Here is a 115,656-nt window from a genome sequence, read left to right as displayed (position 1 = left end):
TCTGTTCTTTATATCTGTGTCTCTTTTGCTGCCTTGCATATAGGATCATCATTAACATCTTTCTAAATCCCATATATATACATTAATATATTGTATTGGTGTTTCTTTTTCTGACTTACTTCACTCTGTATAATAGACTCCAGTTTCATTCACCTCATTAGAATTGACTCAAATGTGTCCCTTTTCTTAGCTGAGTAATATTCCGTTGTGTGTATGTACCTCAACTTCCTTATCCATTAGTCTGCCAATGGACATCTAGGTTGCTTCCATGTCCCAGCTATTGTAAACAGTGCTGCAATGAACACTGAGGTACATGAGTCTCTTTCAATTCTGGTTTCTTTTGTTGAAAGCACTCATTTTCTTAGCTTCTTCCCCTGTTCTACTCTGCCTCCCTCACTTCCCTGCAGGTTTCTTTTGAGAGCACTTGCTCTCAAAAAGAGAATCCTAGGGTCAAACTCTGCTCCCGAGAGACCTATTTTCTTCCTTAGAGTGTGATTTAACTTTTACTTTGATTTCTTGAATACCTACAAATGGAAATGCCCTCTAGAAGCCTAATTAGAGCCAGGTTTGACTCCTTATAGCAAGATAACCTCATCAGAAGTCTGGTCAGCATATTGGAACCTGGAGGCATAGGGAATCAATGAGTTCAGTCTGATCCCTCCATTGTGAAGTTACCCATCAATCTCTCAACCAAATGCTTCATCCATCGATTATTCCCTTACTCAGTTACTGCAGTAGGGGTGGCAAGGAGGTTACTTTTCTAATTCTTTTTCTGACATCCTTTCTTCCACATTTATTACCTGCAACATTTCTATAGGGAAGAACTTTCCTTTATCAATGAAAGCTATTTGGTTGCCCTGGAATGCAATTTATTCAGGAAAGGTTAATTTCTTTCCTGATGATTACCAATGCTCAGTAAAGAGGTGATGCCTTTTGTTTCCCAGTTCTATTACCATTATTACTCAAGTCATTGTGTATTCCAGTATCATAAAAATGTGTAGGTTTTTAAAGATTGAGATAAAATTCATATAACATAAAAGTAACCATTTTAAACTTTTAAAAGTATGTAATTCAAAGCTTTTTAGTATATTCACAAAATTGTGCAACCATCATCACTATCTAACTCTACAACATTTTATTACCTAAAAGCAACCCCACCCATTAAACTGTCAGTCCTCATGACTCCTCAGCCTCAGCCCCTGGAAACCATTAATCTACTTCCTGTTTCTATGGATTTGCTATTCTGGACATTTCAGATAAACGGAATCATACAATATGTGGCCTTTTGTGTCTGGCTTCTTTCCCTTGGCTTAATGTTTTCAAATTTCATCCATGTGTTAGCATGTGTCAGTTCTTCATTATTATTCATTCACTACTGACTAATAGCACATGGTACAGATATTTCACATTTTGTTTATCCATTAATCAGGTGATGGATATTTGGGTTGTTTCCTTTTTTTTTTTTTTTTGGCTATTAGGAATAATGCTGCTATGAACATTGAGATACAAGATTTTGTGTGAACATGTCTTTTAAATTGTCTAGAAGTAGAATTTTTGGCCATATGGTAACTCTATGTTACCTTTTTAAGGAGATGTTTTCCACAGCCTCTGTTCTGTTTACATTTTCACCAGCAATGTGTGAGGGTTCCAGTTTCTCCACACCTTCATCAACATTTGTTGCTTTACCATTTAAAAAATTATAGCCACTCTGATGAGCGTGAAGTGGTATCTCATGTGGTTATGATTTGCATGTCCCTAATGCATCTGGTCCCATCACTTCACGGGAAATAGATGGGGAAACAGTGGAAACAGTGTCAGACTTTATTTTTTGGGGCTCCAAAATCACTGCAGATGGTGACTGCAACCATGAAATTAAAAGACGTTTACTCCTTGGAAGGAAAGTTATGACCAACCTGGATAGCATATTCAAAAGCAGAGACATTGCCAACAAAGGTCCATCTAGTCAAGGCTATGGTTTTTCCAGTGGTCATGTAGGATGTGAGAGTTGGACTGTGAAGAAAGCTGAGCGCCAAAGAATTGATGCTTTTGAACTGTGGTGTTGGCGAAGACTCTTGAGAGTCCCTTGGACTGCAAGGAGATCCAGCTAGTCCATTCTAGGAGATCAGCCCTGGGTATTCTTTGGAAGGACTGATGCTAAAGCTGAAATGCCAATACTTTGGCCACCTCATGCAAAGAGTTGACTCATTGGAAAAGACTCTGATGCTGGGAGGGATTGGGGGCAGGAGGAGAAGGGGACGACAGAGGATGAGAAGGCTGGATGGCATCACCGACTCGATGGACATGAGTTTGAGTGAACTCCGGGAGTTGGTGATAGACAGGGAGGCCTGGCGTGCTGCGATTCATGGGGTCGCAAAGAGTCAGACACGACTGAGCGACTAAACTGAACTGAACTGAACTGAATGCTAATAATATTGGACATCGTTTCATATGCTTATTGGCTACTGTATAATCTTTGGAGAAATTTCTACTGAAATCTTTTGCCCATTTTAATTTTTATTGGATTGTTTGTTCTTTGTTGTGGAGTTGTAAGAATTCTTTATAAGTTCTATCCAGACTAGACGTCAGGCTGTCTTGATGGTATCCTTTGATGTATAAAAGGTGAAACCACTGCCAACCCCACTTATTGAGAGATATGTTGACAGATAACATTGTGTAATATTGTATAAGTTTAAAATGCAAGTGTGATGATTTTATATATATATATGTTATGAAATGGTAACCATATTACAGTTAATTAACACATTCATCACCTCATATACCTATCATTTTTGTGTGTGTGCTTGTTTGTGTATAGTAAGAACATTTAAGGGTCTATTCTCTTAGCAAATTTCAAGTATACAATATAGTATTGTAAATTATTGTCACCATGCTATACATTAGATCCCCAGAACTTATTCTTCTTCTAATTGCAAATTTGTATCATTTGACCAACATGTCAAATCTCCTCATTCCACAATCTCTGGTTAATCCCTGTTTCAATAAGTTCAGTGTTTTTCGATTCCACATTTTAGTAAGGTCATATAGTATTTGTCTTTCTCTTTATGACTTAATTCACTTAGCATAATACCTCAAGTTCATCCATGTTGTTGCAAATGACAGAATTCCTTTATTTTTTATGACTAAACAGTATTTGTGTGTCAATCCATCTAGTGTTAGTTGCTCAGGCATGTCCGACTCTTTGCAACCCCATGGACAGGCTCCTGTGTCCATGGAATTCTCCAGGCAAGAATACTGGAGTGGGTTGCCATTTCCTCCTGCAGGGGATCTTTCCAACCCAGGGATTGAACCCTGGTCTCCAACATTGCAGGCAGACTCTTTACTGACTGAGCCACCAGTGTCAGTCCATATCACCTTCTTTATCCATTCATCTGGAGACTGACACTTAAGATTGTTTCCATGTGTTTGATATTGTGAATAATGCTGTAGTGTACATGGAGGGTGTGTGTGTGGATATCTTTACAAGATGGTAATTCTATTCCCTTTAAATATATATCCAAAGGTGGAATTGCTGGATCATATGGTAGTTCTATTTTTAACTTTTTGAGGAACCTCGATACTGTTTCAAATAGTGACTGTACCAGTTTACATTCCCACCAACAGCGCATAAGGATCCCTTTTCTCCACATCCTCGGCAACACTTTTTATCTTTTATCTTTTTAATTGTAGTCATTCTAACGGGTGTGAGGTAATATCTCATGGTTTTGATTTTCATTTCCATGATAATTAGTGATGTTGAGCACCTTTTCATGTATCTGTTGGCTTCAAAAAATGTCTTTTCAGGTCCTCTGCCTATTTTTAAATCCAATTTTTATTGAGTTGTTTGAATTTATTATATTTTTATATTAATTCCTTATCAGATGCATGACTTACAAATAATTTCTCCCATTCCATGAATTGCTTTTTCATTTTGTTGATTGGTTCTCTTGCTGTGCAGGAGATTTTTAGTTTTATGTACTCCTACTTACTCATTTTGTTTCTATTGTATGTGCTTTTGATGTGATATTTTAAAAAAAAATGTTAAGACCAATGTCAAGAAGTTTTTCCTTCTAGGAGTGTTAAGTTTCAGGTCTTATGTTTAAATCTTTAATCCATTTCAAGTTACTTTTTCTGAATGGTATAAAGCAGTGTTGCAATTTCATTCTTCTGCTGGTGACTGTCCAGTTTTTCTATCATTATTTATTGAAAAGACAGCTTTTTTCCCATTGAGTATTCCTGGCTCTCCTGTCAAATATTAGATGAATATATATGTGACGGTGTGTTTCTGAGTTACATTCCACTGGTCGATGAGAGTACCATACTGTTTTGATTACTATAGCTTTGTAGCTATAGTTTCAAACCAGGATGTGTGATACGTCTAGCTTTGTCCTTCTTTCTAAGAATTGCTTTGATTATTCAGTCTTTTGTAGTTCCATACAAATTTTAGGATTTTTTCCCCCATTTCTGTGATGTCTTTGGAATTTTGATAGATGTTGTATTGAATCTATAAATGCCTTTGGGTAGTATGAAAATTTTAACAAAATTAATTTTTCTGATCCATGAACTTGGGGAAGTTTTCCATTTATTTGTGTCTTCTTCAATTTCTTTCATCAGTCTTATAGTTTTTGGTGTACAGATATTTTACCTTCTTGGATAAATTTACTCCTAAATATTTTATTTTATTGTGAATGGGATTGTTTTCTTTATTTCTTTTTAGATATTTCACTGTTAGTGTATAGAAAGACAACTGATTTCTGTATGTTAACTTTGTATCCTGAAATTGTACTAAATCATCAATTAGTTCTAACAGTTTGTGTGCATGTGTGAGAAATCTTTAGCATTTATATATACATATATATACACACACACATACATATATATACATAAACACACACACACATATATATATATGTGTGTGTGTGTGTGTGTGTATGTATATATATGATTGTATCAGGGCTCCCCTCATGGCTCAGATGGTAAAGAATTTGCCTGCAATGCAGGAGACCTGGTTTCGATCCCTGGGTCAGGAAGATCTCCTGGAGAAGGGCATGGCAACCCACTCCAGTATTCTTGCCTAGAGAATCCCATGGACAGAGGAGCCTGACAGGCTACAGTCCGTGGGGTTCAAAGAGTTGGACTTGACTGAGCAATGAGCACGCATGCATGCATGATGATGTCATTTGCAAACAAAGATGATTTTACTCCTTCCTTTTCAGCGTGGATGCCTTTTCTTTTTCTTGCCTAATTGCTCTGGCTAAGACTTCCGGTACTATGTTGAACAAGAGTAGTGAGAGTGTGTGTGCTGAGTTGCTTCAGTCATGTCCTACTCTTTGTGACCCTATGGACTGTAGCCTGCCAGGCTCCTCTGCTCATGGGATTCCCCAAGCAAGAATACTGGAGTAGGTTGTCATTTCCTTTTCCAGGTAAGTGGGGCACCCTTGTCTTATTCCTGATCATAGAGGAAAAGCTTTCAGCCTGTGACCACTGAGTGTGATGTTGGCCCTGGGCTCCTCCTATAGAGACTTTATTATGTTGAGATATGTTTCTTCTATACCTAATTTATTGAGTTTTTTTTAAATTGAGAGTTTTTAATCATGAAAGAATGTTATATTTTGTAAAATTTTTCTGCATCTATTGAGGTAATCATATGATTTTTACCTTTCATCCTTAATGTGGTGTATCATATTTATTGATTTGCATATGATGAACCATCCTTGCATCCCCCACTTGAACTTGATGCATGATCCTTTTAATGAGCTGTTGAATTCAATTTTCAAGTTTTTTTGGGGGGGAATTTTTCATCTATATTCATGAAAGATATTGGTTTGTAGTTTTCTTGTAGTGTCCTTATCTGACTTTGGTATGAGGGTAATGCTGGCCTCATAAAATAAATTTGGAAGTGTTCTCTCCTCTTCCTTTTCAATTTATTAGAAGAATATGGAAGGACTGATATCAACTCTTCCCTAAATGTTTGGTAGAATTTGCCAGGGAAACATCTCGTCCTGAGCTTTACTTTGTTAGGAGAATTTTGATTCTGATTCACTCTCCTTATTTGTGGTATCATTCTGTTCAGATTTTCTACTTTCATAAGATTCTATCTTGGTAGGCTATATGTTTCTAGGTGTTTAACCATTTCTTCTAGATTGTCCAGTTTTTAACATATAATTGTTCATAGTAGCCTCCATCCTCTGTATTTCTGTGGTATCAGCTGTAATGTCTCTTCTTTCATTATATTACTGATTTCATTTATTTTTATCTTCTCTTCTTAGTTCAGCTAAAGCTTTGTTAATTTTGTTCATCTTTTAAAAACAAACAGCTTGATCTTTTTATTGTTCTGGTCTCTATTTCATCTCTGATCTCTGTTATTTTCTAACTTCTGCTAACTTTGGGCTTAGTTTTTTCTTTTTCTAGATCCTTGAGGTGTAAAGCTAGGTGGTTTATTTGAGATTTTTCTTTTTTTTACATATAGGTGTTTGTCACTATAGACCTCCCTCCTAGAAATGTTTTTGTTGATTCTGTAAGTTTCAGTATACTGTTTTTCCATTTTAGTTTATTTCAAGATTTTTTTTACAATTTCCCTTTTGTTTTCTTCTTTAATTCATTGGTTGTTCAGGAGTGTGTTGTTTCATTTTTACATATCTGTTAATTTTCCAGCTTTCCTCCTATTATTGATTTGTAGTTTCATTTCATTGTAAGCTCCAAGGAAAAAGATACTTGGTATTATTTCTTTTTTTTTTTTTTTATATCACTAAGACTTGTTCTGTGGCCTATCCTGATCTATCTTGGAGAAGGTTGCATGTGCACTTGAGAAGAACATGTATTCTCTTCTGTTGGGTAGAATGTTCTGTATATGTCTCTTAGGTTCATATGGTCTAGAGTGTAGTTCAAGTCCAATATTTCCTTGTTGATTTTCTGTCTAGATGATCTATCCATCATTGAAAGTAGGATATTGAAGTCCCCTACTTTTATTGTATTGTTGTCTATCTCTCCCTTCAGATCTATCAGTGGTTGCTTAATATATTTGGGTGCTTCAGTGATGGATGCATATACACTTATTGTTGTTATATGTTCTTGATGAATTGACACCTTTACCATTATGTAATGACATTCTTCATCTTTTGTTACAGTTTTTGTTTTAAAGTATATTTTGTATTATATATCTACTTCTCTCTTTTCATTTCCACTTGCAAGGAGTATCTTTTTCCATTGCTTGCCTTTGAACCTATGTATGTCCTTAAAGCTGATATGAATCTCATATAGGCAGCATGTATTTGAGTCTTGTTCTTTTTATCCATTAGCTGCTCTATGCCTTTTGATTGGAGAATTTAACCCTAATGTCATCTTATTGTTTTCTAAATGTTTTGTTGTTCCCTTATTCCTCTCTTGCTGGCTTTCTTTGTGAATTAAATTTTGTACTGATATGCTTTGATTTCCTTACACTTACCTTTCATATATCTACTATAGATTTTGCTTTGTGGTTACCGTTAGCATTACATAAAACATCTTATAGATGTTACAGTCTATTTTATGCTGCTGCTGCTGCTGCTGCTAAGTCGCTTCAGTCGTGTCTGACTCTGTGAGACCCCACAGATGGCAGCCGACCAGGCTCCTCTGTCCCTGGGATTCTCCAGGCAAGAACACTGGAGTGGGTTGCCATTTCCTTCTCCAATGCATGAAAGTGAAAAGTGAAAGTGAAGTCTCTCAGTCGTTTATGCTGATAATAACTTAAATCATATATAAAAATTCTACTCTATTTATTTTTCTCCCCTCCTTTTATGTTTTTGATGTCATAATTTAAATGTTTTAATACTGCATATTCCTTAATAAGTTATTATAGCTACAGTTATTTTAATTTTTTGTCCTTTAACCTGTAAAGTGGTGACTATATCACCATATTATACTATTAGAGTATTCTGAGTTTGACTATGTACTTAAAAAAAAAAAATTTGGCTGTACTGTGCACCATGTGGGAGTTTAGTTCCCTGACCAGAGATCAGAACCACACCCCCTGCACTGGAAGTGCAGTCTTAACCTCTGACCACCAGGGAGATCCCATGACTATATACTTGTCTTTATCAGTATGTTGTACATTTTCATGTTGCTAATTAGTCTCCTTTCATTTTACTTGAAGAACTCATCTCGGCATTTCTTGCAAGACAGGTCTAGTGGTGATAAACTCCCTCAGCTTTGTCTGGGAAAGTCTTTCCCTCTTCTTCATCTCTGAAGGACAACTTTGCCATATTGAGTATTCTCATTTGGCAGTTTCATCCTTCCAGCCCTTTGAGAATATCACCTCTCTCTCTCCTGACCTGCTTGGTTTCTACTGAGAAATCCTCTGATAGTCTTATGAGGATTCCTTTATAAGTTACAAGCTTTTTTTTTTGCACCTTTTAATATTTTTTGTCTAAAAAAAAAAGTTGACTCTTGACAATTTTACTGTAATATGTCCTAGAGAAGATCTCATTAAATTGTTTGGCAACCTATGAGCTTCATGAACCTGGATAGCCAAATCTCTCTCCAGATTTAGGGAGTTCTTAGCCATTATTTTTTTTAGGTAAGTTTTCTGCTCCGCCCCCACCTTCTCATACTGAGATTTCAATAATTTGCAGGTTGTTTCTTTCTATATTATCCCATGGATGACACATGTTTTCTTCACTCTTTTATGTTATTTTTTCTTTGTTTCCTTTGACTGGATAATTTCAAAGGTCTTGTCTTCTAATTCCAGATCCTGTCTTCCAGATCCATTCTGATGTTGATATTCTCTACTGCACTTTTCATTTCACTCATTTGTATTCTTTGTATTGAATTTAGGTTTGGTTCTTTTGTATGATTTCTCTTTGTTAAAGTTCTCATTTTGTTTGTGCATCATTTTCCTGATTTGTTCAGTTATCTTTCTATGTTTTCTTGCAGCTCATTGAGCTTCCTTAAAACAATTATTTTGAATTCTTTATCAGGTAAATTGTAGGTCTTCATGCCTTTGGTATCAGTTACCAGATTATTGGAATCCTTTGGTGGTATGCTTTGTCCTTGAATTTTCATATTCCTTGAAGTTTAATGATGCTGTCTTCACCTTTGAAGTAGCAGTCACTTCCTCCAGTCTTTATGCATTGACTTGGGGAGAGAAATACCTTCTGTCAGCCCTGTTGGGAATTCTGAGGTTTCCTCAGACCTACTATGGATATGCCTAGTCCATAGGGAACATTCCTTGTTCCCTCTTGTGCAGAAATCTTAAGCTTCTCTCCATCCTGCAGGGCACCAGACCAGAGGCTGACAGACTCCCTTTTGCTTTTTGAAGGGTAGAGCTAAAGCTCAAGTTTGTGATCTTTCCCTGACCAGCAGATTTAGGCCAGCTTTCTACACATGCCCACCGTTTTCTGCCTGAGCCTATTCTCATCACCATCAGGAGTGCATGCAGGGAGGTAAGACAGGGTGGAGGTGTGTAGATGAGGCACATGGAGCATTGGCAGTACCTGTAAGCCCCTTGAGTGTGTCCTCAGCAGCTTGTGGGCAGACTTCTAAATGGAGTTCATGACATTCAGTAGGATCCATGTCCCTTTAATGTCCTCTGAGAATCCTATCTGCTCTTTCCCAGCCTCTTTCCACCCCTAGTCATGGAGCTCACAACTCAATACTCTGGATGGAACAAGAGAGAAATGGCTTCTTTGGCACAATCCCACAGTGCTGGGGAAGTTAGGTGCTCATTCACACACTCTTACTTTACCCTGCAGGAGAAATCACTGGCCAAGAAAATAATTCCTTAGCAACGAGGTGTGTCAGTTTGGAGGACAAGTGATGCAGGTACAGTCAAACTGTTCCTCTTAGCTTCTCCAGTGTGTTCAAATGTATGTTTTTCTGCTCCAACTATGTGCTGGAATTTCTCTTCTGGAAACCTACTTCCACAAAACCTCATATCTATGAGTGATTGTCTAAGACAGTGTTCTTCAGGGAGAGAGGCCCACTCCTTCCTCATAATCTTTATCACGCCTCCTGGATATGTATAACTGTCATTTTCTCACATTTATGTCAAGTGTTACAAAACAGCTCCAAGTTCCTTCATCCAACCAGAATGCCTATCCAATATATCCCAAAATTTATATTACAGAAACTGTGATACTGTTACTGTTGTCAAATAATTTGGAAAAAAAAATAACCAAAAAAAGATAAACAATATATTTTCAGGTCACCCATCGGCAGCCTCTGATAACAGCCTACTTCTAGTTGTCTAACTTGCAGTAAGTATATTCCCTCTTCATGGATCACTGCCCTGTTGTGGCAAAGGGGCTTGCATAACTCAATGAATCTATGAGCCATGCCGTGCAGGGCCACTCAAGACAGACAGGTCATAGTGGAGTGTTCTGACAAAATGTGATCCACTGGAGAAGGGAATGGCAAACCACTCCTGTCTATTTGTCGTGAAAACCCCATGAACTTCAGAAAAAGGCAAAAAGATATGACACTGAAAGATGAGCCCCCAAGGTTGGAAGGTGTCCCATATGTAATGGGGAAGAGCAGAAGACAACCACTAATAGTTCCAAAAAGAACGAAGCAGCTGGGCCAAAAAGGAAATGACGCTCAGTTGTGGGTGTCTGGTGATGAAGGAAAAACCCAATGCTGAAAAGAACAGTATTGCATAGGAACCTGGAATGTTAGGTCCACAAATCAAGGTAAATTGGATGTGGTCAAGCAGGAAATGGCAAGAGTAAACATTGACATCTTAGGAATCAGTGAATTAAAATGGATGGGAATGGGTGAATTTAATTCAGATGACCATTATATCTACTACTGTGGACAAGAATCATGTAGAAGAAATGGAGTAGCCCTCATAATCAACAGAAGAGTCAGAAATGCAGTTCTTGGGTACAACATCAAAAATGACAGAGTGATTTCTGTTTGTTTCCAAGGCAAACCATTCAACATCACAGTAATCCAAGTCTATGCCCCAACCACCAAAGCTGAAGAAGCTGAAGTTGATCAATTCTATGAAGACCTACAAGACCTCCTAGAACTAACCAAAAAAAAAGATATCCTATTCATCAATGGAATTGGAATGCAAAAATAGGAAGTCAAGAGATACCTGGTGTAATAGGCAAATTAGGCCTTGGAATACAAAATGAAGCAGGGCAAAAGTTAGCAGAATTCTGCCAAGAGAATGCACTGGTCATAGCATAACACCCTTTTTCAACAACATAAGAGATGACTTTACACATAGACATCACCAAATGGACAATTCTAAAATCAGATTCTTTGTAGCTGAAGATGGAAAAGTTGTATACAGTCAGCGAAAGCAAGATCTGAAATTGACTGTGGCTCAGACCATGAGTTCCTTATAGCAGAATTCAGGCTTAAACTAACAAAAGTGGGGAAAACCACTAGGCCAGTCAGGTATGACTTAAATTAAATCCCCTATGAATATATAGTGGAGGTGACAAATAGATTCAAGGGATTAGCTCTAGTAAACAGAGTGCCTGAAGGACAATGACAGAGGTTCATAATATTTATTGTACAGGAGGCAGTGAACAAAATCATCCCAAAGGAAAAGAAATGCAAAAGTGGTTGTCTGAGGAGGCTTTAGAAATAGCTGAGGAAAGAGGAGAAGTGAAAAGCAAGGGAGAAAGAGAAAGGTACACTCAACTAAATGCAGAGTTCCAGAGAATATCAAGGAAAGATGAGAAGGCCTTCTTCAATGAACAATGCAAAAAAATACAGGAAAACAACAGAAGGGGAAAGACTAGCAATCTCTTCAAAAAAACTGGAAATGTCAAAGGAATATTTCATCCAAAGATGGGCACAATAAAGGACAGAAATGGTAAAGACATAATTGAAGCAGAAGAGATAAAGCAGAGAGGGCAAGAATACTCAGAAGAACTATATGAAAAAGATCTTAATGACCCAGATAATCCTGATGTGGGCACTCACCCAGAGCCAGACATCCTGGAATGAGAAGTCAAGTGGGCCTTACGAAGCACTGCTGCCAAAAAAGCTAGTGGAGGAGATGGAATTCCACAGAGCTCTTTCAAATCCTAAAAGATGAAGCTATCAAAGTACTGCATTCAATATGTCAGCAAATTTGGAAAATCCAGCAGTGGCCACAGGGCTGGAAAGGGTCAATCTTCATCCCAATTCCCAAGAAAGGCAGTATTAAAGAATGTTCAAACTACTGTAAAATTGTACTCATCTCCCATGCTAGTAAGGTTATGCTCAAAATCTTTCAAGCTAGGCTTCAGCAGTACGTGAACTGAGAGCTTCCAGATGTTCAAGCTGGGTTTAGAAAAGGCAGAGGAACCTCAGAGATCAAATTGCCAACATCTGCTGGATCAGAGAAAGCAAGGGAGTTCCAGAAAAATATCTACTTCTGTTTCATTAACTAGCTAAAGCCTTTGACTTTGTGGATCATAACAAATTGTGGAAAACTCTTAAAGAATTGGGAATACCAGACCACTTTTACCTGCATCCTGAGAAACCTGTTGTCAGGTCAAGAAGCAACAATTAGAACCTTACATGGAACAACTGACTGGTTCAAAATTGAGAAAGGAGTACAACAAGGCTGTATATTGTCACCCTGTTTATTTAACTTATATGCAGAGTACATCACGTGAAATGCTAGGCTAGATGAGTTACAAGCTGGAATCAAGATTGCCAGGAGAAATATCAGCAACCTCAGATATGCAGATGATACCACCTTATAGCAGAAAGCAAAGAAGAACTAAAGAACCTCTTGATGAAGGTGAAAGAGGAAAGTGAAAAAGCAGGCTTAAAACTCAGTGTTAAAAAAACTAAGCTCATAGCATCCGGTCCCATCACTTCAAGGCAAATAGAAGGGGGAAAGGTGGAAGCATTGACAGATTTCCTCTTCTTGGGCTCTAAAATCACTGTGGATGGTGACTGCAATTAAGAAATTAGAAGGCAGTTGCTTCTGGGCAGGAAAGCTACAACAAACCTAGACAGTATATTAAAAAGCAAAGACATCATTTTGCCAACAAAGGTCCATATAGTCAAGGCTATGGTCTTTCCAGTAGTCACGTATGGATGCGAAAGCTGGACCATAAAGAAGGCTGAGCACCGAAGAATTGATGTTTTCGAATTGTGGTGCTGGGGAAGACTCTTGAGAGTCCTTTGGATAGCAAGGACATCAAACCAGTCAATCTTAAAGGAAATCAACCCTGAATACTCATTGGAAGGACTGATGCTGAAGCTCCAATATTTTTGCCACCTGATGCAAACAGCCGACTCATTGGAAAAGACCCTGACACTGGGAAAGATTGAGGACAGGAGGATAAGGGGGTGACAGAGGATGAGATGGTTGGATGGCATCACCGACTCAATGGACATGAATTTGAGCAAGCTCCAGGAGATGGTGAGGGCTAGGGTAGCCTGGTGTGCTGCAGTCCACTGTGTCGCAAAGAGTTGGACAAGACTTGGTGACGGAACAGAAAAGTATGTTCACTTTCATCTGTTGTTTGATCTAACTTTCTTCCTGTTTTCACCATGCTACACTTATCTTCCCGATTCCTTTCTTTTTCAAAGTCTCTGTCTTACAGTGTTATATATTCATGGGTAGTGGATTATATGTTAAATTATATTGAAATCCTTTATACATTTGCATCTTTATAGGCTCTATTGCCCCAAACTGAAATTTCTTCCCTACTCTTCCCATATTCAAACCATTTATCTTTCAATGTTTTCCTTATGTACTGTTTCCTTTATAAAGATCTTGGCATCCCTCTTCCTATTCATCCATCCATCTACCCAGGTCTCACCCCATACTGAATTCTGAGAGCTCTGAGTACCCCATTTGTTAGATCACCTAGAATCTTATCATATGTGCATGTCTTGCTCTCTGTTGTGGGTTGAATGGTGACGCCACAGAAAGTGTGCCTATGTCCTAATCCCTGGACCCTGTGAATATGAGCTTATATGGAAAAAAATTCTTTGCTGATATAATTAATTCAAGGACCTTGAAATGAGATCATCCTGGGTTACCTTGGTAGGTCATAAATCAAATGACAAATGTCCTTACAAGACACAGAACAGGAGACACAAGAGGAGGAGATGAAGGCACACACAAGCTAAGGAATGCCTAGAGCTACCTGTAGCTGGAAAAGGATGAAGGAATCCCTTCAAGAGCCTTTGGAAGGAGTGTAGCCCTGCTGACACCTTGATTCTGTACTTCTGGCCTCTAGAACTGTGAGATAATAGACTTTTGTTGGTGGTGGTAATTTGCTAAGGCAGCCACAAGAAACTAGAAATTCAAATGACCAGCTCTTACCTCTTTGTATGGGATCTTTCCTCTACCTGGAGAAAAGTAGCCAGAACAGAGAAGCCGAAACAGAAAAAAAGGACACCAAGAACTGAGTTGAATTCGCCTCATTTCAGAATGACCCATCCCTTCCTAGCTGGCTCTCTTCTCTAAATCAGGGACATGTGCCATTTCCTCCAGAGAGTGACTGTGGCGTTTCCATGTGGAAATGGGTGGGGAGGCTGACACGAAGAAACCCCCTTCTACTGTGTGTGCAGCTCTTCCATGTGCTCACTCTCTGTTGCTGTTTTGTGATTTGTTTCTCTATCGAAGTGACAGAATAAGGTCTCACCTATGTGGGGAGAGGACAGAGTCCCTCTGAAAAGTGTGTGGTCATTCTAGGGTTAATCATGAGGAAGAGGCAAGTCCTAGACATGAAATCATAATTTGGAAAGCAAGCTGCAGGCAGCTTCTCTGGAGTTGGGATTTTGATATAGCGGCCTCCTTTCAGTTTCCCCAAATAGCCATGTTCTTTTTTGTTTTAGGCTTCTGTATTTGCTATTCTCTCTAGCCAGAACATTCTTTCCCCAGTTAACGTCTATCCTGAGTCTGAGTTCTGAAAAGCACCCTTCTATGACTAACTAGATTAGACCAGGATCCTTGAAATATTGCCCTTAGCCCAATGCCCTCTTCCTCAGAAGCATACGTCACCGTTACATCTTGTTGAGTGTCCTGACTCATTTGGTGTTATACTGCAGGCTCCATGGGCAAGAATGTCCCCATCTAGGTCACTTTCCTTACCCTGCAGCAGAGAGTAGAGCCCCCTCCCCATCCCCACCCCCACCAACTTCAGATGAGGGAAGTGAGCCTAAGGTCACATTCTATGGTTAGAGGTTATTCTCCAGTGGTCCCTGCCCCCAGCCTTCAGTTAAGCCTCATTCATATTTTCTGAGGCCAACTGTGGCCAGACGCACAAGTGAGCAACACCCCTGAGGCTTGTAGTCACCCTCAGGATTATCCCAGGGGTGGGTGAGTCTCTGTCAGGGGCCAGGGCTATCACAGCCGCCCCTCTCCATGGGGAGTCTCTCTTATTAAGACTCCTGGCCTTGACAATTTGGACGTGAATTTATTGAAATGCCAACCAGCGAATTTCCTTATAACAGAAAATGTCAAATTCACATGAGAGACGACTACAATCCAATAGGGCCACCAGCATAGGACTTGGTAAAATGTGGACTAGATCAGGCAGAAGCAATGGGGGGCATCTATACCTATGTGCCAGGGCTTCCCAGGTGGTGCCAGTGGTAAACAACCTGCCTGCCAGTGCAGATAGACGTAAGAGACGTGGGTTCTGTCCGTGGGTCAGAAATGTCCCCTGGAGGAGGACATGACAACACACTCCAGTATTCTTGCCTGGAGAATCCCCATGGACAGAAGAGCCTGGCAGGCTGCAGTCCATAGGGTTGCAAAGAGTTGGACATGACTGAAGCGACTTAGCACGAACGCATGCATACCTGTGTGCACTTGTGAAGGTTGAGTTACGGGAGATGCTGAATGTAATGGAAACAGTGACTTGGAACTTCAGGCATCTCCTGAAAAGATAAGCCAATGGAATCACAGAGAGATAGAGGTCAACTGAAAAAAAGCAGGACCACAGAGGGGCATATCAGATTCCTCGAAGAACTCAGCAGTCCAAGTAATTGGAATAAGGTAGCACGTGAGCCTGACTAGAGCAGAGAAGGTGCAATGGGCACACAATTACCACCAGCATTCAGGTTACCCAAAAGAGGGGCCCAAGTTGGACTTTTCTAGAAAAGGTTCCACATGTTGCTAATGCTTCTGGGATAAAAGCATTTTTCACCTCATCTACTTTGGGATCAATCTCCCACCAAAGCCTCACATGTTAAACATCTGATTGGCCACATAGAAAGAATTGTAGCATAGGAGGCAATAAATGTTTAGCTCAGAAAATTGGACAGTTATAATTTATATTCACTCCTATTTTCTCCATCTTGGGATAGTTCACTCATCCTAATTAACATGGGAGTGGGGATAACACTCACCACCCTCCTGCTCAGCCAGCAGGTCCTCCCACCCTCGTGTCTCCAGCTGGAAACTCATTCTCTCCCAAATCCCAGCTGAGAAAACCAGTTGAAAGAGGTCCTCTCTCCCGCTGCGAGTTAACAAGGAAAGCCCTCAGGGTTGGAAAGGATGGGAGAAGTCAGGAGACAGACCAGGCCAGACCACTTCCCATCATTTAGCAGCAGGGGATTGACTGGAGGCCAGGCCTCTGGTCTCTGAGGCTGATTTACACCAACTTCTTGGCTTTAAAGAAGCTCTTGAGGTGCTGCATCTGCCAGATGCCGGTGGCCACAAGGATAAGGGTCTGCAGGATGGACCACCACAGCACCCTCTGATTGGTGCTCTCACTGGTCTGTCGGAAGTGCTCCTCTCGACGCTGTGAGAAGGGGAGAAGGAGTAAGGCATGTTGCTAGCACAGAACTGACCTCCAGGGGAAAAGCTGAAAGAGCCACTCCCTGGGAGGTTACACGTCTGCTGTCCCAACTGGGCCCAGCCCAGCCCCTCACCCTCTGGTATTCCTGCTCCTTCTGGATCTTCTCCACCTGCTCCACCAGCTGCTGTATGCGCAGATGCAGCAGGGTCAGCTTGTCATTGGCTGCAAGTTCCGTATGATCATTGGTGTGTTCACCCAACTGCATGTCCAAGTGAATGGCCTGAGGAGCAGAGAAGCCAAGGTTTGGAGGTCAGGGAGCACCTGCAGGAAACCCAGCTTCCACACACTAGGCTGGGCCTGACTGAACTGAGCAGTTCATTTCCTCACACTCAGTGATGTGGGAACAGCCCTGCTCCAGGTGCCAAAATCCCAGATCAAGGCCCTGCTTGCATGGAGTTCCAAGTCCAAAAGACAGAAGGGACAGAACAAAATGTGCAGAGAAACCAAGGTGTGACTCAGTGTTTGAGACAGCCAGCTTCTAGGAGATCTGTGTCAGTGGGAGGTAGTAATGAAGAGCCTGGGAGCATTCAGCTGGCAGACAGCTCTGAATCTCACATTAGAAGCTTGGGCTTCATTCTAGAGATGGCAGGGGACCTAGGGATGATTTTAAGTCCAAGTGATTCCCTCCTGGGTTCCCTCTCATTCGTCAGGACCTGTTCTCTGTAGGCTTACTTCATGGAAAGCCCAGCCCTCATCAAGAGGCACCACCTACAGAACCCTCGTCACCCCAGGGACTGAGACATTGAGGACTGGTGACGTTCCCCTCCATACTCACCAGTTTGCCATCATAGAAGAGGGCGAACCGGATGGACTTGAGGTGAAGGCAGACCTCATGCTCTCCTGGAGACTGGGAGGTGAAGGTGAAGCTGCCCCGAGGGCCATACTGACGGGCCAGCAGATTCTAGCAGAAACAGCTTCTGGTGAGCACAGAGAAACGGACCAGAAACCTGCTTCTAGGAGAGGAACTCTGGGGGTATCCCAGGTTCTGACCCTCACTGGCCAGACCAGGAAGGAGGATGTGAGAGAAAAGGCATCGGTCCGGGTTCAAAAATCTCAGATCCCAGCACTGTCAATACACAGTAACTCTACAGTTTGCAAAGAGTGTGGCCTTCCTTGAGCCCTCCTGCCTGTGAGGAGATGGTCCCTCGTCTAAGAAACGGAGGGCTAGGGAGGACGAGGCATTGACGCTGGAGACCGCGGAGGGCGGGGGAGGTGGGGGGGGAGGGGAGGGCGGGTGAAGGGGGCGGGGCTGCAGGGAGTTAAGGCCTGCCTCACCTTGTTCTCAGGGTCCTTCACAAACACGAACAAATTGATCCACTGCGGGGAGGGCTGGTACTTTTCCATAGCAGGGTCGTACAGTTCGGTCTTATAGTTACCTAATGGAGAGGCAGCCTGGATGCATCTTCATCCACAGTCGTGACCAAGAGCCCACCACGGACTTTTGGTCACAGGGGTGGTGGTGGGCGGAGGAACAGGAAGATCTGGTCTGATTGTGGGGCCTGGCCACAGCCCTCTGCCTCTCTCTTCCCTTCTCCAACCCTGCTTTTCTGCTGTTACCCGGATCTGGATCAGTCTTGCCTCCTCTGTGTCCCCAACCCCTGCACAGGCAATGGAGAGGGTGCTTTGACCACACAGCTGTCCGCCTGTTTCCCATCCGTGCCCATCCGTGCCCTCCCTGGGCCCTGAGCTGATCCCGCGGGCCCCATCTTCCATTCCCTCTGAGGGCTCTGGGTATGGGTAGGGCAAGGCCGGGACTGGCGGCGCGCGCGCACCTATGACCACGGTGCCATCGGGGATCTCCTGAATGAAGCACTTCTCCTCCAGCTCACGGACCTCGAGGTAGAACGCGGCCCCGCCGCCCGCCAGCGCCAGCAGCTGCCACAGCAGCAGCGGCAGGGCCAATCCGGCTGCCCTCGCTCGCCCCATCCCAGCCCGGGACCGGCGCGGGGCCCAGGGCCTCGTGTCCCGCAGGCCCCCGCCACTTTCCCAGGCGAGCCCGAGGGTCTCTGCGTCCCGCCTGCGGAGACTGCAAACTAGCGTACAGACTACAAATCCCAGGAGCGCTTGCGCGGCCCCGCCCCAGGCGCGTTCCCGCGAACCTGCGTTGCGAAATGGCCACACGAGCTCCCAGCCTGCCACTGAGGCGCTCTAGAACGCTTTCCTTGCCTTACCTCGCTTAATGCTCTCAGAGATCCAAGGAAGCAGGTACTCTTAGCGCCATCTTGTTGATGTGGTAACTGAGCCGCAGAGAGAGGAAGGAAGGGGATTGCCCTCTGAAACTTGCAGAGCTGTTGCCAGAGATGGGTGACTGGACCTAAACTTCAAGGAGGTTAGAAGTGATGGTAGACGGAATGTTGAGACAGATGAGAACTGCATACAAGCCCCATGGAATTCAGAGGCTGAGATAGTAGTTCAGGAAAGGGAGGGAGAAATGTCCCTTTTATGGAAGGGTAAGTTTGACTCAGGGCTTCGCAGGTGGAGCAGTGGTAAAGAATCTGCCTGCCAATGCAGAAGAGGGAAGAGACACAGATTCAATCTCTGGGTCGGGAAGATCCCCTGGAGGAGGGCGTGGCAACCCATTCCAGTATTCTAGCCTGGAGAATCCCACGGAGAGGAGCCTGGTGGGCTACAGTCCATAGGGTCGCAAAGAATCTGACACGACTGAAGCGACTTAGCAAACACGCAAGTTTGACTCAAGCTCTGAAAAATGGTTAAATCTCCCTGAGCAGCGAGGGAGCAAGAACCACTTAGGTGGAAAGACCTAGAATTACCTAGGAGCAGTAGACAGTTAAGGTACTAGAAAGTTTATGGGAGGGAGGAGGTAAATTGGGCCAAATCACTGAGGGGGCAGGAGCTGCCAGGCCCACTTGCACAGGTGGGACCCTTCATCCAGTGGGACCAAAAGAAGAGATTGTGGGTGAGCCTGGAGAGTGAAAGAAGGCATCAGGAATGCAACTGGAAAAGGCAAGGGAATATACAACTGAAAGGTGTGGGAGAATGGGGCCAACATGACAGGATAGGGATCCAGGAATAGCAAATCTCAAGAATTCCAAAGCTCACAGTGCCCTGAGTAGGCAGTGTAGACCCAAGTGTCAATATAAAGCAGTAATCTATCCAGGTGGTGGGATGAAGTCCTCCACCATCTCGTACTTGGTAATGATACATACTCATTGGTTTATTCAGCAATATAAAATAATGATGATGAAAATAATAATATTCTTTTATTCTTCTGTGCCAGCCACTGTTTTAAGCACTTTTAAGTGTATTAACTAAATTAATATTTTTAAAACTTTATAAGGTAGACTCTAATGGGATTCCAATTTAACAGATGGAGAAGCAGTGGCAAAGAAAAGTTGAGTAATACTTGCCCAAGTTCATCCAGCTGATAAGCAGCAGACATTTGCTCACACAAGCTCTGGGCAAGACCTTACGATGCATATTGGATGAAAAGATGAATAAAACCTGTCTCCTTCCCTCTAATAGCCCACTGAAAAGCAAAGGATCAATGTCAATACAGTATTTTAAGATTAATGATATGTTTCAGTTCAGTTCAGTCGCTCAGTCGTGTCCGACTCTTTGCGACCCCATGAATCGCAGCACGCCAGGCCTCCCTGTCCATCACCAACTCCTGGAGTTCACCCAGACTCATGTCCATTGAGTCAGTGATGCCATCCAGCCATCTCATCCTCTGTCGTCCCCTTCTCCTCCTGCCCCCAATCCCTCCCAGCATCACAGTCTTTTCCAATGAGTCAACTCGTCTCATGAGGTGGCCAAAGTACTGGAGTTTCAGCTTTAGCATCAGTCCTTCCAAAGAAATCCCAGGGCTGATCTCCTTCAGAATGGACTGGTTGGATATCCTTGCAGTCCAAGGGACTCTCAAGAGCCTTCTCCAACATCACAGTTCAAAAGCATCAATTCTTCGGCACTAGCCTTCACAGTCCAACTCTCACATCCATACATGACCACAGGAAAAACCATAGCCTTGACTAGACGGACCTTTGTTGGCAAAGTAATGTCTCTGCTTTTCAATATGCTATCTAGGTTGGTCATAACTTTCCTTCCAAGGAGTAAGCGTCTTAATTTCATGGCTGCAGTCACCATCCACAGTGATTTTGGAGCCCAGAAAAATAAAGTCTGACACTGTTTCCACTGTTTCCCCATCCATTTCCCATGAAGTGGTGGGACCGGATGCCATGATCTTCGTTTTCTAAATGTTGAGCTTTAAGCCAACTTTTTCACTCTCCACTTTCACTTTCATCAGGAGGCTTTTTAGTTCCTCTTCACTTTCTGCCATAAGGGTGGTATCATCTACATATCTGAGGTTCTTGATATTTCTCCTGGAAATCTTGATTCCAGCTGTGCTTCTTCCAGCTCAGGGTTTCTCATGATGTACTCTGCATATAAGTTAAATAAGCAGGGTGACAATATACAGCCTTGACGTACTCCTTTTCCTATTTGGAAGCAGTCTGTTGTTCCCTGTCCAGTTCTAACTGTTGCTTCCTGACCTGCATACAAATTTCTCAAGAGGCAGGTCAGGTGGTCTGGTATTCCCATCTCTTTCAGAATTTTCCACAATTTATTGTGAGTTACCACAAATTGTCCCCTCGCTTTCGCAATGTGGCCTGTTGATAATTCCAGGGGAAAGTTTTTGTTCCTTCATTGGGAATGGTCTTTAACAAAAATGGCAGATGCAAGTGTTAACAAAGGCAAACACTTTAGAAAGGTCAATTAAAACAACAACTGAAAAGCATTAGTTGGATTTGGAAACTAGTTGTTCACAAAGGGCATTCACCAGGAGCTGGGAGCGGGGATGATTATGACTTAGGGTTTGGGAGACTGAGTGAGCTGCTGTCCATGGTCCTGAATCGTGATTGCCCATACCACTGTCTGCATTAAAGGACTGGTTTGGTTTTGGTTTTTGTTGTTAATATAAAATTTCCAATCCCTCATGAACCAATGCTTTTGTAAAACAAAATTTTAAAAAATGAAACATTATGTGCTTGGATATCACATCAATGTTAAATTTTTACAAAAGTTTCTAAACACTCAATTTCTGTACTTTATCTCTTTGAAGATCTATAACTAATGCTAATGGACCAACACTAGTCCACAGTGAGTAGTATTGTTTCATAGCCAGTGGTCAGACTGCCCACAGAAATCTTCTAAAGGGACAAAAGTGTAAAATTATTAGGGGCTGCACGACTGAGCGACTTCACTTTCACTTTTCACTTTCATGCATTGGAGAAGGAAATGACAACCCACTCCAGTGTTCTTGCCTGGAGAATCCCAGGGACAGGGGAGCCTGGTGGGCTGCTGTCTATGGGGTCTCACATAGTCGGACACGACTGAAGTGACTTAGCCGCAGCAGCAGCAGAGACATGCATGTAAGGAGACAGCACACCAGCAAAGATTTCGAAGTCAAGAATTCAGATGTTGGAAATGGTGAGGTGATTTCCAAGTGGCAAAAGTATTGTTTTGATGATAAAATCTGTTTTTAAACGATGACAGGATTGAGAATATGAGAGCAGTGAGGGATTCTCCCACTTGACAATGGGAGAGTCTCCCACAATGACTTGATCTCATTCCACACTGCCAAGACCACTGAACCTGGGTGTCATTTGTGAGATTCAAAGGAGATATTGGGGGAACTACATCTACTTGCCCTATTTGGGGTTCCCCCAAGATCTAGTCTCTGCAGGCCTCTACTACATGCTGTGCCCTTTTTAAGGGATGTCCCAAACCCCCATTGCTGCCTTCTTTTCCACTTGCCTAATTCCTGTTCACCCTTTCAAGTCTCAAGTGCAGCGACACTTTCTTAGGTGTTTCTAATCCTGGGTTCCTTGGGGCCTTGTATTAACCATTGAATTACAGTTGTCCATTCACACTCAAGCCCCTTGGGGCTGATGGCTATAAGGGATAAAGACAGGTTTCTGCCACAAATTTATCTCTGTGCTTACCAAAGCCTAGTGAAAATCCAGGAACAGCATGATTGTGTGATGGATGTTTGGTTAGAGAAAGGGAAGAGAGATGAAGGAAAGAAAGAATAAAAGTATGGAGAGAAAGGAAGGGGAATAGAAAGAGGAAAAAGAGAAATTGGAGAGATAAAGAGAGAAGGGAAAGGATGAAGGGGGAAGAAGAAAGAAAGGATGGAGGAGGTGGGAGAGAAAGAAGGAAGAAGAGCAATGGTGAGTCATAAGCACTGGAAAAGCCAAAATCTCCATATCTGATGCCTGGCCTTTCTTGTGATGTCCCCTCCTCATTATTCCCGTTAAGCATCTCAAGCTGAGGATGGTGTGGGTGGAGGCTTATCAGGGTCACAATGTCCTGCATCTAAAATTGGAGCTTCCATGAGCAATTCTGCTCTGGTGCTGGGTGGATTCTGTTGGTTTGCTGGTGACCTCCACTTCATCCCCAGGATACCACAGTGCCACTGTCCCTTCTTATGGTCCATTGGCCTCTACATTCTTCTTCCTCCCTGGCCTGTAGGAAAACAGTCTTTGTGACCGTCTCCACAAAGGAATTTCCTATGCATTTTCTTTCCCTGTGCTTTCTGTCCCAGAACACCTAGGCACTGAAGGGTGTGTATGTGCTGAATCCAGGGACATCAAGAACAGTATCACTCTGGATCTGGAATCAACTACACTTCTTGATTCAGATACCCCCTGCTCCCAGGCTGACATTGATCCCTCTGACAGAATTCTTCTACTCCTGGTGAGTTTTCTCACTGTCTTCCTTTCTAGTCCATCTTTCCTTCAAGGCAGTCCATCTCACAGGGATGTGTCTGGCTTGGTCCTCCTTCCTGCACTGCAGGGGTTCCCATAATGAGGGCAAATCAAAGGGAGTGGCTGGTCTGTGTCTCAGTCCCTGAGAATCAGGAAGCCATTGATTCCAGGACTCAGAGGACAACTAGGGATAGTGTGGCCAAAAACTATACTTAAGTAACACACATAAGTTCCTGCTCTACTCCAGCCAAAATGTCATTATGCTTTCCCAAAGTTAAATGTTTGCAGCATCCTCAAAGTTCTCCACCATCTTCCAAACATCTTTTCTGCATGATTAAAAAAATGCACAGACTTGGCTGAGGTACCAGGACTTCTCTCTGGGCTCTGTTTTAAGCAAGGGCAAATCCTCTCCCCTCATGCCTGAGGCTGTATAAATGAACCTGGACATGGGATGCAGCTTTCTCAGACATCGTCTACTGCTTATAACCCTTTCTGTCAAGTTCTCTAACTGGTAACCACTCCTGCCCTTGACTGAAGACTTCCTCTCCAGTCTTTCATACAAATGGGAACCCCTATTCTTTAGGTTCAAAGGTCATTCATTGTCTATAATGAGATAGAGCCCAGGGGAAAGGTGGAGGGAGGAGAGAGGAGGAGGATGGCAAAAGCAGACAGTGACACTTCCTTCTTCCAATTTCTCCCCCTTTCCTCTCCTCTATTTTCTCCTCTCTCTCCCATAGCACTTCCCACCTCTCTCTTCTGTTTTTAAAATGTAGGTTTTACTATGATTTAGGCATGGTGAGGCCTAAAGGTAGGAGATGACTGCTATTGAAAAGATAGTTTGGGGACTTCCCTGGAAGTCCAGTGGTTAAGACTCCGTGCTTCCTCTGTAGGGGATGAGGGTTCAATTCCTGATTGGGGAACTAAGATCCCTCATAAAGCTTGGTGTGGCCAAAAAAAAAAAAAAACACGAAAAGAAAAGAGAAGAAGGATGACAGAAAGAAAGAAAAGATGGTTTATTACTCACAATTCTCAAGAGGACTGGTTACACCACATCATGCAGGGCCACCAGGGTTGGGCAGGAGGCAGGAGTGAGGGGAAATCATGGGTAAAAGCTTTTATTGTGGTTTCCATGGGAAGGAGTGGGTGATTGGTTAGTTTGAATAATTTCAGCAGTGTCTGTGGTGTTTTGGCTTTCATTGGTTGTCTGGCATCTGATCATGGGGTGATTAGGGCAGGAGAAATACTAATTTGGCACATGAGAGTTCAATAAAGATGGTGGTTGAGGGTGGGTGGTGGTGGTGGTGATATGGGCTTTGGATTGGTTCTTTTGCATCTGAAAGATACCCTCTGAGTGGAGTTCTTTGCTATTTCTAAGAACTGGCTCACTCTGGGAAGGGCAATGAGGGGCTAGATGCCAGAGCACCAGGACCACAGAAAATAAGAAAATAAAGTTAATACACTCTCAACAAGAGTCTTCACCATTGGGTCTCCAAAAGGTCATGGCAGCATTCTCATTCCAGCTACACTGAAGGCTTTACAAACCAGGAGATGGAGGACAGAGTGGAAAGGCAAGAGTAGAAAGGTGGGTCACAGTCCTGTCTTCTCTTGGACTGGAGTGGAGCAGATTGGGGCTGAGGTTAAGAGGAAAGTAAGACAATTGGGTTTCTGCTGCTGCCACTGCCAGAATACTGTTATACCAAACCTGGTAAGTCCCAGTTATACCCAATCTGGTAAGCCCCAATCATGTTTCTAGCTGTGAATAACAAGTTCAAATGACCTAACGTGGGTTCTGGTTTCCATCCTTCTCCATCCCCATCCTTAAAACTAGGATTCAGGATTCTGGACTAGCTCTCATTAGTTGATTATATGAGCTTGTACCTTGCTTCCTTCTCTGGTGCTCAGATTTTCCTGCCCTTGGGCTGATCCAGATGAGGGCTCAGCCACTGTGCTGCTTGCTGGTCCATGTTGCAGAACTCTCTGCCTCTCAGGGGCTTGTGTCAATCACTCCATCCTACAGTCCCAAGTGTGTAGATACTTGTTGGTTGAATAGGCACTGCCACCACTGGAGAGGAGAAAGGGAACCCCAGGACTGCTCCCTGAGTGTGGGAAAGGTGGCACTGGTATTTCCTGAGAAGCAAACACCTCCTCCTGGGGGAGTTTCTGTCTTAAGAATAGTTGGATGGAATTAAAGTGAAGTAAGTTCTTCAGTTACCATTAACACTGATTGATGTTATTTGATCTCTAGTTTCCCTGTTCCCTTGAATGTATGTCAAGAATAAACTCCATACTTGTGTCCCAGATCTCTCTTTCTCTCTCTCACACACACACATTGGATATACCTTTTTTTTTTTTTTTTTAAAATGTATGTGGTGGAACTGGGTCTTAGTTGCAGCATGCAGGATTTTTATCTTTGTTGCAGCATACGGGATCTTTAGTCTTAGCTTGTGAACACTTAGTTGTGGCAAGTGGGATCTATTTCCCTGCCCAGGGATTGAACTCTGCATTGGTAAGATCCCCTGGAGGAGGGCATGACAACCCACTCTAGTATTTTTGCCTGGAGAATCCCTTGGACAGAGGAGCGTGGCAGGCTACAGTCCATAGAGGTGCACAGAGTCAAATACAACTGAACTGACTTATCGTGCATGCATGCATGGGAGCATGGAGTCTTAACCACTGGACTAGCAGGGAAGTCCTTGGATATACATAATTGAACATTCATATTCTCCTACTGCTGCCTTTACTTTCCCTGTATTATTTAATCCCTCATGAACGTTTTCCTTGTTACTGTTCAGATTCCCATCTCTGAGTGTTCTCCAAGCTGTAGCCCTGGATTTAGGAAACCTGTTTGGGACATGAAGCCTATCTTCTGCTTTGACTATGTCAATGCTCAGTGGGGAAGATTTCCAGCAAGACTGATAAATGTCTGGATAGAAACTGTTTTCTTTTTCTACACCGCTACAGAAACAGAATGTGCCAAGAGTTGTCTACTTCTTGATAGTCCAATTCTTAATGTGAAGACTCTGACTTAAAGAACTCAGAGGAAACCAATGGAACATACCATAGAGTGTGTCAGACTAAAAACACAGAGCCGGGTGACAGAATAGCTTGGGAAATATAACACGTGTGTGAGATGTAGAGATATCTCTTTCCTCAACTCTCAAGAAACTTCCTGTAACAGTGCATTAGCAAAACTGAAATTTTAAATTTAACCATGGTAAAAGATTGAAAGATTTCCTTCTAGAATCAGAAACAAGGCAAAATATCTATTCTCACCACCTTATTCAGCAGCACATCAGAAGCGGTAACAGCTGCGATAAGGCTGAAAGAAGAAATGAAAAGCATGCAGATTGGAAAGGAAGAAATAAAACTATCCCTATTTGTAGATGACTTGATTGTACAGATGGAAAATCTCAAGGAATCTACAAAAAAGTCCTAGAACTAACAAATGAGTTTAGCAATTTGCAAAATATAAGAGCAACACAAAGAAATCAAGCACATTGCTATGTATTAATAAACATAAAGAAGCCAAAATTTAAAATGTAATACCATTTACAATCATGCCAAAGGAAATTGCTCAGATAAGATCTAAACAAACCATGTACAGGATCTGTTTGCCAAAAGTTACAAAATCCTGATGATAGAAATCAAAGAAGACCCAAATAAATGTAGAAACATACTATATTTTTGTACCGGAACACTCGGCATAGTAAAGATGGCAATTCTTTCCAAATTAATATTCAGGTTTAACATGTTAATATTAATTAACGTGTTCTTTCCAAATTAATATTCAGGTTAACACGTTTACCTATTAATATCTCCTGAAGAAGGAAATGGCAACCCACTCCAGTATTCTTGCCTGGGAAATACCATGGACAGAGGAGCCCAGCAGGCTGCAGTCCATGGGGTTGTAAAGAGTAGGACGCGACTTATCAGCTAAAGAAAAACAACAATCAAGATGATAGTAATAAAGGCTATGTGGTATTGGTAGAAAGATAGACAAATAGCTCAATGGGACAGAACAGAGAACCCGGAAATAGACCAACAGAAGCCATTCTGATTTTTTACACAGATACAAAGCAGTTCGATAGAAGAAAGGTATCATTTTTTTAAGGACTTTATTTTTTAATGCAGTTTTAGGTTCACAGCAAAATTGAACCAAAAGCACAGAAAGTTCCTTGCCCAGAGCATGCACAGCCTCCCCACTGTTAACATCCTGCACAAAAGTAGTGTGTTTGTTATAATCAACTAAAGTACATCGACACACCATTACCACTCACAGTCTATAGTTTACATTAGGTGTTACTATTGGGATTATGCATTCTATGATTTTTGAACAAATGTATGATGACATGTATCCATCATTATAGTATCACACAGAATAGACTCAATGCCCTAAGAATTCTCTGTCTTCTGCCTATTTATCCCTCCTCCACCCCTCACCTCACTCCTAGCAACCATTGATCTTTTTTCTTTCTTTTTTTAAAAAATATTTATTTATTTGGCTGTGATGGTTCTTAGTTGCAGCATGTGGGATCTAGCTTCCTGACCAGGGATTGAACCCAGATCCCCTGAGTTAGGGGCACAGAGTCTTAGCCACTGGACCACCAGGGAAGTCCACAACCACTGATCTTTTTATTGTCTCCAGTTTTCCCTTTTCCAGTGATAGTTTATGGTGAACGATGTCAGATTCGTGATCTCCGAAGATTTAACTTCAGGACCAGGGACCAGGCTTGATCACTCAAGAGCTTTTGTGTAACAGAGTTTTATTAAAGTATGAAAAGGGACAGAGAAAGCTTCTGACATAGACATCAGAAGGGGGATGAGAGTGCCACCTTGCTAGTCTTAGCAAGGCCCTAGATGCTTTTATCAGACCCACTCCCACAACATACATCTTAAGACAACAGGATTACTCTGAAGGTTCTTCTTAAGGAGAAACATATCCTCGAGCAAGATACATTGTTGTTACATAATCCTTAATAAGACTAAGGAATGTAGGAAAAAAGTTTGTCCTTTCCTCCTTCTTGAGAACTCCAGACCCCTATCTCCCCCTTGAGAGCCCCAGACCTCTCTCTCCTCAGGGACACCAGACTTATGATTAACCTTCCTAGGAATTGACTCTCTCACCAGAATGGCAAATGGTTAGAATCATTTCCCTAGTGGCTCAGACAGTAAAGCGTCTGCCTACAATGCGGGAGACCTGGGTTCTATCCCTGGGTTGGGAAGATCCCTGGGAGAAGGAAATGGCACCCCACTCCAGTACTCTTGCTTGGAAAATCCCATGGGCAGAGGAGCCTGGTAGGCTACAGTCCACAGGGTTGCAAAGATGGGAATACCAGACCACCTGACCTGCCTCTTGAGAAATTTGTATGCAGGTCAGGAAGCAACAGTTAGAACTGGACATGGAACAACAGACTGGTTCCAAATAGGAAAAGGAGTACGTCAAGGCTGTATATTGTCACCTTGCTTATTTAACTTCTATGCAGAGTACATCATGAGAAATGCTGGGCTGGAAGAAGCACAAGCTGGAATCAAGATTGCGGGGAGAAATATCAATAACCTCAGATAAGCAGATGACACCACCCTTATGGCAGAAAGTGAAGAGGAACTAAAAAGCCTCTTGATGAAGTTGAAAGAGGAGATTGAAAAAGTTGGCTTAAAACTCAACAGTTAGAAAACGAAGATCATGACATCTGGTCCCATCACTTCATGGGAAACAGATGGGGAAACAGTGGAAACAGTGTCAGACTTTATTTTTCTGGGCTCCAAAATCACTGCAGATGGTGACTGCCATGAAATTTAAAGACGCTTACTCCTTGGAAGAAAAGTTATGACCAACCTAGATAGCATATTCAAAAGCAGAGATATTACTTTGCCAACAAAGGTCCATCTAGTCAAGGCTATGGTTTTTCCTGTGGTCGTGTATGGATGTGAGAGTTGGACTGTGAAGAAAGCTGAGCGCCAAAGAATTGATGCTTTTGAACTATGGTGTTGGAGAAGACTCTTGAGAGTCCCTTGGACTGCAAGGAGATCCAACCAGTCCATTCTGAAGGATATCAGGCCTGGGATTTCTTTGGAAGGAATGATGCTAAAGCTGAAACTCCAGTACTTTGGCCACCTCATGAGAAGAGTTGACTTATTGGAAAAGACTCTGATGCTGGGAGGGATTGGGGGCAGGAGGAGAAGGGGACGACAGAGGATGAGATGGCTGGATGGCATCAGTGACTCAATGGACGTGAGTCTGAGTGAACTCTGGGAGTTGGTGATGGACAGGGAGGACTGGTGTGCTGCAATTCATGGGGTCGCAAAGAGTCGGACACGACTGAGCAACTGAACTGAACTGAACTGAACTGAGTGACTTCACTTCACTTCTAGCATCATACAGTATGTGGCCTTTTCAGTTTGCCTTCTTTCACTTAGTAATATACACTTTTGGTCCTTCATGTCTTTTCATGGCTTGATAGCTCATGTTCTCTTAGTGCTAAGTAATACTCTATTGGCTGCATGTACCACATTTCATCCATTTTCTACTAAAGGACATCTTGGTTGCTTCCGGGTTTGGGCAATTATGAATAAAACCACTATAAATGTCAGTGTGCATGTTTTGTGTGGACTTAAGTTTCAACTCCTTTGAGTAAATACCAAGGTACATCACTGCTGGATCATATGGTAAGAGTATTTTAGTTTTGTAAGACACTGCCAAACTGAGTTCCAAAGTGGCTGTATCACTTTGCATTCCCATCAGCAATGACTGAGAGTTCACGCTGTACAACATCCTCATCTGTGTGTGATGCTGTCGTCTTCTAGATTTTGGCTGCTCTGAGAGGTGTATGTAAGATCTCCCTTTAGCTCAGTTGGTAAAGAATCCACTTGCAATGAAGGAGACCTGGGTTTGATCCCTGGGTTGGGAGGATTCCCCTCGAGAAGGAAAAGTCTACCCACTCCACTATTCTGGCCTGGAGAATTCCATAGAGTATATAGTCCATGGGGTCACAAAGAGTCAGACGCAACTGAGTGACTTTCACTTTCAGAGGTGTATGGTGCTATCTGATTTATTTCACTGGTGTTTTAATTTGAAATTACTTAATGACTTATAACAATGATTGTTTTCATGTGCTTATTTGCCGATGTCTTCTTTGTCAAAATGTCTGTCCAGGTCTTTTGCCCATTTTTAATTTGGATGGCTCATTTTCTTATTGTTGAATTTCAAGAGTTCTGTGTATATTTTGGGTAGCAGCCCTTTCTCAGATGTCTTTTGTAAACATTTTCTCCCAATATATGGCTTGACTTTTATTCTCTTCAAGATAGCCTTTTCACCAAGTGATGCTACAGAAATTTGCCATCCTTAGACAAAAACTAAAAATATAAAAAAGAAAGAAAAGAGAAAAATGTTAACAGAATTCAACTAATTAATTAACAGAATTTAATTAATTAAATTTAATTTCATTTTATTATTGTTAACAGAATGAAAAGATAAGCTACAAAGTGACAGAAAATATTTGCAAGCCATGTATTTGACAAAAGTCTATTATATAGGATATATGTAAAGAACTTCCATCACTCAAAAGTAAAAATTCAAATAGAAAGTTGGCAAAGACATGAAGAGACATCTAATTAAAGAAGATTTAGAGATACAAATAATTGCATGGAAAGATGTTCAACATCAGCCATTAGGAAAATGCAAATTAAAACCACAGTGGAGTTGAAACAGCATTTCTCAGATGGGACTCAATGTAAGCTCCTTGCAATTCTTTTGCGTATATACCTAGAAGTGGAGTTGCTGGATCATATGGTAATTTTATTTTAAATATTTGTTTTTGTATTCCCATCAACAGTGCCCAAGGGTTCCAATTTCTCTACATTCTTGCCAACACTTATTTTTTATTTTGGGGGATGGAGTTACTATCTCATTGTAGTTTTGATTTGCATTTCCCTAGTAGCTAATTATGTTGAGAATCTTTTCATATGCTCATTGACTATTTGTATATCTTTTTGGAGAAATGTCTATTCAAGTCCTTTACCTATTTTTGAATTGAGTTTGTTTTTTTGTTTGTTGTTGAGTTTTAGGAGTTCTCTGTATATTCTAGATATTAATCCTTTATCTAATGTATGATTTTGCAAATGTTTTCTCCCATTCTGTGGGTTGCCTTTTTACTTTGTTGATACTGTCTTTTGATCCACGTTAAAATTTTTTTCATAAAGTCCAGGTCGTCTATTTTGTCTTTTGTTTCTTGTGCCTTTGGTATCATATTCAAAAAACAACTGCCAAATCCAATGTCATGAAGCTTTGGCCGTATGTTTTCTTCTAAGGGTTTTTATAGTTTTAGGCCTTATATATAAGTCTTGAGTCCATTTTGAGTTTGTTTTGTATATGGTGGTAATAATGAAACTTCATTCTTTTGCATGTAAATACTGAATTTCCCCACCATGTTTTGAAAAGACTGTCTTTTCCCTATTGAATGGTCTTGGCACCCTTGTTGAAAATAACTTGACCACTTATGTGAGGGCTTATTTCTGCACTCTCTAGTCTGTTCCATTAACCTATCTGTCTGTAATTTGTGCCAGTACCACACTGTTTTGATTAATGTAGTAAGTTTTGAAATCAAGAACTTGATTCTTCTTTTTCAAGATTGTTTTGCCTATTTTGTGTTCCTTGATATTCTATGTGAATTTTTAGGATGGGTGCAAAAAAAAGTCACTGGGATTTTGATAGAGATTGTGTTAATCTGTAGTTTGCTTTGGGTAGTACTGACATCATAAATTATTAATTTTTCCAATCCAAAGACACATAGGGTGTCTTTCTATTTATTTATGTCTTCTACAATTTCTTCTAGAAATTTTTTGTAGTTTTCATTGTATAAGTTTTTCAACTCTTTGAATAAGTTAATTCCTAAATTTTTTTGTACTGTTGTAAATGGTATTTAAAAATTTCAGCTTGCCTATGGGAAAAGAAATGCAACTGGTATTTTGTGTTGACTTTGTATCCTGCTGTTTTGCCGAATTTGTTCATTATGTCTAATGGGTTTGTGTGTGTGTGTGTGTGTTTGAAATCTTTAGGATTTCTACACAGACCATATTATCTGTGAACAAAGATAATTTTACTTTTTCATTCTCAATTTAGATTACTTTTATTTTTTCTTGTGTAATTGTTTTGTCTAAGTCTTCTAGCACTATGTGAATAAGAAGTAGCAAAAGTGGACATCTTTGTATTGTTCCTAACCTTAGAAGAAAAATTTTCAGTTTGTCACCATGAGTATGATGTTCATTGTGGATTTTCACATGTGGCTTTTCTTATATTGAGGTAGTTTCTTTCTATGCCTAGTTTCTTGTTTGCTTTTATCATGAATGGGTATTAAATTTTGTCAAATGCTTTTTCTTCATCAATTGAGGTGATAATGTGCTTTTCTTTTTTCTCTTAATATGGTGCATTACACTGATGAATTTTTGTATGTTTAACCATCTTTGCATTCCAGGGATAAATCTCACTTGATTATGGTGTAAAATCCTTTTAATATGCTGCTGAATTTGGTCTGCTAGTATTTTGTTGAAGATTTTTGCATCAATTTTCATAAGGAATATTGGTCTGTTGTTTCTTTTCTTGTAGTGTTTTTGCCTGGCTTTAGTATCAGAGTAATGCTGATTTACCCTGAATGAAAGAATTAGAAATGAATTAGAAAATGTTCCCACTTTAATTTTTTTGAACAGTTTAGTGTTGGTTCTTCTTTAAACGTTCGGTAGAATTCACCAGTGAAGCTATCAGCTGATGGCTTTTTTTTCCTGTTGGGAGACTTTTAGATTACTGATTCACTCTCCTTTCTTATGTTTCTTTGTAGTTTAGTCTTGGTAGGTTTTGAGTTTCTAGGAATTTGTCTGTTTCAACTAGATTATCCAATTTGTTGGCATGCAGTTACTTAGAGTGCGTGTGTGCTAAGTCGCTTCTGTCATGTCTGACTCTTTGCGACCCTATGGACTATAGCCCTCCAGGTTCCTCTGTCCATGGGGATTCTCCAGGCAAGAAGACTGGGGTAGATTGCCATGCTCTCCTCCAAGGGATCTTCCCAACCCAGGGATTGAACCTGCACCTCTTATGGATCCTGCATTGGCAAGTGGGTTCGTTATCACTAATGTCACCTGGGAAGCTCTTACTTATAGTTCAGTTCAGTCGCTCAGTCGTGTCCGACTCTTTGCAACCCCATGAATTGCAGCATGCCAGGCCTCCCTGTCCATCACCAACTCCTGGAGTTCACCCAAACTCATGTCCATCGAGTCGGTGATGCCATCGTAATAATTTTTATGTCTCTAGAATTGTCCTCACTTTCATTTCTGATATTAGTCTTGTGAGTATTTTTTTAACCCATCTAGTTAAAGATTTGTCAATTTTCTGTTCCTTATTTTATTTATCTCTGCTCCAATCTATACTTTTCTTCATTCTGCTAGTTTGGGGTTTAGTTTGTTCTTCTTTTACTAGTTCTTTAAGTTGTAAAATGAGGTTGTTGATTTGAGGTCTTATTTATTAACATAAGCATTTATAGCTATAAATGTGCCCCTTAGCACTGCTTTCTCTGTGTCCAATAAGTTTTGGTACGTTGTGTTTTTGTTGTCAGTCATCTCTAAGTGTATTCTTAGAAATACCTTGTGATTTCTTCTTGATTTGTTGTTTAAAAAAAGAAAAAAGTTTATAATTAAAATCATACCATCCCCTTTACTAGACAGTAAGTACCATATGGCCAGAGAACATGTCTATTTTTGAGTCACCAACATATATCTAATACCAAACATAGGACTTGGCACAAAATAGGTGCTCACATCATTAAATAAATGAATAGCTCTAATCACACACAAACCTATTGTTTAATTTCCACAAACTTGTGATTTTTTCCAGTTTTCCTTCTGATAATGATTTTTAACTTCATCCCACTCTTGTCAAAGAACATACTTTGTATGCTGTCTAGTTTTTAAAATCTATTATGACACTTTAATCTCAATATATGCCTAATGTTTTCTCTATTCTGAGAAATGTTCCATGTGCACTTGAGAAGAATGTGTATTCTGTTATTGTTAGCTAGAGTGTTTTGTATGTCTATTTTTTTTTTTGGTATGTCTATTAAATCTGGTTTGCTCATTGGGTTGTTCAAGTCCTCTGTTTCCTTACTTGTCTTCTGGTTTTTTTTTTCTATCCATTATTGAGAATTGGCAGCTCCCCTGGTAGCTCAGTTGGTAAAGAATATGCCTGCAATGCAGGAGACCCAGGTTCAACCCCTGGGTAGGGAAAATCCCCTGGAGAAGGAAATGGCAAACCACTCCAGTATTCTTGCCTGGAAAATCCCATGGACAGAGGAACCTGGTGGGCTGTCGTCCATGGGGTCACAAGGGTCAAACATGACTTAGTAACTAAACCACCAACCATTGAGAGTTAGGTATTAAATACTCCAGCTATAATTGTAGAACAGTCTAGTTTTCCTTTCAATTCTGTCCATTTTTTAAAAAAATTTTTTATTTTTTGGCCAAGCAGAATGTGGAATCTGGTTTCCCAACCAGGGATTGAAACTTCGCCCCCTGCATTGGAAGTCTTAACCACTAGACTGACAAAGTCACCAATTCTGTCGATTTTTGCTTCAGAATTTTGATGATCAATTATTAGGTATGTAAATATTTATAATCATTTTATCTTCTTGCTATATTGAAACTTTTATTAATATATAATTGAACCTTTTATTAATATATAATATATAACCTTTTATTAATATATCGTACATTATATAGTAATATAATGTTTGTTTCTTGTACTTTTTTAAACTTAAAATCTATTTTGTTTGATACTAGTTTAGCCACTCTTGCTCTGTCCTGGTAACTATTTGCATGGACTATCCTTTTCAGTTCTTTCACTTTCACATCTGTTTCTGTCATTGTAGCTAAAACGAGTCTCTTGGGAATTCTCTGGCAGTCCAGTGGTTAATCAGCTGGTAAAGAATCCTCCTGCAGTGCAGGAGACCCCAGTTCGATTCCTGGGTCAGGAAGGTCCCCTGGAGAAGGGATAGGCTACCCACTCCAGTATTCTTGGGCTTTCCTGGTGGCTCAGATGGTAAAGAATCTGCCTGCAATGTGGGAGACCTAGGTTTGATACCTGGGTTGGGAAAAGTCCCTGGAGAAAGGAAAGGCTATTCACTCCAGTATTCAGGCCTGGAGAATCCCCACGGACAGAGGTGCCTGACGGGCTACAGTCCATGGGGTTTCAAAGAGTCGGACACAACTGAACGACTAAGTACAGCACACCCGTGGTTAGGACTTGGCGCTTTCATTGCCATGGGTCAGGGTTCAATCCTGGTAGGGAAACTAAGCTCCCACAAACCCTGTGGTGTGGCCAAAAACAATAATAATAAAATAAAATATTCTCTTGAGTTAGGCAGTAGCAGGGGAGACACAGGTGGGCCCCACCAGGCCGGTTGAAGGAATGGAGGGCAAGCAAAATCCTGTACCACTGCCCCAGCCCAGCCTCCCTCAGTTTGGACCTGCTGGTGGTGGGGACCCTGGTTCCTCAGCACACCCAGCTCCGGCAGCCCCAGAGCCTGTCCTCAGTCCTTCCAAAGCCCCAGTGCCAACCCAGACTCTTGGTGAAGACAGTTGGTAGAACTCAACAAAAATCCAGTGGAAGGCTTTTCAGCAGGTTTGATAGATGACCATGATCTCGGGAAATCCTTACTATTGTTCTTCCTAAAATAAAATTCATTATAGAAATCTGGAGCCCAAATGTTGATAAAAATGATGAAACATGCATTGCTATTCTTCACAAGCCTGAAAAAGATAAATATGGCTATGAAAAACCTGAGGAACGCTGGCTGCCTATTCCCACTGTGGAAACCATCATGATTCGTGTCATTTCTGTGCTGGTAGACCCTAATGGAGACCCATCTGCTAATACTGATGCTGTGAAAGAACGAAGACAGAAATGGTGAATTAAAATGGAATGTTGGGGGACTTTCCTGGTGGTCCAGTGGGCTAACACTCCATGCTTTCACTTCAGGAGGCCCGGGTTTGATCCCTGGTCAGGGAACTAGATCCCGCATGCCACAACTAAGACCTGAAACAGTAAAATGAATTAATTAAAAGAAAAGGAAAGGTGCCTGCTGTGTAAGGAAAAGCCAAGAGACTGCTTTTGAGTGACATTTATTCAACAGCTGTAACTTCACTTATTTCAGGGACTCCAGTTGAGAAACATGGCACTATTTTCCTTGCACTCTACCCACCTATTGCTGGACTTCTGTTGTAACAAGTTGGCAAATAACAGCTAGAACTGGGCTGCAATAAAACATGCCAGTATCAATGTTGACAAGAGCTTAAAAAGTGCCAACTTACAGATAATTATGCATTTTGAATTCTATGAACTGCTTTAACCTTCAAGAAGAATTGTAAAGAATTGTACATAGTATAATATGATCCAGATAGTATACGTGTGTTTATGTACATCCACAAATATACCTTGTACCAGATAATGTTTTCTTGTAGTAGAATAAGAATCACGTAAATTCTGAAAGATTTTAGCAGGTTTTCTTTCCCTATTGTTTTTTTATCAGTTTTAAAAGATTCCTTAAAGCAAGTCAGATGAAAAGCAATTAGAACTAAAAATTTCCATTTAATTTCCTTTTTTAAAATGTATGGGAGTATTTATTTACATATTTCTTGAGGCAAATCATCTACAGTAGTAACTTGAAAACAGTTCTAGAAGAATTGTGGAATGTCTATTTATAAATGCATTGGACAAAGCAGTAGTTACAAAAATCTCAGCCTTGGCAGGATGATGGATCAGGCAGATAAATAATTATTTCCATATCTATAATTAAAGCACATATTTTTGAACGTTTCCATCTTCAGTTCAGTTCAGTCACTCAGTCGTGTGCGACTCTTTGCGACCCCATGGACTACAGCAGGCTCACTGTCTATCAGCAACTCCCAGAGTTTACTCAAACTCATGTCCATCAAGTTGGTGATGCCATCCAACCATCTCATCCTCTGTCGTTCCCTTCTCCCGCCTTCAATCTTTCCCAGCTTCAGGGGCTTTTCCAGTGAGTCAGTTCTTCGCATCAGGTAGCCAAAGTATTGAAGTTTCAGCTTCAGCATCAGTCCTTCCAATGAATATTCAGGACTGATTTCCTTTAGAATGGACTGGTTGGATCTCCTTGCAGTTCAAGGGACTCACAAGAGTCTTTTCCAACATCACAGTTCGAAAGCATCAATTCTTCAGCGCTCAGGTTTCTGTATAGTCCAACTCTCACATCCATACATGACCACTGGAAAAACCACAGCCTTGACTAGACGGACCTTTGTTGGCAAAGTAATGTCTCTGCTTTTTAACATGCTGTCTATGTTGGTCATTACTTTTCTTGCAAGGAGCAAGCGTCTTTTAATTTCATGGCTGCAGTCACCATCTGCATTGATTTTTGAGCCCCAAATCACTTAAACATCTTAACATAATATGTTTCCGTCTTTTTTTTTTTTTTCTCATTAAGCTTTTTTTAATGGGTTTCAAATTCTGTGACAGATTTTTGGTCAAGTTGTTTTCATTAAAAAGTACTGATTTTAAAAACTAATAACTTAAACTGCCACACACAAAACATATGGTCCACAAAAACATTCTCCTTTCCTTCTGAAGGTTTTACGATGCATTGTTATCATTAACCAGTCTTTTACTATTAAACTTAAATGGCCAATTGAGACAAACAATTCTGAGACCGTTCTTCCACCACTGATTAAGACTGGGGTGGCAGGTATTGGGGATAATATTCATTTAGCCTTCTGAGCTTTCTGGGCAGACTTGGTGACCTTGCCAGCTCCAGCTTCCTTCTTGTCCACTGCTTTGATGACACCCACAGCGACTGTCTGTCTCATGTCACATACAGCAAAATGGCCCAGGGGAGGATAATCAGAGATGCTCTCGACACACATGGGCTTGCCAGGAACCATATCAACGATGGCAGTGTCACCAGATTTCAAGAATTTAGGGCCATCTTCCAGCTTTTTCCCAGAACGATGATCAATCTTCTTTAGCTCAGCAAACTTGCAAGCAATGTGAGCTGTGTGACAATCCAGCACAGGTGCATGTCCAGCACTGATTTGGCCTGGATGGTTCAAAACAATCACCTGAGCTGTGAAGCCAGCAGCTTCCATGGGTGGGTCATTTTTGCTGTCACCAGCCACATTGCCATGACGGACATCTTTGACAGACACGTTCTTGACATTGAAGCCCACATTGTCCCCAGGAAGGGCTTCACTCAATGCTTCATGGTGCATTTCTACAGACTTCACTTCAGTTGTTACATTGACTGGAGCAAAGGTGACCACCATGCCAGGTTTGAGAACACCAGTCTCCACTCGACCCACAGGGACAGTACCAATACCACCAATTTTATAGACATCCTGGAGAGACAAACGCAAGGGTTTGTCAGTTGGGCGAGTTGGTGGCAGGATGCAATCCAGAGCTTCAAGCAGGGTGGTTCCACTGGCATTGCCATCCTTACGGGTGACTTTCCGTCCCTTGAACCACGGCATGTTAGCACTTGGCTCCAGCATGTCGTCACCATTCCAGCCAGAAATTGGCACAAATGCTACTGTGTCGGGGTTGTAGCCGATTTTCTTAATGTAGGTGCTGACTTCCTTAACAATTTCCTCGTATCTCTTCTGGCTATAGGGTGGCTCAGTGGAATCCATTTTGTTAACGCCAAGAATTAGTTGTTGCACACCCAGGGTGTAAGCCAGATGGGCATGCTCATGGGTCTGCTCGTTCTTGCAGATACTGGCTTCAAATTCACCAACACCAGCAGCAACAATCAGGAGAGCACAGTCAGCCTGGGATGTGCCTGTAATCATGTTTTTGATGAAGTCTCTGTGTCCTGGGGCATCAATGATGGTAACATAGTACTTGCTGGTCTCAAATTTCCACAGGGAGATATCAATGGTGATACCACGCTCACGTTCAGCTTTAAGTTTGTCCAAGACCCAGGCATATTTGAAGGAGCCCTTTCCCATCTTGGCAGCCTCCTTCTCGAACTTTTCAATTGTTCTCTTGTCGATCCCGCCACATTTGTAGATCAGATGGCCAGTCGGGGTAGACTTCCCTGAATCTACGTGCCCAATGACGATGTTCATGTGGGTCTTCTCCTTTCCCATTTTGGCTTAGGTTTAACGGTGGTTTTCACAACACCTGTGTCCTGGCGGCAAACCCGTTGCGAAAAGGGTGTTTCCATCTTAAACATAATAAAAATCCAAACATGTGGACCAATCACTGCTATGAAGCATCATCGTCACGGTTTTACCCACAATTCTCTCAGTCAGGCACTGACTCAAAGGAGCTGGAGTTACTTTCTCCCAATTGCATATTGATTTATGTAGATTTCTCAGGACTTCTTTCTGAACATTAATCAATGCTGTTTCTTACATTTGGTGTATAGACTAGAGATAGTCATTTGTAAAGTGTTACAATACTACCTACTCCAAGTTACCTACTAGTAGGTGGGATGAAAAAAACTATTTCACAAATTAATGCAGAAAGCCCTAACAATTCTATTTTGGTTTATAGTATCTCAATTTTAGGAGTAATATTATCAACTTCTCGATTACCTGTACAAATGGATGGGGAAAAACCATAGGTCTATAAATTACAGTGAGTAATCAAAAAACTTTTCAAGTGCATTCATCTGATTGTTTTCCAGAATATCTATGTTTTGTTATATAATAAATATTTTCAAACAAAATCAACATGTATTAATGTCCTTAAACCATCCAGGCTTCATTAAACTCTTTTCACTTACTAAACTTTTGTATCTTCTTTGTTTTGACACACTTTCCTTGCTCTTCTCTTCTGTATGTCAGGAAGTTTTCAAATCATTTAGTTCAAATACTGAACTACTCAATAGGCAGCTACTTGATTTTTTTTCTTTTTCTGTATGCACCACCTGGCATGTAGGATTTTCGTTTCCCGACCAGGATCAAACCCGTCCCCTGCAGTGGGAGCCCAGAGTCCCAACTGCTGAGCCACCAGGGAAGTCACAACTACTGATCTTTAAGGATGACTTCGGAGGAGTGGTCCTCACCAGGTGCTTTATCCCTGTTGTTTATTTGTGCCCATCTCTTGGATTGGACATAGTAATAACAGTTTTCGTTGTTGAGAGCTCTTTTCAGTCATTATCCCCAAGAACAAAGAAGAGTTGGTTCTAAATTCAATTCAGATTTAAAATTATTAAAATTTACCCCAAACAATACAAAATTTGGTTTTATTTTTGCCCTTCAGTTACCCAATGTGAAGTCTGGATAAATAAAGAATGCACAACTATAGCTTTCTATTTAACTTCTATTTTTGCTATTTAAAATGCTGTTTACCCTCAAACCCTTCTCCTTCTTCATATTCCTTTGCCTCTATTCTATACTTGAGATTTTTTTCTCACCTATTGTAAAAGAAATTGTGATGTCTATTTTCATACAATTTGATTTTGGAATTTTGTCACCTGATGTAGTGAGTTCTTCCAAAATAAAGTTTTTTTCCAATAAAATTTTAAAAAGTAAAATGAAATGAAATGATCCTCTTGCAAATAGCATATAGTTGGTTGTGTTTTTTACCCATCCTGCAAATCTTTGTCTTGACTGGAGAGTTTAATCTATTTACATTTAATAAATTATATTTAAAATAATTACTTATCAGGAGGGATTTACTTCTGTCATTTTGCAATTTTTTTCTATTTCCCTTATAGTTCTTTGTTCCTCATTTCTTGTGTTTACTTCTTTTGCATAACTTTGTGTAGTGAAACATTAAAATTCCTTTCTCATTTCTTTTTGGGTACATTCTTTTTTTTTTTTTTGCCATACCTTGCCATACACGGGATCTTAATTCCCCAATGAGGGACTGAGGCTGTGTCTTATGCAGTGGAAGCGTGGCGTCTTAACCACTGGACTGCCAGCAAAGTCTCTTGTGTATATTCTTTAGCTCTTTTCTTTGTGGTTACCATGGAGATTATATTTAACATCCTAAAGTTATCACACTCTAATTTGAATTTATACCAGCTTACCTTCAATAACATATAAAAACTCTGCTCCTTTAACAGCTCTGTTCTCACCCCTTTCAGTTGTTTATTACAAAATTTTATCTTTATACATTGTAATGGTTATTTTTTTTACTATAAAAAGAAACTAACAGTTGGTGCATGCAGTAAGCTGAATAAATCTCCAAAATTATGCTGAGTGAAAAAAGCCAGTCTCAGAAAGTTACATACTGTATGATTCCATTTATATAACATTCTTGAAATGACAAAGTTATAGAAATGGAAAACAGATTAGTGGTTGTCTGAAGTAAGAGGGAGTTAGGGGTTGGGTAAGAGGGTAGGGAAGTGGGTGTGGCTATAACAGGACAACATGAAATATCCTTGTGGTGAGAGAACTACTGTTTCTGGACTGTATCAATGTCAATATCCTAGTTGTAATATTGTGTTATACTTTGCCAAGAGGTGATGGGACCAGATGCCATGATCTTAGTTTTCTGAATGTTGGCATTTTAAGCCAACTTTTTCACTTTCCTCTTTCACTTTCATCAAGAGGCTCTTTAGTTCTTCTTCACTTTCTGCCACAAGGGTGGTGTCATCTGCATATCTGAGGTTATTGATATTTCTCCCAGCAGTCTTGATTCCAGCTTGTGCTTCATCTGGCCTGGAATTTCACATGATGTACTCTGCATATAAGTTAAATAAGCAGGGTGACAATATATAGCCTTGATGTACTCCTTTCCCAATTTGGAATCAGTCTGTTGTTCCATGTCCAGTTGTAACTGTTGTTTCTTGACCTGCGTACAGATTTCTCAGGAGGCAGGTCAGGTGGTCTGGTATTCCTATCCCTTTAAGAACTGTCCACGGTTTGTTGTGATCCACACAGTCAAAGACTTTGACATAGTCAATAAAGCAGAATAAATGTTTTTCTGGAACTCTCTTGCTTTTTCGATGATCTAATGGATGTTGGCAATTTGATTTCTGGTTCTTCTGCCTTTTCTAAATCCAGCTTGAACATCTGGAAGTTCATGGTTCATGTACTGCTGAAGCCTGGCTTGGAGAATTTTGAGCATTACTTTGCTAGCATGTGAGATGGGTGCAATTGTGTGGTAGTTTGAACATTCTTTGGCATTGCCTTTCTTTGGGATTGGAATAAAAACTGACCTTTTCCAGTCCTGTGGCCATTGCTGAGTTTTCCAAATTTGCTGGCATATTGAATACAGCACTTTCACAGCATCATCTTTTAGGATTTGAAATAGCTCAACTGGAATTCCATCACCTACACTAACTTTGTTTGTAGTTATGCTTCCTAACGTCCACTTGACTTCACATTCCAGGATGTCTAGCTTTAGGTGAGTGATCACACCATCATGGTTATCTGGGTCGTGAAGATCTTTCTTGTATATTTCTTCCGTGTACTCTTGCCACCTCTTCTTCTGCTTCTGTTCTGTTAGGTCCATCTTCTGCTTCTGTTAGGTCTGTACCATTTCTGGAGTTTATTGTGCCCATCTTTGCATGAAATGTTCCCTTGGTATCTCTGATTTCCTTGAGGAAATCTCTAGTCTTTCCCATCCTATTGTTTTCCTCTATTTCTTTGCATTGATCACTGAGGAAGGCTTTCTTATCTCTCCTTGCTATTCTTTGGAACTCTGCATTCAAATGGGTATATATTTCCTTTTCTCCTTTGCCTTTAGCTTCTCTTCTTTTCTCAGCTATTTGTAAGGCCTCCTCAGACAACCATTTTGCATTTCTTTTTCTTGGGGATGGTCTTAATCACTGCCTCTTGTACAATGTCACAAACCTCCATCCATAGTTCTTCAGGGACTCTGTCTATCAGATCTAACCCCTTGAATCTATTTGTCACTTCCACTGTATAATCGTAAGGGATTTGATTTAGGTCATACCTGAATGGTCTAGTGGTTTTCCTTACTTTCTTCAATTTAAGTCTGAATTTGGCAATAAGGAGTTCATGATCTGAGCCACAGTAAGCTCCCGGTCTTGCTTTTGCTGCCTGTACAGAGCTTCCCATCTTTGGCTGCCAAGAGTATAATCAATCTGATTTCGGTATTGACCATCTGGTGATGTCCATGTGTAGAGTCATCTCTTGTGTTGTTGGAAGAGGGTGTTTGCTATGACCAATGTGTTCTCTTGTCAAAACTCTGTTAGCCTTTAACCTGCTTTGTTTTGTACTCCAAGGTCAAATTTGCCTACTACTCCAGGTATTTCTTGACTTCCTACTTTTGCATTCCAGTCCCCTATAATGAAAAGGACATCTTTTGGGGGTGCTAGTTCTAGAAGGTCTTGTAGGTTTTCATAGAGCCATTCAACTTCTTCAGCATTACTTGTCAGGGCATAGACTTGGATTACTGTGATACTGAATGGTTTGCCTTGGAAACGAGCCGAAATCATTCTGTTGTTTTTGAGATTGCATCCAAATACTGCATTTCAGACTCTTTTGTTGACTATGATGGCTACTCCATTTCTTCTAAGGGATTCTTGCCCACGGTTCAGTTCAGTCGCTCAGTCATGTCCCACTCTTTGCAATCCCATGGACTACAGCATGCCAGGCCTCCCTGTCCATCACCAACTCCCAGAGTTTACCCAAACTCATAACCATTGAGTTGGTGACCATCTCATCCTCTGTCCCCTTCTCTTCCCACCCTGAATCTGTCCCAGCATCAGGGTTTTTTCCAATGAGTCAGTTCTTTGCATCAGGTGGCCAAAGTATTCTTGCCCACAGTAGTAGATATAATTGTCATCCGAGTTAAATTCACCCATTCCAATCCATTTTAGTTCACTGATTCCTAAAATGTCGATGTTCTCTCTTGCCATCTCCTGTTTGACCACTTCCAATTTGCTTTGATTCATGGACCTAACATTCCAGGTTCCTATGCAGTATTGCTCTTTACAGCATCTACCTTGCTTCTATCACCAGTCACATCCACAACTGGGTGTTTTTGCTTTGGCTCCTTCCCTTCATTCTTTCTGGAGTTATTTCTCCACTGATCTCCAGTAGTATATTGGGCACCTACTGACCTGGGGAGTTCATCTTTCAGTGTTCTATCTTTTTGCCTATTCATACTGTTCATGGGGTTCCCATGGCAAGAATACTGAAGTGGTTTGCCATTCCCTTCTCCAGTGGACCACATTTTGTCAGAACTCTCCACCATGACCTGTCCACCCTGGGTGGCCTTAGATGGCATGGCTCATAGTTTCATTGAGTTAGACAAGGCTGTGGTCCATGTAATCAGTTTGGTTAATTTTCTGTGATTGTGGTTTTCAGCCTGTCTGCCCTCTGAGGGACAAGGATAAGAGGTTTATGGAAGCTTCCTGATGGGAACTTATAGCAAATGTTGATACCCCAGTGAAAGCGAGTCACTCAGTCGTGTTAGACTTCTTGTGACCCCCCCATAGAATATACGCGTCCATGGAATATATGTATCAATGGACCGTAGAGTCCATGGAATTCTCCAGGCCAGAACACTGGAGTGGGTAGCCTATCCCTTTTCCAACAGATCTTCCTGACCCAGGAATCAAACTAGGGTCTCTTGCACTGCAGGCGGATTCTTTACCAACTGAGCTACCAGGGAAGATTGGGATGTCTCTAAAAAGCTTAACTTTAAAAATACCTGAAAGTATTACCATAAAATGTTATCATTTGTTAATTCTGTAATTATCTGTTAATTCTGAGTGGTGGTTACAACAGCAGTAATATAGCATGTAGTTAAAATAGCACAAAGGAAAACACAAGCAGAAGCAAGCCCAGAGTGGCAGATCCTACTTCCCAGGGAAGTCAAGCATCCTAGGTGAGGCTCCTGTCCCTTATCATAATTCGCTTGCCGACTCAAAGTACGTTAGTTTCATCATCTGCAGAACAAAACAAACTGATAATCAACACCAGTGACTGGGCGGCGATGAGAGTTAAAGGGGGAAAAAAAATCCAATTCTGCAGCTCTAATCTGGCCCTAGATAGGAGCGGCGCCCCAATCAGGTACTGCCGCGCCGCGGCCTCGGAGCATCTGGGACTTGTAGTCCACCCGGCGGAACTCGCTGTCCCGGCAGCTCCCGCGGCGGCGGCTGGGCTACGTGGCGAGGCAGGCTGCGCCTGCGCGGGCAGGTGGGGGCAAGATGGCTGCTGAGCGGAGCTTGTGGGTCGTCGGGCTCTGCCCTGGGTCCCGGTTGGGTAGGGTCGTTCGGGTCCTCCTCCTATTGCTGTGGTTTGCGGCCCGCGGAGGCGCGCTGTACTTCCACATTGGGGAGACGGAAAAAAAGTGCTTTATTGAGGAGATTCCGGACGAGACCATGGTTATAGGTACGGGGGAAGGGAGAGAGTTTTCAACAAGACCGCGGTCTTGGGGTGGGGGTGGGGGGAGTGCGGGAGAGTCATGTCTTCAGAGCCGGGGGCAGGCTGCCTCGCAGTGCCCTGGCCACCGTGGACCCGGCGCCACCTTGCGCTCCTCAGACTGGTCTCGCCCCGCTTCCCTCCAGGAAACTACCGGACGCAGCTGTATGACAAGCAGCGAGAGGAGTACCAGCCGGCCACCCCTGGGCTTGGCATGTTCGTGGAGGTTAAAGACCCAGAAGATAAAGTGAGTCGGCCCCGCTGAGCCCCGCACCCCCAACCCCGCTTTGCACTTGGGCGCCAGATCAAGCAGACATGGGTACTTCCCCTCATAGTTTCCGCATCTGCTAAACTGGTTAAAAAAAAAAAAAAAGAAAAAGAAAAAAAAACCGTTGGTACTGTGGGAAGAACCTGCGTTTTCACTCCAGTCTAACCTTGGGCTGTTTCAGTGCTAGCTGCTTCTGTCAACTTGTTACTGATCTCAGTGTGACTTCGCCAAGTCAGTTGCTTTCCCTGAGCCATTTTTCTAGGTCTGTGAAATAGAAATTCATCCATCTTACAGATGTGATGGGTGGATTAATTGTGGTGCTGGAAACCAAAGAGTTTTGTTGACTAAAGCTGTGGCATATAGACTTTAGGATATCAGGGAACAGGGTATTTTCCAAAAAGAAAGAGCAGCTTTTAATTTGACGAATAAGGATATTAAACCATATCCCAAACCAACTAAACAAAACCGTTTAGCTGTCAACCTTTCACTTAGAAGAATCAGTGAAAGAGTTGAAAGGGCATGAGTTATGAATAAAGTAAAGAGCTTTCCAAGAGTGGCCACATGCCAAGTTCATGTCAATCCCTTTCTCCAGATAGCTCAAAGGCAAGTTTTTGGCAACTGCTGCTAACAACATTGGAACTTTTAGTGTTGTGGGGTGTCTCTGCTTGTCAACTTTTACGGTACTTAGAGCCAGTGTTCTTGCCTGGAAAATCCCAGGGACGGGGGAGCCTGGTGGGCTTCCGTCAATGGGGTCGCACAGAATCGGACACGACTGAAGCGTCTTACCACCAGCAGCAGCAGTAGAGCCTTAAGCACCATTCAGCCTGCTCAGACGGTAAAGCGTCTGTCTACAATGCGGGAGACCCCGGTTCGATCCCTGGGTTGGGAAGATCCCCTGGAGAAGGAAATGGCAATCCACTCCAGGACTATTGCCTGGAAAATCCCATGGACAGAGGAGTGTGGTAGGCTACAGTTCATGGGGTCGCAAAGGGTCGGACACGACTGAGCAACTTCACTCAATGCTCATTGAAGTCTCTGCTCTCCAGGTTATCCTGGCCCGGCAGTATGGCTCTGAAGGCAGATTCACCTTCACCTCGCATACCCCTGGTGAGCATCAGATCTGTCTTCACTCCAATTCCACCAAGTTCTCTCTCTTTGCTGGAGGCATGCTGGTAAGTGGACCCATGTTGGATTCTTTCAACCTATAGCTCATCAAGACTGGGAACTGGTGGTACTGTAGGTGACTGTCAGATTTTGTGTCTCTTAATACAACTGGGTTTCCAGTGAACATTAAGGGGGTGGTTGCAGAGCTTTCTGTATATGCTTTGGTGAGAGCATCAGCCAAGGCTTATTCTTGCCTTTGGGCCTAGAGCCCCATAGGACCAGACACTGAGTAGGCCTCAGTCAGTGTTGGCTAAATGAACAAATGAAGAAAGGTGGGAGGACCAGCTATTAGGCACTGGCAGGAAGACAGAGCAGGGCTACCTGATTCTCCCAACCTTCCTTATCTTGTCTGTCTCCAGAGAGTTCACCTGGACATCCAGGTAGGTGAACATGCCAACGACTATGCAGAAATTGCTGCCAAAGACAAGTTGAGTGAGCTGCAGCTACGAGTGCGACAGCTGGTCGAGCAAGTGGAGCAGATCCAGAAAGAGCAGAACTACCAGCGGGTGAGTGGCTGGGCAGGAGCAGTGGGCCTCTTCCCAGAGGCTGCCCACTGGCTTAGCCAGGAGTTGCACATCAGATTCATTATAAATCCAAGGGACTTCTGTGTCTGTGCTGCACTGCCTGCCTAAAACGTGGGATGGGTGTTACTAACTCTACTTTGTAATTGAGAAGACAGTCTCTTAAGAGGCTGTCATTGTCTTATTAGGAGCCACACAGAGTGACAGAGCAGGAATTGATACCAACACCTTGGGTGTTCTTTCCATGGTTCTCGGTGCCCCCAGGATTAGGGGTTTCAAACTCACTTGTGTCCCAGAGCCAGGCCTGTACCACGAATGGATCTGTGACCGTAAGGACTGGTAGAATAGCAACCTATCTAAACGGGAACAGCTGCTGTTGTCAGCTGAGGACAGCATTGCAGAATTGCTCACCCAGGGTTTTAAGAGATACTTAGGGGTCCAGGTTTTTGTTTTTTTTTACGTAAAAAATTCTGAGTTTTAAATGTTGTCTAAACATTGTGTGAGCCTATAAAATACATGTGTGGGCTCAATTCAGCCCCTGGACCACCAGTTTGCAACCTGTGCACACAGTATGCAAGTAGCAGTTTGGGAGACCCAGGCAGAGGGCTCAGAGCAAATCCATTTCTGAGTGTCCCAGGACAGCTCTGTCTGATAGAGTAATGCCACAGTCACTTTACCACTCCTCCAGGCATCACGGTAGGACCAGGTGAGGGCTTTACCTGACAGATGAGCCAATGGACCTGGGAGAAATGAGTCGGTTTACCCAGGGGCATATGGCTGGTGAGGATGAAGACAATTCATTCCCAGACGGGGTGGTTTTTTTCAGACACTTGGAACCTGGGCAAAGTTAGTTGGTCCTGGGGCATCCTCTGGAGAGGGAACCCAGTGGTTCTAGTGGCCCCAGATGAGGCTCAGCCAACTCAGGCTTCTCTTCTGTTTTCCCTTCCCACAGTGGCGAGAGGAACGCTTCCGGCAGACCAGCGAGAGCACCAACCAAAGGGTGCTGTGGTGGTCCATCCTGCAGACCCTCATCCTTGTAGCCATCGGTGTCTGGCAGATGAGACACCTCAAGAGTTTCTTTGAAGCCAAGAAGCTGGTGTAGCCATCCCAGGCTTCCCAGCCCAGCCTTCCTCCCTGGCTGGGGAAGAAAGGACCTCCTGGACTGACTTCTCTCTGGCAGGAGGACTGGTTTCCAGCCATGGGTATTTGGAGGGGAGAGGGGCCACAGCCCAAGCCGAGGGCAGCAGCTTGGCTGGCTAATGTGAGCAGGTGGTTGGGTAAATGCCTGCCCCCTCCCCTGGGCCCTTTGCAGTAATCTGGTGAAGCCACCGGGAGCCCTACTGACACCTCAGAATCACAGTGTTACTGATCAGGGATGTGAGCCTGTTATCTGGGGTGACTGGGGGGAGGGGAGCGGGTGGGCAAGCCAGTCTTCCTTGTGTCTTCCTTTGCTAACTTGGAACTTTGACCAGGTTGGGGCATAGCTGTGATTCCCTGCCACCCAGGAAACCTCACTATTCCCTCCTTGGGCCTACACCCAGCCTGCTGATCCAGGGTTTGTGTCAATTGAGGGTGGGGTATAGGGAGTTGCAATGTGGGAAAGTAGCCCTGAGGTTGACCCCAGGTTCTTCACGTGGTGGTTCTTTTGGGGACTGAAGAAACTGGGGTCAGGCCAAGCAGAGGCCTTGGTGCTGGTTGGGGATGGGGCCTGCAGAGTCTTAGTTACTGATTTCATTTTCAATAAGTCTAGGTTTGTTACATTGGTTTCCCAATAAAAAAAAAAAAATTGACTTCTTGTCCAGTGTAAAGTTACTCTTCTGCCAGTGGGCATAGCACTGTAGGGTGCTTGAGGGAATGTCAAGCTTTTCCAGTGGGCAAAGCACTTCACATTTTAAGACGAGTACCCACCTGTGGACTTCATTCCTTTCATCCTCTCCAATCTTCTAGTGGCAGTGGGTGGTGGTCTTGCCCAAAATCATGCGACAAGTAAGTTGTGCAGTTGGTGCTAAAATCCATACCATTTCTTCTGTGCATTTGCCATCTCACCAACCTTTCCAAAGCAGGTGGACAGAATTGTTCTGGTGCTTCAAAAAAGTGCCTAGTTAGTGAAGGTAGTATGCACTGATCAGAGGACTGCAACACGTGTGGAAGAACAGGAAGCCCTGGGCTGGGGGCAAGAGGAAGGTACTGATGGGCTTAACCAACAGCACGGAATCTCAACAAGGACTTTGAAGGAGAGGAAGGATTCTGATAAAAGAAGGGGGACAGGGGTGATTGAAGGGAACAGAGGCAAACAGCTGGTGTGGAGATAGACGGGCATTGTTTCAGCTAGAGTTGGGGCAATGAGAAAGCTGGAAAGGAAAGTTGGTTAGTATTAGAAAGTTGAATCCCAGGTAAGAGATTTGGACATTGCCAAGTGTTCAACAGAGTTTTGAGTATTAGAACCCTATGAAAATAAATACAAGGGAGGTTAATTTCCTCGTGGCTCAGTCATAAAGAATCCTGCCAATAAGGGAGACCTGAGTTCACTCCCTTGGCCAGGCAAATCCCCTGGAGAAGGAAACGGCACCCACTTCTTGCCTGGGAAATCCCTGGCAGGATACAGTCTATGGGTTTGCAGAATCAGACATGATTTAGCGACTAAACGACAACAATCTAACAGTATGTAATGAGATGGAGTGGGAAGGCAAGTTTGGGGACTACTTGAACTGCTAGGAGACTAGTCTGAACACACACTGCCACATAGACCTCCACATTTAGGGAGAAAAAAATTAAGAACAACTTTAAATGACAGAAAAACTGACGATAGTTAACCTCATTACTAACATTATTCAGTAGTATGGTGTATTTGTTAAAATGAATTAACCAGTAGGGCTGTGCTCAGTCATTTCAGTCATATAGGAAGGACCCTGAGCCCCCCTGCTGGGGATTTCCCAGGCAAGAATACTGGAGTGGGTTGCCATTTCCTTCTCCAGGGTGAACCAATAGGGATAGTCCCTGCTTTATACGATTTCCTTAGCTGTTACCTTGTGTCTTTTTTGTTCCGAGAGCTCATGTAGGAGATATCATTATTACATTTAGTTGTCTTTCTCCTTGGGCCCTTCTTGGCTGTGACAGTTTTTCAGATTTTCCTTGTTTATTGACTTTACAGTTTTCAGGAGTCCTGGTCAGGAATTTTGTAGAATTTCTCTGAATTGCAATTGCTCTGATGTTTTTCTCATGATTAGACTGGGGTCCTGGGTTTTTGAAAGAGCACAGAAAGTGTCATTCTCATCCCATCATATTAAGGGTACTAATTATCAACATGATTGGATATCACAGTTTAGTTAAGGGGCTTCCCTGTGGCTCATTGGTGAACAATTTGCCTGTCAATACAAGCAACTTGGGTTCAATCCCTGATCTGGGAAGATTCCACTTGCCAAGGAGCAACTAAGCCCACGTGCCACAACTATTGAGCCTGTACTCTAGGGCCTGGGAGCCCCAACTACTGAAGCCCGAGTGCCCTAGAGCCTGTGCTCAGAACAACAGAGGCCACTGCAATGAGAAACCTGCACAACACAGCGAGAGAGTAGCTCCTGCTTATTACAGCAACCAGATAAAAGGTCAAGCAACAGTGAAGGCCCAACATGATAAAAAAATAAAATTATTTGAAACATTATTAATTTGGAATTTTACATGAAATCTGATTTCTTGAGGTAGATCTGATACTAGAGGGGCTTCATTCTGAGATGACAACAATTGGCTGGATTGAAGAGTCTCCTTAAGGTGAGCTTGTGCTTTCCAGGCCAGTCCCATCTCCCAGTTTCCATCATTGGCCTTACCTGACTGGTCTCTGCAGGGGTCACCCTTGCCTTTGTCATCAGCTAAATCAAGGCTGGATTTGTCAAGGTTTTAGTATAAGGTACGGTGACCTGGGAGAGCTCAGCAGGAAGGGACCAGTGGGTTTGTATGCTGGGTTAAAGGGAGAAAGGGGGTTGCTGGGAGTGATTAATTTCCTACACATAGTGAAGTCCTCTCGAACCAGTAGTTGAGATCATAGACTGTGCAACCAAACTACCTGGGCTTATATTTTGAACTACCTCTTCGTGCCTTAGTTCACTCGTTAAAGATGGCATACGTACAATACACATAAAGACAGAGATAGCAGTAGTAAAGAATTTGGAAAAATGACTGGCACATGGTAAGAACTCAGTGGATGTTATTAGCTATTTATTAGAAACCTTAAAGTTTGCCTGGAAGAACAGAGGAGATCAAGTCTAGTAACTTTCCCATTCTCATTTCCTAGGTGGAAAGCTGGTCCAGGCAGGGGCTAAATTCCCACTGTTGAAAGGCCAATATGGGAAGTCAATTTTACTCCCTTCTTCAGTTCTCAACTCAGCTCCAGAAATACTCCTCCCCTGGATGACAGCTGTTATTTATATAGCACTGATGATTGTGTCCATCACTGTACCAAGTGTGTGCATTTCTCCTTTAATCCTCACAGCAACCATATATATTAGGAACCATTTATATACTCAGGTGAGGAAACATAAGCAGATTGTCTTGCCCTAAAACACAACCAAACTAGGAGAGTCAGGTTTCAAATCCAGCCAATCTGTCTTTAATACCAGTCTCCAAACTACTACTTGGGGTAGTAGGCTGAACTTAAGACAGCCTTGAGCTTGGCCCTGCCCACGTCCAAGCTTGTTGCGGACAAAGAATGCACTTGGGGTGACGGCAGGACTACTCAGACGCGCTCCCCGTCTTCCCCTGGGAAGAGGAGGAAGATGCAGATTATCCCAGAGCGCTGGCTTGGAAATCTGGAGTTTAAATTCAGTCCCAGCCAGTTGACTTGAGTGTTCTCCGGGGCCTCAACCTCTCGAGACCTACAGCGGTCCCCGGAAGGAAGTTACCAGTTCAGGCGGTTGCGCGTTCACGTCTTCCTTCGGACGCGGAACCTTTGACACCACAGCTTCGGGGAGCAGACGGCGTAGACGGAGCAACGGAACCAACGGACCAAGGGGCGGGGCGGACGGGCTTAGGCGGGGCGGGAGGCGGAGGCGCCGCGTAGGCCAGGGAGGCCGGGCTGGCCCGGCTTGGGAGCTCTGTACCCATGTGCCGCCGCCTCCCCCAACGATGTTCCCCTCCCGGAGGAAAGCGGCGCAACTGCCCTGGGAGGACGGCAGGTGAGCTCGGCGGCCGGCCCGGTCCCCGTCCTCCCCGGGTGCAAGTTCTTTCCGGGCCACCGCGAGGAATCTAGGAGCCCGAGGCCGTTGTGACTCCGTCTCTACGGGGCTCTCTGAGGGTCTGTGTTTCTCCTTGGGGGTCTCTCTCTTTGGGTTTCTGTTTCTATTTGCGTCTTTGGCTCTACCAGTCTCCGTCACTCAGCAGGTCTGTATTTCTCCTTTGATTTCCCTTTGTGAGTTTCTGTCCCTCTGTGCGAGTCTCTCTCGTTATGAGTCTTTGTGTTTTTCCACTGACTTCAATTTTTATGCGGGTCTTAGAGTCCGTTGACCTTTCTCAGTGGATCTCTTGTCTGTCCCTGGTTTCAGAAGGTCTGTATTTCGTTTCTCTGGTCTCTACCTCCCCCATCACATGCCTGCAGTCTCAGACCCTACACTTACGCTTCCCCATTCTTTGCTGAGCCCCCAGAAGAATACACCAGACAGAAGCTCTGTGCTCTGCCTTGCTGGCCACTGCCTGGCTGGGACTGAGTTCTCCTCAGACTTAACATTAGTTCATTTCCGGTGCAGCTGTACTTGAATGTGGCCTGCCCCATGTGTTAGGTGTGGGCTTGACCCAGACCTTAGTGGTTGTCACTAAAGCAGAACGGGGATGAACTGTTTGGCCATTAAGGTTGGAAGGGACGCCCAGACTTCAGTCTTGAGGTGTACCCTCAGGCCTTCTCAGAACACATGGTAGTGGATCTAGCCTGGTGAATGACACCTCTTCCCCTGTATGTCTGTTAAGTTTGCCCAAAGGTGCCTAAAGACTTTGGAATATAGTAGGCACAACTCTTTATCTTTGGGAATTTTTCAGACTTGCTGTTGAAGTAAGAAGACAGGAATATAGTAGAAAGCCTAGACAGGATTTAGTCCTGGACCGGAATCCTCTTTAATAGCCATGTGACCAGAGCCAACTTAATCTTCCTTCTCAGCTCTTCCATCTCTGAAACAGGGATCATAATATCTCTTCTGCAGGTCTATATGAAGATATAAAGGAGATCACACATATATAAAAGTCTTGACACTATGCTTGGCACAGAGAAGGTACCAATTATCTTCCAGTTACTTTTGCAGTTTGGAGGTGCTGTAATCAGAGCAGCTGAGTATTCAAACCTGTGTCACTAAGGTTTGTGTGAGGGAAGAAAGGAAAAGTTATGGAGAATTTCCATTTCCTAATTTCTTCCTAAGAATTTTAGAAAGACAGCCATATTCCACAAAACTTTACTGGTATTACTTCATGCTTTTGACACAGGGGTACAAAGATCCATGCAACACATGCATACTGAGGTAGCAATTAAGAGTGTTGGCTCTGGAAACAGCCTGTCTGGGTTTGAATCACCCTCTTATTAGCTTTGGACACATACTAATGAAGGAGACAAAACCTCATCTGGTCTGCCTCCTCACCGCCAGAAACAGGGTGGCCTGGGCCTGGTAGCTGCTGAGACTGCAGATCTGGAGTTTGCCACCAGGTGGCACCAGGAGCAATTGTCAGTGTTCACTGTCCTGAGGAATTGGGATTCAGCTCTGAATTCAGTTGTTCAGTGATTTGGGCCCTAGCAGCACAGGAAGAGAGTGTCAGTGGGAATGTGATCCTAGTAGGAAGGGAACGCTGGACCAAGGGGACAGAAGGTGAAAGTGCATGGAGTGCCCAATCCATGCCACACCCCTGGATAATGGTCACTGCTTCTTCTCCCGAAGGTGGGATATTTCCTCATGTCCATCTCCCCGGTCTCTACCCCACCCCCAGCAAGAGCCCAGAGGGAGAATCTATAGAGGTTCCAGCCTTTCCAGGCCAATAGCAGGATTGGCCTCTGCTCCTCCCCAGCGGAAACCCCCACCACATGACAATGGGGGGTAAGTCAGAAGTCCTGCAAGGTTGTCTTGCCACGCTCTCTCTCTGCTGTGTGTGGGACCTGGGCCTGGCCTCAGGGTTGCTTCCAGTTGGCAGTTGTGCCTCTGGAGAGAGAAAGGAGTTGGTCTGGCTTTAGTGTGTGACAAGCATGCCCTGAATGCTTGATCCCTTCCTGTAACTCAATTAGCAAGCCCTCTGCTGTATGACTTGTGCTAAGTACACAGCTCTGAATCTGATTACCTGTGAAGAAGACAGGCAGGGACACAGGTGATTTCAGAACTCTTAAATGCTTCAAGGAGGGCAATACCAGATACTCCAGGAACACAAAGGAGGGAGTACGTATTTCAGTCTGTTGTGTATGTGGACGTAGGGGTGACAGTGCTGGCCATGACATTGGAGTTTGGCCTTGGAGGATCAAGGGGTGCTTCCAGGCAGATGAAATAAGGAAAGCCATTTTAGGCAGCAGCAGCAGACTCTGTGAGGGCTAGAGCAGGAAGGAATATGGCGAGTGGAGAAACTGAACTGCTCAGTGTGTAGCCCTGGGTGAGTGGCAGGAGCAACTGGAGATGGGGCCAGGTTACAGAGGGGTCTGACTGTCAGATCACGGAGTTTGCCCATTATCTTGTAAACAGGAAGATCATCCATGAGATTTGAAGGGGTCTGAACAGGGCAAGGACCAGGTGAGACTTGAACTAAAAGATAGGCAGTGTGTGAGGGAAGAACAAAGGGTACTTAGGAGGTAGAATCTATATGCTGTGGTAGCTAATTGATAATTCTCAGAGGTTATAAAGTAAATTGCTTTGCTGATTATTTCAGAAGACAGGAAGCTGCGATTTTCTTGGATTCCTTAGTTCCTTCACTGCCCTCAGGAACTTCCAGAGAGAGGGGCAAAGAAACCAGATGAATTCCATCCATTTATTTTTTTTTCCCAGCACTACCCCAGAGTGTAAGATACTCTGCTGTTCTTCCAGCTTCTGAAAGGTGCCTGGGTGCTGTTCCCAGCCCTCAGCTTTCTTTCCCTCTTCTGTTTCTCATCTTTTGTCACATGAGCTGCCCTGGACTGAAGCTTTGAGATGCATTCTGTGAACTGCCTTTGTTGGTTTGGGCTTCACATTGGTTTGGGGACAGACCTGATCTACCCAGAGTGAACAGTGGTCTTTTCACTGGAGCTGAAACAGTGAAACAGCTTTCCTCTTTGGGGGAGCTTTCTGGTCTGAGAAGTAGGATGAAGCCAAGCTTTCTGATGAGGGTGAATTTGCAGGGGAACAGGTAGAAGGCAGTGCGTGGGGTCTCTAAGGTGGGCTTCTGCCTTTGGCTCTGGACATGAGATGTTGTCTTGGGGAGGGGCAAGTTCAAGGGACAAGGAGTCTCTTCCCTGCCCTCGAGCAGCTCCCGGTCTGATCTGGACTCAGGCACAGAAAATAAGAGAGCATCGAGCAAGTGGGGCAGCTCCAAGACCTGCGAGTGTTTGGAGGGCCTCCTGGAGGTGGGGTGGCTCAGGCTGAACCTAGAGCTGGAAGCACGATTCTGATGCATGGTAGCAGCACAAACAAAAGCACTAAAGTTGCTTCTGCACTAATTCCCAAGTGCTTGGGGCCGACCAGTCACATGTGCCTTACTTATGGGAAGCCAGAGAAGGGTGTGTTACAGGACCTTGGCTCACCTTGCCCTTCTGACCCGCTCCTTGTTCTTGTCCCAGGTCCAGGTTGATTCCCAGTGGCCTCCCCCGGAAATGTTCTGTCTTCCACCTCTTTGTTGCCTGTCTCTTACTGGGCTTCCTCTCCCTGCTATGGCTGCAGCTCAGCTGCTCTGGGGACGTAGCCCGGACAGCCAGGGGACAAGGACAGGAGACCCCAGGCCCATTGCGGGCCTGCCCGCCAGAACCACCTCGTGAGCACTGGGAAGAAGATGAGTCATGGGGCCCCCACCGCCTGGCAGTGTTGGTGCCCTTTCGAGAACGCTTTGAGGAGCTCCTGGTCTTTGTGCCCCACATGCACCGCTTCCTGAGCAAGAAGAAGATCCAGCACCACATCTATGTGCTCAACCAGGTGGATCATTTCAGGTAGGGACCACCTCCAAGCCGCAGCCGCTCACCTGGGCCTCACCTTGCCCTGGTCTCTCCCTTGCCTGCTCCCTTTCCCGGCAGCAGTCCAGTACCAGGCAGCCCAGGCCCGTGAAAGGCCACCTGGGGCAGCAGCAGAAGGGTGGGAGGTGCTCGACCCCTCTCACTGGGTGTGGTGGGAACTTTCGGGGAGGGTTTGGGACTGGGGAGGCCCCGGATCTGGTTTCCATTTTACAAAGGTCCCTGTGGCTGCTATTTGTGCACTAGGCCATACCAGGACAAGAAGGGGAGTGAGAGAGCTGTTGGGCAGGCGTTGCTCTCGTTGCCATCGTGGCAGACACGGTGGAGAGAAGCAATGTGGAGGAAGGGCAGGCAGGGCTTGCTGGTGGATTAGTTGCAGTGATTAGGGAAAGAGAAGGGTCAAGGGCAAGGCTTTAAGGTTGTTCAAAATCTGGCATTAACTTAAAATCCTTGCCCACACCAAAAACTGCTCCCCTCCATGATCACAATCCATGCATTGCACAGCCCACTCCCACCTCCTTTTCCTCCAGCTCACTCCCACTGGGGAACATACTCCAGCAGTTCTTGGAATCCGACAGGTCCTTTAGTCCACAATCCTCCCAGTGTTCTCTGCCTTCCTCCTGACCTGACCTCTACTTTCTCCTGACCTGACTTGACTACAGCTGAATCCCTGATTTCCCACCTGCCCTCTTCCTCATTTTAGGAGATGGAAACTCCACACTCCCAGCTGCTCAGGCCAGAAGGTGCTGGGGTCGTCCTACACTCCTGCTCTCTCACACAACATGTCTAGTCCACCAGCAAAGTGTGTCTAGCATCTGCCCTCCTATCATCCCCACTGCTACCTGAGTTAAGGCATCATCAGTTCATGCCTGAATTATTGTAGCAGCCTCTTAACCTGTCTTCCTGCTTCCACCCATCACCTTCCAGGCTCTTCTTATCATACCAGCTAGAGTGATCCTGGTAAACACTGAGCCACTGCACATGATGCCTTCACTCTTAGCCCTTCAGTGGCTCGCCATCTCATGCAGGGTCAAAGCCCATGTCCTTCAGGGACCTGTCACCCTCTGACCTCATTCCCTAAAACCTCACTCACTCTGCTTGACCACACTGCTGACTGCTCCAGCCTGCAGCCTTGGGGGTCATTTCCGCTTCTGCTCGGAGCCCCATTCCCGTGATTTCCACGGGGCTCGTTCCCTCAGGCCTTCAGGTTTCTGCTCACATATCACTCTGTTATGCTGGCTCTCCCTGACCACCTCATCTAAAGGGGCAGCCTTACCCGCCAGTGTGTTCTATTCTTCTCACATTGCTTTACTATTCTTCTCAACAGTTACCACTCACTGGCTTGTTGCATGTTTACTCAAGTTGTTTTTGGTTTTTTGTCTTATTAGAATGTCAGCTCCTTGAGGGCAGGGCTTTGATTTCTCACTGCTGTATCTCCCGTGCTCTGAACAGTTTCTGGGACATAGTAGGTGCTTGGTAAACATTCATTAGATGAGTGGAGGAGCAGCTGGGCAGCCCTGTAGTGAAGTTGGCATCGAGCTGGAGGGCAGCATGGGTACTGGGGTCTGTTGCCGTGGAGGATAGGCTCTCACGTAGAGGCTGGGGGAGAGCAAGCTTGCTGCCCCCTGCCCAGCTTTGGCACCCTGCACAGGTTCAACCGGGCAGCGCTCATCAACGCGGGCTTCCTGGAAAGCGGCAACAGCACAGACTACATTGCCATGCACGACGTGGACCTGCTCCCGCTCAATGAGGAGCTGGACTATGGCTTCCCAGAGGCTGGGCCCTTCCACGTGGCCTCCCCAGAGCTCCACCCGCTCTACCACTACAAGACCTACGTTGGTGGCATCCTGCTGCTTTCCAAGCAGCACTACCAGCTGGTGAGGCCTGGCATGCCTGCTCTGCTCAGAGCCAGGCAACACCTACCTGGATGGGGGCTGTGGCCAGAGGAGTGGCAGTTCTGGGGCCCAGTAGATGGAGGATCCTTCCTAGGGCCAGCGGGGGAGCCCAGGGCTAGCTAGAGGCATGAGAGAGGAGCAGGACCAAGCAATCCAGTTAGGGAGGGTTTCTGCCTCAGTAGCAGAACCCCTCATGTGAACTAGCTTCAGAAGCCCTGTTCTTTGCTTCTCAAAATGGAAAAGTCTGCTCAGCCTATCAGACAGTTATCACCAGGACATCATTTCAGTTTCCGTCTCTCAGCTCTGCCTTCTCTAGACTGGATTTACTTTCAGACATTCGGGATGCAACATAGTGGTTGTAGCTGCAACCTGCATCTGTCTAGGCCCAAGTCCAGTGGAAAATGGAGCTCCCTTTTCCAGCAGCCCAGACAGCAGTCCCACAGCTGCACCATGCTGGCTCTTGATTGGCCTGCCTTGCGTCATGGCTAATCCGTGAATCAGTCACTGTGGTAGGGGTGGGAGTGGGATGGTGGGGTGGGAAGAACTGCGTGGCTTAGACCCCCATCTCTTGCTCCTCTGTTTAATCTGTGGCTGAAGCCAGCTTAATGTAAATGAAGCCTGAAATCATGGCAAAAATAAATGTCTGCCATCTGACTTCAGACACTGTCTCTTTCTTCCATACAGAGGAAGAGACAAGGGCAGAGAGACCCTCAGGAGAAATGGGAGTAGGGGACCAGGCAGGAATAGAGCAGGAACTGGCACTGTGCCCATCATCAGCTCTTAGAGGTCCCCTCCCAGCAGTCAGACATTTTTGAGAAACTGTTCGTCTCACACAAATCCAAGGCCCCATTAGAACAGGCAAAGGAACCTGGGGTATGCTGACTGTTCCCCACTAGTACCACAGAGGTTGTAAGAACCAAAAGCATCTGAGTGTTCATTCATAGCTTTGGGGGAGGAGGAGGAAAGGCCCTACTTGGGACCCCAAGTAGGAGACCAAAGAGCATCCCTGGGAGGATGGGGCAAGTGACACTGCCTGTCTTTGCGTCAGTGCAACGGGATGTCCAACCGCTTCTGGGGCTGGGGCCGAGAAGATGACGAGTTCTACCGGCGCATCAAAGGAGCTGGGCTCCAGGTAATGCTCCCCCCACCCCCCAACCCGCCACTTCTTCGGCCATCATGGCAGTCCTGAGGTTCCTGTCTGCCCTCAGATGAAGTTCCTGGGGCTGGGAGATGGCACCCCTGGTTCCAATCCCAGCCCTGCCACCGACTAGTACACCTCTCTTAAAGAATGGGAATACAGGCTCCTGCCTGTGGGCTGTTACCTAGTGGTGAGGACCTCCAGGAGAGGCAGCCTGATCCAGCTTCCTTTGGCCTCCTTAGCTTTTCCGCCCTTCGGGTATCACAACTGGGTACAAGACATTCCGCCACCTGCACGACCCAGCCTGGAGGAAGAGAGACCAGAAGCGCATCGCGGCTCAAAAACAGGTGATGGCTGATCTCTTGATCAGGGTGGACAGGTGCTGGCTGGTCCCTTGATCCGGGGTAGACAGGTGCTCGCCAGTCCCTTGATCAGGGTAGGTGTGTGGTATATAGGGAACCAGCGGGCCCAAGCTTTTCACCAAGTTCTCATTGTGCCCAAATGGTCCCATCCTCCCCTGCTTGGCCCAGGTCATTGTGGGCATTCTGCTTGGGCACAGGGTCTTCTTCTGGTGGCTGCCATGGCCCCTGGGCCTTGTGGGTCAGCCAAGACATCAGAGGCCATTTAGGCTATGTGTGTCAGGTGGGGTGGGGACAAGACTCAACCGAAGGTGCCAGAATCCCAGGCAGCCCTGGGACACGGGAGTCCACATCTCTCAAATAGCCTCTTCTCTCGGCGCCAGATTAGTTGAACTAGAAAACACTTGCTCTCCTGCTGATGGGGATGTGCAGCTATGGGCAGGAGACTTCCTGTCTCTGAGCTTCCCTTTCCCCTCTGTGGGGATCATAGTACCTCTGATGACAAGATCATGGGGGATCAGTGGACAGCTGGCACCTACAAAACCCTGAGTTTTCTCCCCACTTCCTTCTCCCCACTTCCTTCTCAGGAGCAGTTCAAGGTGGACCGGGAGGGAGGCCTGAGCACTGTGAAGTACCGTGTGGATTCCCGTACAGCCCTGTCTGTGGGCGGGGCCCCCTGCACTGTGCTCAACATCCTGCTGGACTGTGACAAGGCCGCCACCCCATGGTGCACATTCAGCTGAAGGGGCTGGACAGTGAGGGAGCTTGTGCCTATCGGCCACACTGCTACTCAAGCCCAGGCCCAGCTCCAGTAGGACATGGAGTGGCCTGAAGCAGTGGCCAGCCAGCCACATGTTTGCAGCAACCTGGCTCCCAAAGGCAGGTTTGAGCCAGGACAGGACACACACAGGTGCCTGGGATGCTACCAGCAATAAACAGTGATGGAGAGAGGCTGGGACATGGCTCCCAACTGGACTCTCCACCCTGCCTTACTGCTTGCCCTGCCCTGCCCTGCCCTCCTTTGTATGCTGAGATCTGCAAGTTCCTCCCTTTGGACTGCCTCATGCAGAGATACAGTTTAGAAGCCAGGCCACTGGTGTGGGTGGCCAGGGCCATCAGGAGGGTTAAAACTGCAGAGAGCAGGGTGCAAGCCCTACAAAGGGAGCAGCTGAGACCAGCTCTGGCTGGTTGTCACCATGTAGGAATGTGGGCCTAGTGTTGCCAGATCTGATTTTTCAAAAGAAACTAGAATTCTGGATTCTTGAGTGAAATTGGTTAATTTTTTTTAATTGGTTAATTTTTAAATGATAGCAACTAATTCAAACTTAAAAAAGTATGGCAGGCCAAACCTGCGGCTGAGGGGGAAGGGAATGGGGCCAAAAAAGACATTTTTCTTAGTTAAAAGCTGGCAAGGAGTTGGGGCAGGGCTGGGGACGATGAGGCCAGGGGAAGCTCAGGTGGGAGAGAAGCCCAAGGCAAAAGGCCCCTGTTCCCTCCCTCAGCCCAAGGGGTGCTTCATCCTGTCTCACTAAAATGGACAGAAGTAGATCACATGACTGGAGTGAGGGTAGTCAGGCTACATTGCAGAGACTCACTCGGTCATCGCTTGGGAAGGGAAGACCATGTTCCTGAGCCTGGAGGAAGATGAGAAGTAGAATCCCTGGAGTGTTCCCACAGTGTGAGGAGAGATTACTGATGGTCATCAAAAGCAACAGAGAAGGAGGGAGGGGAGCCAAGGGAGATGGTGGAATCATCTGGAGGGAAGCCCAGGGCCAATGAGAGAGGGACATGAGGGACCCTGAAAGGTAAATTACTCCTTCAAGGCATTTGACTACAGAAGATTTGGGGTAGAAGTTGGAAGAGACTGGGATCAGTTAAGATTAGTTCAACAATAAATAGGACACCTGAAGTGCCAGAGGAAAGATTGAGGTCCCCAAATACAGGAGGGTAGATTCAGAATCTCCGCTCCAAAAGTGCTCCTCCTCCAACGGTGGTCTTCGGGTTATTTTGTGTAGTTGTGTGGGTTGTGCATTGTACAACCTGAGCATAAACCAAGAGATTTAAGCAAAGAGGAGTGGAGGGAGTGAAGAACTTCAGGTTCCATGTAACTGGTGAGGCCTATAAGAGAGGGTCCTTGGGATTCTAAATTGACCTCATCCAGCAATTCAGCTTCACTTACTACAGTGAAGGGCAAACAGATCTTGATGACAGTGCGAGGGTAGTCAAGGGACTTTCTCGACTTGCGGCCCAGGGGAGGGGAATGGTGCACTTTCTGTATGCTGGTCTCCTGGACAACCCTGACTGTGTCATCTTGGACTTAAGTAACACGAAGCCTTTTGGAGTTGGTGGGAGTAGGTATGACTGCCCCCAGCTCTATACTCACCTGGCAGGTAAGAAGACAAAAAAAGATGGACTCCTTCCTTTCCACCTGCCCTGAGAGGTGGGATGAGCAGGAGAAAAGCAGGATCAGCCAGCTCAGCCTGGGCTGGCTGCATCTCTTAACCCTGCACTCCCACACTCAGGACCACCACTGCCACCTCCACGATCCAGACAGCAGAAGGCATCCCAGGCCAGGCCTGATGCGGCTCTAATCTTCAGCCCACCCTTACTCCCCATCTCGGGCCTCCCCTAGACCTTTCTGGGAGAGCGGGAGAAGGCTAAGAGGTGGTCGGTAATGAGAAGAAGCAGAGAGCTCTTCCACCGCCTCAGCACCTTGGCAGCTCCTCTCAAGTGGAACAGGTGCCCCAGCCTTGCTGGTCAGTATGTGACTGATGTGAACCCAGGATGTAGGAGCACCTAGCACGTGCTTCACCAGTGGTTCTGTGATGACAGCTGGCACTTGTTGAGCATTCTCACGTACAAAATTTAGTACACTGGGTTATTTCACGTAGGTCTTCACCTAAGAGCTAGGCCCTGTTTTATTAACCTGTTTTATAGACGAGGATGGTGGAGCACAGGGAGGTAAGAAACTTGCCCAGGGTCGCAAGGCTGGTAAGTAGTGGAGCTTGGGATTTGGATCCCTGGAACCTGTCCTCTGGGCAGGAAAAAAACTGGAGAAAATCTAGGTGATTTTGCTTTGGCAGTGAATTTTTAGATAGAATACCAAAAATATGATCTGTGAAAGAAATAGTTGATGTTAGACTTTTATTAAAACTTAAAACTGCTCTGTGAAAGCAACTGTTAAGAGAATGAAAAGACAAGCCATAAACTAGAAAAAAATTTTGTAAAACATACCTGATAAAGGACTTGTACCCAAAATATACAATGAGTTTTAAAAGTCAACAGTAAGATAAAAACCCAAGTGAAAAACAGGCAAAAGATCTGAAGAGGCACTTCATCAACAAAGATATACAAATGGCAAATAAGCATATGAAAAGATGCTCAACATAATTTGTCACTAGAGAATTGCAAGTTTAAAACAACAATGAGACACTAATACATACCTGTTAGAATGCCTAAAACCCAAAAACTATCAAATGCTGGTGAGAATGTGGAGCAATGGGAAACATTCTCACTGTTGCAGGTGAGAAAGCAAAATGATACTCACTTTGGAAGACGGTATGGTAGTTTCACACAAAGCTGAGCATAATCTTACCGTATCAGTGAGCTCACTGCTAGGTACTTTCCCAACTGACTGAAAATTTGTGCCCTCACAAAAACCTACATGTGAACGTTCTATGGCAGATTTGTTTGTAATCACTACAAGAAGTGACCAAGATTTCCTTCAATATGTGGATGGATTAAAAAAAATAGTGGCACATTTATACGATGGAGTATTACGCAGCACTAAAAAGAAATGAGCTACCCAGTCACAGAAAGACATGGAAGAACCATAAATGTGGCTGAGTGGAAGAAACCAGTCTAGAATAGGTATATAGAGAATTCGCTAGTGGTCCAGTGGTTAGGACTCTGGGCTTCCACTGCAGGGGGCATAGATGTGATTTCTGATTGGGGAACTAAGATCCTACAAGCCCTTTTGTGGCACAATCAAAAAGTGAGCCTTAATGTATGCAAATTAAAAAAAAAATTTAGGAGGTAAGAGGATCGCAGGAAGGAATGCACACTATGGCAAGAAAATCAAACTGCCTTACATTACAAAACAGCCTCACTGAAGAGGATATGGGAGAAGGTGCTGGCCTAAGTAACACTGGAAAGTATGCAATCTGTAAGACTAAAGTCAAGAAGTGCATGTGTGCAGGATCCTCTAGTAGTTTCCCATAGGGATATGGTATGCTTGCTAAGTCGCTTCAGTCATGTCTTGACTCTGTTATCCTATGGACTGTAGCCCACCAGGCTCCTCTGTTCATGGGATTTGCCAGGCAAGAATACTGGAGAGTGGGTTGCCATGCTATCCTCCAGGGAATCTTCCCAACTCAGATCAAACCTGTGTCTCTTACATCTCCTCCATTGTCAGGTGGGTTCTTTACCACTAGTGCCGCCTGAGAAGCCCTGGGGGTTTGGGGTATAGTATAACAATTCTGCACATTATGATTGAAGAATTAAGTGAATGGATGGTGGGAGCCAGTTTTCTTACTATGGAGTAGGAATTTTTTAGCAAAGAGCAAAATGCTAGAATGATTCATGTGGTGATGGATTAGAGTTGAATAAATCGGTATGAATTTGCATTAAACTTAATTATACATAGAAATATTTATAGATATGTGTATACACAGGTATCACACGTGTGTATTTCCTTGTGTCAGCTGAGAGGCCCTGGAAGCAATGGCACTCCAGTAGCAAAGAGCACACAACCAGTGCTCACATCATGGTTTCATTCTCCAGTGGAAGCAACCATGGCTGCTGGGATAAATGGTTGAGTCAAAGGCTAGGGTGGAAAGCCTACAAGATGAGCCTGGAGCATCTTTTAGTTCCAGAGAGTAAGGAAATGTGTTTTTAGAATTGATGGGGGTGAGTGGTTGCTTCCCTGGTGATCCGTTGGTTAAGATTTCCCCTTCCAGTGGAGGGGGTGCAGGTTCAGTCCCTCGTCAGGGAGCGAAGAACCCACATGCCTCATGGCCAAAAAACCAAAACGTAAAACAGAAGCAATATTGTAACAGATTCAATAAAGACTTCATAAATGGCCCACATAAAAATTCTAAAGTAAAAAATTTTTTTAAATTTAGGGTATTGTCAAAGGAACACAGGTACCAACTTAAAGGGCTCTCAATGGCCAAAACTGGGACAACTGTAGCAAAAAAAAAAAAAAAAAAAAACACCAAAAGGAATATGGGGTTATGACCCAATGTATAAAATAAATACACTGATAAATGGGAGAAGAGAGAAGCATATTATGCAGAATTATTCCAGATAATTTATGCAGATGCTCTGCCCTCAAGGAAAGGGAGCATGACTACCTATTGTTTAAGCTGTCGACTGCTGATAGTGACCTTGTTCCAAAGAGTACAGTGTGGAAATGTGTGTGTGTGGGGAGAGTAACTCTAGAATGGAAAAACATGACAAACACTACCCCAGCCAGGTGATCAAGGACACCACCGACAGTGATAAGTGATCTTGATCGTATTACCCTTGATATGTGGTAATGAAAATGATACTTTATGTCAGTGGTCTTCCTTCCCCAAATCCAGAATCCGAGTCTAGTCATAAGAAAATCAGCGGGACTTCCCTGGTGGTCCAGTAGTTGGAAATCTGCCTGCCAATGCAGGGCACCCAGGTTTGATCCCTGGTCCAGTAAGATTCCACATGCCACAGAGCAACTAGGCCCGTGTGGCACAATTGCTGAAACCCAAACGCTCTAGAACCTGTGCTCTGCAACAAGAGAAGGCACCGCAAGGAGAAGCCCGCACACCACAACCAGAGAGTAGCCCTGAGCTTGCCGCAACTAGAGAAAGCCCACAGAAAGCACGAAGACCCAGCACAGCCAAAAAGAAAGTAAGCAAGAAAGAAGTAACCAACACATAGCTGATGTATTAAAAAAAAAATTTAAATAGCAAATTCCAATAGAGTGTATCTTAGAAAACACCTGAACAGTGCTTCTCAAATTTGGTGAGGTCATCACATACAAGAAAAGTTGGAGAAACTGTCACAACCAAGGGGAGCCTAAGAAACATGACTATAAATGTAATATGGTATCTTCAATGAGATCTTGGAGCAGGAAGAGGACATTAGGTAAAAACAAATCTGAATAAAATACAGTTTTAGTTAAAAATAATAGTATTGGTTCAGTAATTGCAGTGTAATAAATGTACCATGCTAATTGAAGTTGTTGATACTAGGTGCAGGTAGATGGGCACGCAATATCTTTGCAATTTTTCTGTAAATCTAAAAATGTTCTTTAAAATAGTCTTTTTTCAAAAAAGGGGAAACAAAGGTATGTGGGGGGAGCCAAGAGGAGGCAGCTTTTGAAAAGCTGAAGTCTAAGTAGCCCTGGTTCATGGAGGTTGAGCAGGAGTAGTTTCGAAGGCACGTGCTTTCCTCCTACTGGTTTCCTCTACTTGCCTGTCTAGCCCTCAGTTCCAGCCCAGGTTCTTCTGTGACTCTAGAGTTCAAACAGAGAGGCTTCAGGCTGGGGCAGGAGATGTTTGGCAGTATCTAAAGATATTTTTGGTTGTCACAACTGAGATGATAACAGGCATGCAGTTGGTAAGAGGCCATCAATGTTGTCCAAATCCTACAGGACAACCCCACCCCCAAAAAATAATTATCCAGCCTCAAGTTCTATAAGAGATGGGAATACCAGACCAGCTTACCTGTCTCCTGAGAAACCTGTTTGCAGGACAAAAAGCAACAGTTAGAACTGAACATGGAACAATGGACTGGTTCAAAATTGGGAAAAGGGTACGTCAAAGCTGTATATTGTCACCCTGCTTATTTAATTTATATGCAGAGTACATCTTGTGAAATGCTGGGCTGGATGAATCCCAAGCTGGAATCAAGCTTGCCAAGAGAAATAACAACCTCAGATATCCAGATGATGCTCCCCTAATGGCAGAAAGTAAATAGGAACTAAAGAGCCTCTTGATGAAAGTGAAAGAGAAGAGTGAAAAAGCTGGCTTAAAACTCAACATTCAAAAAACAAAGATCCCATCACTTCATGGCAAATAGATGAGGAAACAGTGACAGACTTTATTTTCTTGGGCTCCAAAATCAGTGCAAATGGTGACTGCCACCATGAAATTAAAAGATGCTTGCTCCTTGGAAGAAAAGCCATGAGAAACCTAGACAGCATATTAAAAATCAGAGACATCACTTTGCCAACAAAGGTCTGTTTAGTCAAAGCTATGGTTTTTGGTAGTCCTGTATGGATGCTGGGCTTAGTCCAGGTACTTCCAAATCAGAGGGATCCTCCCTGGCCTGAGCGGGAAGGGACAGCGGCTAAGTCAAAGAGAGACTATCGTTTTTTCCCCCATTTAAGCGAGACTATTTAATTGGATTACTCACATGGGTGATGTTTGGTTTCAGAATTTCAGGACGAAGCACAGGAGGCTTCTAGGAAGAAGCTGCAGCAGGAGAGCCCAGAAGCTTCAGACAAGACACAAAGCAAGGAGCACTGGGGGCCAGCAGAAATGGCTGCCCTGTGGACACTGACAGAGCATCCAGGGGCTACAGGACAGGACTACTCCACTTTGAGAAGAAATCTTGTTACTTTGGGTCTGGAGCAGGGCCAGTACCAGTCCTCCTGGAGGTTGAGGACTCTTTAGGAAGAGCAGCCAGGCAAGTTTGAGATGGCAGAATCCCCCAGAATCCACAAACCATAGAGATGAGATGGTGGGTCTATTCTTAAGTATTTGTTGGGTTTGTTACTTTCACTAGAGAGCCAGTTGCCAGCTGCAGGGACTCCCTGAGGCCACGTCACAAGTCCCATCTCCTCAGGCCATGGCTGTGAGAGAGCAGGTCTCCTTTGCACCCAGAAGTAGGTTGGAGGCTTAGCCCTGGATTGAACCGGTTCTTCTGGACCTTCCTATGCTCTTCTGGGAGACTCTCCATCCAGCATGCAATTCAGGTGCGTAGTGGAGTTTGATGGCAGAAGAGGAAAAGGAACCATATGAGATACTGTGGTCAGCCCTGACATTGAGTGTATCAGGTGTAATAACCAGGTGTAATGTCTGGGTTAACCCAGAGAAACAGAACTAGTAGGAGATATATTGTTTATATATATGTGAAATTGACTCATGTAATTCTGGAGGCAGGCAAGTCCCAAGATCTGAAGGGTGAGTCATCAAGCTGGAGACCCAGGAGAGCTGATGTTTTTATTTCATTCTGAGTTCAAAGGCCTGAGAACCAGCGAGCCAGTGTTGGAGTTCCAGTCCAAAGGCTGGCAGGCTCAAGACACAGGAAGAGCCAGTGTTTCAGTTCAAGTCTGCAGGCAGGAAAAAACAGGTGTCCCAATTCAAAAAGCAGCCAAGCAAGAGGAATTCTCCCTTACTAGGGGGAGAACTTTCTGTTAGATTCAGCCCTTCCACTGATTGGATGCGGTTCACCCATATTAGGGAGCACAATCTGCTTGATCAGTCTGCTGCTGCTGCTGCTAAGTCACTTCAGTCATGTCCGACTGTGTGACCACATAGATGGCAGCCCACCAGGCTCCCCTCTCCCTGGGATTCTCCAGGCAAGAATACTGGAGTGGGTTGCCATTTCCTTCTCCAATGCATGCATGCATGCTAAGTCGCTTCAGTTGTGTCCAACTCTGTGACCCTGTGGACAGCAGCCCACCAGGCTCTCCTGTCCATGGGATTCTCCAGGCAAGAATACAGGAGTAGGTTGCCATTTCCTTCTCCCGCTTGATCAGTCTACCAATATAAATATTAATCTCATCTAAAAACACTCTCACAAACACACCCAGAATGATGTTTGACCAGAATGTCTGAGCTCTCTATGGCCTAGATTAGGTCAACCCATAAAATTAACTGTCACTTTGGGATTCCTGAGCTACCAGCTCTGCCAGGGAACTGGTGGATCTAGTAAGGCAAGGTGCCTTGTCCACCTCATTGGACCTCACCCTACTCATCAGCAATCTCTCTTCCTGAGCAGACCTAAAAGGAAATACAAACTTTCTCTGCATTTTTGACTCCGGCAGCCATGGAATTGCACTTTGCTCAAACTCCTACTATCAGAGTCCTTAACTGGCTGAGGGCCCCAGCTGCCACACTTAAAATCCATCATATGCTTTACTGAGAGCACCCCTCCTGTGGGTTGCTCTAGTCCTCCACCCAGAAAGGACTCCTTTTTTGGCACCCAAACATCTCTCTCCATCTCACTTGTGGTCAGACTTTCGTGGAAATATGACAACTCTCCCTACCTCTTCTGGCTCCCTCCCTATTTCAGGGGTTTCCCCCAATAAGATAATTGTGCAGTTAATCATCTCTTAGTATCCACTTGTCCAAGGATCTAGACTGACACACTGACTTCTCCTCCTTCAAAGAGGCAGCGTTATCTAGAAAGAGCACACATTTCAGAGTCAGACAGACCTGGACTGCAACCTGAACTCCCCCACTTACCTGCTGTGTATCATCCTATTTGAGTCACAGGGTCTCTGAACTTCAGTTTGGCCAGAGTTGTTGAATGATTAAATAAAATGTTAAAAGATAAGAAACTTGAAATCCAAATTTCTTTCTGTAATTTAATATCTTAGTCTATTTGGGCTGCAATAACAAAAAGATCATAAATTTTTTGTTGTTCATTCGCTAAGTTCTGTCCGACTTCTTGTGACCCCATGGACTGCAGCACCCTGGGCTTCCCTGTCCTTTACTGTCTCCCGGAGTTTGCTCAAACTCATGTTCATTGAGTCAGTGATGCCATCCAACCATTTCATGCTCTCTCACCCTCTTCTCCTCCTGCCCTCAGTTTTCCCCAGCATCAGGATCTTTTCCAAGCAGTCGGCTCTTCCCATCAGGTTTCCAAAGTACTGGAGCTTCAGCTTTAGCATCAGTCCTTCCAGTGAATATACAGGGTTGATGTCCTTTAGGATTGACTGGTTTGATCTCCTTGCTGTCCAAGGGACTCTCAAGAATCTTCTCCAGCACCACAGTTCAAAAGCATCAATTCTTCAGCACTCAGTCTTCTTTATGGTCCATCTCTCACATCCGTACATCACTACTGGAAAAACCATAGCTTTGATTAGATGGACCTTTGTTGGCAAAGTGATGTCTTTGAGTTTTAATACGCTGTCTAGGTTTCTCATGGCTTTTCTTCCAAGGAGCAAGCATCTTTTAATTTCATGGTGGCAGTCACCATTTGCACTGATTTTGGAGCCCAAGAAAATAAAGTCTGTCACTGTTTCCTCATCTATTTGCGATGAAATGATGCGATCTTCATTTTCTGAATGATGAGTTTTAAGCCAGGTTTTTCACTCTCCTCTTTCACTTTCATCAAGTGGCTCTTTAGTTCCTCTTTACTTTCTGCCATTAGGGTGGTATCATCTGCATATCTGAGGTTGTTGATATTTCTCTTGGCAAGCTTGATTCTAGCTTGGGATTCATCCAGCCTGGCATTTCACATGATGTACTCTGCATATAAGTTAAATAAGCAGGGTGACAATATACAGTCTTGATGTACTCTTTTCCCAATTTTGAACCAGTCCATTGTTCCATGTCCAGTTCTAACTTTTGCTTCTTGACCTGCAAACAGGTTTCTCAGGAGACAGGTGAGGTGGTCTGGCATTACCATCTCTTTAAGAATTTTTCACAGTTTGCTGTGATCCATGCAGTCAAAAGCTTTAGTACATAGTAAAGCTTAACCAACAAACATTTGTTTCTCACAGTTCTAGAGGCTAGAAAGATCAAGGTGCCAGCAGATTTGTTGTCTGGTGAGGGTCCTCTTCCTGGTTCATAGGTTGTTATCTTCTGGCTGTGCCCTCACATGTCAGAGGGACAAGGGAGCTCTCTGGGCCCTCTTTTATATGGGCACTAATCCCATTATTCAGGCTTCCACTCTCATGACCTAATCACCTCCCAAAGGCCGCCATCTCCTAATGCCATCACATTGGGGGTTATGATTTCAATATACGAATTTTGGAGGAGGGGGACACAAACATTCAGCCTATAGCACTTAGCTACAGGTGTTGTACTACTACTGTCAATTTTGATAAATGCACCATGGTTATGTAAGATATTGACCTTGGGGGGAGGTGGGCAAGGGGTCTGTAGAAACTTTCTATAATATCTTTATAATTTTCCTATAAACATAAAATATTCCCAAAGGGAAAAAAATTAAAGAGGTTACAAATGAGTGATGTAGTAGTTGCTCAATAAGTGACAGAATCCTGACAGCACTGAGAACTGCCTCTGCTACTGCATCTGCCCGAGCCATGGCCCCTCACCCACAAATCAGGTTTGGTGTGGACTCCCCAAGCTGTGATATTGGAAAGAGAGAGGTATCATTTTATTTAATAGAAAGGTCACTATTTGGTTGTCTGATAGTTCAGCACTGAGTATTTGCTCACCGAGGAAGGGAGGAAGAAGTTTGTCCTTGATAACTATCCCCAGTGTCCCTGCATCACAGAGGCCTCCCTGACTCCCATTCTAGAGTTCACAGGCATGCGTCCGGACGAATACAGGGAAGTCCTGTTTATTGTCTCTCCCCTGCCCCCATCCGTCTAGAACATCGTCCTCCTGGGCTCAGAGCTGAGGTGTCACTATTATAGCCTCAGTGCCCAGGACGGTGCCTGCTGCCTTGTAGTTTTTATGGAATTGAAGTCCCCTGGTGTGGGTTCCAGCCCCCAGGTTCAGCCACTGTTTTGGGGCCTCCTCTGCCCTGCAGGCTGGTGTCTTGTTCACCTATCCTGCCCTGAAGACCTAGCGCCACCCTTCCCCCATACCTGGGCTCCATCTTTGTTCACTGGCTCTTTCCACCTGTCTGCTAGCAGCTGCCATGCTCCCTGCCAGCCTTAATTCTGCTTCATTTAAGCTCATTTGTACAATTTCCTTTTAAAGAACTCCTCTGAAGAGCAGCACCTGTTCTGGGAGGCCCAGCTCCCTTTTCCTAATCAGCCCAGAGCCTTGTAGAGGAGGTACCCCTGACATGGCAGTTTTCTCCCCTCTGGGAACTAGCTGGAGCAGAGCCCAGTTCGCAGGCCCAACAGCAGGTATTTCCTGGGAAGCCTCTGCCAGGACAGTAGCAAGCCTGAAGAGACTCAGAGATGCTCAGTTCCTGCCGGGCTTGGGGTCGGTAGACATTCTGTGAAAATTCTGAATTTAAGAAGACGGAAGGCCAAAGTGCTATAGGAGCTGACCCGCCTCCTGAGGCGAATTTTCCCCTCTCACAGCTACGACGCACCCTGTGTCTTCACTGCGGGGCTTTAGACCTCAGACTGCCCTGAGGGCTACAACCCAGGATGAGGGTCTGTTCTACTCGGGAAATTGCAGTGAGAAGGAAGTTTGGGAGAGGTGTCCTTGCCCCAGGGAATATTTTCATTTCACCCTGACAGCTGGCAAAACCAGAAGGCCTCATCGACATAAATTTTTGCCCAACCAGAACTACCCTTTCTGTGCACTGTTCTAGAATCTCATCTCAGCATGAGGAGACCAGACTCTGCTAAGCACATTTTCACATCCTCCTCTCACTTTTGTGTTGCAGAAAACTCATTAGCACATTTAATTCCTCTTGGTTTTCACAGAAATGAAACCAAAGAGGGAAGTGGGGGAGGCAGAAACAGAAGGGCCCAGGAGACTCACCTCGAAGAGGAGAAATTCCTGGGAATGGGTCAGCCGGGGTCATAGGACGAACTCTGGCCTCAGCTAGATGAGGTCTGAGTCCCATCTCCACCATTAATTCACTGCAACCACAGGCAAGTCGCTGAATCTCTTGGAGCCTTGGTTTGCACATTTCTAAAGTAGAACTTTTAATACCTGGCTGCTGAGAATAAACGAGATAACATCAGTATCTGGTATAGTACATGGTATTTGATACATAAGGAGTACCCAATAAATAGTAGCTTTCATTACCATTGAAAGGCTTCAAAACAGTGAATGAGGTCACCTTTATCTTTTTTTTAAATTATGTGACTCTATATGAAATCTCCGGAATAGGTAAATCTATAGAGACAGAAAGTCGTGGCCAGCAACAGTGGGGAGAGGGAATGGAGGGTGATTGCTGACGGATATAGTTTCTTTTGGGGATGATGAAAATGTTGTAAATCTGATTGTAGTGAATATATCGTAACTCTGTGGATATGCTTAAAAGCCATTGAATTATATCCATTAAATGGGTGAACTACTTTGGCCACTTGATGCGAAGAACTGACTCATTTGAAAAGACCCTGGTGCTGGGAAAGATTGAAGGCAGGAGGAGAAGGGAACGATAGAGTATGAGATGGTTGGATGGCATCGCTAACCCGACGGACATGAGTTTGAGCAAGCTCCGGGAGTTGATGATGGACAGGGAAGCCTGGCGTGCTGCAGTCCATGGGGTCTCAAAGAGTCGGGCATGACTGAGCGACTGAACTGAACTGATGTAATGGGTGAAATATATCTCAATAAATCTATTACAAACATGCATTTGGATGACACATTAGAGTGATGAAAGACAAAATATTAGAACTTTTAAAGTAAACTTTTTGCTTTCTTTTTGGATTGGAGACCACTTTTATCTTACCTCAGAGAGTGTCACATTACCTCATTATGTCAACAATTCTAACCTAAAAGTCTACTGGATCTCTCTGAGGATCTGGAGGACCTCACAGATAGGCCTTGTAGAGAGATACAGGCCATTTCCACAACTACACAAGAGGGACTTGGCCTCACACCTTGAACTCACTGACTTTTTTTAAAGACAAAATTTCTAGTATTTACCTATTTTGGGCTGCATTGGGTTTTAGTTGCAGTATGTGGGCTTCTCACTATTTGTGGTGTTCAGGCTTGGCTGCCCCGTGGCATGTGGGATATTAGTTTCCTGATCAAGGATTGAACTCATGTCTCCTGAATTGCAAGACAGATTCTTAACCACTGGACCACCAGGGAAATCAGGAACTCACTGACTTTTTAAACTAAATGCTATTAGCTAGACTGTCCTCCATATAACATTTGTATTGGTCTCGATTAAAAAGCAAAACAAAAGCAAACTCTCCACAACAACAAAGAAAGAAATGTGTGTTTTCAGGGCTCTGAGAATGTGGCACAGAGAACTGGGGCTGTGTTCCAACCTTATAGGTTTCAGGGTGTGTCTCCTCCTGTGTAGTCTCTATGTGGGAGTTGACATGGAGGTGGCTTTCTAGTGCAAAGGAAAGTTGATAGCAAGAGTTGAACACAAGAAAAATGTAGGGCTTAGAATTAAGTATTGCATTAAGAAAGTAAACTGTCTAAGGAGAATGATCTAGAACACATTCTAGATTCCCAAACTAGAGCCACGGTCCTCACCCTGGCCACCCACTAGAATCACCTGTGGAGCACTAAAAATGATGGGGCCTGGGTCCACCTCCAGGGCTTCTGATTGAGTTGGTCGGCATAGTACCTGGGTCACCAGGATTTAAAATCTCCCCAGGTAATTTCAGTGAGCAGCCATAGTTGAGAATCCCAGGTCTAGAGTGTTCTAAACCTCAGTTTCTTTGGTCCAGGAACAAATTTACAAAGGATTGTAGTAGGTGGGACAGGGCAAGGATGAGCTTCCTCCTCTATGGGAATAGTGCACATTTCAGAAGACAGGTTAGTTGTGTGTGAAACAGCAGAACCCTAATGATCCTTACCCCCCATGTCTTCTGCCTGCCAGTTGTCTGTGGACAACTTTAATCAAAGAATAAGTTTAATTACTGCAAGGAGATCCAACCAGTCCATTCTGAAGGAGATCAGCCCTGGGATTTCTTTGGAAGGAATGATGCTGAAGCTGAAACTCCAGTACTTTGGCCACCTCATGCGAAGAGTTGACTCACTGGAAAAGACTCTGATGCTGGGAGGGATTGGGGGCAAGAAGAGAAGGGGAGGACAGAGGATGAGATGGCTGGATGGCATCACCAACTCAATGGACATGAGTCTGAGTGAACTCCGGGAGTTGGTGATGGACAGGGAGGCCTGGCGTGCTGCGATTCATGGGGTCGCAAGGAGTCGGACAGGACTGAGCGACTGAACTGAACTGAAGTTTAATTAAAGAAGTGAGAAATGTGGAAACAAAGGAAAATTAGAGAAGTGAGAAATGTGGAAACAAAGAAGACTAAATAATAATAATGCAGTCATTAAGCATAGTCAAGGACATTTAGTTCTTTCTCAAGGGCTGTAGATAATATTCTGAGCCACATCGTGTGAGCTGTCTTATAGATACCAAAACCCCAGGTGGAGAAGGTAGCTATATGATGACCAGACTGTACCCAGGACTTGAGCTGCCACAATTCTGAGAATTGACTGCAAAGAAATGGGAACAAGTGGACTCTGGAACTGAAGATTAACTGTCCCTAAAACAATCAAGAGATGCTGGTCAGACCACTGGTGACCAATTTGAAGACGACTGTTAGAGATGATTGTGCTGTTTCTGCATGTGACGCCCCCCCAACACCATCTTTCTATAACAGCTCTCACCCCTGCTTGTCAGGGGTGGTGAATCAGCCTTTGGACAGATGTCTGCCATCCTTTCCCCCCAGTTGCCAGTATCTGAAATAAAGCAAACTTTCCTTTCCACCAACCTGGCCTGTTTATTGGCTTTGGGGCGGCAAGCAGCCAGACCCTCCCACACACACCTTTTGGTAACATGTGTATAAGGGCCAGTCTTTACCGAGGAATGGAAGTGATCAAGTTTAGTTAAAGTAAGAAATGTCATGGCTCCAGACAAAAAGCCTAAACAGTGAAGGCAAGACTGGTAGCAATTGTGGAGGGCCATGTCATAGCTTAATGGCTTTCATGCCCCACTGTACATCCAGAGGGTGCCCTGGAGAAGGGGACCCCAGGGAGGAAGGGAGTAGGCTGGAGGGGCACCGGGCAGCGTGTTCTCCTGGACTGCTTTGTTGCCCTGGTCTCAGAAAAACTCCAGTCCTGGGCTTCCCTCTCCCTTGAACACTTTAGGGCGTTTTTAGGAGATGGGATCACTCCCCTCACCAACTCTGGGGGTTCCATGGGAGTTGGCAGGGCAAGGGAAGGAGGGAAGGTTAGTTTGGACTTTGAAATGCGGGTGAGCTGTCTGGCAGAAGTCATCAGGGTGTCTTGGAATGTTACTTGGGTGGGATGCTGGAAGTCCAAGAAGTTCTTCTTTGGTGTTCCAGTATTTCTTTCAGAATCCTCTATGATGCTGACTGGTTAAAAAAAAAAGGAAAAATATTCAAGTCAGAAGTCAATGGATTGGACTACAACAAAGATCTCATACAAGCTCAAGAAATGATCAGTAGTCAGATCCGGCCAATGCACTAAGAGCTAATAATTTGGATTGAAGGGGGCCACAGAGACAGGCTGATTTGTTTCCAGTTACTCTTTTCTACTGTGACAAGTGAAGAAAAAAATGAGCAGCAACAGCTGCAACTCATAGAAGTCAAAGATGGTAGATTAAAATGGCCTTCCCAAAGGATAGATGTGTGAGTGCATGTCCAACTCTTTGTGACTCAATGGACTGTGTCCTGCCAGGCTCCTCTGTCCGTGGGATTCTCCAGGCAAGAATAGTGGAGTGGGTAGCCTTTACCTTCTCCAGGGGATCTTCCCACCCAGTGATCAAAACCTGCATCTCCTGTGTATCTCCTGCATTGCAGGTGGATTCTTAGCCACTGGGCCACCAGGGAAGCCCCCAAAGGACAGGTGGTAATCTCCAAATTGCCGACACTTAATGAAAGGGGGGCTGCTTTACCGGTGCTGAGAATGAGTGGGAAAAGGTTCAACAGATTGTTGGCACAGAAACATGTAGAATAAATTTTGGCCCTGAATCCAAAATGAGTCTTCTCTCTCAACTGTAATATTAAAAAGAAGAAATTTTCATTATAGTGTTTGGTTTGTATTTACTTCCTGTGGAAGCTTCTACTGAGGTTATCAACCATTCTGGGGGAAATGATTGTGGACATGATGATCATTACAATGATCACTACACTTATTTTAAGTAAGGAAGTGCTTCTATTGCTTAGAAAATCTCAAACATTCTGGACTGAATTCTTAAAATGTATGTCAGTATGCTCTCATAAAACACATAAAGTGAGACACTTACGTAATTAAAAAAATTTAGTAGCCACATTGAAAAATATATAAAGGCACAGTTGAAACTCATTTTCATAATATGTCTTACATAACTTGGGATGTCCAAGATACAGCATTTCAGTATAAATCAATGTGTACATTTTCACTAATGCAGTATTGGAAATGACACATATACCCAGCACATGCACCACTACACAACAATACCTAATAGGATGCAATGCTAAGGAGAAACGTAGTCCTACCAAAACAGTACACTGCTTCAGTTTTTAAATTAACATTAAAAATTCACTGCAGTTTGTGAAGATAGATTCTGAGCAGCCACCTTTTGGTCATCAGTATATAATGAGCTTCCCAGGTGGTGCTTGTGTGTGGGTGATCAGTCGCTAAATCGTGTCCAGCTCTTTGCGGCCCTATGGACTGTGGCCCACCAGGCTCCTCAGTCTATAAGATTTTCCAGGCAAGAATACTGGAGTGGGTTGCCATTTCCTTTTCCAGGAGTCTTCCTGACCTAGGGATCAATCCCACGTCTCCTGCTTTGCAGGTGGATTCTTTACCTGCTGAGCCATGGCACAGTAGTAAAGAATCTGCCTGCCAATGCAGGAGGTGCAAGAGATTTGGGTTCGATCCCTGGGTTGGGAAGATCCCTTGGAGAAGGCAATGGCAAGACACTTCAGTATTCTTGCTTGGAAAATCCCACAGACAGAGGATCCTGGTGGGCCACAGTCCATGGAGTCACAAAGAGTCGGACACAACTGAGCAAACACTTAAGAGATATAGTGAGCACTTTGACTAAGGATTTGTGTATTTGGATAAAACTACCAGAGAATTGCTTGAGAACCTAGCAAATGGACCACAGTCCTGAAAATCCCTAGGCTGTTAAGGGGAGGATATATCTGAAAAGCCACCAAGTATCTGAAGGATGTCATTTTACAACCAAGATTACTTTACCCTCAAGGATCTCATTCAAAATTGATGGAGAAATCAAAAGCTTTACAGACAAGCAAAACTAAGAGAATTTAGCGCCACCAAACCAGATTTACAACAAATGTTAAAGGGACATCTATAGGCGGGAAATATAAGAGAAGGAAAAGACCTACAAAAACAAACCCAAAACAATTAAGAAAATGTCAATAAGAACATACATATCAGTAATTACTTAAAGTCAATGGATTAAATGCTCCAACCAAAAGACACAGATTGGCTGAATAGATACAAACACAGGACCCATATATATGCTGTCTACAAGAGACCCACTTCAGACCTAGACACGCATATCCTCTCACAAAGTGAGAGGATGGAAAAGTATATTCCATGCAAGTGGAAATCAAAAGAAAGCCAGAGTGACAATTTGCATATCAGACAGAATAGATGTTAAAACAAAAAATATTACAAGAGACAAGGAAGGATATTACATAATGATCAAGGGATCAATCCAAGAGGAAGACATAACAATTGTGAATATTTTATGTACCCAACATAGGAGCACCTCAATACATAAGGCAAACACTAACAGACATAAAAGGGGAAATTGATGGCAACGTAATAATAGTAGGGGACTTTAACACCCCACTTATACCAATGGACAGATCATCAAAACAGAAAATTAATAAGTAACACAAGCCTTAAATGACACACTAGACCAGGTATATCTAATTGATATTTTCAGGATATTCTAACCAAATGCATAAGAATACACTTTCTTCTCAAGTATACATGGAACATTTTCCAGGATTTGGGTCACAAATCAAGCCTTAGTAAATGTAAGAAAATTGAAATCATATCATGCATCTTTTCTGACCACAGTGCTATAAGATGATATCAATTACAGGAAAAAGACTATAAAAAACACAAACACATGGAGATTAAACAGTATGTTTCTAAAACACATACAAATTACTGAAGAAATCAAAACGGAAATAAAAAAATTCCTAGAAACAAATGACTATGAAAACACGGTAACCCAAAACCTATGGGATTCAGCGAAAGTGGTTCTAAGAGGGAAGTTTCTGATCAGATCGACTCTTTGCGACCCCATGAATCGCAGCACGCCAGGCCTCCTTGTCCATCACCAGCTCCCGGAGTTCACTCAGACTCAACATCCATCGAGTCAGTGATGCCATCCAGCCATCTCATCCTCTGTCGTCCCCTTCTCCTCTTGCCCCCAATCCCTTCCAGCATCAGAGTCTTTTCCAATGAGTCAACTCTTTGCAAAAGAGTACTGGCCAAAGTACTGGAGTTTCAGCTTCAGCATCATTCCTTTCAAAGAAATCCCAGGGCTGATCTCCTTCAGAATGGACTGGTTGGATCTCCTTGCAGTCCAAGGGACTCTCAAGAATCTTCTCCAACACCACAGTTCAAAAGCATCAATTCTTTGGCGCTCAGCCTTCTTCACAGTCCAACTCTCACATCCATACATGACCACAGGAAAAACCATAGCCTTGACTAGACGGACCTTTGTTGGCAAAGTAATGTCTCTGCTTTTGAATATGCTGTCTAGGTTGGTCATAACTTTCCTTCCAAGGAGTAAGCGTCTTTTAATTTCATGGCTGCAGTCACGATCTGCAGCGATTTTGGAGCCCCAAAAAATAAAGTCTGACACTGTTTCCACTGTTTCCCCATCTATTTCCCATGAAGTGGTGGGACCGGATGCCATGATCTTCATTTTCTGAATGTTGAGCTTTAAGCCAACTTTTTCACTCTCCACTTTCACTTTCATCAAGAGGCTTTTGAGTTCCTCTTCACTTTCTGCCATAAGGGTGGTGTTATCTGCATATCTGAGGGTATTGATATTTCTCCTGGCAATCTTGATTCCAGCTTGTGCTTCTTCCAGCCCAGCGTTTCTCATGATGTACTCTGCATAGAAGTTAAATAAGCAGGGTGACAATATACAGCCTTGATGTACTCCTTTTCCTATTTGGAACCAGTCTGTTGTTCCATGTCCAGTTCTGACTGTTGCTTCCTGACCTGCATATAGGTTTCTCAAGAGGCAGGTCAGGTGGTCTGGTATTCCCATCTCTTTCAGAATTTTCTACAGTTTATTGTGATCCACACAGTCAAAGGCTTTGGCGTAATCAATATAACAGAAATAGATTTTTTCTGGATCTCTCTTGCTTTTTCCATGATCCAGCGGATGTTGGCAATAGGACATAATTCACTAAGCAAGATACAAAAAGTGAAAACTGCAAAGGGAAAGTTTGATAAATTTGGCTATATTAATATCAGAAATACCTAATTCATCAAAAGGTGCCATATGTGTTCATGTTCTTCTTTTTCTCCTTCTTTCCACTTCCTCCCATCCCCTCCTTCCCTTCCTTTTCTGAAACACTCAGTACTAAAAGGTTAGGTGATGACAAGTCAGTTATTTTGCCACGTTAGAGGGTGAAGGGAGAACAAGGGTGGCTCAAAGGAGGCGTCAGAGTCCACGTGGCACGGAGGCATCTGCACAGGAGATGTATCAGAGGCCAGAGAGCACAGGCAGGGAAGCAGCACAGGCGCAGCAGCCTGGAATAGGGTGTTAGAGCACAAAGGAGGTGGGGAAGGCATCCGGGCAGGATGCGCATCCTTTTAAATACACAAATATGCGTATGAATATATATGCTGTCCATGATTTGTTTCAAAATAACACAGGAGGTAAAGGAAATAGATGTATGTCGAGGCAGGATGAGCCAAGGGTGGGAAGTTTGGTGAGTCTTGATGATGGGTACACTGGGCTGTATTAGTTTATGTTTTTGTACCTCCAAAATTCTCCATAAAAAGCATTTTTCAGTGTAAACACACACACCAAAATGAAAATGAAGAGATAAGCTTCAAATCTGTAGAAGAATTGTGCTATGCATATAAGTGATGCAGGATTTGAATCTATAACGCAGGACTTCCCTGGCGGTCCAGTGGTTAAGACTCAGATACCTGAATGCAAGGGGCCTGGGTTCAATCCCAGGTCAGGGAACTAGACTCCACATGCAACTAAGACTGGGCACAGCATACATAAATGAATGAATGAATAAAATATATATATATATCTTTAAAAAAAGAAACTATAACATATATTTAAAGGAAACAAAACCCTCCATGTCAGCAATAGACAAATAATCTGCTTCCTGGAGAAGGAAATATAAAGACCAAAAAATCTGAAAGAATTTCTGACCCATAGTAGTCAGAAAAATGCACATCAAAAGCAGAGTTAGGGACTTCCCTGGTGGTCTAGTGGCTAAGACTCTGTCTTTCCAATGCAGGGTGCCTGGGTTCAACTCCTGGTCAGAGAACTAGATTCCACATGCCACAACAAAGACTTGGAGCAGTCAAATAAATAAAAAAATAAATAAATAGAAAAGAAAAAACCACAATTAGATACTAGTTTATCTTTATCAGTTTGACACAAATTAAAAGCTGTGTTGCTAAGTCTCAAGCACTGCTTGTAGGAGTGTAAATTCATCAATTGTTCTGGCACCATTTAGCCAAGTATAAACTCTTATACGCGTGCACCAGAGCATGGGAGTAAGAAGACTGAAGGTAAACTTGCCTGTAATTTAAAAAAAACCAAAACAAAAACTGGAAGCAAGCCAATGTCTGATGGAGCAATGGATTAGTAACTGCGATACACAATGAGATGGCATTAGCAGTGCAAATGTACTATTTACAGCAACATGAATGAATCCTGCAAACATAAGGTTGAGTGAAAAAGGCAAATCAGAAAAATACAAAACATAAAACAATACGTTTTGAAAAGTTCAAAAACAAGCAAAACTAAACTATATATTCGGGCTTCCCTGGTGGCTCAGTGGTAAAGAATATGCCAATGCAGGAGACACGGGTTCAATCCCTGGTCTGGGAAGATCCCACATGCTGTGGAGCAACTAAGCCCATGCAACACAACCGCTGAGCCTGCGCTCTCGTGCCCGGGAACCACAACTCCTGGGCACACGTGCTGCGGCTACTGAAGCCCGGGTGCTCTAGAGCCTACGCTCTGCAACAGGAGGAGCCAGCACAATGGGAAGCCACAGCTACAGTAGCCCTTGCTCCCCACAACTAGAGGAAAACTCCACACAGCAAGGAAGACCCAGCAAAATAAACAAGTGAAATTATATAAAAAAGAAAAAAACAAAACACACACACACACAAAGAAAAAACAATATGGTCTTTAACAACACACATACATACATATGTGGTAAAATATAAAGGAAAGCAAGGACTGATAAAAATTCAAGACAGGTTTACCATGGTGGGTGAGGAGGGAGGAGCTTCATGATACTCTTAGAGCTCCATTTCTTTTTTAAATTTATTTTTAATTGGAGGGTAATTGCTTTACAATATTGTGTTGGTTTCTTGCCATATGTCAACATGAATCAGCCATAGGTATACATGTGTCTCCTCCCTCTTGAACTTCCCTCCTGAGTTCCATTTCTTAAGCTGGATGTTGGGCACATAAGGGCTCATTTTATTATCTTTATACCTTATATACACATTTAATCATATACATGTTTTGTACTGATAAAATATATAATCTTCTAATACAAATTTTAATCAAAACAGAAATAAGACTATTGATATCTATAGTAGTTATAAGAAATGCAGACACTTCTGTCAATGCTGTGTGAGAGCCAGGGTAAGCACACATGCAATTTATGCCTTTGGTCTCAGCATCCTCGTATGCACCCTCTTTTCGCTCTCGAAAGTTTTGCTGATGGGATCTATTAACAAAAGGATCCTGTGCTCTCAGTGATGGCTGCTGCCACCACTGCTTGTCCCAAGATGAACAGAAATGAACAACAAGCTTAGCTAGGACACTACCAATTTTTACTACTTAAAGGGAAGCAAAATGAATCAAGTGAATTCAAATATTTGAATGGTGAACATTAAAACATAGAATTAACTATAAACAAATCTTTACTCACCTTCTTTCTAGATAGACAAGAAATACGTACATAAAGATGATCAAAAAAATTTGCACTTTGACCTGAACCAAGTATCTTGTATGGTAGTGGGAGAGCTAAATGTGACAAATGACTTAGTTGTCTGGTTACATTAATTTTTTAAAAAACTCTTTGGAAACACTTTAAATATTAAAATAATAAAATTATTTAAAATAATATTAACATAATAAAATACTTTTTAAAAAAGAGAAAGAGACCTAAGAGACCCATCCACCAAATGTGAAATGTGGATTTCAGGTGGATCCTTTGGTGGTGGCTCAGAGAGTAAAGAATCCACCTGCAATGTGGGAGACCCAAGTTCGATCCCTGGGTTGGGAAGATCCCCTGGAGAAGGGAATGGCAACCCACTCCAGTATTCCTGTCTGGAGAATTCCATGGAGAGGAGCTTGGCGGGCTACATTCCATGGGGTTGCAAAGAGTTGGACACAACTGAGCGACTACCCGTTTCTTTCACTTCTGAACTGAACCAATCAACTATAAAAATATATTCTTTATAAAATGAGGAAAATGTGAGTAGGGATTGGGTATTAAAAGATACCAAGGTATGATAATGGAACTGTGCTTGGATTTAAAAAACAACTCTTACCCTTTAGAGATGAAGCCTAAAATGTCTGGAGAAGATGTTATAATAGCTAGAATTTGCTGTGAAATAATCCAGTGGTGGGAGTGGAGAGGGAGGGATAAAGATGAAATAAGAGTGGTCATGAGAGGCTCACTGTACCTGACTGGTAGGTATAAGGATACCTTGTTCTCTTTGTCCTCATGCCTGTGCGAAATTTTCCATGGGAGAAGGGAAAGATGGGAGAGGAAGAGGGAGGGAAGAAGTAGGAAGTGAGATCCTCTGAACAATGCCTTGTATCTCTCAGAGCAAGAGCTCAGCTCGGTGGATGGTTTCTGCTGCCCTCCTGCAGGAGATAACATCACTGGCCAGAGACCCTCAGAGGCGGACGGCCTTGCGCACTATGCCATTTCATTCTTCTGTTGGGGCCATACCTACACAGAGGGCTGCTGTATCAGAATGCATGGTCTGAGCAGGCCCAGGTATCCAACCCTCGTGGGTTTCACAACTTTGGCCCTTCTCAGTCCCAGGAAGCCATGCATAAGAAGTGAGCCACTTTCCTTTTTTTAACCTCCTGAAATACCACGGCAGTTCTGAGTTTAGTTGGCCTTGGCCTGCAGTGCCTTGAAGCGGGATTCTGGTACCAGAGCCTAAAGCCAGGTACCCCAGAGACTAAAGTCAGGCCAAGGGCACTGAATACTAGCCACCAGACCAGCAGAGCCAGTGGCCAGTGATGAGGCACGGGCCCACCGGCTTTGTAGAAATGAATCCCTACACAAAAATGGAAAGTAGCGAAACGGGTAAAGTGTTTATTAGGAGGGAAAAGGGTACATGTGGGTAGACACATGTGTGGGCTCAGAGCAAAAGTCATGCCCTTGTGGCGGTTTGAATCACTTAGATGGAGCATTTCTTCCGGGTTTCCTCTGGTCAGTCATCTTGCTTTGCTTGAATCTGAATCCATAACTGGTTTATCTCCCTCCCCTATGTGTGCGCACATCTCTTAGCCAAGATGGATTCTAGTGAAAAGGCCTATGGGTAGGTTGACATTACCTACTATGGGATGGCACGACTCCATTTTGGCTCCCAAGGAGCCTCATGTGTAATCAGGAAGGTCTCTTTGACTTCGAGAATGAGAAATACATGGTCTCTCTTTCATCTGGCACAACTCTTCTCTCGCTCCTGCTATCATCTTTATCTTGGAGTATCTCTGTCCACAGTGGACAGAGTCTAGCTGCTCAGCCTGGAGCCCATCTATCTCCTGCCTCAGATCCTCTTGAAAGACACCCAACATTTTCATTACACTCCTTCTGGCACAGCCTGATAGCCCCTGAGAAGGAGTTCAGATTTAACAACAAGAGCCTGGCACACCCCATGCTGGCTCTCGGCCTCTGCCTCCTCCTGGGAAGGGGAAAGACATAGTGTGGACTGGGTAGGGATAATCTTTGCTGATTAATTCCTGTTCACCCCCTGTTCTACTTGCCCCAACCAATATAGACAAGGAGACATCTCACTATAGAAGTGCCATGATAAAAGTTAAGAGGGTGGGTCTCTGCGCTATAAGCAAGAGAGACTCCAGGTGCTGAATGGAGGCTGTTCATTCCCATTCCCAGCAAGAGCTCGCCATTCATCCACCGGTTTTTACCGCCCCCTTGTGGTCATTTGCTTCCTCTAGACAATCCCGGTTTCCCAGGTGGCGCTAGTGGTAAAGAACCTGCCTGCCAATGCAGGAGACGTAAGAGATGCTGGTTCAATCCCTTGGTCGGAAAGATCCCCTGGAGGAGGAAATGGCAACCCACTCCAGTATTCTTGCCTGGGAAATCCCACAGACAGAGGAACCTGGCGGGCTGCAGTCTTGGAGCCGCAGAGTCGGACATGACTGAAGCAATTTAGCATGCAATCCTGCAACCTTGAAATACGGGTTTCCCACCCCACTGATGAGTCAATCCCCTGCAAACCTTGCATTGGGTTTATCTTCATTAAGGGACAGCTATTTCGCTCAGTAGTGAGAAAACTTTCTTCCAAAGCAAATAAGAACATGAGGGTCTTCCAGACAATTTCTCCTTTTTTTTTCTTTGACCTTGCCCTGCAGTTTCTGGGATCTTAGTTCCCTGACTAAGGATTGAACCTGGTTCCATGGCAGTGAACGTACCAAGTCTTAACTGGACTGCCAGGGAATTCCCTCTTTGCTTTTTAAAACCTTTACTGGTTGAAAAATTTTAAAACAAAAATTGGGGAGAAAGAAACTTGATGAGGATTTCCCTGGTGGGTCCAGTGGTTAAGAATCCACCTGCGAATGCAGGGGATATGGGTTTGATCCCTGGTCTGGGAAGATCCCACATGCCACAGAGTAACTAAGCCTCTGCACCACAACTCTTGAGCCTGTGCTCTAGAGCCCAGGAACCACAACTACTGAGCCCACGTGCTGCAATTACTGAAGCCCATGGGCCTAGAGCCCGTGCTCGGCAACAAGAGTTCAGTAAGTTCAGTTAAGAGAAGCTGGTGCACCGCAATGAAGCGTAGTCCCCACTCGCTGCAACTACAGAAAGCCCACGCATAGCAACGAAGACCCAGCAAAGCCTAATAAATAAATAAGAAACTTCATGAGATGGCTATAGAGAAAGGGGATCAGGAAAGTATTCCCTGCCTCTATGTGGGTGAAGGAAGCTCGGTAATTCCTGTAAAAAATGATGCCCCTCCAGATGAAACCATGTAACTCAGATTGGGACTTGAAGACGCGATCTTTTTAACTGAGATCACATCTAGTCTTAGGACTTAATGAAGCTCAATTTCTTGATGTCTCATTGCAGACAGAATTGAGTGGGAGACAAAGTGACAGGTAAGAAGTGGATTTATTTAGAGAGAAACACACTCCACAGAATGTGGGCCATCTCAGAAGGTGAAAGGTCTCCGGGTAGGGAGTTGGCAAGTTTTTATAGGAATGGGTAATTTCATAGGCTTATGAGTGGGAGGTGTATTCCAGCTATTTTGGGGAAGGAGTGGAGATTTCCAGAAATGGGTCCACCATCCACTTTTTGATCTTTCCTGGTAGGTCACTGTCGTGGTGGTGTGTCAATTAGCTTGCTGATATGTTACAATGAGCATATGATGAGGCTCAAGATACGGTGGAAGTTAACTGCCACTTTGGACCTATTTGGTTCTAATCAGTTTATGTTGTGTTCTCAGGCTAAGTCATTTTTTTAAAGTTTGTGCCCTGCCCCGCTTCCTCCTGTTTCATTTCCCCCTCAGAGACTTTACTTTCATATTCTTATGGGAAGCGGCCCTTGATAGTCTGTCTTCTGTGACTGCTTGAAGGCTGAGTAGGGGTGTTGACTCTGCCTGTCAGGGAGTAGAAATCTCTGGATGCCTGATCTAGGGGCCTCAGGAGCTCCTTGTTTTAAGTCAGTATGGGCTGGAAATCCTTGTACAGCCATCATGTTGGTGTGGAACTGTTGTGACTGCTTCCATAGCTTTTTCTATGAATCTCCTTGATAATGAAGCCCTTCTTGTAAAAGCATCCAAGTACAAAAATAATTATCTATAAATAACAAAAGACTTACCAAGCAAGGTTAAACATCTAATTACAGTGTAATCTATAAAGAAATTTAGTTACAATAACTAGAACTACAAATGATTACATTTAATTCAACTTATCAAATAATTCTAGCTAAATATTTCTCTGAGAGGCCTCAGGGGCCACCTAAAGCATCCCAAAATTAGCTGGAAATCAAAAGAATTTTAAAATTTTATATATGAGAAATTCTGAAACATTTAGTCAAGTAAGATCATACATCACCTACAATACTTATTTTCCAACCAAAGTTACCAGAGCTCTCAAAAGTAAATACAAATCACGTAAAGGCAAACACACACACACAATGTATTGTCAAAAGCAGCATTTCGGGAATATTTTGGAGGGAGAAACCAAATCCAGTCTTTTCCTAGCCCATTAGGAACAAAACCCATTCACCCAACTAGATTTAATGAAATCTTAGAAAATCCTGATCATGGATAACTCTTTTCAGTATTTTTTTATTCCTCACACCTTATTTTACTGAAAACATATATGTTACTTTCATTAAAAGTTTTTTCCACGTTGAGTTACTTTTCTTACTAACAAATCTGCAATAGATATAATAAAGTCTTATTTGAACTCTCGAAAAAGCAAGAGAGTTCCAGAAAAATATTTATTTCTGCTTTATTGACTATGCCAAAGCCTTTGACTGTGTGGATCACAATAAACTGTGGAAAATTCTTCAAGAGATGGGAATACCAGACCACCTGACCTGCCTCTTGAGAAACGTATATGCAGGTCAGGAAGCAACAGTCAGAACTGGACATGGAACAACAGACTGGTTCCAAATAGGAAAAGGAGTACATCAAGGCTGTATATTGTCACCCTGCTTATTTAACTTCTATGCAGAGTACATCATGAGAAACGCTGGGCTGGAAGAAGCACAAGCTGGAATCAAGATTGCCAGGAGAAATATCAATACCCTCAGATATGCAGATAACACCACCCTTATGGCAGAAAGTGAAGAGGAACTCAAAAGCCTCTTGATGAAAGTGAAAGTGGAGAGTAAAAAAGTTGGCTTAAAGCTCAACATTCAGAAAACGAAGATCATGGCATCCGGTCCCATCACTTCATGGGAAATAGATGGGGAAACAGTGGAAACAGTGCCAGACTTTATTTTTTTGGGCTCCAAAATCACTGCAGATGGTGACTGCAGCCATGAAATTAAAAGACTCTTACTCCTTGGAAGAAAAGTTATGACCAATCTAGATAGCATATTGAAAAGCAGAGACATTACTTTGCCAACAAAGGTCCGTCTAGTCAAGGCTATGGTTTTTCCTGTGGTCATGTATGGATGTGAGAGTTGGACTGTGAAGAAAGCTGAGGGCCGAAGAATTGATGCTCTTGAACTGTGGTGTTGGAGAAGATTCTTGAGAGTCCCTTGGACTGCAAGGAGATCCAACCAGTCAATCCTAAAGGAAATCAGTCCTGAATATTCTTTGGAAGGACTGATGCTAAAGCTGAAACTCCAATACTTTGGCCACCTGATGCTAAGAACTGACTCATTGGAAAAGACCCTGATGCTGGGAAAGATTGAAGGCAGGAGGAGAAGGGGACAACAGAGGATGAGACAGTTGGATGGTATCACCTACTTGAGATACATGAGTTTGAGCAAGCTCTGGGAGTTGGTGATGGACAGGGAAGTCTAGCGTGCTGCAGTCCATAGAGCATAGGACAAAGAGCCACTGAACTGAACTGAAACCTAGGTACAACAGAAGTACCTAAGTCATCTTAAATATCAGCTATCAGTTTGAAACTGAAAGTGTTAGTCACTCATTGTGTCCAACTCTTTGTGACCCCATGGGGTTGAGGTATAGCCCGCCAGGCTCCTCTGTCTACAGAATTCTCCAGACAAGAATACAGGAGTGGGCTGCCATTCCCTTCTCCAGGGGATCTTCCTGACCCAGGGATCAAACCTGGGTCTCCCACATTGCAGGCAGTTTCTTTACTGTCTGAGCCACTAGGGAAGTCCTATCAGTTTAGTACTGAATATTTTTCAGATGACATGAACTTGAAATTCATCTTGGCAGATTATTTTCTATCTCTGAGTATTTATATAAGCACTTAATTTCCTTTAAGTCAATTAGAATTCTTTTTGTTTTTTGCTTAAATATATTTTATTGAAGTATAGTTGACTTAACAATGTTTTAGGTGCACAGAAAGGTGATTCAGTTATACATATACACATGTTATTATTCAGATTATTTGCCATTATAGGTTATTATGAGATACTGACTACAGTTCCCTGTGCTATACAGTAAGCCTTTGATGCTTGTTGCTCATCTATTTTTAATTAGAAATCTAGCAGTCTATTCATACTAAATAAAATTAGAAATTTTTTTAATTAGAAATTTTACTTAGAAATCTAGCACTCTATTCATATTACTAAAAAATTATAGTTAGGCAGAAGCTCATAATTTTTCTGAAATACATACATAGTATTTATATCTTGACCTTTTAGAACTAACACCCAAAAAAGATGTCCTTTTCATTATAGGGGACTGGAATGCAAAAGTAGGAAGTCAAGAAACACCTGGAGTAACAGGCAAATTTGGCCTTGGAAGACTAATAGAGTTTTGCCAAGAAAATGCACTGGTCATAACAAACACCCTCTTCGAACAACACAAGAGAAGACTCTATACATGGACATCACCAGATGGTCAACACCGAAATCAGATTGATTATATTCTTTGCAGCCAAAGATGGAGAAGCTCTACACAGTCAGCAAAAACAAGACCGGGAGCTGACTGTGGCTCAGACCATGAACTCCTTATGGCCAAATTCAGACTTAAATTGAAGAAAGTAGGGAAAACCACTAGACCATTCAGGTATGACCTAAATCAAATCCCTTATGATTATACAGTGGAAGTGAGAAATAGATTTAAGGGCCAAGATCTGATAGATACAGTGCCTGATGAATAATGGAATGAGGTTCGTGACATTGTACAGGAGACAGGGATCAAGACCATCCCCTGGAAAAGAAATGCAAAAAAGCAAAATGGCTGTCTGAGGAGGCCTTACAAATAGCTGTGAAAAGAAGAGAAGCAAAAAGCAAAGGAGAAAAGGAAAGATATAAGCATCTGAATGCAGAGTTCCAAAGAATAGCAAGAAGAGATAAGAAAGCCTTCTTCAGCGATCAATGCAAAGAAATAGAGGAAAACAACAGAATGGGAAAGACTAGGGATCTCTTCAAGAAAATCAGAGATACCAAAGGAACATTTCATGCAAAGATGGGCTCAATAAAGGACAGAAATGGTATGGACCTAACAGAAGCAGAAGATATTAAGAAGAGATGGCAAGAATACACAGAAGAACTATACAAAAAAGATCTTCATGACCCAGATAATCACAATGGTGTGATCACTCACCTAGAGCCAGACATCCTGGAATGTGAAGTCAAGTGGGCCTTAGAAAGCATCACTATGAACAAAGCTAGTGGAGGTGATGGAATTCCAGTTGAGCTATTCCAAATCCTGAAAGATGATGCTGTGAAAGTGCTGCACTCAATATGCCAGCAAATTTGGCAAACTCAGCAGTGGCCACAGGACTGGAAAAGGTCAGTTTTCATTCCAATCCCAAAGAAAGGCAATGCCAAAGAATGCTCAAACTACCGCACAATTGCACTCATCTCACATGCTAGTAAAGTAATGCTCAAAATTCTCCAAGCCAGGCTTCAGCAATATGTGAACCGTGAACTTCCTGATGTTCAAGCTGGTTTTAGAAAAGGCAGAGGAACCAGAGACCAAATTGCCAACATCCGCTGGATCATGGAAAAAGCAAGAGAGTTCCAGAAAAGCATCTATTCCTGCTTTATTGACTATGCCAAAGCCTTTGACTGTGTGGATCACAATAAACTGTGGAAAATTCTGAAAGAGATGGGAATACCAGACCACCTGACCTGCCTCTTGAGAAATTTGTATGCAGGTCAGGAAGCAACAGTTAGAACTGGACATGGAACAACAGACTGGTTCCAAATAGGAAAAGGAGTTCGTCAAGGCTGTATATTGTCACCCTGTTTATTTAACTTATACGCAGAGTACATCATGAGAAACGCTGGACTGGAAGAAGCACAACTGGAATCAAGATTGCCAGGAGAAATATCAATCACCTCAGATATGCAGATAACACCACCCTTATGGCAGAAAGTGAAGAGGAACTCAAAAGCCTCTTGATGAAAGTGAAAGAGGAGAGTAAAAAAGTTGGCTTAAAGCTCAACATTCAGAAAACGAAGATCATGGCATCCGGTCCCATCACTTCATGGGAAATAGATGGGGAAACAGTGGAAACAGTGCCAGACTTTATTTTTTTGGGCTCCAAAATCACTGCAGATGGTGACTGCAGCCATGAAATTAAAAGACTCTTACTCCTTGGAAGAAAAGTTATGACCAATCTAGATAGCATATTGAAAAGCAGAGACATTACTTTGCCAACAAAGGTCCGTCTAGTCAAGGCTATGGTTTTTCCTGTGGTCATGTATGGATGTGAGAGTTGGACTGTGAAGAAGGCTGAGCACTGAAGAATTGATGCTCTTGAACTGTGGTGTTGGAGAAGACTCTTGAGAGTCCCTTGGACTGCAAGGAGATCCAACCAGTCCATTCTGAAGGAGATCAGCCCTGGGATTTCTTTGGAGGGAATGATGCTAAAGCTGAAACTCCAGTACTTTGGCCACCTCACGTGAAGAGTTGACTCATTGGAAAAGACTCTGATGCTGGGAGGGATTGGGGGCAGGAGGAGAAGGGGACGACAGAGGATGAGATGGCTGGATGGCATCACTGACTCGATGGACGTGAGTCTGAGTGAACTCCGGGAGTTGGTGATGGACAGGGAGGCCTGGCATGCTGCGATTCATGGGGTCACAAAGAGTCGGACACGACTGAGCGACTGATCTGATCTGATACAACAACTTTTCTACTATGCTTGATAGAGGCTTGAGAAAGACCATCCAAAAAAAAAAAAAAAAAGGTGGAGAAATTAGAAAACATAAACTAAATGAAATGGGAGCACTGAATATGAAATAGAAAAAGTGAAACAAACTAGATAAAAGTAAAAGATAATCATATAGTCCAGTTGTTTTTAAACATGGCTGCTCATTAGAAACATATCTGAAACTTTGGAGAAAAAAAGCAATATCTGAGCATTTGTACTTTTCAAAAAATTCCAAGATAATTCTGATATTCATCTGGATTTTAAAAATACAGGTTTTTCTACTAAATGGCAGTTTTGGTAATAAAGAATTCTATTATTTTTCCATTGACCAATCATAATATAATGGTGTTAAGCGAGTAATAGTTACATAATCCCAATAGTGAAATAGTTTATCAGTTTTCACAATCAATAGCCAGACAAAAAATAAAAGATAATTACAATTGCAAGTCATAATGGAAACATGATTAACAATGATATAAAATAATTACATGCAGTTGGGGAGGTCAAGCAGAGTGATGTGGTAAGTGGAAGTGCATGCATGCACATGTTTTCATCACCCAGCCAGTCTGTGTATTTTGGTTGGTGCATTTAATCCATTTGTATTTAAGGTTATTATTGATATGTATGATCCTATTACCATTTTCTAAATTGGTTTGGGATTATTTTCTGTAGGTCTTTTCCTTCTCTTGTGTTTCCTGCCTAGAGAAATTCCTTTAGCATTTGTTGTAAAGCTGGTTTGGTGGTGCTGAATTCCCTTAACTTTTGCTTGTCTGGAAAGCTCTTGATTTCTCATCAAATCTGAAGGAGAGGTAGAGTGTTCTTGGTTGTAGGTTCTTCCCTTTCATCACTTTAAATATATCATGCCACTCCCTTCTGGTTTGTAGAGTTTCTGTTGAGAAATCAGCAGATAGTCTGATGGGAGATCACTTGTATGCTATTTGTTGTTTTTCCCTTGTTGCTTTTAATGTTTTATCTTTGTCTTTAATTTTTGTCAGTTTGATTACTATGTGTCTCAGTGTGTTCCTCCTTGGGTTCATCCTGCCTGGGACTCTGCTTCCTGGACTTGGTTGACTATTTCCATTTCCATGTTATGGAAGTTTTCAGGTATTAGCTCTTCAAATATCTTCTCAGGTTATTTCACTCTCTCTTCTCCTTCTGGGACCCCTATAATGCTAATGTTAGTGCCTTTAATGTTGTCCCAGAGGTCTCTTAGACTGTCTTCACTTCTCTTCATTCTTTTTTCTATATTCTGCTCTGTGGCAGTGATTTCCACCATTCTTTTTTTTTTTTTTTGCTCTTCATTTGAATTTTATTAGCTTCAAATTTAAATTTTAATTCATGGTAGACTTATTTTCCTTTTATAGTCATAAAAAAGTTGTAAGAAAAAGAAATGTATCCCTAATTTTATATTCTGACATATATAAGTAAAATTTTATATATTTCATAAACTTGTTTCCCTTAAAACCTTTGAAATATTTTAGATATAAGGATCCATTTGAATTTTTTTTTTTAAATTTTTTATTTCTTTATTTCTCATGTGTTCCCCATCCTGAACCCTCCTCCCTCCTCCCTCCCCATACCATCCCTCTGGGTCGTCCCAGTGCACCAGCCCCAAGCATCCAGCATCGTGCATTGAACCTGGGCTGTCCTCCAGGTCATTTATCTGTGCTTCTGTCTCAGTTACTGTGCTATTGATTCCTTCTAGTGTATTATACGGGCTTCCCTTGTAGCTCAGTCAGTAAAGAATCTGCCTGCAATGCAGGAGACCTGGGTTCTCCTGGAGAAGGAAATGGCAACCCACTCCAGTATTCTTGCCTGGAGAATCCCATGGACAGAGGAGCTGGGTAGGTTCCCAGTCCGTGGGGTCACAAGAGTCAGAAATAACTTAGCGACTAAACCACCACCTCCAGTGTACTATACATCTCTGTTTGTTAGTTCAATTCTTCTAGGTGTTTGGTAGCCTTTTCTTGCATCTTCTCCATTGTTTTCCTGAGACCCTGGATCATCTTCACTATCATTTTTCTGAACTCTTTTTTTTCTGGAAGTTTGCCTATCTCCACTTCATTTAGTTGCTTTTCTGGGGTTTTATCTTGTCCCTTCATATGGGATATAACTTTCTGGTTTCTCATCATGATTGAATTTCTGTAATACATTTTTGTTTAGGACTGTGGGACTGTGCTTCTTCTATCTGCCCTCTGATGGATGAGGCTAGGAGCCTTGTGTAAGCTTCCTGATGGGAGGGACTGGCATGGGAAAAACTTGGTCTTGCTCTGGTGGGCAAGGCCTTGCTCAGTAAATCTTTAACCTAATTATCTGCTGATGGGTGGGGTTGCACTCCCTCCCTGGTAGTTGTTTGGCCTGAGGTGACCCAGCCCTGGGGCGTACAGGCTCTATACTAGGGTTAATGGTGAACTCCAAGAGGGCTTATGCCAAAGGGAACCTTCCCGACCTGATGCTGCCAGTGCCCCCATCCCTGTGGTGAGCCCCTGCTGACCCACAGCTCCACAGGAGACCCTCCAGCACAAGTTGGTAGTTTTGGTTCAATTGCCTATAGGGTCATTGAGCCTTTCCTCTGGCTCTTGGTACATACAAGATTTTTCTTGTGCCCTCCAAGACTGAGTCTCTGTTTCTCCCAGTCCTGTGGATGTCCTGTAATCAAATCCTGCTGGCCTTCAAGGCCAGATTCCCTGGGTATTCCCAGTTCCTTGGTCAGATCCTCCAGCTGGGAAGCCTGATGTGTGGTTCAGAACCTTCACAAAAGTGGAATTTCTTTGGTATTATTCTTCTTCAGTTTGTGGGTCACCCACCAGGAGGGTATGGGATTTGATTTTCTTCTATTTTAGGCCCCTCCTACCATCTCGCTTTGGCTTCTTCTTTGTCTCTGGACATAGGATATCTTTTTTTGGTGGGTTCCAGCATCCTCCTGTCAATGGTTATTCAATAGCTAGTTGTAATTTTGGTGTTCTTACAGGAGGAGATGAGTCATGTCTTTCTACTTCACCATCTTGAACCAGAACGATTGAGTTCTTTTACCAATTAATTTTTGCCAACACTATTCAACTACAACACATATACAGATACATAGGAACACACAAATACTGTGGCCTCATAGCTCCCATTTCAAAATTTCAGCCCTGAGTCAGGTACAGCAATGTAAAACTTATTAGTTTAGAGGCTGGATTAAAATTGGATTTCTGGCAGATGGAAAAAATCAAGCTCACTTGACTAGATGGATAAACTCTTTACTAATGTTTGCAGAAAAGACACTTAGGATTTCTATTTATCCTTGACAAGTCAAGTTCTAAATTATTTATCCTCTTCAAAATTTGCACTTTAGAAAGAAGGCGGAGATAAGGTTCCTGATAAGACCAGAAAGGACATTTGCATTTCAAAGGTACAGGCAAGTTTCTTTGCAGTTCACTTTAGCTCATTTCAGTCACTCTGTTGTGTAGGACTCTTTGCGACCCCATGAATCACAGCACACCATGCTTCCCTGTCCATCACCAACTCCTGGAACTTACTCAAACTTATATCCATTGAGTCGGTGATGCCATCCAACCATCTCATCCTCTGTTGTCCCCTTCTCCTCCTGCCTTCAATCTTTCCCAGCATCAGGGGCTTTTCCAGTGAGTCAGTTTTTCACATCAGGTGGCCAAAGTATTGGAGCTTCAGCTTCAGTATCAGTCCTTCCAATGGATATTCAGGACTGATTTCCTTTAGGATTGACTGGTTTGTTTCCCCTTTGTTTAATATTTACAAGCCTCTTAAGATAAACAGGGAAGGTTTGGGGAATGGTAAAAGGATTGGTGGGCTTTGGATTATTTAAGGAGCCACACCTCTGGTCCTATAAAGACTAGATTTGAAAAACAAGGACAGTTTTTTTTTTTTTTCAAAAATTTTTTTCTTTTTCAAAGAATTGCATGGCTACCGGAATGATATTCAAGGGCTGACATACCTATTTACCTGTGTTGGAATGTTTTACTTTTCCTCATTTAGTTTAGGGCAGAAGGACTCCCTGAAAAATTCTTAAAAGTGAAAGTTGCTCAGTCAGGTCCAGCTGTTTGTGACCCCATGGACTATACAGTCTATGGAATTCTCCAGGCCAGAATACTAGAGTGGTTAGCCTTTCCCTTCTCCAGGGGATCTCCCCATCCCAGGGATCAAACCCAGATGATCCACATTGCAGGCAGATTCTTTAACAGCTGAGCCACAAGGGAAGCCCAAATATCAGTTATGACTAATTTAGCTGGACCAGCAGCCTCCCATTTTGGTAATCAAGTTACAAACATTTTTGAGGATTTTTCCCAGGTATAAAAAATTTGTACCTTATATTTAGACACTCCAGAACCCTTTTAACTTAGTAATTCTTGGCTGGATTTCTTTAGCCAAGCCAGGAACCTCCATATTCCACATTCCAGGGTCTACTAAGGCTTTTTATTTTAGCTTCAGTTTTATCTGTTCCTTTTCCTTTTCTGTAGGGCTGCCCTGGCGGCTCAGCTGGTAAAGAATCCACCTTCAATGCAGGAGACCTGGGTTCTATCCCTGGGTTGGGAAGATTCCCCTGGAGAAGGGAAAGGCTACCCACTCCAGTATTCTGGCCTGGAGAATTCCATGGACCATATAGTCCATGGGATTGCAGAGAGTTGGACATGACTGAGCAACTTTCACTTTCACTTCACTTTCTCTTTCTGTTAGGACCATTTGGTGATGAGGGTGGTTCCCTTGCCCCTCAAGAAACAGAGTGGCCCCTAACTTAGTCTCTTCCCATTAAAGGCGAAACAGGAGGGAAGGGGGTAAGGCACAACTTTTGAAAGAATGACATAGCCTGAAGATACAACCGATTAGAATCAAATGGGTCCAAGATGGCAGACAAGTCAACTTCTGACTAGACCCTGATCCTCAATCAGCAAGCTAAAGGACACACCCAGAGGCACCATGACAGTTCTAAGATTGACCAAAAAGTAAGTGGTGGTCCAATTCCTGGAAATCTCCACCCCTTCCCCCAAATAGTTGGAATAATCCTTCCACTTGTCTTTGTTGTTCAGTTGCTCAGTCATATCCGACTCTTTGTGTCCCCATGGACTGCAGCACACCAGATTTATGCTGGCCTACTCATTAGCCTATGAAATTACCCAGCCCATAAAAGCTAACCACACCACATTTTGAGGCAGCACTTGCCCTCTGCAATGACCCACATGCTTGTCTGTGGAGTGTTTCTCTCTGAATAAATCCACTTCTTACCTATCACTTTGTCTCTCACTGAATTCTTTCTGTAATGAGACATCAAGAACCTAAGCTTCATTAGGTCCTGAAACAAGGTCTATGATCTTAGTTGGAAGACTGAGTTTTGGCTGGGTTGGATTTCCACACCTATGGGTTCAAGTCACAAGCAGTTTGCTCAAACTCATGTCCATTGAGTCAGTGATGCCATTCAACCATCTCATCCTCTGTCACCCCCTTCTCTTCTTGCCCTCAATCTTTCCCAGTATCAGGGTCTTTTCCAATGAGTTGGCTCTTCATATCAGGTGGCAAAAGTATTGGAGCTCCAGCATCAGTCCTTCCAATGAATGTTCAGGGTTGATTTCCTTTAGGATTGATTGGTTTGATTTTTCAGTCTAAGTGACTCTCAAGAGTTTTCTCCACCACAATTTGAAACCATCAGGTCTTCAGCTCTCAGCCTTCTTTATGGTCCAACTCTCACATCACATGCATACATGACTACTGGAAAAACCATAGCTTTGACTATACAGACCTTTGTTGGCAAAGTGATGTCTCTGCTTCATTGGTTTCAGACCGTGAATTTTAAATCATAACTAGGCTCAAACACAGCTTTATTAATCAAAATAGAAACTATTCCAATCAACACATTTTTGCTAATGAGAAATAAGTTTGTTTATTCCTGTAGCATAAAACTCCAGGCTTCAGGATTCAACAAACTCTTGGAAAGCATTTTCTGCATCCTGCTAGTTGTAGACGGAGAAGACACTGGCAACTCACTCCAGTTTTCTTGCCTGGAGAATCCCAGGGACGGAGGAGCCTGGTGGGCTGCCGTCTATGGGGTCGCACAGAGTTGGACATGACTGACGCAACTTAGCAGCAGCAGCAGCTGGTTGTGGAAGAGTTTTCCCTGCAAAAAGTTGTCAAGATGCTTGAAGAAGTGGTGGTCAGTTGGTGAGAGATCAGGTGAATATGACAGATGAGGCAAAACTTCATAGCCCAATTTGTTCAACTTTTGAAGCATTGGTTGTGTGATGTGCAGTTGGGCATTGTCATGGAGAAGAATTGGGCCCTTTCTGTTGATCAGTGCTGGTTGCAGATGTTGCAGTTTTTGGTACATCTCATCAATTTGCTGAGCATACTTCTTAGATGTAATGGTTATGCTGGGATTCAGAAAGCTGTAATGGATTAGACAGGCAGCAGATCACCAATTAGTGACCATGATCCTTTTTTTTTGGTGCAAAGTTTGGCTTTGGGAAGTGCTTTGGAGCGTCTTCTCGGTCCAACCACTGAGCTGATTGTGCAAATTTACTTCTTGTTTCAATGTCACAATCCCATTGAGAAATGGTTCATTGTTGTTGCATAAAATAAGAGATGACACTTCAAAATGATGATTTTTTTTTTGATCTGTGGTCAGCTCATTAGGCCTTCACTTATCAAGCTTTTTCACCTTTCCAATTTGCTTCAAATGCCAAAAAATCGTAGAATGGTCGACGTTGAGTTCTTTGGCATCTTTTTGTGTAGTTGTAACAGGATCAGCTTCAATGATCATCTTAGTTGGTCACTGTCAACTTCCAATGGCCAGCCACTGTGCTCCTCATCTTCAAGGCTCTCGTCTCCTTTGCAGAACTTCTTGGGCTACCACTGCACTGTATATTTCATTAGCAGTTCCTGGGCCAAATGCATTGTTGCTGTTGTGAGTTGTCTCCTCTGCTTTATGACCCATTTTTGAACTTGAACTTAAAAAAATCACTCAAATTTGCATCTTGTCTAACATTATTCCTATAGTCTAAAATAAACATAAAATAAACAGCAAGTAATGTCGTTAGCAAAAAAACATAAAGCAAGAAATATGAATTAAAATGATGCATAATATAACCACACTTACTTAAGAATGCATTCCAGGGGAGATTTAAAGATGGCGGACGAGGAGGTGGACGTGGAGTACATCTCTCTCCACGGATATGTCAGGAATACACCTTCAGACACAGAAGTGCATGCAGAGCACCAGCTGAGAGAAGACAGGAGTGCCTGACCAGTGGAAAAGAATATATAGAACCACACAAAACCCGGTAGGATGAAGAAACTAAGGAGAAAAACAGGACTGTTAGTAGACTGGACCTGCCCTTGGCGGGTGGGGGAACTGAAGCAGGGGTCTGATCCCCCCGTCAGGGCAACTGTCTGAGTCAGAGGAGAAACACTTAAGGCTGAGAGTGAAACAACTGATCTGTGGCAGCCTAAATGGAATGAGAATCAGACAGTCCTTGCCACAGCCATACATACCCTGGACAGGGATGAGGGTCCCCTGGAAGGTGCAGTGGCTAGGAGCTGGAGTTTAGCACTTGAGGCGCAATCCCAGGGTGAGGGCTGTTGTTGACTGCAGAGAGACGGATTGAAGGGATGTGAGGGAGGAGATTGTGGTGGGAAATGTCTGTGAAGGAAAGCGGGCAGGGATGGAAGCAAGGGGATACTGTTGAGTCATGCATAGGGGGGTGGAGCCATCACTGAAGCCTCTCTCGCCCCAAATGCCAGGATCAGCAGCTGAACAATAGAGAGGCTGGCCCATCAAACGTCAGACTCACTGGACTACAGAGCTGGACCCCACCCAGGGTGCCCCTTTAAGTGCCTGATGAGCTGATCTAGAGTAGGACCCCAGCCAGGGGGAGCCCCTCTATGTGCCTGATGTGCTGAACAACAGAGAAGGATCCCAGGCAAGGGAGCCCTCTAAGTGCCTGAACAGGTGGAACTATGGGGAAAGACTGGCCAAAGAGGCCTTCTGATCGCCAGCTAAAGAAGCCTCGAAAAAAGACTCTGAGAGGACCATAACTCCTGTGGCAGAGGCAGTCTGTGTCCCTGCACACTTGGTGCCACCAGGGTCCTCGCAAGACAGGCAGCTGCACCACCTTCATGCTCTACTCTCACAGGGGCAGAGCTTCCACAGGCCAAAAAAAAAATTCTTGCATCTATGCACGCAGGGTCACTTCAGTCGTGTCCAACTCTTTCTGACCCTGTAGACTGCGGCCTGCCAGGCTTCTCTGTCAGGGGGATTCTCCAGGCAGGAACACTGGAGAACATTGGCCAATACTGGTTGCCATACCCTTCTAGAGCACTGTATTTCCTGCTGCCCTAGCCGCCAACTCCCTTGAGTACCTGGTGTTGCCAGAACCCCTGCAACCCAAGCAACTGCACCACTTCCACACCTGGCCCTCACAGGGCCAAACCCAAGTCCTCCAGGGCAGCCTCAGGAGCAAACCCCAGTGGACAACCCACACACAGAGGTGGAAATAAAACCACAACTGAAACCCAGGGGCAGTGTGGCTAAGGACAAAGACCCCAAACCTTCCCAACAGCTGTACAAGCTGCAGATTAAATCCACAGGATCAACTAGGCAGACTCTGTGCTATGGAATATATAAAAGGATATTGAGAGCTCCCACAAAAGAAAAGGCACTCGCTATGACAGCTGTGGACGTTGGAAGCAAGAACACACAGGAGTAGGACCAGAATAGAATCTGAGCTGCCCCCACAACAGGTCCAGAGATCAGCACAGTGTTGGAAGGCATCCTAGGGAGGTGAGGTGGACTGTGACTCCCAGCGAGGGAAAGGACTCTGACAGCAGTGACTCAAGAAAAACATTTATTATTCCTATGTTTTGACTTGTTCTCTAGATTCTTCTGGATTTTTTTTTCTTTTTTCCCCCTCCCAGCCCCCCATTGTAGTTGTCAATTTTATTGGCACTATGAAATATAATTAAGTTTTTGAGGTTTTTTTTTTTCCTTGTCATATTTTGTATTGTTATTATAAACCTCTGCCTCTATGTTGGACTTTGAAGTTCTGTGGAGTTTACCTTTTTTTTTCTTTTTAATTTTTTAAACCTATTATTATTTTTTCTACATTTATTCCTTTGTTTGCTTTTCCTACTGATATTTTCCCCTTGCAGATAATCTTTAATGTATATAAATTTTCTTTATATACCTCTATTTAACCTTGCATATCTATTCTTTCTTTCCTTTCCTCTCAACATATTTGTTAGTTTTATTTTCATTGCTTTATTCCACAATTGGCACCTTGCTTTAGTTTTGTTTTCCAGTTTGTGCTTTAGTTAGTTTTGTTCTTAACTGGTAGATATAATTTTTGGTTTCTTTTGTTCTCCAAGTCAATCTGTTGTACTTTATTTTTGTTGGACTGTTTTGACTTTGCTTATGGGTGTATACGAATATGTGTATACTCAATTATTTTAATCATTATTTGCCTGATTCTGTAACCTCCATTTGTCTGGGGTTCATCTTTGGTTTCTCACTTTTGGGTATTTGTTTTAAGCTCATTTAATGCCATACAAACCACTTGTGGAATCTTCGTTCCTGACCAGAGATCAAGCCCTGAGCCTTTGGAGTGGGAGCACTGACTCCAAGACCCTAGACTTCCAGAGAACTAACCTTGCTGCTGCTGCTAAGTCGCTTCAGTCGTGTCCGACTCTGTGCGACCCCATAGATGGCAGCCCACCAGGCTTCCCTGTCCCTGGGATTCTCCAGGCAAGAACACTGGAGTGGGTTGCCATTTCCTTCTCCAATGCATGAAAGGGAAAAGTGAAAGTGAAGTCGCTCAGTCGTGTCCGACTCTAGCGACCCCATGGACTGCAGCCCACCAGGCTCCTCCGTCCATGGGATTTTCCAGGCAAAAGTACTGGAATGGGGTGCCATTGCCTTCTCCAGAACTAACCTTAGGGAGTATCAAATAGTGAGAACTCACACAAAGGAAATCACTTGAATACAAGACCTGGCATCAGGCAACTACCAGTAGCACCCTGTGCAGGATGCCTTATCTAAACAACAAGCAAAACAAAAATACAAACCCAATCATCAGCAGACAGGATTACCACCTCACTCAGGCTTGCCAATCAGAGGAAAAACAAACAAAAAACTCCACACAAATCTCACCCTATATGAAGTTTACACAAACTACTGGACCAAACTTAGGAGGGCAAAAACTAAAAGGAAGAATTCAACCTTGAAGCCTGGGAAAAGGAGACCTCAAATACAATAAGTTTAAAAAAAATAATGAAAAGGTGGAGAAATACTACACAAATGAAGGAACAAATTAGAAACACAGATGTCCAAATAAATAAAGAGGAAATAGGCAAATTACCTGAAAAAGAATTCAGAATAATGATAGTAAAGATCATCAAAAACCTTGAAAACAAAACGGAGAAAATGCAAGAATCAATTAACAAAGACCTAGAAGAATTAAAGAATAAACATACACGGACAAACAACACAATTACTGAAATTAAAAATACTCTGAAAGGAATCAATAGCAGAATATCTGAAGCAGAAGAACGAATCAGTGAGCTGGAAGATAAAATGGTAGAAATAACTTTTGAAGAGCAGAATAAAGTAAAAAGAATGAAAAGAACTGAGGATAGTCTCAGGGACCTCTGGGACATATCAAACACACCAACACTTGAATTATAGGGGCCCCAGAAGAGGAAGATAAAAAGAAAGGGTATGAGAAATTTTTTGAAGAGATTATAGTTGAAAATTTCCCCAACATGGAAAAGAAAATAATCAATCAAATCCAAGAGGCACAAAGAGTCCCATACAGGATAAACATAAGGAGAAACATGCCAAGACACATACTAATCAAACTAATAAAGACTAAACACAGAGAAAGAATATTAAAAGCAGCAAGGGAAAAGCAACAAGTAACATACAAGGGAAACCCCATACGTTTAACAGCTAATTTTTCAGCAGAAACTCTGCACGCCAGAAGGGAATGGCAGGATATTTAAGGTGCTGAAAAGGAAAAATCTACAACCAAGATTACTGTACCCAACGAGGATCTCATTCACAATTGATGGAGAAATAAAAAGCTTTTCAGACAAGCAGAAGTTAAGAGAATTCTGTACCACAAAAGCAGCTTTACAACAAATGTTAAAGGCACTTATATAGTCAAGAAATACAAGAGAAGGAAAAAGATCTACAAAAGCAACCCCAAACAATTAAGAAAATGGCAAAAGGAACATATATATATCAATACTTACTTTAAATGTAAATGGATTAAATGATCCAACCAAAAGGCACAGACTGGCTAAATGGATACAAAATCAAGACCCATTTATATGCTGTCTACAAGAAACCCACTTCAGACCTAAAGACACATACAGACTGAAAGTGAGAGGTTGGAAAAGTATATTCCACGCAAATGGAAAGCAAAAGAAAGCTGGAGTAGCAATCCTCATATCAGACAAAATAGACTTTAAAGTAAAGAATATTTTAAGAGATAAGGAAGGACACTACATAATGATCAAAGGATCAATCCAAGAGGAAGACATAACAATTATAGATATCTATGAGAGTCGGACACGACTGAGCGACTGATCTGATCTGATGCATCAAACATAGGAGCACCTCAATAGACATAAAAGGAGAAATTGACAGGAACATAATAATAGTAGGAGACTTTAATACCCCACTTACACCAATGGACAGATCATCAAAACAGAAAAATTAATAAGGAAACACAAGGTCTTAAATGATACATTAGATGAGATGGGTCTCATTGATATCTTCAGGACATTCCATACAAATGCAGAAGACACCTTCTTCTCAAGTGCACATGGAACGTTCTCCAGGATAGACCACATCTTGGGTCACAAATCAAACCTCAGTAAATTTAATAAAATTGATATTGTATCAAGCATCTTCTCCAAGCACAATGCTAAGAGACTAGATATCAACTACAAGAAAAAAACTGTAAGAAACACAAACACATGGAGATTAAACAATGAGTTTCTAAATAACCAACAGGTTACTGAAGAAATAAAAAGGGAAATAAAAAAATTTCTAGAAACAAATGACAATGAAAACACGACAACTATGGTTGCAGCAAAAGCAGTTCTAAGAGGGAAGTTTATGGCAATACAATCCTACCTCAAGAAACAAGAAAAACATCAGACAATCTAACTTTATACCTAAAACAACAGGAAAAAGAACCAAAAACCCCCCAAAATTATTAGAAGGAAAGAAATCATAAAGGTGCTCATAGAAAGAAATGAAAGAAACAGTAGTAAAGATTAATAAAACTAAAAACTGGTTCTTTGAGAAGATAACAAAATTGACACACCTTTAGCCAGACTCATCATGAAAAAAAGAGAGAAGAATCAAATCAACAAAATTAGAAATGAAAAAGGAGAGGTTACAACAGACAATGCAGAAATACACAGGATTATAAGAGACTATTATGAACAACAATATGGCAATAAAATGGATAACCAAGAAATGGACAGATTCTTAGAAAAGTACAATCTTCCCAGAATGAACCAGGAAGAAATAGAAATTATGAACAACCCAATTACAAGCCCTGAAATTGAAGCTGTGATCAAAAAATCTCCCAAAAAACAAAATTCCAGGGCCAGATCACTTCACAGGAGAATTCTATCAAACTTTTAGAGAAAACCTAATGCCTAATCCTTCTAAAACTCTTTCAAAAAATTTCAGAGAAAGGAACACTTCCAAACTCATTCTGCAAGGCCACCATCACCCTGATCCAAAACCAGACAAAGACAACACAAAAAAAGAAAACTAAAAGGCCAATATCACTGATGAACATAGATGCAAAAATTCTCAACAAAATTTTAGCAAACAGAATTCAGCAACACATCAAATAGCTCATACACCATGATCAAGTTGGGTTTATTCCAGGGATATAAGGATTCTTCGATATATACAAATCAATCAATGTGATATATCATACTAACAAATTGAAAGATAAAAACCACATGACAATCTCAATAGATGCAGAAAAAGCCTTCGACAAAATTCAGCACCCATTTATGATTAAAACTCTTCAAAAAATGGGCATAGAAGGAACCTACCTCAACATAGCAAAGGCCATATATGATAAGCCAATACGTGAACTATGAACTTCCAGATATTCAAGCTAGTTTTAGAAAAGGCAGAGGAACCAGAGATCAAATTGCCAACAGCCGCTGGATCATCGAAAAAGCAAGAGAGTTCCAGAAAAACATCTAATTTTGCTTTACTGACTATGCCAAAGCCTTTGACTGTGTGGATCACAATAAACTGTGGAAAATTCTGAAAGAGATGGGAATACCAGGCCACCTGACCTGCCTCTTGAGAAACCTGTATGCAGGTCAGGAAGCAACAGTTAGAACTGGACATGGAACAACAGACTGGTTCCAAATAGGAAAAGGAGTACGTCAAGGCTGTATATTGTCACCCTGCTTATTTAACTTCTATGCAGAGTACATCATGAGAAACGCTGGGCTGGAGGAAGCACAAGCTGGAATCAAGATTGCCAGGAGAAATATCAATAACCTCAGAAATGCAGATGATACCATCCTTATGGCAGAAAGTGAAGAAGAACTAAAGAGCCTCTTGATGAAAGTGAAAGAGGAGAGTGAAAAAGTTGGCTTAAAGCTCAACATTCAGAAAATGAAGATCATGGCATCCGGTCCCATCACTTTATGGGAAATAGATGGGGAAACAGTGGAAACAATGGCTGACTTTATTTTTTGGGGCTCCAAAATCACTGCAGATGGTGACTGCAACCATGAAATGAAAAGACGCTTACTCCTTGGAAGGAAAGTTATGACCAACCTAGACAGCATATTAAAAAGCAGAGACATTATTTTGTCAACAAAAATCCGTCTAGTCAAGGCTATGGTTTTTCCAGTGGTCATGTATGGATGTGAGAGTTGGACTATAAAGAAAGCTGAGCACCGAAGAATTGATGCTTTTGAACTGTGGTGTTGGAGAAGACTCTTGAGAGTCCCTTGGACTGCAAGGAGATCCAACCAGTCCATCCTAAAGGAGATCAGTCCTGGGTGTTCATTGGAAGGACTGATGTTGAAGTTGAAACTCCAATACTTTGGCCACCTAATGCAAAGAGCTGACTCATCTGAAAAGACCTTGATGCTGGGAAAGTTTGAGGGCAGGAGGAGAAGGGGACGACAGAGGATGAGATGGTTGGATGGCATCACCGACTCAATGGACATGGGTTTGGGTGGACTCTGGGAGTTGGGGATGGACAGAGAGGCCTGGTGTGCTGCTGTTCATGGGGTCACAAAGAGTCAGACACGACTGAGTGACTGAACTGAACTGAACTGAACTAAAACATTATTCTCAATGGTGAAAAACTGAAACCATTCCCCCTAAGATCAGGAATAAGACAAGGGTGTCCACTTTCACCACTATTATTCAACATAGTTCTGGAAGTCCTAGCTATAGCAATCAGAGAAGAAAAAAGAAATAAAAGGAATCCAGATTGGAAAAGAAATAAAGCTCTCACTGTTTGCAGATGACATGATACTGTACATAGAAAACCCTAAATATAGTATCAGAAAATCACTAGAGCTAATCAGTGAATTCAGCAAAGTTGCAGGATACAAAATCAATACACAGAAATCACTTGCATTTCTATATACTAACAATGGAAAATCAGAAAGAGAAATTAAGGAATCAATCCCATTCACCACTGCAACAAAAAGAATTAAATATCTAGGAATAAACTTACCTAAGGAGACAAAAGAACTGTACACAGAAAATTATAAGACACTAATGAAAGAAATCAAAGATGCCGTAAACAGATGGAGAGCTATTCCATGTCCCTGGGTAGGAAGAATCAATATTGTGGAAATGATTATATTACCAAACACAATCTATAGATTCAGTGTGATCCCTATCAAATTACCAATGACATTTTTCACAGAACTAGAACAAAAAATTTCACAGTTCATATGGAAACACAAAAGACCCCGAAGAGCCAAAGCAGTCTGAGAAAGAAGAATGGAGCTAGAGGAATCAACCTTCCTGACTTCAGATTATACTACAAAACTACAGTCATCAAGACAGTATGGTACAGGCACAAGAACAGAAATATAGACCAATGGAACAAGATAGAAAGCCCAGAAATAAACCCATGTACCTATGGGTACCTTATTTTTGACAAAGGAGGTAAGAATATACAATGGGGCAAAGACAGCCTTTTCAATAAATGGTGCTGGGAAAACTAGACAGCTACATGTAAAAGAATGAAATTAGAGCACTTCCTAACACCATACACAAAGATAAACTCAAAATGGATTAAAGACCTAAATGTAAGACCAGAAACTATAAAACTATAAAACTCTTAGAGGAAAACATAGGCAGAATACTCAATGACATAAATCAAAGCAAGATCTTCTATGACCCACCTCCTAGAGTAATGGAAATAAAAGCAAAAGTAAACAAGTGGGACCTGATTAAACTTAAAAGCTTTTGCACAGCAAAGGAAATTATAAGCAAGGTGAAAAGACAACCCTCAGAATGGGAGAAAACAATAGCAAATGAAACAACTGACAAAGGATTAATTTCCAAAATATACAAGTAGCTCATACAACTCAATACCAGAAAAACAAATAACCCAATCAAAAAGTGGGAAAAAGACCTAAACAGACATTTCTCCAAAGAAGACATACAGATGGTTAATACACACATGAAAAGATGCTCAATATTGCTCATTGTTAGAGAAATGCAAATCAAAACTACAATGAGATATCACCTCACATTGGTCAGAATGGCCATCATCAAAAAGTCTACAAACAATAAATACTGGAGAGGGTGTGGAAAAAAGGGAACACTCTTGCACTGTTGGTGGGAATGTAAATTGATACAGCCACTATGGAAGATAGTATGGAGATTCCTTAAAAAACTAAGAATAAAACCACCATATGACCCAGCACTCCCACTCCTAGGCATTTCCCACCCTGAGGAAAACAAAATTGAAAAAGACACATGTATTCCATTGTTCATTGCAGCACTATTTACAATAGCTAGAACATGAAAGCAACCTAGATATCCATCGATAAATGAATGGATAAAGTTGTGGTACATATACACAATGGAATATTACTCAGCTTTAAAAAGGAACGCCTTTGAGTCAGTTCTAATGAGGTAGATGAACCCAGAACCTATTATACAGAGTGAAGTAAGTCAGAAAGAGAAAGATAAATATAGTATTCTCATGCATATATACGGAATCTAGAAGAATGGTACTGAAGAATTTATTTACAGGGCAGCAATGGAAAAACAGACATAGAGAATAGACTTATGGACATGGGGAGAGGGGAGGAGAGGGTGAGATGTATGGAAAGAGAAACATGGAAACTTACATTATCATGTGTAAAATCAATGGCTGACGGGAATTTGCTGTATGGCTCAGGAAACTCAAAGAGGGGCTCTGTGTAAACCTGGAGAGGTGGGATGGGAAGGGAAATGGGAGGGGGGTTCAGGAGGGAGGGGATATATGTATACCTATGGCTGATTTACATTGAGGTTTGACAGAAAAACAACAAAATTCTGTAAAGCAATTATCCTTCAATAAAAAATAAATAAACTTTAAAAAATAACATATTCCAATATCAAACGGCAAATTTCAATGATTCAAAACCACAATTACTTTTGCACCAACCTAAATAATACACACAAGAGGGTGTTGGGGAGACAAGAGCTCCGCAAATATTGTCCTGCAGGGGGTGCTGTCCACTCAGGCACCTGCAACCGCCTTGGGGGTGGAGGTGGGGTAGGCGCTGTTTTCACAACCTGAGGCAACCCTAGATGCTATGTCATTTGGTGTGCATCCACTTATTAAGACGTTTGCTTTGCTGTAAACAGTCCTAGAGAGCTCAAGCAAATAACATTCCTTTAAAATCACAAGATAATATCTACCCAGATATCGGTATCCTACACAGATAGAGAACCCTTTCAGAGATACCACCCCCAATTCCCCCTTTCAACAAGCCTCCCAAGCAAAGATCAGGGTTCTGGTCACTTCTTTTTAGTCTTAGAAAATGTCCCATTATTGGATTTAAAGTTACATAAGCGAGTGTGGTTGGTTACATGTAATTGGCTGTAATTTCTATCTGCTTTCTGTTTAAGGTTTGCTTCTTTAAAAAAATGTTTTTTTCTGTTTAACTTTGCTTTTTGAATATGTAAAATATTTTCATGATTAAGAAATCAAAACTATATAAAAACATTAGGCAAGCACTGATCAAAACTGCCTGCCCTGGCCAGGCCTATAGTAACCACCTGCATGAGTTATCTTAGGAGGTCGGATGCGGAACTACCAAACTACCACTAACTGGAAGAATTCAGGGACGGTCAGAAGGAGGGAGGAAGAAACGAGAGGAGATGTCAGTCCTTATGTCCTACCAACCTCCCAGAATTCTCGCTGAAATCCATCTTGGTTGAGTAATACACACATCTCCAGGAAGGACCCTGAGTAGGAACCATTGGTCAGAGACAACCTGGAAACTAACCCCATTAACATAAAACCTGAGACTGCAAGCCACACGGCAGAGCAGTTCTCCTGGGTTCCGTTACCCTCCTCCTCTCCATCCATATGTCTTGTCTTGGTAAAGTCTCTTGCTTTGTCAGCCCGTGTGTCTCCTCAGACAATTCATTTCCAAGTGTTGGACAAGAGTCCACTCAAGGCCCCTTCCTGCAACAAATGGCAACTCAAGTGGGACCTCTTCTTTGTTATGACTGACATCCTGACCACTCAAGGTGCTTGGGGACCAGTTCACCTGCTGACGGACTAGGCCCAGCAGCCACAACTGGGATCCTTTTGTCTCTGTTCTTCTTACACAGACAGCAGGCCAGAGTGACATGACTGGGTAAGGAACAAGAGACTTTGTTGATCTCTTTCCCCTTCTTCCCTCTCCCTTTGCTCTTTTCAATCCCTCCTATCCTACCCTTTTTTCTTCTATTCTGGTTCCGGACACAGGAGTCTGGTTGAAGGGCCTCAGCCTGATCTGAGGGTTGGAGCCTGATCTCTTCCAGAGGGCAGAAAACTTGAATTCCCATCTAGTGTTTGGCACCTGGTTTCTAGTTTCTGGTTGGGCCAAGTTCCTGTCCTCCTTTTCTGGAAGCCCAGGGAAAAGTTCCATAATGCCTGAGCATCTGCAGGCAGCAGGAGACGTCTGTAAAGCCACCCTTTGGCCCCTTGTCCTTCCCCTCTTAGTTAACCTGGCCTCCTTTCCTTCCTTTGAAATCTTTGAAGACCCGAGATATTTCAATTTACTCTGTCAGTGTTTGGATCTAAAGTCCTGTGACCATGGAAGTAGAAGATTTTCTTAGAGACTGCGATCTTGTCTTTAAGGGAGTGTGATTAGGATAGCTTTGCCTATTTGTTTTATACTTTGTGTTCTGTGCTATGACTTGTGATGACCATTCTGCCTTGTGATATGGGAAATTCTGGTTCTGTTCTGCATGTGCCACCAGGAAGGACCCCAAGTCAAAACATCTGGCCAGAGACAACCTGGAAACTAACCCCAACACCATAAAACCCAAGACTGTGAGTCATGTGGCAGAGCAGTGCTCCTGGGTTCACTTACCCTGCTGCTCTCTCCCAGGCGCTCCTTCACAATAAAGTCTCTTGTCAACATGCGTGTCTTCTCAGACCATTCATTTCCAAGTGTTAGACAAGAGCCCACTCTCAGGCCCTGAAAGGGGTCCCCCTTCCTGTAACAAAAAGGTGAACTCAGAGAAGTATATGCTCCTTTGATTCTGCACCCTGATTCCAACATGTGGGTTTTTTTTTTTTTCCCCCACATCACCATGCAATTGACAAAAGAAATGCTCACATATTGAGGTATGAGGAAGTCATGCTGGCTTATACATGAGTTAACTTGAATTTTATGCTAACTGGAACAACCTGTTTGTGGCTTATCAAACATACATTGTACATCTGCTTTAACTATTAAAGAAAGGGGCACATTGACCAGAAATAAAGAATTGTTCATGTTAAAAATAAAGATTAAATGCCTCCCGTTCTGGGACGTCAATTCTGGTACGCCTTCAACGCTAAGACTCCCTTTCCAGATGCTAAGGCCATACTGACTTCTTGTGTATGTGCTGGTCCGGCTTTTTAAAAAACCTTGAAAAATGTACCCCTGACTTATTTAGTGTTCTTTCTGAGAAGATGTAAAGCTGCACTGAAGAAGGTATCAGTTCACGGACTTTCTTCTGATTGGTTGGTGATGAGGTAACAAGGTGATGTTTCCAGAATCTTCATCATCAATCTTCTGGTTCCAACCAGTCTGGGGTCAGCAGATGGCCCCATCCTTCCACCTGGGTGTGTGTGTGTGGGTGGGGGTTGGTGGTGGTCTTAGTTTCTGCAGAACAGTCAAAGATATGTGTCAGTTTGTTATGTATATCCTTTGAAGAGGAGCTAGGACTATGCTTTGGGGCTGAACAGTTGTTTTAGCTATGTTTACTTTTCTTGTTTGACAGTTTTTCCTTTGTTTCTGCATTCTCTCACTTCCCTAATTAGTAACTGTTTGAGTCTGTTCTTTGGAACTCAGGGAAACCTAAAGAGACCAAAGCCTTTTTCTACAAATAAGAAACAGGGGAACAGAGTGATTTTTGTACCCTGGAGGGTCCTGCTTAGTTTTGATCCTACCTTTTCTTTGATCCTACTCAATCCTGAAGGAAGTGATACCCTGCAGGTCCCAGTGGGGCTCCTGGGCACAAGGCCTTTCTGTATCCCCCATTTCTTTGATTATAGGAAACAGTTTTCATTCAGCCTTCATGACCTTCCCTGAGTTCCAATGAGCAGATTCAAGCAGTTTTTAATTAGGGAAGGGAGGGAATGGGAGACCAGGGACAAACAGTCAAGAGCAGCCTTTGGGCAAGGTCCTGTTTCCCCATCAATGGATACATAATATCTTTGAGCTATTTTGCAGATACTGAAACCCCCTCCAGGTGGGAGAGGTTAATGAGTAATGATGTTATGCTGCCCACAAGTATGTGGACCCCAGACAGTTGGACCTGAAAGTTGATGATGTTGACTCCCACTTATCTCACCACCAGCCCATCAGAAGAATGTTCACGAGCTGATCACACCCTACTTTTACTATAAAACTTGTCATTATCTTCCTCAAGTTGGGACACTTGGTCTTGAGGGCATTAGCCTGCTATGTCCCCCTTTGCCAGGCAAAGCAGTAAAACTATCCTTTTCTACTTCACCCAAAACTCTGTCTCTGAGATTTGATTTGGCATCAGTGCACAGAGAAGTTGAGCTTTCACCATCAGAATCAGGGGTGGGACAAGAATGGGAATCAAGTTTGGGAGAGAAAAGTTAATCATAAACTCAGCAGGAGAATTTGGTTTTGGAGGTGCTTGGTTTCACTTCCGGCTATATCAGAGAGTCCCAAGATCCTCTCCTTGGGTTTGATTATGGCTCACAGAACTCAGAGAAAACATTTATTAGGTTTGAAAAGGATTTAACTCAGGAACAGCCAGATAGAAGAGATGCACAGAGCAAAGTATGGGGAAGGAGCTTGGGGCTTTCACACTGTCTCTGAGCAGGACACTGTCCCCAGTCTCCAAGTGTTCACCAGCCCAGGAGCTCTCCAAACTCTACCCTTTTGGGTTTTATGGAGGCTTCACTATTAAGGCATGATGGATGAAATCACTGACCAGTGCAACTGATTGAACCTCCAATCCCTCTCCCCCTTCCAGAGGTCAGGGGGTGAGACTGAAAGTGTGAGACTGAAAGTTCCAAGCCTCTAATCACCTGGTTGATTCTCCAGGCAAACAGTCCTCATCCTTTTGTTGTTGTTTTTCAGTCGCTCAGTCATGTAAGACTCTTTGTGACCCCATGGCCTGCAGTATTCCAGGCTTCCCTGTCCTTCATTATCTCCCAGAGTTTGCTCAAAGTCAAGTCCATTGAGTCGGTGATGCCATCCAACCATCTTGTCCTCTGTCATCCCCTTCTCCTCCTGCCCTCAATCTTTCCCAGCATCAGGGTCTTTTCCAGTGAGTCCACTCTTTGCATCAGGTGGCCAAAGTATTGGAGTTTCAGCTTCAGCATCAGTCCTTCCAGTGAATATTTAGGGTTGATTTCATTTAGGAATCACTGGTTTGATCTCCTTGCAATCCAAGGGACTCTCAAGAGTCTTCTCCAACACCACAGTCCTCATTTTTAAGTGGGTCCAAAAGTCACCTCATTAACATAATAAAAGACACCTTAGGTTGCTCTTATCACTGAGGAAATTTCAAGGGTTTTCCAAGGAGCTCTGTGCCGGAAGCAAGAAGACTAAATATATATTTATCATTTCTAAATCACAACATCACAGCTCCCTTTCCCGTTTAGGAAGTACATTTACAGCAGCTGTCTCCAGGAGCCCCCCACACCAGGCATTCCACCCCCTACCCTGTCCCTCTTGGACAGAGCCTGACTGTCCAGGTTCCCATCAGGGCATCAGGTGGCCTCAGCAGGCAGGGTCCCTGGAGGTCATCCAACATGCCTCTCTTACGGATCCAACAGGTCTGACCCAAAGACTTTCATGCTGCACCACAGAAAACATACGATCCTGCCTCTCCTGCCACTCAACTGCATCTTAAATTCCCCACTTCTCCCAGCAGCAGCAGCAGCCGCTGCATTCAGGCTTCCAGACCAGCCACACAGGAACCAGTTTAGCTCTTCCCTCTCCCTCACCTTGGCATCCAGCCTATGGGCACAGAATCTAGCCCTGAAGGGCTGAAGAAACCATGAAGGGCATGCGATTCAGCTGCCCACGCAACACTTGGATTCCCTCTGAATGGCCGGGGCCAAACTGTTGCCCAGGCTCAGCCTGATCCACCTCCACACCAGGGAGTTGGTCACTTCCGGACATTGCCTGTTACATCTTGAAACAGTTATGATGTTGAAAAGCAGCCTTAGGTTGAGCTGAAAATTGCCTCCCAGTGCTTCCCACAGATAGGTTTTCACTGTTCCCAATTTTTTTCTGGGTTGTCACAGGACAGACTTCCCTCCTCTGTCTGTATCTTAGTCCTTTGAGCATTAAGGCTATCATCACGACTCCAGAGGGTAAATATCCCCCATCACTCCAGCTAGTCTTCCTATTACATATTTCAAGTCACTAACTGGTCTGGCCTCTCCTCCAGACATGCTCCAGTTTATCCAAATCAGGTGTTGCAGACAGTGCTTATGGGCGCCAAAAGGCAGTGACATCAGTGGGTGAGATGGGTGGAGCACAATAGGGAGTGGTGGCGACTGCAGCAAAGAGAGTGGCTGCCCTGGTTACTGGAAACAACCATTTCCGTTTCAGCCAGTTGTCACCACTCTGAAGTGCAGCCCCAGTTTTGCCAGATCTCTCAATTTCCAAGAGAAATAGGAAATCTGGATTTGTATTTGAAATGTCCTGATTTTTTAAAATTGGTAATTAATTAAAACAAAATGCTGTACGTGTCAATACTGTGCAGGCAAAACAAAAACCCATGGGCACCAGTATGCAATTTCTGTCTGTAGTTGCTAAGTCATGTCTAACACTTTTGCAACACCATGGACTGTAGCCCGTGAGGCTCTTCTGTCCATGGGATTTCCCAGGCAAGAATCCTGGGAAATCCCTGGGAGTGGGTTGCCATTTCCTTCTCTAGGGAATCTTCCTGACCTGGGGATTGAAACTGTGTCTCCTGCATTGGCAGGCAGGTTCTTTACCATTGCACCACCAGGGAAGGCCAATGTTTGGTCTACAGGCATCTAAAAATGTGCCACCTAAAACTGCATGTGACACTCAGAGGTGGCTGCTGACCTATCCCATCCACCCTTCCTTGGGAAAGCATTCTCCCTCTTTCTCAATGTCTACTGTTTCAACACCCCTCATCAGGACTGGGTCTGCAGTATCCTGACCAGCAGCCATCTCTACCTCTCCTGTGTCCTCCTCATCACTGTGGAGGGCATGCCCATCACCCCGGTCCCTGTCCTAGGCCCTACTGTGGCCAGACCTCAATCAGGCAGGTCTGCTTTCTTCTGGAGAGCAGACAGGCCATGTTAACAAGCTCCCTCAGCCTCCCCTCCTCTTTTGATAGAAGTCTGCTCTCTTCTGTCCAATCCTCCACACCTTTTTTACTCAAGCCAGGCCTCCCTCCAAGAATGCCTTCCTCCTCCGCCACCCACAGGCTTACCTCTTCCTAAGGCCTTTCCTGGCAGTGTGAGCCCTTCTCTGCCTCTTATACTTTGCCACATCTGTAATATGGGGAGAATGACAGACCCAATGCAAAGAGCGTTTGAGGAATAAATGAGTGA

General features: G+C 43.3%; 3 protein-coding genes, 1 long non-coding RNA gene and 2 pseudogenes across 9 annotated transcripts; 3 read left to right on the top strand and 3 right to left on the bottom strand.

Annotated features, from left to right (window-relative positions):
• Nucleotides 1-15,339: 15,339 nt before the first annotated feature.
• On the bottom strand, nucleotides 15,340-18,858 carry LOC113895523 (transmembrane emp24 domain-containing protein 9-like). Its single transcript, XM_027546823.1, has 5 exons — nucleotides 18,521-18,858; nucleotides 18,024-18,124; nucleotides 17,524-17,649; nucleotides 16,822-16,968; nucleotides 15,340-16,691 (listed from the first exon to the last, which is right to left on the bottom strand). The coding sequence occupies exons 1-5, from the start codon at nucleotides 18,672-18,674 to the stop codon at nucleotides 16,542-16,544; spliced, it is 678 nt and encodes a 225-aa protein (XP_027402624.1). The 5' UTR covers nucleotides 18,675-18,858; the 3' UTR covers nucleotides 15,340-16,541.
• Nucleotides 18,859-35,918: 17,060 nt separating this feature from the next.
• Nucleotides 35,919-36,789, top strand: LOC113896323 (annotated as a pseudogene).
• Nucleotides 36,790-38,019: 1,230 nt separating this feature from the next.
• On the bottom strand, nucleotides 38,020-39,676 carry LOC113895520 (annotated as a pseudogene). The gene has a single exon (XR_003511861.1). The product of XR_003511861.1 is annotated as an elongation factor 1-alpha 1 pseudogene (transcript).
• Nucleotides 39,677-45,593: 5,917 nt separating this feature from the next.
• On the top strand, nucleotides 45,594-49,575 carry LOC113895522 (transmembrane emp24 domain-containing protein 9). The gene is made up of 5 exons (XM_027546822.1): nucleotides 45,594-45,802; nucleotides 45,979-46,079; nucleotides 47,147-47,272; nucleotides 47,624-47,770; nucleotides 48,738-49,575. The coding sequence occupies exons 1-5, from the start codon at nucleotides 45,619-45,621 to the stop codon at nucleotides 48,885-48,887; spliced, it is 708 nt and encodes a 235-aa protein (XP_027402623.1). The 5' UTR covers nucleotides 45,594-45,618; the 3' UTR covers nucleotides 48,888-49,575.
• Nucleotides 49,576-52,768: 3,193 nt separating this feature from the next.
• Nucleotides 52,769-64,946, top strand: B4GALT7 (beta-1,4-galactosyltransferase 7). 2 transcript variants are annotated; one of them, XM_027546820.1, is made up of 7 exons: nucleotides 52,789-52,950; nucleotides 54,688-54,843; nucleotides 56,541-56,903; nucleotides 58,576-58,801; nucleotides 59,868-59,951; nucleotides 60,200-60,304; nucleotides 60,904-64,946. In XM_027546820.1, the coding sequence occupies exons 1-7, from the start codon at nucleotides 52,901-52,903 to the stop codon at nucleotides 61,057-61,059; spliced, it is 1,140 nt and encodes a 379-aa protein (XP_027402621.1). In that variant the 5' UTR covers nucleotides 52,789-52,900; the 3' UTR covers nucleotides 61,060-64,946. The 2 variants fall into 2 exon arrangements, with proteins under 2 accessions (XP_027402622.1, XP_027402621.1); XM_027546821.1 differs by lacking the exon at nucleotides 54,688-54,843 and having other exon boundaries at nucleotides 52,769-52,950.
• A 2,568-nt stretch (nucleotides 64,947-67,514) lies between these two features.
• LOC113895519 lies at nucleotides 67,515-111,131 on the bottom strand. 4 transcript variants are annotated; one of them, XR_003511857.1, is made up of 4 exons: nucleotides 110,960-111,131; nucleotides 76,405-76,481; nucleotides 72,946-73,126; nucleotides 67,515-68,633 (listed from the first exon to the last, which is right to left on the bottom strand). It is a non-coding gene; the product is annotated as an uncharacterized LOC113895519 (long non-coding RNA). The 4 variants fall into 4 exon arrangements; XR_003511859.1 differs by having other exon boundaries at nucleotides 72,946-73,123; XR_003511858.1 differs by lacking the exon at nucleotides 67,515-68,633 and adding an exon at nucleotides 70,325-70,366.
• Between the last annotated feature and the right edge of the window lie 4,525 nt (nucleotides 111,132-115,656).

The sequence above is a fragment of the Bos indicus x Bos taurus genome, chromosome 7, assembly GCF_003369695.1.
Source record: "Bos indicus x Bos taurus breed Angus x Brahman F1 hybrid chromosome 7, Bos_hybrid_MaternalHap_v2.0, whole genome shotgun sequence".
In the NCBI taxonomy this organism is placed as follows: domain Eukaryota; kingdom Metazoa; phylum Chordata; class Mammalia; order Artiodactyla; family Bovidae; genus Bos; species Bos indicus x Bos taurus.
This window is presented reverse-complemented; position numbering and strand designations above follow the sequence as displayed.

Excerpts from the sequence above, each read along its gene's own strand:
- B4GALT7 (XM_027546820.1), top strand. The coding sequence starts at position 52,901 with ATGTTCCCCTCCCGGAGGAAAGCGGCGCAACTGCCCTGGGAGGACGGC. Across the intron at positions 52,951-54,687 it reads CTGCCCTGGGAGGACGGCAG|GTGGGATATTTCCTCATGTC; the intron begins GTGAGCTCGGCG and ends CTTCTCCCGAAG. Across the intron at positions 59,952-60,199 it reads TCAAAGGAGCTGGGCTCCAG|CTTTTCCGCCCTTCGGGTAT; the intron begins GTAATGCTCCCC and ends TGGCCTCCTTAG.
- LOC113895522 (XM_027546822.1), top strand. The coding sequence starts at position 45,619 with ATGGCTGCTGAGCGGAGCTTGTGGGTCGTCGGGCTCTGCCCTGGGTCC. Across the intron at positions 45,803-45,978 it reads GGACGAGACCATGGTTATAG|GAAACTACCGGACGCAGCTG; the intron begins GTACGGGGGAAG and ends GCTTCCCTCCAG. Across the intron at positions 47,273-47,623 it reads TCTTTGCTGGAGGCATGCTG|AGAGTTCACCTGGACATCCA; the intron begins GTAAGTGGACCC and ends GTCTGTCTCCAG.
- LOC113895523 (XM_027546823.1), bottom strand. The coding sequence starts at position 18,674 with ATGGGGCGAGCGAGGGCAGCCGGATTGGCCCTGCCGCTGCTGCTGTGG. Across the intron at positions 18,125-18,520 it reads CGATGGCACCGTGGTCATAG|GTAACTATAAGACCGAACTG; the intron begins GTGCGCGCGCGC and ends CCTCTCCATTAG. Across the intron at positions 16,692-16,821 it reads AGGAGCAGGAATACCAGAGG|CGTCGAGAGGAGCACTTCCG; the intron begins GTGAGGGGCTGG and ends CCCTTCTCACAG.